We start from the raw sequence: 144,179 nt of genomic DNA, 5'->3' as shown, positions 1-144,179 counted from the left end.
ATGCTGATAATTGAACCTGGGTCGGCTGTGTGCAAGGCAAATGCCCTACCCGCTGTCCAGAAACCCCCCTCCTTTAATTCTTCTTGCCTCACTATAGGATAAACATTCACTTGAAAATCATACACACACATTAGCCAGAAAGAGTGGTATTTCACAAATGAGAGGCTATTTCTGGGAAACATTTCCTTCTAGACCATTCTACTGGAGGAAAGTTTTTATCTCAAGAGGAAGAGAGAAAGGAACCCATAATCCAATCTTGCGGATAAGCATTAAGCAGTCACTAAATCCCTGCAATCCCCAGAACAAATCCAGATCAACATTGCTGTCCACTTGCCCAATACAAATGGATAAGAAATCAGGTGTGGGGGAGGAGGCTGCCTGGAGTGACAGTACAGCATGGAGGGCACTTTCCCTGCATGCAGCCAACCCAGGTTCACTCCCAGGCATCACCTATGGTCCCCTGAGCACTACCAGGAGTGACTCCTGAGTGCAGAGCTAGGGATAACCACTGAGCATGGTATGACCCCCTAAAAAGCAAACAAAAACAAGCAAAGAAATCTGGTGGGGAGCTGTCTGCAGGGTCATTATAGGGCTTTCTCAGTACCTGTCTTTCCCCCATATTATTTAAGGTCCTCCAGGGCCAGGAGGCAGCTGAAAGGGGATGGCTGGGACATCCGCAACCACACACTGGTGGCTAGATAAATAGTACCGGGGCTAAGGCACTTGCCTAGCATGCTGCTGACCCTGCTTTGATCCTCTGCACTGCATTTACTCCCCCGGCACCACCAGCAGTGACCCCTGAGCACAGAGCCAAGAGTAAAAATCCTAAGCATCAAGGGGGAGGGATAAAAAAAATCCTAAGCATCACCAGGAGTGCCCCCCAAAATGGAAGAAGCCACACACCCACAGACTCAGGGCCTATCCTCGCACCTTCATCCAATTCGTTTCACTCTTGGATGCAAAGGTCAGTGAGAGGTGGAACCTCTGTGTGAGGCTGCAGGGCGAGAGCTGCTCCCTCCCCTTCCACCTTCCCTTTCCTCTTCCAGTTTAAGGGTACACCCACTCGTCTCTGTCTCATTTCCCCCTTTATCTGTGGGCTCCCCCCTCCCTTCTCCTCTCTCTTCCATTCCTTCTTTCCCTTGCACCGCCCACCGCCTCCTTGCACTCCTCCCTTTCCACCCTGTAAGGAGAAGAGCACTGCCTTCAGCACCACGGACAGAGACCAGGCGTGGGGGCTTTCCCTGGCCGGGCCACTTCTGGGCTCCGTGGCTGGGTGGGTCTCCGGAGCGTGTGTGTGCATGTGTGCATGTGTGCGTGCTTGTGAGTGGAGCCTTGATAACGCCTCTGTCTGTGTCTCTCTGGGGCACACGCCTGTGGGCGGCTCCCGGTGCATCTGTGTGTTTGTCTGTGCCGTGTCCCCGCCTGCTCCCCATGTCCCTGGCTGAGAAAGGGGATGGGATGGGGACGCTCCGTTCTGGAGGTGGGAGAGGCAGCGGGTGGCTTCGTATCCCAGCCGGGCCTGGGGGCGTCATCCTTGCCCAGACAAGCGCCAGGCACCATGTGGCATGTGTGCTAGCCGGCACAGGCTGAGGGGAGGTGGGGAGGCGGCAAGGAGCTGGCGACAAGCGAGAAGAGGTGCGGCGAGCTCCGAGCTCAGCTCTAGGGCCAGAGCCTTCCCGTGAGTGATCCTCACCCCAGGGCAAGGCGAGGGGGACCCGACACGTGCATTAGAGAACACCGCAGCACACATATACGCACTGAACACATACGCGCATGCACACAATGCACATGTGCACACACATGCACACACATGTTTATACACATTCAGGTACATGTGTGTACATAGAACACATGTACACACAGGCAGTGCAAGACATGCCTGGGCTCACATGCACACACACATACCTACACATGTGCATACACGTTCCTGGGAGAACACACAGGAGGCAGGCCTTCCTTGGTTTGCACACGTGTGTCAGATCTCCTGAGCTTTTGCTCGTCCACTCCTGCATACATGCAGACACACAGAAACGCGAGAGTCATTCCCTGTGACCAGGAGATGCAGTCCCCTCCTTCCCCTGGGAGCACCCCCTTCTATGAATCGGGCAGCCCCTCGAAGAGTCCCGTAACTCTAGGACAAGCCTCCCCTCCCCAACAAATGGTCTCCACTCCAGCGCAGTGCAGCCCCGGGCTGTCTGCAGGGGCTCCTGCCTACGGCACGCAGGGCCATCTGGGAGAGCAATGCTGCCTCATGCCTCACAGAGAGAGGGGCGAGGAGGCAGGTAGCCAAAAGGTCCCTCCCTTCCATCACCCCTTCCTTCGCTCCCTTCCAGAGAATCTGGGGGGGACTAGAGGTCATCCTGAGTTTCCTGCCTCTGTGCTAGCGGGCTGCGGGCCCTGGCAGACTCTCTCTCAGGCTGTCAGATGGAAGTTCACGGAGAGGCCTTTGTGGGAGATGCAGCAGCAGCGGCGGCCGCCGCCGTCACTCAGCGCTGCGGGAGGCACTGCCGGCAGGTCGGGGTGAAGAATGGGCCGAGGCGTGGAGTGCGGGGGCCCTGCTCCCAGTGCCCACTCGGAAGGCAGTAGTAGCGGGTCAGGGACTCGGACTATGGCAGGGTGAGGAGGAGGAAGACAGAGCCTCCCGGGGACACAGCCGCTGCTGCCCCTTGGCCGCCGTGGACGGAGCCTTGCACAGCGCCTTCTTCCTCCACGCGAAGCCTCACGAAAAATTGCCAGTTCCTGATCCGAAACACACACATCAACTCTCGGCACTTTCAGCCTGCTAAGCGGGTCACTGGCCTCTTCCTGGGGTCTCTGCTCCCACAGCACGGGGGCAGCTTGTCTTGCTGTCAGCGGGGCCTCTCCCGGTTCCCAGCTCTGCAGTGGCTTAATGCACAAACACCCCAGTGGCCATCCCAGCTGTGGGGCCGCCTTTGTCTGCAGCGTCCTCCTCTCTCTGCCTCCCTGCCTCGCCCCAGCCTCCCTGGCCTTTCCTCCCACTGTGCTAGTGCTCATGACATCGTGCCTCCCTCAGGACCTGGCTGCTTCCTGAGGTGGGGCAACAGGCCTCCTCACCGGCCCGCTGCCGGCTGACATTTTGACCCTTGGATCTCAGTTTGTCCACCTCACCATCGCCGTGATGAAACACCTCCGCTGACTCCTTTACCCACAGCAAGTCTCTGCTTATCCTCTGACCTGGCCCCTTGCGTTCCTCTGCAGGAAGAGGCATAGAGCTGTTGGCTGGGTCTGGGGTCTGAGCAGGCAGAGGACGGGGTCACACTGTCCATAGGGCTCCCCTGTGAACTCTGGGCCCTGCTGAACTCTGGGCCCTGCACACTAAGTGAGGGACTACGTGAGGGTGTTTGAATAACAGGAGTATTTGTCTTGTTCTGTTTGGGACCAGCTCTGCTCTGGCTGTGCTCAGGGATCACTCTTGGTGATGCCCAGGGGAGCCAGGGATCGAACCCTGGTCGGCCACATGCAAGGCAAGCGCCCTGCCCGCTGTACTGTCACTCCAGCCCCTGAATGACAGGACTGACAGAAGCCTTGACGGCCCTTTGGAAGGGGGCAGGGAGGCGGCACTGATCCTGAAGCCTGACTCCAATCTGCCCCATTAGGGGTCTGTCTCGCCTTTTCTTCCTCTCAGGAGGCTATCCGCTGGCAGCCTCCTAATTATATTTTACTTGACTATAAATCTTTTCGTTAAATGTAATTGAAGAATACACCTTTTGAATCATCGCATTAACCTAGCATCCACTCTGAGACAGTAATTAAAGGCTTCCGAGGATCTCCCACTGGCTTGGCGGGACGTGGCTCAGAGATCAGGCTCTGCCAGCCCCACGTGTGCAGACCCCTCCAGAAGAGGGGGGCACCCGAGACAGTGGGGTGCCTGGGACTGGGTTACCCCTCTCCTCTCCTCACTGCTGGACTCAGAGCCAGCCCGGGCCCCCGCCCAGCCTCCCTCGGGGGGTCTAAGCTCCTCATCCCTGTCCCCACTCTCCCTGGGTCCCCTGTCTCTGAGCTCTCCCAAGTGGAAGGACAGGAAGGACCGGAGGAACCGAGGTTCAGACCTCAATTGGGTCTGTGCCAATCAGCCCCAGACACAGTTTGAGGACAAATAAGGCCCAAGTGGTGGGCCTAATTTTGAAATTAATATAAAAGAATAAAATTATTCTTATTATGACAGAATAAAATCTCAACCAAGCTTGCTGTTCCCTATCCCCTGTGCTTCCATTGCCCCTCACTCCTCCAGGACTCCTAGCTCAAATTCTGAAGCTTCAAGTCTTGGAGTTCTCTGGACAATGTTCTCTCTCTCTCTCTCTCTCTCTCTCTCTCTTTCTCTCTTTCTTTCTTTCTCTCTTTCTTTCTTTCTCTCTCTTTCTTTCTTTCTTTCTTTCTTTCTTTCTTTCTTTCTTTCTTTCTTTCTTTCTTTCTTTCTTTCTTTCTTTCTTTCTTTCTTTCTTTCTTTCTTTCTTTCTCTCTCTCTCTTTCTTTCTTTCTTTCTTTCTTTCTTTCTCTGCTTCCTTCCTTCCTTCCTTCTTCCTTCCTTCCTTCTTCCTTCCTTCCTTCCTTCCTTCCTTCCTTCCTTCCTTCCTTCCTTCCTTCCTTCCTTCCTTCCTTCCTTCCTTCCTTCCTTCCTTCCTTCCTTCTTTCCTCCCTCCCTTGCTCCCTCCCTCCTTTCCTCCCTTCCTTCCCTCTCTCTCTTTCTTTTTTTAAGTTGGGAGTCTGTGCTTGGGTCACACCTGGTGGTGCTTGGAAGACCATATTCAATATTGGGTATTGGAGCAGGGTTGGCTCAGGCAAAGCAAGCACCTTAATTCTTAGGCTACCTCTCTGACCAGCAATGATGTTCTTTCAGGGGCTGCAGCGATAGCACAGTGGGTAGGGCATTTGCCTTGCACGCGGCTGACCCAGGTTCGATTCCCAGCATCCCATATGGTCCCCTGAGCACTGCCAGGAGTAATTCCTGCATGCAAATTCAGGAGTAACCCCTGTGCATCGCCGAGTGTGACCCAAAAAACAAAACAAAAAAAAAACCAAAAAACCAACAATGTTCTTTGAACCCTCACTACTGTTTGTGGGGTCTGCAAAAAAAGTCCTGCAGCTGAGTGCTGCTCCTCCCCTCATGTCCCCCTGTGCAGGCTGCCACCACCTCTGCACTTGGCCACTTTCACTCAGTTGTGGGTCCAGAGGGATTAAAAGGATTTTTAAACTATGGTGAGCCCTTTTTTGTTGTTGTTTGTCTATCTCTCTCCCACCCTCATTTTGAGCACTTTTACCACCCACAAAAGAAACCCATATCCGTTAGCAATCACTCCAGTCCCCCCAGGTACCCTAAATTCTGGGTCACCAAACATGGTCTTCTCGAGAACTTTCCTCGCTGCCCCATCCCAGCTGCGTCTCTCTTCCCTCTCCTGCTTTATTCGCCTCTAGCGCGCATCACCCCGTGACATCGACGAGAGTGACACGTGCATAATGTTTATTCTAGTTCTCCAGACCCATGTTCAGACACGGCTCCCTGCGGGTGGCTTGCTTCAGTGACACTCCCAGACCCAGACAGGACCAGGCACAGGACAGGAGCAAGGTGAAGAAACTGCCTGGGGACCAGAGAGAGATTCTACAGTGTGTGTGTGTGTGTGTGTGTGTGTGTGTGTGTGTGTGTGTGTTGGGGTATGGTGCTTGCCTGTCTGTGGCCCACACCAGTTTGATCCCCAGAATCCCGTATGGGCCCCTAAGCACTGCCAGGAATGATCCCTGGGTGCAGAGCCAGGAGAAAGCCCTGAGCACCATCAGGTATGGCTCAAAACACAACATCACAACATTTCAAAACCTGCTGAATGTATGAATGAACACCATAATTAAAAGATACAGGGGCTGGTGTGATAGCACAGCGGGTAGGGCGTTTGCCTTGCACGTGCCTGACCCGGGTTTGATTCCCAGTCATCCCATATGGTCCTCCGAGCACCGCCAGGAGTGATTCCTGAGTGCAGAGCCAGGAGTAACCCCTGTGCATTGCCGGGTGTGACCCAAAAAGCAAATAAATAAATAAATAAATAAACATATATATATATATATATATATATATATATATACAATTGGGGTCACTTTGGGACACACTTGTGGTGCCCAGGGAACCATGAATTGCTGAAGATCAAACTTGAGTCTCCTGCACGTGAAGCAAGAACCCTGGCCCCTTGAACCATCCCCCTAGCCTGGGATCAAGAAGCTTAAAGATTGTAGACAATGAGGCTCCATTCTGGAGTTTCGAGTTTAGGTGTCCAGGATTCCTTCTCTTCCTTCTCTCTTCTGGTTTTTTCTTTCTTTTTTTTTTCTTTTTGGATTACACCCGGCGATGCACACAGGGGTTACTCCAGGCTTTGCACTCAGGAATTACCCCTGGCGGCACTTAGGGGACCATATGGGATGCTGGGAATCGAAGTGGGGTCAACTGCGTGGAAGGCAAATGCCCTACCTGCTGTGCTATCGCTCCAGCCCCTGGTCTTTTCTTTCTTGCCAGACATCTCTTTCATTCACATCTTCCTGGGTAATCTTGAATCTACCCATGTCCTAATCTGTATAGTCTTGTCTTTCTTCCTATTCCTTTGACCAGTCCCTGGCGTCCCCTGACTCTGGGTTTGGGGATCAACCCTGGAGACTGAGCAGGATGGGTTGGTCCTTGGAAGGCTGGTGGCCGCATGCCTGAGTCTTTGGAGGACAATGGTGCTCACCCTCTTGCACAGTCCAGGCCTCAGAGCAGCGCTGTCAGGGAGAACTTCCGGCCACAACAGAAATACAAGCGTCGGGGGCTGGAGCAATAGCATAGCAGGTAGGGTGTTGGCCTTGCACTCGGCCAACCCAGTTCGATTCCCAGCATCCCATATGGTCCCCTGAGCACAGCCAGGAGTAATTCCTGAGTGCAGAGCCAGGAGTAACCCCTGAGCATCGCCAGGTGTGACCCAAAAACCAAAAAAAAAAAAAAGAGAGAAAGAAAGAAAAAAAGAAATACAAGCGTCATGTTCTCTTCTCTTCAATATGGTCGCCATTGGACTGTAGGAACTTACTAAGCATTTCATGTGTGACAGGAAATGAAATTTAAATTTTATTTAATTGCAATTCATTTTCAAAATTGGGGAGGAGCTTAGGCCACACCTTGTGATGCTCAGGGGCTCTCCCCAGCTCTGTGCTCAGGGTATGCTATGGAGGGGGCTGGTTTAGGGGGCTCTTAGGGTACCATGTGGGGCCAGAGATTAAACCCAGGCTTCCTGAGTGCAAAGCCTGTTGAGTCAGCTCTCAGGCTTCTATAATGGATTTTAATTTGGATAGCCACGTTTAGTTTGTGCCTTGCAGCTGGGCCATGCAGCTTATTTTGGTTAATCTTTACAATTACCTTAAGGAATTATATGATGATTCTCATTTTACAGATGAGACTCTTCTTGGTTTCTAGAACCTTCCAGGAGGGGAGTCATTGCAGGGTCAGGGAAAGGATTGTACATGTGAGGAGGGCAAAGAATGGCAGTGCCTTATTTTCCCCTTCAGCAAGACCTCACAGAACGTCCCCAGACTAGGACAGGGTGTCCTCAGCTACACTGAGCACTGCCTGGGCCGCACTGTCCTCCTCACTTGACAGATGAGAACGTTCGCCTGATTCGCCTGGTCACCCCTCTCCCTTCTTTTCTTGCCCTTCCCTTTGCCCCCAACCCCGCCTAGAGGAGCTGCAGTGATCCTCCAAGGCCTTTGTCTACTCCAGATTTCTCTCTGAAGGAAATCCGGCCAGGGCTCCCTGGCTTACGCACTCCCAAGACCTCTGAGCCTGCAGCTGTAAGCAGGACTCTTCACCCTGCTCCTGCAGCCCCACAGTGTGCAACTCCAGCCCCTCATCACAGCCTGCTGCCCCCCAGTCTACACCAGCCACACTCTCCTGTGGGTCTCTGTCCAGTGCCACCCTTCCAGGCAGCATCAGCCACTGCCCTAGCAACCTTCCCCACAACCCAGATCTCCTGTCCCGGTGGTTCCCTCCGGAGCACTAATCTCCTGCATTGGAACAGAAATATAATTCACTGCAGCCAACCCAGGTTCGATCCCCAGCATCCCACATGGTCCCCCAAGCACCACCAGGAGTAATTCCTGAGTGCAGAGCCAGGAGTAAACACTGAGCATCGTCAGGTGTGACACAAAAAGCCATAACACAAAGAAAATAAAGAAGATTTAAAATGTAACCTGGAGCCATCGCACAGCAGGTAGGGAAGTTGCCTTGCACGCACTCACCTGGGTTTAGTCTCCTTCATCACATGTTATCCCCTGACCTCTGCCCCAGCCCTGACAGGAGTGATCCCTGAGCACAGAGCCAGGAGTGAGCTCCATGCACCGCCAGACGTGGCCACCCGATCCCACACCCCCCAGAAAAAAAAATTAGAATGCTTTATAATAAAAATTGCTTCTATACAAGGAAGAACCTCTGGCAGAAATAAAGTATTTGTTTCTGTGAGTAGATAGCACAGCAGGTAGGGCATTTGCCTTGCATGTAGCTGACCTGGGTTCGATTCCTCTGTCCCTCTCGGAGAGCCCGGCAAGCTACCGAGAGTGTCTCACCCACACGGCAGAGCCTGGCAAGCTACCCGTGGCGTATTCAACATTCCAAAAACAATACAAAGTCTCACAATGGAGATGTTACTGGTGCCCGCTCGAGCAAATCGATGAGCAACGGGATGACAGTGACAGTGACAGTGACAGCTGGTCTTTCTAGAAATGCTAGATTTGTCTGGAACATCTCAGAGGTTTTTCCTTGCTTTGGTTTTGGGGCCCACACCTAGCAGTGCTCAGGAACTACTCCTGGCTCTGTGCTCAGAACTCCTGGAGGGGTTCAGGGGGCTGTGTGGTTCTAGGAAATCAAACCTGGGTCACCCACATACAAAGTTTTTATTCTAGCCCTTTCAGTCATCTCTCTATCTCTGGAATAATTTTTAAACAGTGGGAGAGGTTTTTTTTTTTTGTTTTTTGTTTTTTTGCTTTTTGGGTCACACCCAGCGATGCACAGGGGTTACTCCTGGCTCTGCACTCAGAAATTACTCCTGGCGGTGGTCAGGGGACCATATGGGATGCTGGGAATCGAACCCGGGTCGGCCGTGTGCAAGGCAAACACCCTACAAGCTGTGCTATCACTCCAGCCCCAACAGTGGGAGAGTTTTAAATAGTGGGAGAGTTTTAAACTGGGGAGATAGTACAGAGTTTAGGCACTGTACTATCTCCCCAGTTAGATCCCTGGCACTATGTGTGGTCCCCAGAGCATCTCTGGGAGTGGCCCTGGAGGCCCTGAGCCGCCCCACCATGGCCGGGACATTCCCAGCACTGCAAGGCCCGAGCAGTAGCATGTCCTTGGGCCTGGTTACTCCAGAATCAGCAAGTCCTCAGGCTTTTTGAGCACTGCTTGGGAGACCTCTCCAATAAACGTAACAAAAACAGGGGCCCAGAGAGATAGGAGAACGGGTAAGGCTTTTGCCTCACACGCGGCCGAATTGAGTTCAATCCCTGGTACTCTGAATGGTCCCTTGATTCCTGCTAGAAATACACCCTGAGCACTGCCAGATATGGCTCAAACCCCAAACCCACTCACAACTCAATGCAAAGTTAGTCCTTGCTGAAATTTCTCTAGAAGTCCTGCCTACCAGGCCTCAGCAGCAGAGTTTAGGGGTACGAAGTCCTACCCTGAAACTGAGCTTCGTCACTTTCTGTCTCATGGGTAAGTGACAGAACATCTCAGAGCCTCTGTTTGCACATGTTTGGAAGCCAATGGGCACCTGTTTCCAGGAAGGAACTTGGCAACCAAGACTCAGCATTGGGCCCATGGTTGGAAGATTCAGTCACTGGCTCTTCTCTGCACGTGATGAGGGCAGAAGTCCTGAGCCAGGCCGGCAAGGCTCTCCCAGAGCTAGACAAGAGGAAGACCTGTCCAAATGCTAAATTTTGTATGTTTATTTGGGCCACACCCAGCGATGCTCAGGGGTTAGTCCTAGCTCTGTACTCAGGAATTTCTACTGGCAGGGTTCGGGGGACCATATGGGATGTTGGGAATTGAACCCTGGGTCGACTGCATGCAAGGCAAATGCCTCACCCATTGCACTATCTCTCCGGTCACTGTTTGTTTAAATTTAACTGAATTGTTTCTGCTTCAAAAGCTTTATTTTCTATTTGGTCCATTGCTTGAGGAGCTGTCCTTGGGATAGTGAGAATGACCCAGGCCAAGGCCCTGGCACCTGGTGTCTCTGTCCAGAGGTCCCTAGTCCTGTTTGAGAGTGAGCCATTCAAACACACTCGCCCAGCTCGGCCTGGGAGTTCTTCAGTCTGCAGAGGTTGGTCAAGTGGTCACCCATTTTCTTGAAGAGTTTCCTCTCAGCTAATCTAAGAAGTAGTGTTCCACATAGGTACAGAGATGGGGGTCTTTGTGGGCCGACCCCAGGGCATATAGATCCAAAAGGGTCTGGTGGAGGCTCGTCTCAAGGACCACAGCAGCCTTTATCACATCCACGGTCTCTCCCCTACCTGTCCTGGGGAGATTTCTGCTGGTGCTGGGGAGACTGTGCAGTCACCTTGCTGGTTTTGCATCTTTAAGAGCAGCCAAGAAGCCGTGGGGCTTCCCCTCCGCCAACCTGCGGGAGGAGAGGCCCCCAGCTTCCAGGGCCACATCCCCTCGGCTGAAATGGAAGCCCAGGGCAATGTAGGTGTAGGAGGTCTGCAGGTGCTCACCAGGCGGCCGACTGAATCCTCCACCTCTGGGGAATAATTCTGGCAGATGGGGGCCTGCTCGGCCAGCTGGTCCTGAGAACTTGTGCTGACAATAGGGTGCTGACTGGTTTCCGGCTAAGAAGGTGGCCGAAGAGATGACTCCTCAGGTTGTGACTGGAAAAGTGGATGGAGAATGGTCAGAGGCAGGTGGATGGGGTGTGAAATGCTGCTGAAGGGCAGCGGGCAGGGTGTTTGCCTTGCATGTGGCAGACCCGGGTTCAATTCCCAGCATCCCCTAGGGTCCCCTGAGTGGCCACCAGGAGTGACTCCTGAGTGCAGAGCCAGGAGTAACTGCGCGTTCCCCTGGAGATCTCTCCGGCCCGAGGAGAGACAACAGTGGAAAGCGCTCCTAATTGGGTGGATTCTGTGAGGGTCCCGATCTGAAATAAGACTAGTGAGGTTAGTAAACAGGGGGCCCAAGACGACACATGCCGATCAAGGGCAACTTTATTAACTGCCACGCTGGCTTTATACTTTTCTTAGCAGGGGGTTGGTACATAAGTTGTCAATCATCAGGGAAGTGTCTTCTCAGACCAAATAAGGAAAGGTTCGGGGTGTATTAGGTGGGCTTACAACATTCTTCAAGAGTAGATTGAGAAATAGTGAGGAGGGGAAGGCAAGGGTCTATCTGGCAGGAGCATCTGGCAGGAGGAATGCACAAGGTAGAGGAAGGTATTCTACTTAATGGGGGGCTTAATGGCGTCTCTTAGTTAACTGCCCTGGGCTACTTTTACCTCTTGAGTTTGGCTATTTCCTTTGTCACAAGGGCACCTGTGCCTCAGGTCAAGCAAAGCTGGTAATGGAATTTTCCGGTTTGTCCAGGGTAAAGGTTTCGGGGTCCTCTTTTGTTCAGGGTCCTGAGCAGTCCCCAACAAGTAACCACTGCTCATCGCTGGGTGTGAGCCCTGCCCCCCCTCCAAAAAAGGAAATGATGCTGAAGCAAGAGACAGATGCATGGTCTGCTGGGTCTACTGGGTACTCTGCCACATTTGGACCACACATGACTTTGCTCTGCTCAGGACTTACTCTTAGCTCTGTGCTCAGGGATCATTCCTGGCAGAGTTCAAGGGACCATATGAAATGCTGGGGATCAAATCAAGGTCTGTCATATGCAAGGCAAACACTCTGCCCACTGTACTATCTCTATGGCCCCTAAATGTACTTTTTTTGGGGGGTTGATGCTGAGGTCACACCTGGCGGTGCTCAGGGGTTAACCCTGGCTCTGCACTCAGGAATTACTCCTGGTGGGCTCGGGGGACATGATGGGATGCTGAGGATTGAACTTGGGTTGACAGCATTCAAGGCAAGACCCTACCCACAGTACTATGGCTCTGGACACTCCCTAAATGTATTTTTAATTCCTTTCCTCTTCCTTTTGTGGTTGTCAGAACGACTGGATACCACACACAGTCGCAGTGCTCACACCCTTGGGTGCAGTGCTTACCCCATGGTTGGTTGAGGTGCTCACACCCTACATTGAAGTGCTCACACCCTTGTTTGAAGTGCTCACATCCTTGGGTGCAGTGTTCCATGCAGTGCATGGCCCCAAGCATGACAAGGGAGCCTCTCCTTCTTGTGTGCAGTGCTCACACTCTTGGTCACAGTGCTCACACACACCCTTGGCTGCAGGATGCTGGAGATCACACACTTTGATGTGGCGCTGAGGATCCCAAAGGTCGGGACCATCCTTGACACATGTGGGGCTGTGCCAGGAGGGAATCACCATGGATTCATACTTGCGAGGCAACTGCTTCGTCACAGAGCACTCTCACCCCGTCACGGAGCACTCTCACCCAGACCCAGGGCTTCCTGGCTGCAGAGCGGGACTGTTAGAACCAAGTGAGTGGTCTGTCCCTCCCGCCCTGGCCCTGACATCAGCCAGAGAGCCTGAGGCCTGAGTTAGCTCCTTCCCTCCCTCATTGTGCCCAGATTCATGCCCCTAGCCAGAAAGGGGGCTGTGACGATATTATCCAAGAGAGAAAATAAGGGAGGGAGGAAAGAAGGAGGGAGGGAGGGAAGGAGGGAGGGGCTCCCAGTGGGTGAGCAAGCAGCTTGTCCAGCCTTACAGGGCAGGGCTCTGCTCCTGCCTATCCCCGGGGTTATCTGTTGAGGGGCAAATGTTCTGGGGCTTCTGTTTGTTTGTTTTTGTTTCGGGGCCACACTCAGAGGTGCTCAGGGCTAACTCCTGGCTCTGCATCCAGGGATCACTCCTTGTGGGCACAGGGGAACCATTGAGGTGCTGGGGATTGATTTTGGGTCGACCGTGTGCAAGGTAAGCATCCTACCCCCTGTACTGTCTCGCCATGACAAGGGTTCTGGATCTCAACCCCCTCAAACAAAATCAGCCCAGAGTGGACACTGAGCATCTCCTCATGGATGGACAGTCACGGAGGCTCCTTTACTAGAACTTCCTCCTTTGAGGTAGTCCTGTGAACTGGGTTTTAAATGCTCTTCTGTTTTTCACATGAGGGAACTGAGGCCCAGAGGCCCATGTCTGGGGGCCCTCTGAGTGAGCAAGTAGCAAACATTGGATCCACCTTGGATCCTGCTAAATCCAGCCAGGGAGACAGCTCAAAGGGCTGGAACAGGTGCTCAGCACATGCAGGCCCCTGAGTTCAATCCCTGGCACCCCACAGCCTCCCTCCCAAGGACCGCAAGGTGTGGCCCCGATGGCCTCCAGCATGACAGGGGAGCCTCTCCCCCAGTGACATATTCTGACCTCTGAATCCATCTGACCCCCTGAGTCTCACTTCATTCCTGTATCAAATGGGATGAGTGTTCTCAGCTCTCCTGTGTGAATAAATACATGTACGTGTGAGAGAGGTTGAGGAAGGATGGGGTATGTGTTGCCCAGACAACGCTTTGTCTGGGGTCCCACTGAGGACCAGCTGAGGCACAAAGGCCCCAAAGCCTCAAGTCACCCTTCTGGGGCCAATGCAGCCAGCGACCTCTGCACGGGCCAGTGCCAGCCCCTCCGCCCCTTCTTGTGCCCCATTTGCTTGAGGAAGACAATGGGGGCAGGCCCGGCCTTTGTGAATGGGTCAGGCTAGTTAATCTTGAGCTGGGCCAGGGAGGGGTGATGGAGAAGAGACGGACAACAGGGTTTGGGGCGGGGTGGAGGGGGCCCTCCGAGGAGGAAGCGCACCAAAGAGGCTTCGGGGAGCATTTCCTCCGAATGTAGATTTGAGCTCCTATTAAACTTGCCAAAAATTTGTGTTAGCTAATGGATTCTTAATTCTGTCTAAAATGAGAGAGGGAAAATTATGCCATTCATCTTGTATTGGTTTGAAATTACATCTGACACCTAATCGATCATACTGTGGAACATTAACTCTTTGGAAGAGACCCAACTTTCCCGCTCTCTCGCTCCCCCTCGCTCGCCGGAGCCGCCCCCATCCCCTGGTTCCTTCTTTTGTATTTCATTAACTAGGCAAAGCTCTGGTGGTCTCTGGGGGTGAGGGGTGGGAGGTCGGGACGGGGTTGCTCTGAATGCAAGGAGACAACCAGGCCCCCCCCAAGTCAGAGACCAGAGCCCCGCTCCCCACCTTCAAGTGACCTCCTTTCTCCAGATTTCCGGCGCATTCTGAGGCCAGAAATCACAGAATGGAAGGCATGGGGGTGCGGGGTGACCTCAGAGCCACCTTGGGGGCACCCGGGAAAGGGAGGGGGGAGCCAGGCAGAGCCGAGCGAGCACCTGGGGCTGGGGCGGGGGCCAGGGCAGGGGGCTCACCTGCGAGTGCCTGGCAGATGGGCGAGGAGGAGGAGGGCGGATGGCAGGAGCCGGGCCTCTGGGGACCCTGAGGCGCTCTGACTGAAACCCCAACCCAGACCTACTTTTCCAGGAGGAGGACTGGCAGCAGGGGAACTCGCTGGAGCCCGCAGACCTGGGCCGGGATCCTGGCCACGCTCCTGACAAGCTGTGTAACCTTGGGCCTGTTACATAACGGCCCCGAGTCTCAGTTTCCTCCTCCATAGGGGCGCGCAAGAGCGATGTTGGCCCCAGGCTGGGGTGCAAAAGGAGGGTCATCCACCTGGGAGGGAGCCCCATAAAAGTGACCGTCAGAAGCCGCTGGCACATCCACTCGCCACCTCTGAGCCTGGGCTCAGCCAGTCTGGGGGGCTGTCTCCCCCACCCCCCCCAAGAGGGCTGGGACTCTGAGCCCTGCTGTCCTCTTTCTGGAGGTCGGCCTGGAGAGCTCCCGCAGCAGCTCCTGCCCTGCCCAGAATGGGGGGGGTCTCTGAGAAAGGGGAGCCGTAGGGGGGGAGGAGGGCACCTTAGCCAGAGTGGGCAGCTGCTTCTCCTCAGGCCTCTTGGGCCTCTGCCCGATACTGGGGGATCCCAGGTCTCGCCAGGAAGTGGAGGCGCTGGACTGGGCGGGAGGTAGGGGTCTGGTCCCTCAAAAGTCAAGGGTGCGAGAGGGGAGAGGCGGGAGCATCTCCCGGGACCCTGTGCCCCAGAAGGCACCATTCTCTACCCAAGGGAAGAGATGGCTTCTGGACATGTCCGGCTCTGTGTAAACAGGGCACAGGAAAGTGACAAGCAGCTGGCCTCTGGGTTGGGGGCTGGGGGGAGCTGGGGTGTGTCTGCATGGAAATCTCCAATTCCGGAGCCTCTCAGAGTAGACTTTCCTCACAACAAGAGGCCACAAACACCTGCATGGTTCTTTTGTTTTTTGTTTGGGTGCTCAGGGATCACTCTTGACAGTGCTCCGGGGAACCCCTTTGTGGATCCGTGTGCAAAGCAAGCGCCTTCTTCACTGGACTACTGCTCCGATCCCCAAACACCTGAATGAATGAATGAATGAATGAATGAATGAATGAATGAATGGCTATCCAGGTTGCCTGAGGTGACCACAGTCTCACAAGGAATCCTTAACCTCTGCCACGTGCTCTGCCCCGTGTGTGGGAGAAGGTGACCCAGAATGGCCCGCCGCTTTCCCTGGGTTTGGGCAAGAACCCCTGACATGGCACAAGGGATGCTGGGACATCTCACACCCTCGTTCTGACATGAGGGTGTCAGGGGGGCTGTGACCTGGGCCACTGAGAGAGGCAGGGCCGCTAGGACTGCGGCCGCATCCCCCATCTACCTCATCAATCTGCAGGGACATTTTCTGGGCCTCTGGTCCCATCCCAGCAGAACCCACACCGCTGCTGGCGGGAGGGGCTGGGGCTCTGGGGAGGGAGCGGCTGCCACGAGGCTGTGCCTGGAGAGAGAAAAGCAGAGGGGGTGGGGGACATCTCTTAACTCCCTCTCCCGCCCCGACACACATCCAAACAACACACAGAGGCAGGAATTTTATTTCCAAATGTCCCTTCTCTGGGGAGCTTTTGTTTCCCAGGAGACGTCTGGTGGAGGTGCCCCTTCCTGCCAGCCTCCCTGGCAGCCACTAGGCGGCCGTGGCTCCCTCTTTTGCCTGGAGACGAGCGAGCCAGCGAGCGAGGGTCCCCACGTGGTCTGTGTTCAGAGGAAGGGGAGCGAGGCCTGCGGGGGCGGAGGCCGGAGTGCTTTGGCCAGTGCAGCCGGACCTGTGCGAACTAGGCAACTGCACAGACAGCCACAGCGTTGAAGGAGCCCTGGCAGCCTGGCAGGACATGTGCTGACCTGCCTCTGGTCACCAGACGGGAAGAAGACCTTGCCTTGATATATTTCCCCCCCAAAATGAAAAATTGGGAGCTGGGGTTTTGGGACCACATCAGGGCTGCAAAGGGGCTGCTCCTGGCTCTGTGCCCAGAAGTGACCCCTGGTGATACTCAGGGGCTCATGGGTGATGCTGGGGATTGAAACAAGGGTTGGTTGGGCCTGAGTGATAGTACAGCAGCAAGGTCGTTTGCCTTGCACATGGCCGACCTGGGTTCCATCTCCAGCAGCCTACATGGTCCCCTGAGCACCGCCAGGAGTAGTTCCTGAGTGCAGAGCCAGGAGTAACCCCCTGAACATCGCTGGTGATCCAAAAAGCAAAAAATAAATAAATAAAAGTTTGTCACACGCAAAGCCTGAGCCCCCTGGACTACCTCTACCCCCTGGAAAAGCTTCATTGTTTTTCTCTTGAGTATGAAAGCAATGCATAATTTTTTTTTTTTTTTGCTTTTTGGGTCACACCCGGCGATGCACAGGGGTTACTACTGGCGCATGCACTCAGGAATTACTCCTGGCGGTGCTCAGGGGACCATATGGGATGCTGGGAATCGAACCCGGGTCGGCCATGTGCAAGGCAAATGCCCTACACGCTGTGCTATTGCTCCAGCCCGCAATGCATAATTTTTAAAAATTGTTTTTGTTTGTTGCCACAGTCAGCAGTGCTCCAGGGCTGCTTCTTTGTTCTGTGCTCTGGGGGTCATTCCTGATAGTGCATGGGGGACCATGTGGTGCCAGGGATTGAACCAGGGGCCTTCTACACAAAAAGCATGCCCTCAGCCCCTTGATATACCTCTCTGGTCAGTGACTTATCATTTCAACAAACAATGAACAAATGCTCAAATTTCAGGATCTTTGTCTCAGAGGAATGCAATTAGCCTTTTGCCGAAGTGTCCAGGGTCAATTTCATGTCTCTGGAAGGAGGTGTAAGGGTCCTCCCTAGAATCTGGAAGGTCCCCCAGCAGAAAACACCCTGGTACTATGTCTCTATCCCCAAGCTCAGCTTCAGAGCCCTTCTTCCCACTCACTGCGGCAGTTGTTCCTACACTGCCCCCTGCAGGCCCCCGAGTGCCCGTGTGGTCATCCAGGAACCCGGCTCATTAAGGAGTGGAACCAGATGAGGCAACGCTCCTGAGATGGACACGCTGGCTGGAGTGACCCAGATCATATCATGACCATTGCTACTGATCTGGAAAAACTGACCTGAAATTTTCCACCTCGACTCTTTCACAGGGCTGAGGGGACTTAGAGGTTGAATTAGCCAAGGGGCCAGGCTTTCTGTCAGATATTTGGGGGAGGGGGTGAGCGGACTGGCTCAGTGCTAGAGAAAATGCCTCCTAAGCGTGAGGCCCTGGGTTCAATCCCCAGCATTGCCAAAATAAAAATCCTAGAAAGAAAAAGAAAAAAAAAACAATTTCTGGGCAGGAGAGCAAGGGAGACCCCTCCCCCACCACACACCTCATCTCTCATTCTTGCCAGAGAACTTGGAACTCTGCCACTAACAGAACTCCATTTGGCCATCGACAAAATGGTCTGAGGTCCATTTTACGGATGAAAAAAGTAAGGCCAAGAAAAGTAAAGTGACTTACAAAGCAAATGGCAAAAGTGAGCAGAGCCTGCCCCTACCCCCCCCCCCCCATCTCAGATTGAGTCCCCACATCTGAACTGGGGGCTGCTTTTTTGTGTGTGTGTGGGGGGGGAGACAATTTTGCTTGTGTGTGTATGTGTGTGTGCGCGTGTGCGCGCTCGCTCGCGCCATACCCAACAATGCTCAGGGCTGTGTGTGTGTGTGTGTGTGTGTGTGTATGTGTGTGTGTGTGTGTGTGTGTGTGTGTGCGCGCGCGCTCCCGGCTCTGAGCTCAGGAATCACTCCCGGCGGCGCTCGGGCCCGGCCTTCTGGGATGCCGGGGATGGAACCCGGGTCGGGGCTGGCCGCGTGCACGGCCCGTCCCAGTTCTGCTGCCTTGTCGTGGCCGGGCCCACCCGGGCCGGACGTGGGGTGGCCCCTCCACCTTCGCCCCGGCTCAGATCCCTCTTCACCGAGTGGGCGGACCCCAGCCCCACCTGGGGCCTCCCGCCTCGCTCCCAACAAAAAGGCAGGCCGGACCCCAGATCCCGCGTCCCGAGTCCCAGCCCGGCACCCTGGGGTGGGGGGCGCCAGACCCCTCTCCGGGCCGTCGGGGGTCCTTCCCGGCCGCAGCGGGGCACCGCGGGGCCGGGGGCGGGCGCCGGGTGCGGGGCCCGCAGATGCCGTCTCCGCCCCCTCCCTTGGCCGGGGCCCCCACGGTGTCGGGGAGCAGGAGGAATCAATCAGGATAATGAAGCCGCAGCCTGCCACGCACCGCGGGGGCACTGAGGAGCCGGGGCCGGTGCCAAGTCCGCCAGACGGTTCGGAGGAGCCGAGCCCGGCGCGGCCCGGCGGCGGCGGCGGCGGCTGCGGCGGCGGCGGCGGCGGAAGCCCCGAGCAGGCGCGCGCCCAGGCCGGACGCGGCTCGCGCGGGCCCCTGGCAACCGCGCCTGGCAACGGGACGCCCGGAGGACTCTTAAAGCCGCAGCGCCTCTTTTCCTCCCGCGGCCTCCTCGGGGACCCCGGGGGCGGGGTGGGGGTGTGTGTGGAAGGGTCGCTGCGGGGTGTCAGGCTCCGGGACTCTCTGGACTTGGAGGGGACGAACGGTGGCTCGCATCCGCACTCGGCTTTTTTTTTTTTTAAATGCCGGATTGAGCCAACGTGCCCAAGTCCGGGCCAGACACCGGGGAGGGGAGCGGGCGGTGATTTATAAATGAACCGAGGTCCTGCCAAGAGGAGTTCACAGTCTAGCGCGCAAGGCGGAACAGCCTAGGCTGGCGGAGGTGAGCAAAGCCCTGCGTTCCCCAGGAGGAAGGGGCTGCGCTTGGAGGGCTGCGGGCCACCACAGAACCTCCCCGCAGATCTACCCTGCTCCCGGCCCCCGGGGCTGACGCGACTTTTCTGCACTGGCTTGGCCTCCTCCCGCCCCCCCCCCCCAGCCCCCCAAGCCCAGCGACATGCGTATTATCCTCATGAATCCCACTTTAAAGATGAAGAATCAGAGGCTCAGAGAGGTGAAGGGACTTAGCCAAAACGTTGTGGTATTTACTGGACAATCTCGGACTGGGTCACCTGCTTCTAGCTCTGGCCAGCTCTCGTTACACCCGTGTTTGCAGGGTGAGACCTGAGCGATGCCTTTCCAGTAAAAACCGAGTAAGAAGCGCCGAGACAGGGCGGGTGAAGGGAGAAGTGGCTCTTTCTCCCTCCTGCTGCCTTGCTCCCCTGGCCCGCTCCCTTCCCCTCTCGGGCAGACCTGAACGTGGGCAGGAGGAAGAGGTGACCTCCAGAGGTCCCTGTGATTCTGTGATTTGCTGTCTCCTGCCTGAAGTCCAGGCACTGTGCCATCCTTCTGGGCAGCAGTAGCTGGCAGGGGGTTGCAAACTGGGGGAGATTCCAGGCTTCTGAAACAAGGGGTCAGGGGTGGTGGGGGAGGATTAAAGGGGCTGGTAAAGGGGTTTTGGCAAAAGAAAGCTGAGTCAATATCATTACGCAGGCTGGTCTCATCTTTCCTTCTCTAATCCACCTTCCTGTCTTTCTGCACATCCATTCAGGAAGGAAATTTGTGCCAGGGCCTTGGGACAGGCTCAGAGGCTGTTGATGAGACCGAAAGAAAAAAAAAAAAGAAAAAAGAAAAAACCATGCTACATTTGAATTCATGCTCATCTGCTTCCAGATCCTGGCTCTGTCATTTATCAGCTCTGTGACCTTGGGCAGGTGACTCAGTGTCTCTGAGCCTTACTCAGTTTCCGATAAAGCAGAGTTACCTTTTGGGGTTACTGTCAGACTTAAATGCTATGAGTAAAATGTATGTGTTGTGTCTGGCACATGGTAGATGATTAACAAAATGATAAAGGGTATTTTTGGTGTTTTTTTTCTGTCGTTGTTGTTAGTTTGATGGTTGCCAAAGAGATCTCCAAATCCTTAATCACCAGAACCTCTGAATGTCTTTATTTGGAAAATAGGTTCTTCCAGAGGTGATTAGAAGCTTGACCTGCAGGTGCCGAGGTGTGCAGAGGTAGCACACCAGCATTGCAACTGTGTGAGTCCTTGTGTTCAAATCCTGGTCTTGGGGGTGGGGGGGAAATTGACATAGGGATATAATTCTGGATTATCCGGTGGGATCTCAGTGCCACAGCAAGGTTGCTCAGGAGACAGGCAGAGGTAGGTTGTGCACACAGAGGAGACGGTGATGCACAGACAGGCAAACAGTGGAGATGTGTGGCTGGAGAGAGAGCACAGGGCTTTTTGTTGTTGTTTTGGGGCCACAGGGATAACTCCTGGTGGGCTTGGGGGACCATATGGGGTGCTGAGGGCCAAAGCCAAGTTGACCCTGGACAAGGCAACTGAACCACGTGCTGTGCTATTGCTGTGGCCGCAGAGAGCACAGGACTTACTTGTGCCCTGAGCTTGCCTTACATGCATCTGGTCCCTGTAGCAGCTCTAGGAGTTCTCCTTGAGCACAGAGGCAGGAGTAATCCCTAGGCACCATCGGGTGTGGCCCCAACATTAAAAGCAAACTAGGGACCAGAGTGATAATACAGTGGATAGGGGCTTGCCCTGCACACAGCCGACCGGGGTTCAATGCCTGGCATCCCATATGGTCTCTTGAGCACACCAGGAGTGAGTGGTTACTGAGCACAGAGCCAGGAGTAATCTCTGAGCACTGCTGGGCATGACCTCGAAATAAAGCAAACAAAATAAAACAAAACAGCAAACTAATAAAATACTGGAGATGCAGCAAGAATCAAAGGAATGTTTATAGTCATTAGGAGCCAAGAGAATAGGAGAGTCAATTCCAGCTGATTTTGATTTTGACTAATTTTGACCCAGAAAAAACTGATATTGAACTACTGGCCTCCAAAACTGTGAACGAATAGATTTCTATGCTTTTTTTTTTTTTTTTGGTGTATGTGTGTGTGGTTGCTGTTAGTTGGTTTTGGGCCTACACCTGTGTTTTTTTTTTTTCTTTTTGGGTCACACCTGGCGATGCACAGGGGTTACTCCTGGCTCTGCACTTAGGAATTACTCCTGGTGGTGCTCAGGGGACCATATGGGATGCTGGGAATCGAACCTGGGGCAGCCTCATGCAAGGCAAAGGCCCTACCTGCTGTGCTATTGCTCTAGCCCCAACACCTGACTGTGTTTTGGGCTACTCCCTACAGTGCCTGTGGAACCTGAAGCTCCTGCCAACATTTAAGCCCTTTGAGCCTTATCCCCAGCTCCATTTCTGTGGGTTCCCCCCAAACCTTTGTTTATTGATTAATTTATTTTTGGCTTTTTGTATCATACCCAATGATGCTCAGGGGTTACTCCTGGCCTCTGGCTCTGCAACTCAGAAATTACTCCTAGTGGCGTTCGGGGGACATTATGTGAGGCTGTGTGCATGACAAGAGCCCTGCCCACTGTACTATTGCTCTGGCCCCCATTTCTGTGATTTTATGCCACCCAGGTTATGTACATTTCTTATAGCAGCCTTAGAAAACTAAGGAGGGGCCGGGGTGATAGTACAGTGGGCAGGGCTCTTGCCATGTACATGGCTGACCCAGGTTTGATTTCTGGCACGCCATATTGTCCCCTGGTCCTGATCAGGAGTGATCCCTGAGCATAGACTTAGGAGTAAACCTGGAACCACTGGGATGTGACCCAAAATAACCAAAACAATTAATAATAATATATATATATACACACATATATATATTTTGCTTTTGGGTCACACCTGGTGATGCACAGGGGTTACTCCTGGCTGTACACTCAGGAATTACTCCTGGCTGTACACTCAGGAATTACTCCTGGCGGTGCTCAGGAAACCATCTGGGATGCTGGGAATCGAACCCAGTTTGGCCGTGTGCAAGGCAAACGCCCTACCCGCCGTGCTATTGGTCCAGCCCCAGCAATTAATAATCTTACACTGGAGATTCTATCTTTAATAAAACCCATTGCCTGCCTGCTAGGAGTGTGTAAGTCCAGAGAGAAATGAGAGAATAAAAGGTGCACAGGAACGGCCGGCAGGTGGGAAGGGTGGGAGGCAAGGCTGCTGAGTTGACAAAGGATTAGCTGGTGAGGGGCTGGGGCAGAAGGGGCCTTGCAGGCAGAGGAAGGCACCCTGTGGGGATAGCAGTGCTCCCAGAACCTGCCTGCATTTCTGTTCCAGGGCAGGTGCAGGGCGGGGGTGAGGGATGGGGGTGGAAGATGACCCAAAAGAATTGTTGGGGGCAGAAGGCAAGAGTGCTTCCCCCCGACCAAAGGGCATCTCCCCTCCACTGTGCCCGCCCCAGCCCCACAGCCAGCACCTCGTCAGTCAGTACTGAAGGAGCCACAGACCGCCCACTCCCATCCTGCCATGTCCCACAGAGGGAAACTGAGGCCCATTGACAGTGAGTCCATCTCAGGGACTTGCTGAAACCAGCCAGCTGCTCTCCGGCCTCCTCCAGGAGCCCGGGGGTCCCATGGCTGAGAGGCGCAGAGGGGCTTCGTGCTGGTCCCTCTGCCGCTCACTTCCAAAATGCACAGGCCCTCTGGTCTCTAAACAAAGAGGGGGTGATTTACATATGATTTGCATGTTGTTAATTAGACAAGGACAGCTTCTCTCAGGGCCCTTTCCTTCACATCCCCCCTCTCCCTCCAACTTAGTCTCCCTCAGACATTCCTTGACCATTTCCCCCCAGGTCTTGCCCAGGCCTGGCCTCTGCTCCTCGGGGCCTGTACTGTGGAAGGGGCTGCCCAGGCTGGTCTCTCTCCTCTGGGAAGAAGTGAAGCAGGTCCCATGGGGAAGAGGGGCGGTGGGATTTCCAGGGAGATGTTTTATCTGGGAGTAGGGTGCGGCGAGCTGTCTCCCTGTAGCCCAGGGGCCGTCTGAATGGAGCCAGGGGAGTGGGGGAGGAGGCTGCTCCTTGGGGATCGGCAGGCAGGTGCCAGCTGTATGCCCCAGGCCTGCCCCAAGCCTCTTGGCTGGCAGCCACCCCAGCTCATAGAAGATCTGGCTCCTTCACTGAGGTGTGTGTGTGGGGGTCACAGGATATCCTTGGCCTGGAAGATGAACACTGGGCTGACTGAGGTCACCAGCTGGTTGCTGTGGCCCCTCTGATGGAGACAGTGCATCCGAGACCCAGCTGTCCCCACCTAGCCCACGCCACTCTGACACAGAGAACCCTTCAGGCCTCTGGAACCAAGGCTGGCCCTGCACGCCCCCACCCCCCTCCAGGTGAAATGTCTGCATCTGTCACCTGAAGGTCACCAGAGAAGGCACCGTCCTGGGCTAAGAGAGGAGGTGCTGGGTATCTCGCCATGCCATCCTGACAGGGGCTCTGCCAACACCACGGTGGAGTTCAGGGAGCGGCCAGGGGCTGGGAAGACCTGGGGTACTGCTCAGGCTAGCACTGTAGCACTGTTGCACTGTCATCCCATTGTTCATCGATTTGCTCGAGCGGGCACCAGTAACGTCTCCGTTGTGAGATTTGTTACTGTTTTTTGGCACATTGAGTACACCACAGGTAGCTTGCCAGGCTCTGCCGTGCGGGCGGGATACTCTCAGTAGCTTGCCAGGCTCTCTGAGAGGGACGGAGGAATCGAACCTAGGTTGGCCGCATGCAAGGTAAATGCCCTACCACTGTGCTATCGCACAGCTAGCAATAGGCAGAAATCAGGCTGCACCGAGAGCAAGGCTCCAACGAGCCAGGGTCACAAGGGAGCCCAAGGGAGCCCACGAGGCTCTGCCTATCTAGTGGCCAGGCTTCGATGTTGATGTCGCAGGAGTGTAGCTGTGTGGAATCCACATTCCCCTTCCTTGGCTCTGGGGGAAATGGGAGAGAAACATTGGTTTCAGCTCAGCCTCAGCCCCTACGCAGGGGACCCCTGCAGACAGCAAGCAGTGGTTCCCCTTTTAGTCTTTTTTCCCCCTTTGGATTTGGGGTCACACCTGGCGGTTCTCAGAGCTTACTCCTGGTGGGGCTCAAGAACCACAGATGGTGCCAGGGCTAGCTGCATGCATGGCAAGTGCCTTTCGCGCTATGCTAGCCTTCTGGCCTACCCTTCTTGGCCCTGCGGGGAGAGGAGGACCCCAGCTCCCTTCTGGCCTTGATGATTCCATCTCACACCCTTTCCTCTTCCTTGCATTCATTTGTTCCAAGTTCTTTCCTGTCTGGTGGCCATAACAAGGGGAGAAATGGGAGAAACGATGTGTGTGCAGGGCGGGGGGGGGGGTGTGATATGGAGGGAGTGCAAGTAGGAAGGGTGGATCAGATACTGTTAGATTTTTGCCTGGGTCCCCCTGGAGCACGGCTGCTCATTTAAAATTCCGATTTAAAGCCGAGCGGCTCTTTAAATTTCCACATTAGCATGCCGCCCTGATGCCAGGCCAAGATGTTGGGATGGATTTGGCAGGGACGCCTCCAACAGCGGCAAGCAGCAGCATTTGCCAGCAATAAAACAACGCATGAATAAAAGAAGGCTGGCTTGGCAGCAGCAGCCCAGGTAGCTGGGCGAGCCCAGGAGGGACCCTCCTCTGTGGGGGGCTCTCAGGCAGGAAGGCCTGAGGCCGGGCCCCCGTGAGGGCAGGTCTCTGAGACTGGCCTGGCCCTGGCCCTCAATCTGCAGTGGAATCTGGGGTGAGGGCCCAGGCAGGACTGCGGCTTCTCCCCTGTGCGTTTCCCCCATCTCCCCCCAGGGTTATTTCCTTGGAAGGGACAGATGTTGCCTTTGATGAGGACACAAGGACTTGGCCCGCAGCCTGAGTTGTCCTACTTTATTAGGGGCCTGGAGAACAGGTTGGGCCAGCGAGAGCAAGGCTGCCCAGGGTGGCTTCCAGATCCACGACCTGGGAGGTGCCGAGCAGGTCTGACAATGCCCTGGTGGTCAGCTGTACAGACAGTGGTTACGGGGGACCAGAGGCTGTGGGACCCGGTTTGATTTTCACTTCTTGCAGACTCTTAAATATTGTTGGAGGTCGTATGGCCAGGGAGATAAAGAGATCAGTGACAGGGCCGACCTAGAACGGCGGGAGGGCACCAGCCTTGTATGTGGCTGACCCAGCACCACAGATACTCTGCAGAGCCAGAAGTAAGTCCCGAGCATCCCTCCCCTCACCGCCACCTTCCAAAAATATAGGTCAGAGAAAGCCTGAAGCTGAAGGCCACCGCCCCGAGGGGTTTTTGTCCACCTGTTTCTCAGACTCCAGAGAGCACAATGTCCAGGGCTGTAGACTTCTGGGCCCTCGTCCTCTGCCAGCTCATCCTATGGCTCAGGGAGAAATGGCCCGAGGTGCTGGCCCATTCCTCCGGCCCATGTGCTCACTCGGGAAACTGGTAGGAAACCGTTGGGCTGCAGGAAACTGGTCTCCGAGAACTCGGGAACTCAGGAACGTCTGAGGACCGGTTTGCCCTTCTCTAGTCGCCCTTCCCCCTCGCAAATGATTCCAGACCCCGAGATGGGGGAAGTTGTTGGTGCTCTGAATTTGTTCCTACGGGGGAGGGGAGACTTGGGGCACACGTGGCAGAGCTTGTGGCTTACCATGCTCAGGGACCACTTTCTGGGGGTGCTTGGGGATCCCTACGTGGTGCCAGGAATTCCATCCAAGGTCATGACGGCCACAGCTGCGTTAAGGCAAATGCCTTCCCATCGTGTTATCTGTTGGCCCAGATACTCAATTCTTCAGATTCAGAGAGAAGTTAGGGAGTGGGCGGGGGGGGGGGGGCAGACAGGCCAGGGCCCTCCCCTGCCCGGGCATTCCAGCTGTTGTCCTGATGGCCTTTTCTCTGGAGGAGGTGGTCTGACCTCCCCAGCACCCAGCTTCTGGAGCTGAAGCTGGGCTTGGGCCTGAGAGACGGCAATCACCCAAGACTTGCCAACTCGCTCCCAGTCTCAGCACACAGCTGGGGGGGCGGGGCAGGGGGGCTGCTCTGTTCTAATGGAACGTCCCGTCCCATTGGTGGGGGACACAGGACCATCACGCGTGTGCACAGAAGTGGGGCTCAGGGCTGGAGAGTGCCAGACCCCGGGTATGACGGTGGTGAGACCTGGCGGAGTCTTGGGGTGAGGAGTTGGAGAAAGAGCAGCTGCCAGAGCAGGAGGAGGAGAAGCGGCAGTGACATCACACAGCCCGGGGAGGAGGTGGTCAACTGTGCCCGGTGCTAGAGTGAGCCAGAGCGAGCAAGGGGGGAGCGGGGAGCGCGAGACTTCCAGGGCGACTCCTCACCTGCTCGATCTGTGAATACAGGTCCCGAAAGGCGCTGGCAGCCTGCCTGGCTCACAGTTGGTGCTCGGTAATGTTAGCTTCCCTCTCTTCCCTCCCCTCCAGGGACCCCTGATTTCTGGAACAAAGGAACTGCCTGAGCTTAGCCTCTTTTTGTCAACTCAACCCCCCCCCCAACCCAGCAATGCCCCCAGGACCCCAGCGACTCAGCCCCCAGAAGCCCTGCTCCGGCCTCTCGATATCCGGGCCCCTCTATGGAGCCCCGACCCCGCCTCCCTGACATCTTCCCTGGCACTGTTCTTCCGGGAAGAAGGCAGGAGTGAGTCTCACAGGAAAAGGCTCTGCCATGGGCTGGGGCTGGGGGACGGGGGTGGGGGGGTGGGGGGGTGGTCAGCAGCTCCCCAGGCTGCCCAGGGTGAATCTGAGTGTCTTAGGTAGGGAGAGGGAGAGGACTGCCCACCCAAGGCGGCATAGAGCCCAGAGCCTTTTCCATCGCAGACACCCCATCTGTCTCCCACAGAAGGCTCGGGTTGGAGGAGGTGCTGAGAAGGGGGATGGAGGGGGAAATGGTACAGTCTGTGCCGAGCATGACACCGCGAAGGTGCAGCCCCCAGAAACAGGGTGGAGGGTCAGGTGGGGAGCCAGCAGGTGGCAGCGGTGTGAGTCCCTGAGGTCTGGGCCAGCTGAGAGGCCACCCCCTGGCTCCCTCCTCACACAGCTGGGAGTGGGATGTTGATGTGACATGATGTCTGTCCCACAGACCTTGAGGCCCGGAGGCCCACCCCTCTGGCCAGCCAGCTGCCGGCTGCCCGGTGCCATCGGCAAGGCTGGATCCAGGCTGCCTCCTGTCCCAGCAAGCAAACCTGAAGATAATATTTTCATCAATTTGACAGTTTTCAGAGTGTTTTCTTTCACAGAGTACTTTAACGGATCGTGCTAAAGACCAGGAGAGTAAACACGCTCGTTCTCCGTCTACAGATGTGGCAACAAGGGGTTTAAGAGAGAAAGTGAGTCACTGGAGTCCGGGGGAATGGGAGGGGGGACCCAGCCTCAGGCTTGCCCCTTCTTTTCCGTGGTCCTTTAGAATCCCCATGGCCAGGGCAAGGCTTGGGGTTTCGAGCCCAGAGCTCAGGAGAAAGAAAGAGCCCCTTCCCGGGACTGATGGAGACTCTGGGGAGATCAGCCTTGCTGGCACAGCCCCCCCAACGCCCCCTTCCTGGAGACCTACCTCCAAGCCCCAACAAGCTAAACTAGAAAACTGGACTCCTGGTCCCTCAAACAGGGGGCTTTAGTGAGAAGTGGCCGGGCAGGAGAAAGCCACCCAGGATCCCTCTGGATACCCACGTGCACGGCCAGTTCTCAGTCCTTCAGCAGTTTCCCCTTCTCTCATCTTTCTCCCTCTTTGGAAGTTTTTTTTTTTTTTAAATTTTGGAGCCACACCCAGTGGTGCTCAGGGATCACTCCTGGCTCTATGCTCAGGGATCACTCCTGGTGAGGCTTGGGGACAACTTGGGATGCTGGGGATGGAACCTGGGTCAGGTGCATGCAAGGTAAATGCCCTACTCCCTGTGCTCTCTCTCCAGTTCCTCTTCAGGTGTAACTGGATTCCTTCTGGCTATAAGGTCATCTTTGTGAAAGCCCCTGGAAGCAGGTGTTCCGGGAAGCCAAACAACAGGGCTCCAGTCACGACACCCAGGCAGAGAAGGGCCCCGAATAGAGACAGACAGAGCTTGGTCCCTGCAAGTTACTGGAAGGAGGCACTAGTGGTTGCTAAGCAACAGGTCTCCACAGAGGACCAGGCACGAGAGAGAGAAAAGCCACTTTTGGCTAAGCAGTGGGGTGAGAGGGTAGGGAAGGTTGGGGGTCACAGGACTACGGGCTGCCTCTCAGAGTAGCCGGGTCCCCAGGCATTGGCAAATCCCGCCTTCGAAGTCCTCAGGATTGGTGAAAGGAGGAAGGCCACAGACTCCTCTGGGTGAGCCAGGGGGAGGGAACCTGGTTTCCATAGCAACCCAGAAACAATTCTGGCCTGGTTTTGCTTCTGGCTTCTCAGTAACCCTTCACAGACCCTTGACTATAGACCCTCTTCTCCGACCCCCTAATCCTGACTTGAGGGGTACAGTGCAGAGAAAGGTTGGGGTGAGGGTGCCACAAAACAACCTGGTTCTAACGTGACCTGTGAGAGACTCTGAAGGAGAGGGGTGACTTTTACGGGGGAAAGGATTCCAGGCATCCTCTGACCTATAGGGGACATGGGATGCACATGGGTCCCGTCTGGCTTTTTAGAGGACAGTCAGTGGGCTGGGAGGTCAGGAGAGAATAAGGGGCTGAGTCTTTTGTGCTCGTTGGCCACCGAGACCCGGAGTCCACTGCCTTCAGATCTGAGAATGGAGATATAGAACATTAACGTATGTCAAGTATAAGTGAGTGGCACCGAGGGGCATAATCTGTTTTTCTAATATGACCACAAGCAGAGTGTTAGAAGAATTAGGCCGACAGCTGCTGGTCCCCCCCTTCCTACCCACCCCCCCCTTGCTCTCCCTCTCCCTTCCTCCTCGGCGTTTGCACACACCAATGGCAGCCGAGCCCTGCTCGCGATTTCTCTTAATCTTCCTCAGCCATCCTGCGCTCTTTCCGCAGGCGGTGCTGCGAAGCCGGCAGAGCCCCGCGTCACACCTTACTGCTCTCTGAGATTGCTCCACAGAGAGCTCAAGGAGATGGCAATTCGGCGCTGACGCCGGCTGGCAGCAGTTGGGAGAGGGGAAGGAGGAGAGGAGGAGGAGGAGGGGAGCGGGGGAAAAAGTTGGCACGGATACCAAGTTTTTCCCTAGAGAGACATGGGGTGGGGGCGAGAGAAGAGAGAAAATGACAGAGAAAAGGAAACAAGGAAAAAAGGCAGAGAGAGAGAGAAAGAGAGAGAGGGAGGGAGGGAGAGAGAGAGAGAGGGAGGGAGGGAGAGAGAGATTTAAGTTCCCTCAGACATTCACATGCGGGTATCCGTAGCCCATCTCATTCATGACCCTCTCCAAGGATCATGCCACCCAGTTGGGGTCTCCACCCACTTCCCAACCCTTCTCTCTCTCTCTCTCTCTCTCTCACACACACACACACACACACACACACAAACACACACATATATAGAACCAACCTGGAAGTCAAGAGCAGCCCAGGCATGTTGTGTGTATTGTGCGTGCATGCGTGTGCGTGTGTGTGTGTGTACGCCTGTATGTTGTCTCTGTTTTGGATCGCAGTAGAATGCAGTATGTAAATGAGATGGTTATTACCGCAATGTTCATCAAGCTGAGCCGAGAAGACATTAATAGCCTGATGAATATGCATGTGAATTTGTTAATTAAGTTAATTATTCTGCTGAAAATGCATTCGTCTTCCAAGGACATTTTCCCAATGATTTTTACATGCTCTAGCCATTAGTCATGCTATATTTTATCAGGGAAATGAGTTTGCTTAAGTTGTAAAAAAAAGAGAGACAGAGAGAACAGAAATCGAGAAAGAAAGGAAGAAGGAAAAAAATGAAAGGGGAAAGAGGAAAACGTCCTGGCACTGGGAGCATGAAGGCAGCTTAGGCCGCCTCAAGTCTGAGGCCCAGCCGGGCTTTTGAAGCCTTCCCTCAATTTTTATGGGTACCTCACTCTACAATTTTTTGCCCTTTTTTTTTGATGACAAACTTTTTTTTCCAGTGCCAAATTTCCAACACATTAATTAATTGTTGTAGCCAATTAACTGTAGTTGTGCAAATGAGTTTAGCACTAATTACCATGCAGTGCCTGTAATCACATAAAAAACTTGCTGAGAGAGAGAGAGAAAAGGGTTGAGAGAGAAAGAGAGAGAGGGAGAGAGGGAGAGGGAGGAGTGGGAAGGGAATGGTGGAGGGTACCAGGAGGAGAGGAGCAGCCTGGGAAAGGAGGCAGAGGGGTCTTAAGCACCCCAGCTAGGCGCCATCTTGGCTTGGAGGGAAATAGGTGCCACCCAGTCACAGTGCTGACCTCTGAGAGTCTGATATCCTCAGTGGAGGGGCAAGCATTGGTCTCTTATCTAACCCCCAAATGACAGACTTGAATGACTATGTCTGGTGGTTTCAAATGCAGTTAGAGACCTTCTAAATCCCAAAGACCTCAGTATTTATGGCCCATGTTTGGAGTAATTGGGAAAGGATGTGGGTGTCACTTGAAGAACAGGTGCCATTTGTGACGGGCTGCTGGAGAGAGGCGATCTCAGCCTGGCTTTGGAACCCTACATGCACCGGGGAAACTGTTACGAGATTACAGCCACTTCGAAGGCCGAGAGAGCAGTGCTAACACCAACCGTAAGAGTCGATTCCAGCAGGAGGTGGCAGGAGGCTGCCTTTGGCCAGACACAGTTCCCAGGAGAGGAGCCAAAGCTTCTCCTGCAAGTTGGCATCTCTACCATCCATCATGTCTGGGCTGAATCTAGGTTTCCACCTGTCAGCTTCTACCAGTGCCCAGAGGCAGAGGGACAACCAAATGATTTCTCTGGGTCTTTCTGCGTTAGCTGTCCATGATTTCAGTTGGAGGAGAAGAGCAGTGCAAAAATTAGGGCTCCACACTGGAAAGGCAGTTTTACTTTTACTTTTCTTCTTGGCCCTTGTCCCATGTCCCAGACACTGACCCAATCCAGATATATGTATGTGTAAACAAACTATTTCTCACACATGCATGCTCGGGCTGTACCTCTCTTCTCCAGAATAGAGTTCTCTGCTCTAATTTTATCCTTTTTAAAAAGTATGAATTTGGGCTCAGAGGCTCGGACTACACTTTGACTAGCCCTGACTCTGCTTTGGAGTGACCTGACTGTGCTCAGGGGACATGTGGTGCCAGGGACTGAATTGACATCGGCGGCATGTAAGGCAAATGCCCATTACTGCCTATACTATCCGGCCCTCTTCCTTCCGTGGCTTCTTCCCTCAAGGGGGAAAAATAAAAGCCAGAACAGGGACCTCACTTGTGATCACAGCCTTGATATCCTCAGACTTGGTCAGAAATAAATTTCATTTTTTCTGGACCTGTCACTCCTCCTCTGACAGACATCTGAAAGTTGGACCCCCATTCCCACCCTTGCTCCCAGGCCTAGACTGGGCACATTGCTCAGGGCTCTGTGAATGATTCCCAGAGCATATGCCATACAGCCCTCAGTTTTGTGATCCTGCTGCTCTTCCAACCTACAAGCCAAAGTTTGCAAAGGCTGCTCCAGCACTTGTCCTGACACCGTTGTTTACCTCCCCATCTGCCTTCACCTGAATCCCAGCAAGCCTAGTCAAGGTCTAAGGTAAACTTATGCAGTAGTTAAAAAGCCTTTTTATCAGGTAAGAGCAATAGTACAGTGGTAGGTGCTTGCCTGACATGAGGCTGACGCAGGTATGATCCCCAGCACTCCATATGGTCCCTTGGTGGCCCAAAAATGAAAGAAAGGAAAGAGAGAGAAATGACAAACTTCGGAATGGGGCATAAAGTTACAGATGGGGTGAGGTGGGTGGGATGGAGCTAGATGTGATAGGAAAGAGTGACATGAGGAAATCTGGTGGTGCTGGGATTGTTCAGTATCTTGACCAGAGTGGCAGATACATGTATGCGTGCAGGGAATCACACTGCAGAGAGCTCAGTGTACAGAAGAGCAGGTAAAACTGGGCAGAGCAACAGTCCAGTGGAAAGGGCGCTTGCCTTGAAAGCACCTGACCCAGGTTCCATTGCTGGCACCCAGTACGGTACCCTGAGCCCTGCCAGGAGTAATCCTTGAGCACAGAGCCAGGACTAAGCCCTCAGCACCATCAGGTGGAGCCTCAAAATAAAAAAAAAAAACCAAAGAGCAAGTAAAACTAAGGAAATTTAGTTTTGAGTTTTAAATTTCTACAACTAAGTAAGACTAGGGTATTGTAGCAATGCCGATATTCTGGCTGTGCTATTGTACCATTTTCACGACATTACCATTTGGTAAATGAGGGTAAAATGTACAAGAGATCTTGCTGTATTATTTTTCTTCTTATTATTTTGTTTTGTTGTTGTGGGGCCATGCCCAGCAACGCACAGGGCAAACTCCTGATTCCGCACTCTGGCTCTGCACTCAGGAATCACTCCTGGTGGTGCTGAGGCAAATGAAACACGGGGAATCGAACCCAGGTCCACTGAGTGCAAGACAAGCATCCTGCCTGCTGTACTATCTCCAGCCCGCTGTATTATTTCTTGGCTCATTACCTCAATTGAAAAAGAAAGTCATGTGAGATTTATAATGCCTGTGCTGGGCACAAGAGGAAAAAGGGATCACTCTGGTGTTCCCACCGCAGACTCCCAAAGAGGAATCACTGTCATTCCGTTGCTCATCGATTTGTTCCAGTGGGCATCAGTAACATCTCCATTGTGAGACTTGTTGTTACTGGTTTTTTTTTTTTTTTTTTTTTTTTTTTTTGCTTTTTGGGTCACACCTGGCGATGCACAGGGGTAGGGGTTACTCCTGGCTCTGCACTCAGGAATCACTCCTGGCGGTGCTCAGGGGACCATATGGGATGCTGGGAATCAAACCCGGGTCGACCGAGTGCAAGGCAAACGCCCTACCCACTGTGCTATTGCTCCAGCCCCCTGTTGTTACTGTTTTTGGCATATCAAATACACCCCGGTAGCTTCCCAGGCTCTGCTGTGCGGGCTAGATACTCTCGGTAGCTTGCCGAGCTCTCCAAGAGGGGCGGAGGAATTGAACCCGGGTCAGCCATGTGCAAGGTAAGCACCCTACCCGCTGTGCTATTGCTCCAGCCCCCCAAAAAGGAATAGTAAAAATATTATTCTTGGGGATGGGCAGATGGGTAGGTCAACTGGAGCACATGCATTGCATGCAGAAGGCCCAGGTTCAATACCACCAGGAGTGACCTCTGAGCACTGCTAGGTGCCCAAAAATCAATCAGCAAAAGACAGCAGAGAGCAAACACAGGAGAGAAGGTGCTTGCCTTGCCTGTGGTCAACCTGGATCGATTCCTGGTACCACACATGGTCCCCTCAGCACTCCCAGAGGTTATTCCTGACACGGTCAGGTGTGGTTCCTGAGCATGGCTAGATGTGGCTCCCAGGTGCTCAGGGACCACTCCTAGCTCTAAGGTAGGAGCCACGTGTGGTGCTGGGACTCAAACCACTGTTGCAACCCCAGCTGCATGCAAAGCAAGTGATGTTCATTTTGGTATTATTATCACACAGTATCACAGTATCCCGTTAATCACTGATTTCTCGGGCGGGCTCAGTAACATCTCATTTCGTCCTTTCCCTGAGATCTTAGAAGTCTATCTCGACTCGGCCCTCCTAATGATGTTGCACTGGGGGCTCTTCAGGGTCAGGGGAATGAGATCCAGCTTGTTACTGGATTTTACATATGAATACACCATGGGAAGCTTGCAAGGCTGTTCCATGTGGGCAGGAAACTCTCAGAAGATTGCCAGTTTCTCCCAGAGGAAGAAGAAGGCTCAAGATATCGCTTCTGGGAGCTTGCTTTTAAGTCTCTCTCTGGATGTTGGCCGTTGATGGGATTACACACACCTGGGTTCCTCTGCCGGTACCTTCATGCATGAGGCCTGTCCGAACGTGTAGAGAGGAGCCTCCAGCATGGCTGTAGCTAGGTTCCAGTGGTCTTCGGCCGCCGGGAGCTCTGCTTGGGGTGGGGAGGGAAGCTGGAGCCCATCCCCTCCGAGGGGCCCCGGGGAAGAGAGCCAGGCGTGCGGGCAAGAGACTCTGTGCTATTATTTATTATAGAAAAATTAAATGGTTAAAAGATAAGCCTTATAAGTCAGGGCACATTTAGGTGATGAATACTTGAATACTTTTTTGGCTTGCTTTTGTTTTGGGGCCACACTCGGCGATGCTCACGGGTTACTCCTGGCTCTGTACTCAGAAATCACTCTTGGTGGTGCTCGGAGGAATCTATGGGATACTGGGTCAGCTGCATGAAAGGCTGATGCCCCTACTTGCTGTACTACTGCTCTGGCCCTCAAATCCTTTTAAAATAGTTTAAAATAGTTTTAAAACATACTTTAAAATATACAAGAGCATGGGGCCAGAGTGAATGTACAGCAGGTTGAGCACTGGCCTTGGCGGCTGACCTAGTTTGATCCTTGGCATGCCAGATGGTCCCCCGAGCACCGCCAGGAGTATTCCTGAGTGCAGAGCCAGAAGTAACCCCTGAACATTGCCAGGTATGACCCAAAGAGGGAAAAATAAAAAAATATATATATGTATATATATTTACTACTGAGAGTATCCTGCCCACACGGCAGAGCCTGGTAAGCTCCCTGTGGCGTATTCAATATGCCAAAAACAGTAACTATAATGGGTCTCATTCCCTGACCCTGAAAAAGCTTCCAATGCGGCACCGTTGGGAAGGATGAGTAAAGAGAGGCTGCTAAAATCTCAGGGCTAAGACGAATAGAGATGTTACTGGCGCCCGCTAGAGCAAATCAATGAACAACAGGATGACAGTGATATGGTAATATACATATATACATATATATATGACCCATATATATATATGGGTCAGAAGATAGCATAGTGGTTAGAGGGCATCCTAGCATGTGCCCAGCCCACATGGTCTGCTGGGAATTGTAGGATGCAGCCTCAGAAGTCCCTGAGCACTGCCCTAGGGGCCCCAGCAGCATTGAATCCTCGGGCCCCGGCATTAAGTCACTGGCCCCGTTGCCCGAAAATCTCTGGTGGGACCCCTGTGTTTCCTGATACTGCTTGCAGGGGGGGGGTGGGGAACAAGGAAAAAAATATACTTAATAATTTTTAACAATTTATATTTATTTTTAAATTTCAATAAATAATATTTAGTAATAAAATAAATATACCTTATTAATAAACATGTGTGCATACTTCAACGCCAGGCACACAGTATGCATTCAGTCAGTGGTAGTTCTCGTTACTAGGATGCTAGGATGTTCTGGCCTCACGTGAGCTAATGTAGAGTTAGCCCCACACCTAGCAGGGCTCACTCTTGGGCTCAGGGATCACTCCTGGAGGTGCTCATGGCGGGGGGGCCCATATGGGGTGCCGGGGATTGAATCCAGGTCAGCCGTGTGTGAGTGCCCTCCCTGCTCTACTATCGTTCAGGCCCCTAATACAGGTAATGAACTTGGCCAACTGCACTGTGTCTCACTAATGCTGGGTCTGGATCCTAATGGTGGTGTCTTCCAGCTCTGACCTCAATGAACCACTCTCAGGAAGAGGAGACCGTTCCTGGCTGCCGAGGCAAGGGATATCTGACCTGATCTCCACGGAGTCTGACTCAAGGTACCAGGCTACTTCCTTCCCCAGAGAGTGCCCCCATTGTGCCACTTGGTGAGGAAAACCATGGGCAGTCCCCACTGCATTTGCACAGCCCAACTGGACCGAGAATTCTAAGAAACTCACGGAGTTTTGAAGTGATGTCTGCCGAGCCCACGAGAGCAAAGACAATGCTTGCTTTCGAGATGGGCCTCCATCAGGGATCAGCGTTGTCGAAGCTGCTTTCCACACTCCTTTAGCAACAAGGACACTAGCCTTCAAAGGTTAAGTGACTTACCAAAGTGACACAGTTGCTAGTTGGTGGTGTAGGCATTGGAACCCAGAGCTCCCCAGCTCCAAATATGGGAGATGATACCACACGTGCTGTGTGGAGGCGGCCACGGCTGGAGGAGCCCCAGAAAAGCGGCCTGTTTTCCCGATGGGTCCCGGCAGGTGCAATGTACTCACCTGCCACACAGAGGTCCAACCGCCATCCTTCCTGCTAAAATCCCAGCCTGCGTCTGGTCCCCCCTGAACACCACCTGGTGTGATTCCCATGAGACAGCTCACAGGGGTAGCCCTTGAACATTGCTGGGTGTGGTCCCCAAACCAAAAAATACAAACTCTTTTCTTCTCATGTCTCCGGTGGGAAGAGCCGGTGGAAGATATGATGCGCCTTCATGCGAGCTCAGCTTAGGGAAGGGAACGAGGAGCTTGCCTGGCAGGGATTTGATGAGCTCGGGATGAGGAAGCCTCAGTCCTCATGGTCTCTCAGGTCTGGCCCCAGCGATCAACCCAAAAGATGAGCAGGAGGAAATGGAGCCGGAAGCCAAATAGGAAGAGTCCCAGCAGCCCTAGGGGTGTGGCCTAGAGGAGGTCTCGGAGGCCATGGCCCGTATGCTGGGCCTGGAATGGAAGGAGGAGGCGGGTTTCCCAGCAGGCTCAGCGTCAGTGGTCCTCATACCACAGACTACCTGGGGAGATAGCATAGTGGGTAGGGAGCTGGCCTTGCAGGCAGTGACCCTGATTTGATCCCCGGCATCCCATGCCAGGAGTAATTCCTGAGTGCAGAGCCAGGAATAACCCCTGAGCAACGCCAGGTATGGCTCAATATATATATTTTTTTTAAAGAGTACTCTACGGAAAGGCATAGCTGGGTGTTCACTCCTACCCCAATCCCGCCTCATGCCACTTTCTGGGGACCAGACAGGCTACTCTGGGGTGTGTCACTCAGAGATGCCCACCCAGGCAGAAGAATAACCTGGCATGAAAAATGCTGGGAGCCCAGGGTTTGGTCCAGAGTTCTTGTCTCTCAAGACCAGAGCCAGAAGGGCAACTGGGGCTGAGCCTAGGGCCAACAGATTGGGGCAGGGAGATATCTTGCCTCTTTCCTTCCCGTTATCGTCCTTCCCACTCTTCTTCCCTGCTGGAGGCCAGGCATGTCCACTGCTCACTTTGGCTTCTTCCCGCTCCCCACTGGACAGGAGAGGGTTAAAGGCATGGTATGGGCAAGCTATAAATTTCCCATCAGTGTGGGGAGAGCAGGACTGTTGGCAGGGAGGGGGCTGGGCTGGGGGGGAAGGGGGAGCTGGGAAAAAGCCAGGAGGTTGTCTCTAGGTAACAATAAACACTGCAAGCAAGGAGCAGCTGTTACACTTACTCTCTCTGCATCACAATGCTGGAATAACACTAATAAACCAGCGCACCCAATGCACAGGCGGACACGCATCCAGGGCTGCCCTGGCCGCAGGTCAGGACACTCAGTGTCAGCGCACAGGCCAGTCTGGGTTTGGTGCCACCCAGGGGAGGCTGAGCACTGGGGAGTGAGTTTCTAAGTCAGTTCAAGGCATCCTGATGGCATCTGGATGCTGGTGGCATTGACTGGTGGAAAGAGTTCAAATGGGGTCACTCGTGGTTGGGAGTTGGGAGGACTGGGGCGGCGAGGAGAGCGTGTGCGCATACGCCGCAGGGACAAGCCAACTACTCACCATTACCAGTGTCTGCTCAGACTGGATGGGGTGGCCAGGAATGGAGTCGGCTGAGGGTAGCAGAAGAAAAGGGGGCCCCGCGGAGCACTGAGGAGGAGGAGCACGTGGCACGGCACGGAGGAAGGTTCTTCTCTTTCTTTCCCAGGGCTGAGCTCCTCACACCTGCCTACTTCCCACCTGTGCGCCTGGCCCCCCATCACAGCACCCGCTCTCACCCCGCCGCCGGATGCCATGCTGGTTCTGCTCGAGCCCAAGTCGCGTGACGGGGGTGCCAGCAGGGCCCCTGCGCCTGCTGACGCCGTGGGGAAGGCTACGGGCGCAGAGCTGGGCCCATATCCCTCCACGGAGAGTGGCTTTCCGTCTCTTTCTCCAAGCAAGACTGCTTCCCTCTCCAGCAGCGCCCCAGCAGGGGACCCCTCCCCTCAGCCGAAGACGGGGGGCGAGCGGGACACCCAACAGGCCAAGGAACATGCAGGCTCAGGTTCTGGAGCTGGCCCGGCCCAGCCCATCCTTCTTGGGGATCAGAGGGCGGGTATTTTATTATGTATCTGACGCACTGGTCCCCTTTGCGGAAACAGAGGGGCCCCGGCCGGTGGGTGGCAGCGGTGGATGTGGTGGTCCTGATCTACTCTCTGATTGTTTTCTGCGAGTGTGGCCTCAAACACAGTCCCCGGGCACCCCAGAAGGTCAGAGACGCACGTGCCCGCCTGGCTTGAGACCGGACAGGAACTGCCTACCCCGCAGGTCTGGGGCATCTGAGTCTCCAGGAGGGTGTGGACACCCCGAGGCCTTCTCCTGTCACAGCGCTTCAGGAAGAAGCTCTGAGACAGCTGTGGTGGCCACACGGCCGGAGCCGGTATGTGAGGTATCAGTTGGGAAGGGTATCTTGGGGGCTCTGACCTCGCCCACCCTTCCCTCCAGGAAGGCCTCCTGTTTTTCCCCCTCACATTCCCTCTTCTTTGGAGGGGACATGGGGGCGGGGCGAGGGGGGGGACTCTCCTTGCCCCTTAATCCAGATGAGACACATTCTTCAGAGCCGGGCAGAGCCTGCTCAGGGCCTGGACCCTGCTGCTCCCCTGCTGCTCCCCTGGACACCCCACTGCGCTGCGGGCAGCCCCACCCTCTCCGCCAGCACCCTACACTGAGACAGGAAGGGGCAAATGCAGGGCTGGACACCCGCTGGGAGGCCGCACCGGGCATGGGCCATGCGAGACCAGGCTGTTTCCCCACAGGCGTCTGGCTCCTCCTGCTTCCCTTCACGGCCACTGTTCTCCTCCGTGGCCTCCAGCCTGGTCCTGCCCGAGCCTGCCTTCCCTCCGTGGCTGCGAGGCTGGGTAGATGGGTGAGACAGCAGCGCTCAGCAGCCCGCCGGAGACGCTGAGGGAGGAGGAGGAAAGGGCAGCGTAAGAAGCCGGGCGAGGCTGGACTCCACAGAGGGCGGGTGGCTCCGGGAATCGAGACCCAGCCCTCCCCTTTCTCCATGGCTCTCCCTCCATGGCCCAGGGGTCTTCTCAGCCACAGAGGCAGGGTCCAGGCTTGGCCCCAGGACCCGAGATCCGGGGAGGTGGAGGCCATGCACACGGCGGAGGGAAGGGGCGCCCTGCTCCTCAAGAAGCATCCAGGCTTGGACAGCACGGTGGGGAGGGCGCCTGCCTTGCATGGGGCCGACTGGGGTTCAATCCTGGCACCCTGTATGGCCCCCTGAGCACTGCCAGGAGGGATTCCTGAGTGCAGAGCCAGAAATAAGCCCTGAGCACTGCCAGGTGTGGGCCAAAACCCAAACACAAAAGTTTAACTGTAGGTTGGATGCTAGGAGGCCCTGTGAACGCCTCTAGTAAGCCTCCGATGCGGTCACGTGGGTGATGGGAAACAGTCCGAGAAAGCCGGAAGTCCTCTGCGGCCTGCTGGGCGGCCGCCCCACACGTGGCACGCAGGTCCCAGTTCACAAGTTCCTGGACAGGAGAAACTCTTTCCAACAACTGGGCACGGATCTTCGGCCCCACCCACGCTGAGGTCTGGGAGGCTGGTGGGAGTTAGGCGGTTCTGTACTCTTGGGTGGGGGAGGGTCTCTCCTAAGGTCTAGGGGTCCCTCTGGCAATTCTTGGTCAATAGTCTGCTGTGAGGGCGGAGGATCAGTGCAGTCCCCTGTGGGGCCACGGATTACTCGGGCCACTCTGATGGGAGTGGGGGGCCTCCAGGCTGCACTGGGTGATGTCTGAGGGGACCGTGTGGTGCTGAGGACTGATCAGGGTTGGCTGCACACGAGGCAAGTGCCTTCAGCCTCGGCCTACCTCTCTGGCCTGCAGCCTTCCTGTGCGTACCTGTCCCCTGCTGGCAGAGGCAAGGCCGGAACACTCCAGCAGTCAAGGGTCCCCCTCAGGGCCTAAGGCCAGAATGGGGCGAGGCTGCAGGCCCTTAGTGAGGCTCATCCTGCCATGCCCAGGCTTTAGGGGATGAAAATGGTGGTGGTGGGGGAGGAATATGAAGATGGAGAAGAGGTATTAGGGGCTTGGAGAGAGTGACTAAGTTTCTACACCGCTTTCCAAGGCCTGCAACCTTCCTGCCTGGCTCCAACTTAGAACACAGGGGGGCAGAGTGAGCAAGCGCAGGGATTAAACACATGCCTTGCAGTGACACGTCCGGCTCAGTCTCTGGCACCACAATCTTCTGAGCATCGCAGCCCTGGGCCCTCACTGAACCACTCCCGAGTCTCCTGGGTACCGCTTGGGAAGCCAAAATGAAACAGGAATGCCGACTTCTTTTTTGGGTGGGAGAGGGTCCCCACAGCTGGTAATACTCAGGCTTACTCTTGGCTCTGCGCTTGGGGATCATTCCTGGTGGTGTTCAGGGGGCCATATGGGATCCTGGGGATTGAACCAGGTCAGGTGTGTGTGTGCAAGGCAAGAGCCTGACCCACTGTACTATAGCTCCAGCCCAGAAAAGCCGGATGTCTGGAGAAAAGAAGAAAATGCCAGGAAACGCCATCGTTAGCAGTGGCCTGGTGGGTCTCCCTGTGCGGTGTCTGAATGGAGACAGACACACAATGCACAAGTCCCCTTTCTCTCCCCATGTGTGCCAAATCACACAGCCCGTTGTGCTGTGTGGACATGTGGTTGTTTCCAACTCGGCCTTCAGGTCCTTGGTTTTGTTTGTTTCTTTGTTTGGGAGGCCATATCTGGTAGTGCCTGGAATTACTCCTGGCTCTGTGCTCAGAGATTACTCTTGGCAGGGCTCAGGTATTCTAGAGGGTGCCAGGGATTGAACCTGGTCAGCCGTGTGCAAGGGAAGGACCTTATCTCTCTGATCCTTCCTTTTTTATTAATTTTTGTTTGGGGGCCATACCTGGCATGCTCAGGGCTTACTCCTGGCTCTGTGCTCATGGATCACTCCTGGCAGAGCTCATGGGACCGTGGTGCTGTGAACTGAAGCTGGTTACATGCAATGCTGGTGTCTTATCTGCTATACTATCTCTTTCTGACCTACCTAGGTTTTTGTCTGTTTGGGGGGCCACACCCATGATGCTCAGAACTTATTCCTGACTCTGTCTGTACTCAGGGATCACTTCTGGCAGGCTCTAAGGACAATATGGAGTGCCGAGAATCGAACCTAGATCAGCTGCCTGCAAAGTTAGCACCCTACCTGCTGTACTATCTCTCCAGCACTTCAAACCTCGGGTTTTAATTCTGTCTACTCTAGGTTTAGACATGGGACAATAAGTATAAGATCATTCTTTGCTACCTTTTTGTTTTAATTTTCTCTAACAACTTAGATCATGCTAGAGAAACTAAGATCTAAAAAAATGGGGGCTGGAATGATTGCACAGACAGCGGGTAGGGCGTTTGTCTTGCACGTGGCTGACTCGGGTTCGATTCCTAGCATCCCATATGGTCCCCCGAGTACCGCCTGGAGTAATTTCTGAGTGCAAGCCAGGGGTAATCCCTGAGCATCACCTGGTGTGACCCAAAAAGAAAAAAAAAAATCTCAAAAAATGGGCTGGAGAGGTAGTATAAGGTGAAGGGTTAAGGCACTTGCCTTGCATGTGGTTGTGATTGTGACTCTGGTTCAAATTCAGGTATTGCAGACAGTTCTCTTGAGCACCACCAGAAGTAATGCTGGAGCCAAGTTTGGCCCCTCAGTTGGGTATGGCGCAAAGCAAAATAAAAATACTTGAGAAAGGGCTGGTGAGACAGTACAGCGGGCAGGGCTCTTGCCTGGCATGCAGCCAACCAGGGTTTGATCCTCACCATCCCATCCTCACCAGCGCCCTGAACATGTTAGAAGGGATTCCTGAGAGCAGAGCCAGGAGTTACCTATAAGTACCATCAGGTATGGCCCACAAACAAAACAAAAGCCCCCAAAATCAAAAACCCTAAAAAAAAACTGGGTACTGGAGAGAGAGCACAGGGGCTGAGGTGCATGTCTCGCATGTGGCCGGCCCAGATCCCCTGAGAACTGCTGGGAGTGACCCCTGACCTGAGCACAGAGCTGAAGTAGCCCCCAAGTTGGGTGTGGCCTCAAAACTTTTTTTTTTGCTTTTTGGGTCACACCCGGCGATGCACAGGGGTTACTCCTGGCTCTGCACTTAGAAATTACTCCTGGCAGTGCTCAGGGGACCATATGGGATACTGGGAATCGAACCCGGGTCGGCTACGTGCAAGGCAAACGCCCTACCCGCTGTGCTATCGCTCCAGCCCCAAAACTTTTTTTTTTTTAAAGGTGGCTAAATATTTAGTTCTATTTGGAGATTTATTTCTTATTAAGGAACTGGGGGGTTTGATATATTTTCCTTTCTTCATAGAATGAGGTGAAATCCCACGAGGGTGGGACTCAGCATGGAAGCCAGGGAGGGAGGAGCCGTCCTGGAACAGGCTGTGCAAGGGAATGATCCCCCCAACAAGGCACCTGCCGCCTCTCAGCGCCCTGGGACTCCAGACACCGGCACTGAGCGGAGCACCCTCGACCCCTGCCCTTGATCCCACCCCCCGGCCCACCTACCTACCACCTACCTTTTTGGGTGTCCCCAGCAGCTCCCAGACCCAGGAAGAGGACGCAACTCTCGAACAGGACTCTCCAGGCCTCCCTGTCCACAGCTGGAAAGCGAAGGTTTGGGAGTGAGGTTCAGGCTCCCACACCGCACACCGTCCGCGTGTTACCTCCAAAGCACAAAACTGGTGACCGCGAGTCCAGAAACATCTCTGAACCTGCACCTCTCCCACTTTCCTTTCTAGTCCTCTCTCCTCTCTCTCCAAAGACCTACCCCACCCCAAGTTCCTGTCACTACCTTCCTGTCACAGCTGCCCAGCACTGACTCAGACAAGTCCACCTGGGCAAACCCCCGAGGCAAGCCGAGAGCCTCACCTCAGATTCTGGCTGCAATCTGGGGCCCCCGATCAGAGTCCAGCAGGATGGTTTCCTCTTTTTTTTTTTTTTGGAGGTCCTGGCAGTCAGGGGGGACTGCTGGCACTTCTCTCCGGAGCCTCCCCTCCTCCTCCACCTCACTGTGCTCCATGCCAGAACGCAAAGTGGCCAGTGATTGATGGGCCTGGGTTCCTGGTAACCGCACCCAGCGGCCCAATCCTCCTCCCTTCCCCAATCCCTCCCCTGTCCCTATTCAGAGATCAGATTGTCTCATGTTGGTCCCTGAGGTCCCATTAATTAAAAATACATCCAATTAAATGGCAGGTGAAAACGTGCTATTGGAGCTTCCACCCCCTGCCCCAGCTTGGTCCCCCGACCCCCCTTTTAAGGCTCAGCTGTGCTTTGAGCTGAGAAAAAAAAAAAAGAGGGAGCGAGGAAGAAAGAGGGAGAGAGAAGAGGAAGACATAGAGGTGAGGGTATGGGGGGGCTACTTGAACCTCTGCCAGGGTAGCATGTGCCAGCCTGGGAGGGTGGCATTGTGCCCTGGTGTCTAATTTCTGGAGGTGTGAGTAGATTCAGTCAGCTGGGTACTACCCATCTCTGCTCCCCTTAAAGGGGCAGCAGGAAGTCAAAGGCCATAGTTAGCAGGGCGGCCACCCTCCTGGGCTGCTGCATGAAGGGCGGTAGTGTCAGTGGGAGCCTTGCGGGGTGATGCCCAGGGCTTGGGACAGTCTGAGGAGTTCATTCACCTCTCTTCCCCCCACTGCAGAAAAGAGAAGGAGGAGCCAGCTGGAACCCAGGTGGCAGGACAAGGCCAAGCCTGGCTGTGCCTGCCCCTGGCCACGGGAGAGCTGGGTGGAGAATGGAGGGCGGGCAGGCGGGTACTGGGTGGGGGAACAGGCTCGGGTGGCAGGAGCGGTTAAGAAAAGATGACGAGAGGGGACGGGCAGCTGGGCCTGGAGGGATGTGACTTGTGGCCTGGAGGGGAAGGCCCCTCAGTGGCTGCTGTCCGGCTCTAAGTAGGCCACGTCCCATGGTAAGCACTGACCACGTATTCCCGAGCCGCCACACACAGCACACAGAGCACACCCATGCTACCAGGTGAGACCTTTACCCCCACCTGCTGCCCCCCATGAAACCTCCCAGCCTGGCAGGGGAAGCCAACAGGCAGGAAGAGCAGAGGGGAGAGAAGTGGGGAGGAGCTGGGACCCATGGAAGGATGCAGGCAGCAGTGGGGGTGGGGTGCAGACCCAGGGCCCCGCCTGGCTGCCTTGGCAGCCTCAGTACCTCCTCACTTCACTTTAACGCTAATTGGAGATTTTAATCTGCGCTGCGGCTCTGTTGGGGTGCTGGGGGGAGCGCCAGCTGTGCAGTAATTCCAACAGCACCGACTGTTTAATCAAGCTGTCCTCCCGGGGAGGGGCCCTCGGGCATGGGGGAGGAGGGACCCTCTGTCATCTCCCTCAGCCTCCTGGAGACTGAGGGTCAACCCTGGGTCCTCGCCCCCTGCGGGGTGGGTGCCAAGGTCCTGGCATCCTGGGCAATGCTGATACTCAGATGGGTCAGTCTGAGGTCACAGACACCAGCCACTCCACCCCCCACCTTCCGATGCACTCGGACACCTTCTGGGAGGCAGAGCCCAAGGCTATCCTAGGGCATCCCCTAGATGGCCAAGCAGCAAATGTCCTCTAGATTGGTGTTTTCCAAAGTGGGTATTATCCTCCCCAGGGAGGACTAGGAAGATCCAGTGGGGTGGGGTAACCTCATATTAGTTGGGGTAGAGGTAAGTACTTTCCAATTTCTGGGACCTGAGCAATAGCACAGCAGGGAGGGCATTTGCCTTGCACGCGGCTGACCTGGATTCGATCCCCGGCATCCCACCATGTGGTCCCCCAAGCACCGCCAGGAGTAATTCCTAAGTGCAGAGCCAGGAGTAACCCCTGAGCATCACCGGGAGTGACCCAAAAAGCCAAAAAGAGGGAAAAAAAATTTCAAGGAGGGAGCTGGGTGGATTTTTGTCTGAGAAGGGGAAGGGGCCCGTAGGCCAGCGGCATGCAGGCACCCCTGCTGCAGACCAGAGCCGCCCCATCTCTCACTCACCTCAGGGTTTCGCTGCAGGGACAGGAAGAGGAAGGGCTTTTCTTCCGGAAAGCACCGGTCCCACCACCCTCTGGGCTGGGAAGTGGATGTCTGTGCAGGGGACAGGAACTTGCCTGCTGACCCCGAAAGGAGAAGCGCCCATCTAGGTGCTGGGTGCCTGGTGCCCGGGCCCTGCTGAGACTCAGGTCATGGAGGGCAGTGTTCAGGGTCTGGGGGTTTGTTTGGTTGTTTGGGTTTTGTGTTTGTTCACACACCCAGCTCGTGCTCAGGGGCTCCTCCAAGCCTCGGTGCCGGGGGGTCACTCCTGGTAGTGCTGGGGGTGGGGGGCAGCATGGGGTGGGGGGGGGCATGTGCTGCTGGGGATCAAACATGGGCTTCCCAGGAACTCTCAGGACATTTTTCCAAGTGGGTGCTGGAAACTGGCATTCAGGCCACTTTGTTTTGGGGCCACACCCAGTGGTGCTCAGGGCTCACTCCTGGTGGTAGCTGGGGGACCATATGGGGTGCTGTGGATGGAACCCAGGTCAGCTGCAAGGCAAGCTGTACTCCCTGCTGAAATACTGTCGGGCCCTTCAGATCATTTTTAAGGAAGAAAAAGTGATATTAAATATCATTCCGGCTCCCTGGGCCCTCCTCTCTCTGGGAGTGTTTCTAATTCCTGTCTTGGGGAAAAGGGTGCTACCCCACCTCTGGAACCAACTGCCAAGGGGCTGGAGTTTTAATTGGCCAGCAGCGCCCTCGTGTGGCTGAAACCATAGCTGCAGCGGCCCCAGCGTCCCCAGCGCACGTGCTTACAGGTACCATGTGGTGGATGGAAAGTGGGAAGGATTTTAAATGTTGGTGCTCTGAGTCATCAAGGTCTGTCATGCATGTTCATTGCCTGCCCACTCCCAGGCATATTTCCTGCTTTATGATACTACACCTATAGCCTCATTCCCCAGCCTACCTGCTCCACCTGCAGCTCAAAGTTCGTGCCGACCACAGGAGGGAGCTGTGGCCCAAGAGGTTCAGGTCGGAGCTCTAGCAGCAGTGCTGTGAGGGGCGGGTGAGAGAGTCACCTGCAGTGCCCAAGGGGCAGAGACACTCTGGCCCTCTCTGCCAACTCTTTACAGCTGCCACCTGAGTCTGACATAGGACAGCACTTTTGCAAGGAGCCTCTGTCCCTGTAGTGCCCAAGGAACCAGGGGGCCAACCAGGCTGGGGGTCAGTGTAAGGCCCTGAGTATGTGGAGCTGCTCAGCTCCTGCAGTCTGATGTGACCTTGCAAAACAAGAGCCTTAAGCCCTGGACTACCTCTCTGGGCCCAGTAGGGCTATACTTTTTATATATATATAAAAAGAGATCAGTCTTGGCGGGTTTGGGGGGCCACCTGGAGAGGAATCAAGCATGCAAGGGAAGCGCCCTGCCTTCCGTACCTGCTCCGGCTCAGGTGAGTGCTGCAATCTATCCCGCACTCCCTGCAAGGAAGGAACAGGAGGAGACCCTCAAGAGTCTGAAATCCTTGTCTTCAGCCGGGTGCCTAGCGGACTGTATGTGTGGGCCTTCAGCATTCCAGACCCGAGAAGGGCTGCCTGTCGTTAGGACTGTTCCTCCACTCCCAACTTTCAGCTGTTTACAGATTCCTTCTTCCCACACCCACTCATGACAGGGCAGAAACGGTTCTGAATCACAGAAAAGGGGGAGGAGATCAGGAACACTAAAGATTTGGGTCTAGGGGTGGCTCGGGGCAAAAAAGTGCCTGCTTTCCAAGTGTGAGGCTCTGAGTTCAATCCCGGGTGTGGCCCACAGGCGCTGGATATGGCAGCACTACTGTTTTTTGTTGTTGTTGTTTTAATTTTATTGAATCACCATGAGATAGTTACAAGCTTTCCTGTTTGGGTTACAATCTCACAGTGATCACCTATCCCTCCACCAGTGCACACTCCCCACCACTGATATCCCGGGTATACGCCCCCCCTTTCCCACCCTCCCCCTGTCTCCATGGCAGACAATATTCCCCATACACAGCTCTACTGTTTGGGATCTCCACTGCACAGCCAGGGGTGAGCGAGCCCCGCTTCCAAAGGCCAGGACAACAACCATCCCTGGCAAGTACCATAGGAGAATCACAGTGAGCACTACAGCCAGAATGGGTGCAAGTACACAAACACAAGTGTAACCCCCCGGCAACGTGTTCAATCCCCTGTACAAGTACGGCCACTAAAGTGTGCAATCCCCTGTGAGCACAACCAAGTGTGTGTGATACACGCAAACAAGATTGGGGGGGGCGGGGAGGAGGAGTGAAGGAAAGAAAGATGAGAAGAAGAGAAAGAGGGAAAGGAAACAAAGGGAAAAAGGAATGAAAGAGAAAAGAAAGAAGAAAGGAGGGAGGGAATCACCAATACAAAGAGATGTTACCAAGCGTTCTCCTTGCTGGAGCTACTTTAACAACAGAGGACTGGGCAGGGGGAGGAGTACACCTACCTACCTGGCAGCAAGAAGGGTGGGATGGGTACCGGAAGCTGGTGACCTGCAGTCCTGGGCCTTGAGGAGAGGAGCAGGTTTGCCTGCCTCTCAGTGTTAGGATAGGTGGGATCTCCCATCAAACCTGGAAAGGAAGTGGAAAAGCTGCTGAGAGGCAGTAAGAAGAGATAGCTCTACATCAGCCTGACTCAGAAGGCCAGGGAAGTCATTTCCAGGGAGCAAAGGCAGGGTAGGCTCTTTGTGCCAGGAGTAAGGTCAGCAGGGCAGACACTGGGAATCAGCAACTGTTCTGCCCACAGCTGAGGAACGTCCACTAGCAAAGCTGGAGGACAGGAAGGAACAGGAAGGACACGACCACCAATGGCGATCAGGGGGCTCCCCACTCAAACTATGAATCCAGATACCACTAGAGTTTCCAATGAAAAACAAAAAAGGGGGGGCTGGAGAGATAGCACAGCGGGTAGGGCATTTGCCTTGCACACGGCCAACCCGGGTTCAAATCCCAGCATCCCATATGGTCCCCTGAGCATGGCCAGGGGTAATTCCTGAGTGCAGAGCCAGGAGTAACCCCTGTGCATCGCCAGGTGTGACCCAAAAAAAAAAAAAATAAAGCAAAAATAAATAAATAAAACTTTAAAAAAAAAAAAAAAGAAAAACAAAAAAGGAGCCGGAGAGATAGTTCAGGGATAAAGATGCTTGCCTTGCATGTGGCTGACCCTGGTTTGGACCCCTGGCACCGCATATGGTCCTGAGTACCACGGGCAGGGGTCACTCCTGAGCAGAGTCAGGGATACCCAATAGCACTGCTGAGTGTGGCCCAAACACCACATCCTCCCCACCCCCCCAAAAAAATTAGTTATTACATAAAAGCAATGAGAAATTCTCTGGAGATTTTTGGAAAATAAGAAACTTCCCTGAGACCATGTGCGTGCGTGCGCGCGCGCGCGTGTGTGTGTGTGTGTGTTTGTGTGTGTATGTGTATGCGTGTGTGTAATAAGAAACTTCCTTGAGATCATGTGTTGAGAAATAAGAAACTTCCCTGAGCTATTGTGTGTGTGTGTGTGTGTGTGTGTGTGTGTGTGTGTATAAAATTTTCTGGAGATGTTCAGGAATAAGAAACTTCCCTGAGATTGTGCGTGTGCGTTTGTGTGTGTGCGTGTGTGTGTGTATGTCCCTTACAAAAGTTCATCCCTACCTGGCTTTTGAGTATACGGAGACCTCATTTGCCAGGGTCCCAGTTGCCAGGTGACTGCTGGATACCACCAATCCCTTAGGGGCCACCCCTCCTACTGCTGTTGCACCCTGCAAAGGAAAACACGTTGCATTAGAGAAGTGGCCAGGGGATCCACACTCAGCAGTGTCTGTAGACTTTGGCCCGGGGAACATGGACTGGACAGGGAACAGTGAAGATGACATTGATGATTCTTCCAACTCCCTCAAATCAGTTATATACAGATACATAAAGATATATAAATATGCCCCCAGAGAGTGGCAACTGCTGTAAGTTCCTTCTTCCAAAGGAAAACATGCCCCTTTACTCAAGACATGGCATGCATTTAGCAGATGGGAGCAGTGGTGAAACCCACAACTCTAGAGCAATCTAATGTACAGTGAACCCAGGTGGTGGCTCAGAAGAGGCCACCTAGGTCTAGGTCAGATCATGAGCTTATATGCGAGGTTCTCTCATACAGAATAGTTTCTTCAATGAATAGTCCAGAGGGCTGTGACGGAGGGAAATGCACAGCTTACATGCTTGAGACATGGGTTTGATGCCCAGCTCAGCACAACAGAATGAACAAAACTGAGGGGGGCGGGGAGGGGGAGGGAGGGAGGAATTCTATGAGACAGAGACTGAGACAGACTTCTGTGATAGTAGACTTGGTGTAGTTTGGATTACCGTATTAGGTGGGGGTGACATTACATGGGATCACAACCTGCCTCTGCTATCAATTCAGGCGTCACAAAAGGGCAAAGAATACAGACTGAGATCGAGTTCTTGGTCATCAATAGACAATGGTCATTTTGCCCCACCTCCTGCCCCACACCTTGGCCCTGTACCCATAATTCTCTCTCTAAACAGCCCAGGTGCTTTTCTCCAATATTCTGTTTCCAGCTTAGGGGCCTGTCGGCATTCCCTTCTCTATTCATCAGTGGTTCCAGACACACAGGCTCAGAAAATTACCCCAGTAGTAGACTGGGCCATAGGAGACAGTTAAAGATGAGGAGAGCTGGAGGGAGACAAATTACAGAATCTGCAGGGACCACCAATGCACTGAGGACATTTAAGGTTTAAGTCTCTAAGGAACACTGAATCACCTACCTCTGCCCCTTTAAAGGTCAAAAACAAAAACTCAAAACTCAAAACTCCTCTATTCTTCCAAAACACCTGGAAGAATAGAGGAGTCCCTGGTTCCTAATGTCCCTGTGATCTCACAAAAGTCATCTCATTTTAGAGTTATATAATTCCCCATTTCATTCACTCTCCTGGGGTGAAACGTGTTTCCTTTTTCTCTTCCTGTTTTTTTTTTCCCCCTTTCCAAATCACTGTATGGGAACATGGCAGAGCTGAGGGTTAGAGCAAGTTCCTCACACTGTCTCTGAGGGACCTGAGTCTGTTGTCCAAACTCCTGGGATGATGGCAAAGTACTCTTGGAACTTTCAGGAACTAGAAGGGCCAGTCACTTGTTTCCTGATGAACCAGAGTTCTGTGCCCAAAGATTATACTTGTACAATCTGCATGTCATAAAAGACTAGTTTCTGAGCTAAAATATATGTAAAGCTCAAGTTGGTGAGTGATGGCTCAATGGGCTGAGCACATTTGGCATGCAAAGAGGCCCAGATTCGATTCTCCCCCTCACCCCAACATGGCCCTCTGAGCATTGCTGGGAGGGACCCCGAAAGCACTGAGCTGAAACAGTCCCTTAGCACCACTGGGTGATCTATAGGTATTATATATATATATATTTATATATATACACATATGTATATTTATATTATATGCGTCTCAGTGCTGTTTTCTTACTAAAATATTTTAGTTTTTTGTCTCGCTCTCAATGTCTCTTTCCCCCCTCAAAAGCGCACAGTCCTACCTTCCTTTGCTGAGGAAGCCCAGGGCTCAGGAGTTGGGAATCTTAAAAGACTACAATCATCTAAGATTCTGGTGTCTTGGAATCCAGTCTTGACTGGCTATCACTCACTCACTCACTCATGGAAGGAAGAGGAAGCCACTTGCCAGGGCCTCCTCCAATTCCTGCTCTAGAAACCCAGAAGTTGAATTTGGGGGTCTCCAGGGTTTTGTTTGGGCCTAGGAGTCTGTCAGGGAGAAGTCACAAGGGTCCTCTCTCAGAGAGCAGACATGCCTGTCCTGGTCACCTCTTCTCTGGGTCACTGCAGAAAGAGTTGCCCTGCAGACGCCCGCTCCTTCCATGCGGGGGGTCCCTGAAGGAACAAGGGAGCCCCAGAAGGTGGCCTTTAAGTGCTAAACCCCTATTAAGAAGAAAAGATGTTAAGAAGGTGAACTAACTCTAATTCTGAACCTCAGAGAGAGCAGCTCAGTGACCGGGCAGGTGAAGGGCTGGGAAGAGTATGGTAAGCATGCGCCCCCTCCCCCGACAGACACTCTAGAGTCTGAGCACACACTTGCCTTACCCCAGGGGAGCCCCCTATAAAAGGGGGCTTCTTATTCAAGACAACTGGGCATGAAAGAAAGCCAGGACACAGATCAACACCCAGAGCGTCGACATGAAATGTCCAGGGCACACTCCTCTTCTCTCCAATTTGGGACACCACGTGCATTGTCAGAAGCTAAGGTGAGAGACACACATTTCACCCGACCCCTCCCCAGTCAGAAAGGAAGAGACAGTGAGACAGGAGCTACTTGGCTTCCTATAAATTGTTTTGTCCTTCGTCACAGCTGCAATCAGGAGCTAAGGGCTCCCGCAGGCCTTGTTCTGATCTGCTGCAGGCGATGGAGGGTTTTTGAATCGGAGAGGACTTGGCTGCGGCCCCGTTTCAGCTGCCATTGGGGCTGGCTAATGGGCTCATTCGGGAAGACCCCCGCCTGCCACACTAAAGAGTCCCCTGTCGACCCCCTCCCCAGTCCCAACCCAATTAATAAATGGGGGCTCCCACTTTATGGCTCTGGGAGTAGGAACCAGAGATACAAATGACCCCCAGGGAGGGACAGAAAAAGGCCTTCCAAGAACCAAAGCAGGGAACTGTGCATCCTCAGGCAGAGGCTGCCACAGGCGAGTCAGAGCCCATTTCTAAAGCCTTAAAGGGGAAGAAACTGGAAAACAACAGAAATAAGAAACAATCCTGTGTTTTCTTTCCCAGATCTGGAATGTGGTTGCATTCCGGAAGTCAACAGTCTATCCCAGCAAGAGATGCTCACCCGGGCAAGGCAGAGGGCAGGCGACTAAGTGCACAGTACTTCGGAGGAGCTGAGCCCCCACCAGACTCCACAAAAGGTACATAGATACATTCTGTCCAGTGGCAAATAAACACTACCTAGTTCTGAGAAACAGAGGGCTGACTGCTTTCCAAGCTCTCATCACCAACAGCACATCTGCCTGGAGGTCTTTGCTCAGGCTCACTGGCTCTTCACGAATTCCAAACTCTCAAGCTTTGCTGAAGTCTGGATTTGGGGCCTTCACATTCCCCTGGTCTTGAGTGCAGACCGTTGGGACCTCACATTTGGATTCTAATAAGCTCTCCTTTTCTTTTTTTTAAACTAGTACAGCTACAGAAATCCTCCCTGCCACCTTCAGCACGCTGTTCCCTGTTAGTGTTTGCCACATCAAATTCAATTTTCTCACTCAGGCCAACAAGACTTCCTCCACTTCATTTACTAAGCTTCCGGTCCCTGCTAGCACATTCACCACCCTCTGGCACAGAACACATAAGAACCTTCTTCCACAGGTTCTTCAACCACCCTCCTTACTTCTGTACTCCTTTCCTCATTAACTTCAAAGAATCCTCTCTGGTTAGACCCGATTTTTCTGAGCACTTCTTTGCTTTGGCTTCCTCTACGTTGGATATTATTTTATGATGTCCATTAGCGTGTTCCACACTTCTCAGCAAGGCATGACTTCTCTTACTAGACTCTGAAATTTCCTAAGTGGGATACCCCACTAGCCCTTTCCAGAAACTGCTTTGTCCTCTGAACCTGATTCTGCTCATCTTACTGCTCTCTAGCAGAGCTGCTCTCCCGGGAGAACTCTTGGGAAATCATATCAAGAATCTATGAGGAATTTAGTCTCTTGTCAATTTTCAGGCTGCCACATGCCTCTACTACAAGTGAACTTGGTACTGCATCTTTCCAAAATAATAAAATGTGTTATAAGACAAAATCCAAACAAGCCTCTTCATCAAAGGAATTTACCTCATCTCATAATATATGAATACAATTTGCTTTGATAAGATGAGAAGCCTCATTTTGTTCCAAATTTCTTTTTTTTTTTTTTGGCCATACCTGGCAGTCCTCAGGGGTCACTCTCGGTGGTGCTATGTGGACTATATGAGGTGCTGAAGATCAAACCTGAGTCAGTTGTGTGCAAGGCAAGTGCCTTAACTGCTTTACTATCTCGCTAGCCCCATTTCCAACTTCTAAAATTAATTTTATATTCTCAGGTCACGGTCAAATCTTCTAGAGTGAAAATCCCAGAGCCAAGAGTAATCTTGTTTCCTACTACCCTTGCTTTGCCTCTAGGCTACTTCTCATTTTAGAGGTGTCTCCAAATAGTGAAGTTGTTCAAGAGTCTCAATATAGCAAATACTTTCTTAGATAAACCTCACTTTTCTAGTTTAGCACTGGGAGGTTAGACAGGAAAAGGTTAGTTTCCACCTTCCCTTTATCTCTGACATATTGCTCAGAATGAGGAATTTACCTCTTAGTCTTTTCATTTCTTAGCTTCAAGGACTTAAGAATAAATATAATAGGGCCAGAGTACAGGGTGGTGGTGGTGGGAGAAGGCACTTGCCTTGATTGCCACCAACTTCAGTCTTAACTCCAGTATCACATACGGGTCTCCCGACACTGCTAGGGCTCTCTTCTGAGTACAGCGCCAGGAATAGCCATAGTGCCACCAGATGTGAGCTCCAACCCCTTCCCCTCAACCAAAATAATAAAAGTGCTTACCACAGTACCCAACATATGGTAAGTAGATCAAAGCTACTTCCCTTTCTTGTCCCTTCTTTCAACCCATTGGACACCCTCTCATACCTCATACCCACACTACCAGTTAAGGACACGAATTAATGTCCCATTGTAGCCCTACATTCCGTTGAGTCTATCTATTCTGGTTTGTTTGCTCTTCTATGCCTTACCTTGGCTTGGATCTAAAACAAAGAGGAAAGGAATAGTACCAATTTCCAGGGTGACGTAAACACACAGAACCACTTTTGAGTTTTCAAACTCAAAAAATGCAAATTACTTTTCAACGCATCATTCCTTCCATGTATCTGAATTATTCTCTTAAACTATGTAGGGCTGAGCAAAATATAATCTAGCTTCCTTAGTGAAAATATCTAAGAATTCTAGGCCCTGTGTCCCATTACAAAGGGAAATTTACATCTATGGAGGGGGTCTCCCTGAAATGAGCCATGAACCTTTAAGGAAAGTTACCCTACTATGTTCTCTTACACAGTTATACTCGAAGTGTCTCTCTGCAGTCCAACTACCAGACTACTCTATTTTGTTTATTTCCATCTCCTTATATAGCATTGTTTTATGAGACCTTTGGTCCCCTAACAAGTCACAAGCACTGGTGCAAGGCCAGACTAGGAGGTTCCTGCATTTATGAAAAGGGATCAGGATCCTGAGCTTTTGCTGTCCTTGAATTCAGCCTCATATCTAGGGCCAAAAGCTTTCAAGGTGAAGGCCATCACTCTTCCTCATCTAGGGTATCTTCATTGGGTACTGCAGTACTTCTGCAGACAAGAGGCTGGGGTGGGGTGCCCCCCCCCCAGTGGAGGGACTCCCTACTTCAAATACTCCATCAGACATGCTTAAGGTAAAAAACAGGAACAGCAGCAAAACACTGTCCAAGCTCTGACAGATACATTTCCTTCTCTAAGCTCTGAATGATACATTGTTGCCTTTTAAAGATCTCTTCAGTTGTGCCCCAGCTAGCTAGACTTAGATAAAACTTCATTCAAGAACCATCAATTATATCTTAACTACCATGTCAGAGCAAAACATCCAAAAATCCATGTATTTTTAGGGGTTGGGAGAACACTTTTATTTAAGTGAGTTAATTTTCTAGCCCTACCACTTACTCCAGAGAAATATACTACTGCTAAGGGTTGCATACTGAAGGAGAGCTTTGCTAACAATAACCCATTTTGAAAGTATTGAAGACTAATTTTCAGTCTTGGACTTATTCTTAGACAGATAGGCGAACAATTCAGTGGCCAAAATGCTTCTGACACCCATTAATTACTCATCAGGGTAGCAAAGCAGCTCTCATCTGCTTTCTGATGGATAGCAGGGCCCTCTTTCTCACTAAGCTTTACTTCCCACAGACACCATCTGCAACTAAGCTTAAAAATGTCATCTGCAAAAACAAGTCTCAGGATATGAGAGAAGAGGATGAAGGTGAAGGTTGAGGCTACCTGCTTCTAGAGCAGTAAAAGAATCTCGTTTCCACCAAGCACAAAACGCTTCCTTCTTAGCTCTTAACAGCAATAAAGCATGGTCACTTTACTTTTTCCTTCACCCCCTGAAATAAGGTGAGGATCTGGAATATTGAGGATCTTCTGAATGGCCTTGTATCACCTTTCAAATATGTGAAGTGCAGTAACTTTATCCTGCAGGTTTAAATAATCAACATCCTGGTAGGCCCCAACTATGAGTTAGAGTGAATAGGAGAGGAAATAAGTAGGTGGACGGGAGGTGGAGAGCACCACCAATAATTCTACAGTGGATAAGTGCTTGTCTTGTAAGCAGCTGATCTGGGCTTAATCCCTGGAACCCCATATGTTCCCCCTAGCCTGTCAGGAGTGATCCTTGAGTGCAGAGCCAAGAGTAAGCCCTGAGGACCACTTGGGGTGCCACCCACCCCCCAAAATTCCTGCAGGTACCATACTTCCCTACAAACCTGTCTGTCAATCTTGGCTTGGAGTGAACTTTTACTTCATGGTGTTCCTAAGGCTATAGGAACTCAGCTATTTTGTTTGATGAAAAATGTCAAAAGTAAACAGTGTAATATTAGCCAAATTGTCCAGGTATTCTCACCTTGCCAATCATGAATACTAGTAGTTACTTCTCTCCCCTGGAATGGTTGAACACTTACCTACATGAAAAACTATCTTCTATCTCCAAACAAAATGTTTTCACTTTTTAAACAAACCAACCCCTAACTTCTACCCATTAGCTCTCCAGGATGATTTAAATTGTAGACACATAAGTAACTGAATACCTAAAAATTAGCCAAGTTGCAGGAGGTGTGGGGGGGACCCACCGGCAATTTTAATAACAATGTAAACCCTAGTTCAACTCTAAGAACATTAACTTCCTAGAGGTGTTAACCTTATCAATAATGGATGCAGACATGGAGGGGCCAGGCAGAAAGTACCTAAAAAATTTACATCTCTAATGCTATGGTTTCTAGTTAGAAAATATTCTGGAGTGTGACTGAGAAAAAGCCCAGGTCTGGTCCTTAGCCTTCAGCTCAGGTTTGAAAAAAGAAAAAGACACTATGAAGTGGAAATGATACTATCTAGTAGAATAAAGATTACACTCTTAGTCATGAACCTACAAAGCTGGAAAACAAATTCCTTTTCTCTGGAGGATAACCAGGGACTGGGACAATCTTGAGTTCTCCATTCTCCTGGGTAACGATTTGATAGTCCTCTGGCAGCTTGAAATTTGAGGACTAAAAAAAATGGCTGACAAACCCTCATCATCAGTCTAATTCAATTTCTTAATCCCCCTTGTTCTGATGTACCCTATCCTTCTCCTCTATTCTACAATTGCTTGCCACATTCACCACTTCCTGATTCCTGAATCTGATCTATTTCTGACTCCTGATGAATTTATATGCTCTCTGCTTACTGATCCCTTAACAAGTGGCAAAATTTAACTGTCCTATACTATGAAAGAAGTAAAAGTAATTCTCTCCTTGGGATAAGATAGTCAAGATTTTAGAGAAGGAACGTTACCCTTAAAAACAACCTGGACTCAATTCCTAGTCTCACAATGCATCAGAAAATTGTTAAGCAAAATTAGGAACACCAATGCCCGTTGCAGGCCGTACTCAGGAGCTAGGACTTGAAGACCATCCTTTATCTAAACAACCTCGTTATCAACTTCCTTTGACTCTAGTTGAGCTTAAACCCACTTACCTATCTTTTCAGAAGTTGGGGTACATGAAGCTCAACTCTTGATGGTCTTGCACCACCATTATTTGTGTAACTGTTCTCTATTAGAAAAAACCCTTATAATATTTTCAACTATTTTTTTCTTTCATTTCCTAGATCCTGTTTTAAAGCACCTATTCAAACCCTGACATTTCCCCCCCTTGTTAGTCTTTAAGTCTACATATGGCAATACTAAGATCAAGAACCCCTTAGATAAAGTGGAGAAAAAATGCCCTTTATACATTTGATCTGATCAGATGATACAGATTTAGAAGTAAATGCAATGGAGCAAAAGTGGTATAGTAACAGGAAATATTTAATTTTCCAATCTCCACTTTCCATTTTTATAAACTGAAAGAAAAAATTTAATATATTACAAAATATCTGTACATAGACAAGATACACCCAATGGAGGGGATAAAAATGAGAGAGAAGGAATATACAGTGTCAGGAAACTAAACCAAGAAGAATGAGGTGGCAACTGACACTTATCTGATTCAGCTCTCTCTCTCAAAACCTGCTGGTAACCATTTAGAACCGTAACTATTACACACACATACACACACAGTGGCTGGATGATGTCTAACAGAAATCCTACTTACAAATTTGTGCTAACTGATCTGCTTTCAAACATATAATCTGATGCCACTCTTAAATCCTTGTCATTCCTATGAACAGTTAAAGGACACTAAGCAAACTGGGGCAAGTAAATTTGTTAGGGGGTGGGGGGAGTAACAATAATAGCCATACTAGTTTTGCCTCATGAACAGAATCAAATTTTTTTCATCTGTTCAAACTAATAAATTTAATGGACTTAATATTTCCTATAGTACAATAATTAAAACCAAACAAAACCTAAACCACTTTTGAATTTGGCTTGTAACTTCTAACAGTAAAGTTGAAATTCTGCCAAACCTTTACTTCCATCACATTTATAGGTAACACAGCTGAATGGTTAATACCTTTTCTTCCTCCACAGATTCCAGAGTATTTTAATTAAGTTCCTTTTTCAACTCTCCTTTTAGAAAGTCAAAGTTACCAAACTTTTTTTTCCACTTTAAAGGTTAGACTCCCAGAATGAGGGTGGGGAGTGAGATGAGATCACACACACACATGCAAACTTATAACCCCCACCTCCCTGTTAGGGATGGGGATGGAAAATAAAGCATATTGGGAGGGAATAGAAAAAAAATATTGTTGCTTGCTCATAACCAAAATATAATATATGTAGAGAATTTTACTCGTATTTAACGGGAAACCATTTTTTAAAAAAAGTTGAATACTCTGAAAGTATTTCAGGATCAAAGTTCTTTAATAACAAAAAAAAAAATGGGACAATGGGGCCCAATGCCTCAAACTCAAGTATTCTAAAATACAAAGGCATGTCTGAGGACTAAGTCAACAGACAAAAAGTTCCAATAAATTTTAATGAAATTTACCAGTAATATGTGAGTCTAGCAAATTTCAAATGGACACACTGGTATAAAAAAGCCATCAGTGCCAAAATCACTAGGTTTTCTTTCTAATCAGTGTTTGGCCTTGAGGGTATGGCCTGACCAAAAATGAAATGATGAAGTACACACACTGGATATCTACCTATCCCAATAACATGGGAAACGGTCTTCATGTAAATATCTGAAGAGGTTCTTCTTTTCATTTCTTTTATTATTATTGTTAGTGCACCTTTCTCTTACAAGTAGTTTTTATTTTTTTAATATAAGAACTTGGCATTTAAACATGAAATATTACTTGAATTCAGAAAACTATTCTCCAAGATCCTGAAACGTTAGCCTTCTCCTTATAAAAGGGGGGGGGGGTGCTATATCAACATTTCACCAAGGTCTAAGTCTGTGCAGATAATTTATATGAATGTATTTGTTTTCAAAACACTCTATGTGCTGGTACTCACAAAGAAATGGAAGCCAGAAGAACACCCCAGAGGTAATCCCATCCAGAGAAACTTTCCCTTTTCCATTTCCTGTTTATAATAAGGCAAAGTTCTTCCCATGAAGTCATACTTGAACCCCCTTTCCCCAAAACCACAATCAAATCTCTCTGGAGGAAAATCCCTAAAAGAATTGGCAGGATATAAATGCTGAGATGTGCATATGTCAATACTGTTCTTACTCATAGTCTGCTCTTTTAAAAGTATTTTTTAAAAAAGGTCTCACGTATTGATACAGCTTCAGAAAAATATTCACCCTATATTACACTCCCATGTATTTTCAGGGTGTTTTTTTTTTCTCTTTGACAATATTACAATGCTCTGTTTCAAAGGCTGTTGTTCTTTTTGACATAAAAATATATGTGTAAACAATATGCTAACTGCTCTTACTAGCCCTCTAGATAAGGAGACATCACCTCTATCATCTCTAACCCCAGCTCAGCTGCAATGTCCTAGGTTGTCTGCATTCATAGATCAACTTCACCATCAGAACATGGTTTAAAAAAACAAAACAAAAAAAGCACTTTAGAATTGAGTTACAGAACAATATAGGATGTTTAAATTTCCTTTCTTTTATTTAAAAAAAAATCATCCCAGGTACTTGGGCATCTCAACAACTTTCTTTTTTTTCCAAATAAATGTCTCAAAGAAAGAGAAATAGGGAAACAGGTGGAGAAAAACTATTAAAGATGAGTTTTTTTTTTTAAAAGGGAAGAGGTGGGATAGTCTACCTACTTGCCCAAGAATGCTTCTTTCTAGAACCTTTTTCAGAGCAAACTTTGAAGATGAGTAATTTATTTGGAAAAAAGGTATGTTAAAGATGCTCAAATGGGGGGGAAAAAAAAGCTCACTTGAAAGAAAAAGTGTGAGATGGTGGAGAGGAAGTAAACATTTATTTAAATCAGCCAGGTCACTCTTTTTCTCTTATAGTAAAAGTCTAAGAGCAACTCAAATCCTGTGAACACTATTCTCTTTACAGAAAAAAAGTAAACAAAAAAACCCCTAAATTTCAAAGAAACAATGAAAAAAATAATCCCCAAAACTTTAGAAAACCTCTCCTGAGTCATCTCAAAATTCAAACTGTTCTCAATCTCTTTTGCTCAAGAAGTGCAGGCAATAAACTAATAAAACATTTACTTTGCAATTTAATGACCCTCTCCATTTTCTCTACTTATATTTACTATGTAGAGTTGAAGCAAATATTTGGCTATTGCCCATCCAGAGGGAATTGATGCCAATATCATTATTTTGTAAGTTGCCTGCTAGTAGCAAGTGAGCAAGGAATACAATGGACAGCTCTGGAGTAGCCAAATGTAAATATTACCTTGCTCAGGTAAATGATTTCATTAAAAGGTTCAGAGGATTGGACAGAAGAATGGACAGGAAACGAATCTTTGAGGACACTAAGTTTGTGGGTTAGTAAGGAACTCCTCTCCCTCTTCCCCCTCTTGGTGGGACTCTTGAAGGCCCCCGATAGAGTTTACCAAAAGCAGAAGACTGAGCTGGGGCCCCCCAGTTAAGGCCTGCTCCTGAGCTGCTGGCCCCAGTGGTGCCTGGTCCCAGCTCCCCATAGTTTTGTAATTTGTTCTCTACATGTACCACAGAATTGCTGCTTCCCTCAGCCTTCAGGAATGGTTGCCTGACCACCGAGTGTAAAGGTAAGGGGACTCTGGTAAAACGGAGGTCCTGGTCCCCGGGGAACTGCACTGACCCTGTTCCCTGGTAACTGCTGGACTCCCCAAGTTGGCTCACAGAGCCTGAGAAGGTCCTGTTCTTCACCACCAGGGTCTGGGCCAAAGATTCTGTCAAAGCTGGACCAGTGTTGCGTTCATCAGTGTCAGTGGCACTGAACCCTGTTTCAGGCCCATCAGTGTTTCCGTAAGTCCTGTTGGGATGGGATCGGGTAGAGTATTCCATTGGTCTCAAGGCCTGGTGCTCATGTGGCAGGTGGCCAGGAGGCTCTGCTTCAGGCTGGGATAAAAGTTGCAGCAAGGCGGCTGTCACGGCTGGGTTCAACTCCTGCGGGGCGCTGGAAAGATCGCCTTCAACCAGAGGGGGTGGAGGTGGCGGCGGTGGAGGTCCAGGGGGCTCAGGGGGCCTCTTCTCTGGTGGAAGAATGTGAGGAGGACATGCTGTGGAAGGGTTACTTCTTTTAAATACCATATTAAAAATCACATGTGATTATAAACACACACACACACATACACACACACAAAACAACAACACACAAACGCATACATACTACCCAACATAAACAAATATCAATGCAAGTAACCAAATATATACATATATATATAAAGAATAAAATCTTGGGATCATGAAATTGCAGTTTATAAATAAAATCAAGTGATTATAAGTAAAACAGTGAAACACTTTTCATTCTGGATCTAACATGGTGTAGATTATGCTTTAAAAGCTTATCCTGATTTTAGACTGAGATTTCCTCCATTTTTTTCCTTAAGGAACTGTTCTAATATGTAGACTGCTGACAGTAGCCTCCAGACCCTTTTCGCTGTTGGAGCAAAACATTAATGAAAATAAAGTAGAAAGAAGGAAGAGGGAACAAAATATATGCTGTGGTCACATTTTTAGGACATAATCTTGTACAACAGGAGACCTTCCATGGACTCAGTTAACACTTTATACAGAATGTTTGATGATATAAAATTAACACCTGAAACAGAACTTAAAGAACATACAGGAGAAAAATTAAATTCCTTTCATTATCATTATGCACATACACTTGCTTCTCCAAACTTCAGCCCCCTGTTCCCAAAATAACATCCTAAAGTGAGGTATATTAGCAACTGTACCGTTATTCAGCTTCCTATGTTACAGTAATTTAAAGATTAAATAGCAATCTTTTGTAATTTTCTATTTTGTTTTCCAATCGTCCTGTATTTTTCCACAATGTCATGCAGAATGGGATGTTGATATAAATGTTTTCCTTGGAGACAGTGATGAGAACTGATTTTAAAATGTACTGAAGTAGTAATACTACACTCTGTCTTTCCAAGACCATGTGTTTATCTTTAACCACTTCCCAAACTTTTCCCCATTCTATACCACTAATAGCTAAATTTGCCTAACCATGGCAATCATTGTCAGGTAAGAACCCTTGCCCTGGAGAGTAGAGTAGAGCTGTAAATGGCAAGAAATTGAGAACATATACAACCAAGTAGAGTCAAACAGTGCCTTTAGCAAATTGGGAGTCACCGTGCTGGAAAAAAAAAGAATTAATGTTTTGGGTTATTTTTCAAATGACTTACTTTTTTTTTGGTACCCTACAGAAGAATGTATTTTAAATGCCCATAAATCAATTCTTTATTATCTGAGCAAGTGATATAAAGTCATTACTCTGGCCCACCAAAAAACAAAAAAAAGAAAAAGAGCTTGTTATAATTAGATATTTTGGTAGCTTATTTACCACAATTATATTTTGCACAGGTTTGAGTGTATACATTCCCTTAGTGTGCAGATGAAAACATGCAGAAAACACTGCAAAATCATAAAGTTACACAGAAAAAGGATGAAATCAGGTGCTGTAAGTGAAATACAAGTAGGCTGACCAATAGCCCCAGTTTGCCAGGACTGGAGAGGTTTCCATGTTGCCAACTTTCAGTTTTAAAACTGAATGAGCCAACAGTGAGGCTCAGTGGTTGAGAACATGTTTCAGGTGTGTGAGGCCTCTGGTTCAATCTCCAGTAAAACATACACCCCTACCACACAACCCCCACATTCACCCACCCACACACACACACACCCCCCCAGGGGCAAGCTGATTACCCAACACAGATACAACTCTTTCTCTTCTTTCATCCCTCCCCCACCTCTCCCCCTCTTTCCCTCCCTCTGTCTCCCCTCACCCCCCATACCCAGTAGCAAGTTGGTTACCCAAATGAATATGTCACACATACACACACACAAACAGTATAGTCCAGTGACAAGCTGGTTACTCACCCACACCCCCCCAACACACACACCAGTACAATCCAGTGACAAGTTGGTTACCCTATTGGGATACTGTACCCACTTCAATTACTTGTTGACTGACTGCTGGATGACTAGGTGGTAGGAAAAATAAAACATAAATAAATTAAACTTAGCTATGGAAAACTCACAACTTGGAGAGTGAAACTCCTAAAAGAGAGTGAGCTGTATCACAAAGATCTACAGAGCTTATTGCTGTAAATACTACATTTAAACTACACAGAAACATCGCAGTACCAGATATTTTCCCAAGTATTTATCAGGATAGTACTTGTTCAGTGGTAGAACATATGCTCCCCATGTATGAGGCCCAGGATTAAATTCTTGGCACCCACCCACCCCCCCAAAAAAATCCCATGAAAATATACTTTTGAAATGTTCATGAAATGGAATACCGGTTTTGTTTTGTTAAATACTGAGGACAAAAAGCTTTTAAGGGGCTGGAGCGATAGCACAACGGGTAGGGCGTTTGCCTTGCACACAGCCGACCCGGGTTCGATTCCCAGCATCCCATATGGTCCCCTGAGCACCGCCAGAGGTGATTCCTAAGTGCAGAGCCAGGAGTAACCCCTGTGCATCGCCAGGTGTGACCCAAAAAGCAAAAAATAAAACAAAACAAAAAAAAAGCTTTTAAAAATGTCTACTGCAAAAATGGGCAAAACTAAGCTTATATTTTCTAGCAGTATCCCACTTTTCATATTTAAATTGGCCTTATGTAAATAGCCTATTTATGTTTCAACAGAACTAATTTTGAAATCAAATTCTCGTGCATAGATGAAAACAACTTCAAAGTTGAAATATCAGCTAACTGAAAGGAATCATTAAAGTATAACTAATAAAATTAGGGAGGAGGTAGGTTGAGCCATACCCTACAGTGCTTAGGAGGTATTCCTGGCTCTGTGCTCACTCACCGAAGTTCTCAGTGCTGGGACTGAATCAGGTTGCAAGACAAGTAACCCCTTTACTATCTCTCTGGCTCACAGTTAAGTTAATCAATTTTACTTCCAGATGATTAAAAATAAAGATTATATTTTAAAAATGCACTGTTTTGGGATTGAAAATGTTAACAATATTTCAGTACATACTAAAGAAAGCCTTCATGAAATGCAGAAATAACTTAAATGCAAACAAAGCCCCTTTTCAACAAGTAACAAGTTGTTAAGTGGTAGCAAAAGTGATAGTAATTCTCTGTGGCTAGTTTAGTCTGCCCTCTTGTGGTAGTGATAATGAGTGATATGAGAAAACAAAATGGCCAACAAAATATGAGAAGATTGGGAAGAAATAAGAGTAAAAGGGGCATGGGAAACACCAACTGGTAATGTTAATCCAGGCATGACTGTAAAAATTAAGAGTGACAATTTCACGTTCCACTGAAACAGAAAACCAACAATTTCTGATCAAAGGCCAGACCTTAATTCCTTAATTTTAATTTAACCATTTGCTGATAGCTTTCTTGTTTAAGTAAAGGGTAAATATCAATCACTATTATTTACTTTGAGCCACTTCCTTCCAGGAATTTGATTAGAGCCAAAAATTTTTCCTGAGAAGCTGCAGGGGAGAGAAGCAGGGTTTAAGAGGTAAGACACAAGGGGATCAGCCTTACTTTTAAATGTGCACTTTCGTTGTTCCCCCTTGTTTTGTAGTTTCTTCAAAAAGAACCCTTAGCAACACAATTGAAAAAAAAAATGACTTAAAAGATACTTTATAGGGGCTGGAGTGATAATATGGTGGGTAAGGTGTTTCCCTTCATGTGGCCAATCTGGGTTCGATCCCTGGCATCCCATATTTCCTCAAGCCTGCCACGAGTGATCTCTGAGTGCAGAGTCAGGAGAAAGCCCTGAGCACCACCAGACATGGTCCAAAAACCAAACCAAAACAAAACAAACACATTCTATAAAAAAAAATTAAGAAACTGAGCTATGAGATCTGGTATAAAATGGTTCAAATGAAAACACAGGCAGACTTATGTGAGCTCCCCTGGAGGATAGTAGTTTCCCTATCTGTAAAGGGGAGTTATTTTATTTGGTTTCCTTCCAGTTTTAGTAAGTTTTATATACGAAGAATAGTTCATATACTTGACCTTACAAGTGGAAATACACTTTCTGCACCATTTCATATGAAATGTCAATGTAGGACCCTAAAGATTAGTGTACCTTGTGCCTCATCTCCTTACCCAACTCATGGTATCTTCATAGATAATGGAAATTTCCAAGTTGATCAGAAAATTTTAACTTCTTTTTTCTCTTACATAAATTCATGCTGTGATCACAAAAGCTCAAGATATGTATTTTTTCCTTGGGTATTTTTCTTTATAAATTGCTCACTTCCTAATCTGTGGTCCATTCAGTGGTCTCAGGAACCAACCAACAAAGAAATCATTTACATATGCTTTATCTTTTTGGAAATGAAATGTATGATGTTGGCTATCTACTTAGAAATATTCCTTTTTTTTTTTTTGAGGCGTTAACAGTATTTCATTAGGATTTTGTTGACTGTATCTTCCAGGCAAGACTCTGATATCCAGCATCCACTACACTAGAATAAATGTAATAATGGTTTGAAAAGTTGATATTCATGTGCCTAGCACTAGTTGGCCACTATACTTACAGTGGTGCACCAGCAAGTTATGGGTTCATTGCATTAGAACAAAGGGTATGTACTTACCTAGTTCCTAGTAAATGGGAAATTAAGCAGTGTCTGAAAGGTGCTTTGAGACTTAGTAAAAAAAGCTTCACAAGAAATACATCACTTGGTGCTATGTTTTTCCTGTAGACTAGGTTTTTTATACAGAGAAACTGAAACTGAGGCATTGATGTAAAAAAGAAACTGTTAAAAGATTTTTAAGAGGATCAACAGCACCTGAGCTCAATGAGATTCATGACCGGTCTGTTTACCTGCTGCCTCCTCCTGTGGCATTGTGGGAGTTCTTCTAGGCCCCTGTGGCCCACTGTTCTTGTCACTGTTGTTATCTTCCAGGTTGCCTGCTGGCTCCTGGGTTTTCATGAGCTGACTCAAGAGAACTGCCAACATATTCTGCATGTCAGCTGGTGTGCTTGAAGCTTCAGGAGTTGTCTGTTCTGAAGACTGGACCACTGGACCAGGGGGTGCCTCCTTCAAAGACTCTTCTGGGGCCACAGGCTCTGAGTCCTGTTGCTGGGAAGTAGCTTCTGTTAGGGCACTGATGGACTGGTTCAGGGCCTCCAGCTGCTGCTGCATCTCTGGGTTGGAGTGGATGTTAAGCAGCTGTGCCATCTGAGGGATGCTCAGGTCAGTTTGGCTCTGCAGAAGATTCAGTAACACTGCCAATTCACTTTGATTCAACTGCTGTGTGATGTCACCAAGACCTGTGGAAAGACAGTGGAGCCAATATAAGAGAATGAGGAAGCGAAAGGACCTTGTCTTACTCCTAAAGATCTGTGTTCTTCAACTGGCAACAACTTAATACTATCCAGTTAATAAATTATTTTTCTTTTGGGAGTTAGGGGTGGGGTGGGGAATGGGAATGAACACAGCTACATCTGGCAGTGTTCAGGTGTGAATCCTTGGGGTGCCTGTGGAATTATATAGATGTCAGGAATAGAACAGGGGGTCGGTAAGTCACGTGTAAGGAAAAATCCCTAACTACTGTACTATCATTTTGGACCTGAAACTTCACTGTGGAGCAGGAAAGATAGCTCAAAGGGCTAAATGCATGCTTTCCATGTCAAAAATTCAATCCCTCGGCACTATGTGGTCCCTTGAGCACCATCAAGAGTGACATCTGAGTGACATCAGGAGTGACATCAGAACCACAAGTAATTCCTGAGTATTGATAGGTGTACCACACAAACAAAAACTTATTTTTCAAGCTTCAAATTGTCATGATAGACTTTTTAAATGTTTTTAGTTTTTGGTCACACCTGGCAATGCTCTGGGGTTATTTCTGACCCTGCATTTAGGAATTACTCCTGGCTGTCCTCGGGGGACCATATCAAATCTGAGTTAGCTATGTTCAAGGCAAGCACCATACCTGCTGTATTTTCTTTTCAGCCCGTTTATTTTTTCCCTCTTAAAAATAGGGTCATGTGGGCTGGAGTGATAGCACAGCGGGGAGGGCGTTTGCGCCTTGCACGCCACCGACCCGGGTTCGAATCCCAGCATCCCATATGGTCCCCTGAGCACCGCCAGGGGTAATTCCTGAGTGCATGAGCCAGGAATGACCCCTGTGCATTGCCGGGTGTGACCCAAAAAGCAAAAAAAAAAAAAAAAAAAAAAAAAAAAAAAAAAAGGGTCATGTAGAGACCTAGGTTGGATTCCCAGTACCATGAATGGTCCCCTGAGGCTCAACATGAGTAAGCCCTTAATGCTAAGTGTGGCCTCAAAACAAAATAAAAAGCAGAGCCAGAGGAAAAATAGTATTGCATGTGGCTGCAGTTAGAATCTCTACATCACACATGGTCTTCTGAGCACAGACCCAGGCCACTGAGGAATAGGTTGGGGAGATTGCTCAAAGGGCTGGAGTTCTTGCTCTGCATGTTGGAACCTTGGGTACCATTCTGGGAAAAACATGCTATCCTAAGTACTGTAAGTAGAATGTAGCCCAAACACCTAAATAATAAATTATGTATATTATGCATCATTTATTTTATAAACTATCTCTGTATTTTGAACGAGACTGACTTATTTATACTATATTCTTCAAGGTAATTTTCAACCCTTCCTACATATTAGAATTCCTAGGAGAAATTTTAAAATTCAAATGCTTCCTATCTCCATCCTGAGACAATTAAAAATTGCTCAGAGGAATTTTTCTTTTGGTTTTGGGGTCACACTCATATATTCAAAGGCCACTCTCAGCAGTGTTTGCTTACCCAGCCCCTAGGACATTCATTTTTAAAGCTTTGATTCTGGGAAGTTTAATGGCTATGCCTTGCATGCAGCAGACCCTGGTTCTATTCCCAGAATCTTATGGTCCCCAGGACACAGTGCCTGGAGCATTCGCAAGGGTTAGCCCTGGACACCCCCAAACACCTCTTGGTGATCCAGATAATTTCAAGCACTGCAGGACCTGAGCAACACTGCTTATCCTTGCAGTAAAATTGGCCTGGTTGATTGAAAACCATTAGGAAAGAGTTCTAGACCTCCTAAGCACCTCTTGAGAAACCTTAACCTTCCCTCCCAATTTCTAAAGCTTTCTAAATTATCCTTCTTCTTTTGGGGCTGGGGGTGGGAGTTTTTGGGCCACACTCAGCAGTACTCAGGGCTTACTCCTTCTCTTCACTCAAGGATCACTCCTAGCAAGGCTCAGGGGACTAAATGGGATGCTACAGATCAAACCTAGGATGACCACATGCAAGATAAGCACTCTATCAGATGTGCTATTGCTCCAATCCCTTTCCTAGTTGATTCGAATGTGCAGCCAGCATGAGTGCCACACTACTACAGGTGGACAAGGAAAGACAGTAAAAAAAAGGTCTGTAGTGGGGCTGGAGCAATAGCACAGAGGGTAGGGCGTTTGCCTTGCACGTGGTCGACCCGGGTTCGATTCCCAGCATCCCATATCGTTCCCTGAGCACCACCAGGGGTGATTCCTGAGTGCAGAGCCAGGAGTAACCCCTATGCACCGCTGGGTGTGACCCAAAAAAAAAAAAAAAGTCTGTAGTTCAGAAAAATTGGTGGTACCATGAACTACTTATATGTAACAGTTCATAATCATCAGTTTTTGGATTTACCTATTTACTTTTTTTTTTAAGGGAGGAAGAAGGGGGGGCATACATCTGGTAATATTCAGGGCTTACCCCTGGCAGCCCGTATTTCTTGCTGGGGATGGAAATGAGGTTAGCTGTGTACAAGGCAAGGTCCTTAATCTCTGTATTATCTCTCTGGCTCCAACTTTTGTATATATTAAAATAGTTTATGGGACTAACTACAGTTCGTAATTGTGATTTGTTTTGGGGCCACAGCCAGTGATGCTCAGGGGTTACTCCTGGTTCTGCACTCAGAAATTACTGGCAGTGCTCATGGAACCATATGTTCCAACCCAAGGTGCTGGAAATCAAACCTGGGTTGGCCCCATGCAAGACAAAAACACTCTGACCTGCTATAGTATAGCTCTGGCCCCAGTAATTGTGATTTAATGAAATATAGATTCTAGGATATCTTATCAAATTCACCATAAACAGGGTTCCAATTTATATGAGCCATACATACATATGGTTAGGCAGTAACACCCATAGACAGCTCCCTGGTGCCGTGTAATCCCATCAATGGCCAACATCCAGAGACTATAAAACCAAGCTCCAGGACATCAAATAGCCTAGTTCTCCCTCTTGGAGAACCTGACAGGCTACTGAGAGTCCATTGCCTGCTTGGGAGAGCCCAGCAAGCTCCCTGTGGCATATTCATATCCCAAATACAGTAACAGATATATACATACCTCTCGGAGAGCCCAGCAAGCTACCGAGAGTATCCCGCCCACATGGCAGAGCCTGGCAAGCTACCTGTGGCGTATTTGACATGCCAATAACAGTAAAAATAGGTCTCATTCCCCTGGCCCTAAAAGAGCCTCCAATTGCTGGGAAAGACGAGTAAGGAGAGGCTGCTAAAGTCTCAGGGCTGAGTGTAATAGAGATGTTAATGGTGCCCACTTGAGTAAATCGACGAACAATGATACAGTGATGAGCCATGGGTGAATAAACCGTAAATGTGGCTTAATTCACAAAGGTTTAAAATAGAGCTCCTTATTATATGGAGAAAAATCTATTGTAGATTTTCTACAACACATGTGCAAGACCTGGTTTATTTCCTCCCTATAATTAGGAAACCAGGAAAACTGTTCTTTTTATTAATGCTTCACTGAACGTACACACACAAACCCCCCCCTTTTTTTTTAACACACAAACCCTTTTTGATCCTGATGTTCAAAACCTGCCAAAATGCAGTTGCTTAATAAAAGCACAAAGGAACCAATCTAGCACTGACCTATTGCATCCCCAGCCCCAGGCTCCACCTTGACAGGAGCAGGCTGAGGTGGTGCTGGGCTGTTGTTCTTCACAGGCTCAGCACTTGTTCCTGAGGTAGTTTCTTTCCTAGAGGCTTTGGGTGGAGGTGGCTCTTCTACCACAACACCACTTTGTCGCTGTCGTCGTCGTTTCTTACTCCATAATTCATGGCAATCTTGCCAATGGGGAAGGCTGAAAAAAGACAAAGCAAAGTAGAAACATATATGGGAATGTGGTAGTGAGAGACTGTTAGAACAAGAAATTAAACTGGGAAAGTAAAGATCAGTGGGAAATGGGAAGCAGAGGAAAACAAACAACAACAAAAAAATGACCAGTAAAAAATAAAGTGTAATAGATAGATACTGTAGAACTAATTACTGTATGTGGTTATCTGAGGAAATAAAACCCCAGAAGTCTCAAAGCTTTAAGACTTCAGTAATAAGGTTTGGAGAGATAGTACAGAAGATAAGGTGCTTTCTTGCATGTAGCCAATGGAGTTCAATCCCCAACACCCTATATGGTCATTTGAGCCTACAAGAAGCTATCTGTAAGAGTAAGCCCTGAGGGGCTGGAGCAATAGTATAAAGGGGCATTTGCTTTGCTCGAGGCTGACTCAAGTTTAATCCCGAATCCCATATGGTCCTCCAAGCATGGCCAGGAGTAATTCCTGAGTGCAGAGCCAGGAGAAACCACTGAGCAACGCTGGGTGTGACCAAAAAGAAAAAGAAAAAAAAAAGTGAGCCCCAAGCACTGCCAGGTGTTTAACACAAAAATTAAAATAAGACGGCTGGAGTAACAGCACAGCAGGTAAGGCGTTTGCCTTGCACACGGCTGATCTGGGTTTGATTCCCAGCATCTCATATGGTCCCCCCGAGAACCGCCAGGAGTATAGCAGGTAGAGGGCTTTTCTTGAACACAGCTAACTGGGGTTCGATCCCCAACATGCCCTATGGTCCCTAAACACCACCAGGATTAACTCCTGAATGTAGCATAGCCAGGTATGGCACACAAAAATACAAACAAAAAAGCCCCACAACAAAACAAAACAAAAAAGACTTCCAGGATGAGAAATGAAAATTGTGCTAATACCAGAGACATGCCTGTTATAATAAAGACCCTTATTTTGATTAACCAGTTAAGTTTTATAATAGTTCTTGCTTACCACAATAAGAAAAAAGCAGAAATCTACTGGTCATGTTTCAATTAGACATGAATAAGATAGTAAGTATATGATAAGATATGAGATAGTACAGTAACTGTTTGCCTTGCATGTGGCTGCCCTGGGTTCGATCCCTAGCATCATGATCCCCAGCAACTACATGATATGCCATGAAAAAATCACTTCAATTTAAAATCACGGGGGGGGGGGGGGGGGAGCGATAGCACAGCGGGTAGGGCGTTTGCCTTGCACGCGGCCGACCCGGGTTCGATCCCCGGCATCCCAGAGTGATAGTACAGCAGGTAAGGGATTTGCCTTGCACTTGACACACCCAAATTTGATCCAGGAATGATCCCTAAGGGCAGAGTCAGGAGTAAGCCTGGAGAACCACCAGGTGTGGCCCAAATACAAAACCAAAAAAAATCAATTTATGTGTCAGTTAATCTGAGAGGGCCCAAAAACTGTATTTATGTCCATGAAATTTCCAACTGGATATTACCATTGATGGGAGTTATTAGTATATTTTAGTATAATTAATTTTCAGATTTTTCATATCAAGCAGTCCAAGTAGGTCAAATTTTACTGTAATAGATTACTACAGATAAAATCTATTAAAAGCCCCATATTTAAGAAAAAGCTTAAGTATCTTAAGTTATATTCAAAGTATCAAAATTGTAGCATAGTAAATGAATTCGGACATTTCTCTAGAATAATCGTATTTGTGATGAACTACCTATTCATGTACTAACATGCTATTTAGTGCATTTCAATTCATTAAGTTCCCTGGGACCATATGGTTCCTTGAGTACCACTAGGAGTGATCCCTGAGCATGACCAAGTATGACCCAAAAACCAAACCTAATAGAGTAAAACAAAAACCACACTTCTTGCAAGTGTGGGACATACATGGTCATTCCACATAGGAAATTCAAGCAAATAGGATAATTATGAGTATAAGAGAAAAGGAATGCTTTCAAAGGTAACATACGGGGGCCGGAGAGATAATACAGCGGATAGGGCATTTGCCTTGCACATCGCCAACCCGGGTTTGACCCCCCGGAATCCCATATGGTCCCTCAAGCACTGCCAGGAGTGATTCCTGAGTGCAGAACCAGGAGTAACCCCCAGCATCGCTGGGTGTGGCCCAAAAAGAAAAAAAAAACAACAAGCAAAGGCAATATGCTCTGGATCCAGAGACAAAAATAGCTTGTGGGCAAGAGACATAAAATAGCCACAAAAGTGCTTGCCCTGTCTACAGCCCACTCAGGTTTAATCCCCCATACCAAATATGGTTTCTCCATGCCCTGCCAGGAATCCCTGAGAACAGAGCCAGGAGTAGAACCCTGAGCACAGACAGGCATGGGCCCAACAAAAAAAAACAGAACAAAAAGAAAACAGTCAAATTATAATCGTATCTTATCTTAATCTATTACATAAGACAAGAAAATTAAAAAAAGACAACAGACCTCCTATGAAGAATCACATTACTTAAGGACACCTCCCCACTTGGGACTCAATCATTTACAGTTACTTTAAAACATTTAAAACAATTCTATTGTTTTTATCTTCTCATCTCCTGAAGCTTAGAGGGGTATTTAGGATTATCAGTACTTACTCTGGAGGGGCCATTTTACTGAGTTCAACATCTTTAAGAAAGTCACTCTGTAAGGTCTGTTCAGCTGTGCATCGCTTGCTAGGATCTAGTGTCAGCATGTGGTCTAGCAAATCAAGTGCTGTTGAAGGAATGCTGTGGAAAGGAAGAAAATAAACAAGTTCACATCTGATGCTATAGCTACAGTTCAGAGCAGTAATCTTGTGTTATCTCTGAATTTCTAGTACTATGGTTGTAGAAAGGCAAGTGGAAGTGAGCTAACACAAAAAAGTTGCTGTCAAAATTGATTCAAGCAAATTTTTAATTCAAGTAGAAATATGAAACTAACAGTTTCATTCTCTTTGTCTTGGAAATAACAAAAAGACTACAAGACATGTTCAAAATTAAATAGGTTTCTCAAAACAAGAGAAGGGACAGTATCAAATGATAACCAACCCTTGGTCCTAGATTCCAAAGCTGGTGGAAAACCAAGACTAGTGGGAGAAGAGGAGGGTGGGATAAAGAGATGGAACAGAGGTGTGCTTTTCAAGTCAGTGATCTTCCTTGAACATGTCTCTATGCTTGCTTGTCTTTATGTTTTTTTGCTGTCTTTGTTCTCTCTTTCTCTCCTCTCACATCTTTCAAGTAAGCTTGAATAAAAAACTATCTTCTCTTCAGAGAGAGAAAGAGAGACAGAGAGACAGAGAGAGAGAGAGAGAGCTGACACAGGGGTATTGGTGGAGGGTCTTGACACTTTGGTGGTCAGGAGATATGTTAAGTGTATACATCAAAACCTGAAACATGGGAGCTGTGTTTGCCTTGCATGCAGCCAACCCTAGGTTCGATCCCCACCATCCCATATGGTCCTCCAAGTCTACAAAGAGTAATTCCTGGTACAGAGCCAGGAGTAACCCCTCATCATCTCTGGGTATTACTCTTCCACAAAAAAAAGGGGAGGGCGAATATTTTAAAAATAGGTTCCTACTATCTAAAGTCTTTAGAAGAGGAAAGTAAAAAAAAAAAAGTGATAAGGGTCTTACATGTATGAGGTCCTGGGACATTTCCCTTATATCATTAAAAAAGAGCTATGTCAAATCAACAACTGGACAAAAATAAAATATTTTCTTACAGCGTATAGCCAAAATAAATAGAAAAAATATAAATTAATGTTTACTAATTTTTAAGTTGATGTTTAATAATTTAAAAACATTAAAAAATAAAGAAAATTTCCCTAGGGCAGGAAAATTTCTTAATACCAAACATAGAAACTAATGTTCATTTCTGTAAGACTCACAAAGAAAATTCTTCTCTAAGACGCCGTCTATATTGCTTCTTCGGTTTCATGGTATTGAAATACGGCAGCTTGATAACATCAGGCCACACAGCTGGACAAGGGCTACCACAGAGTCGACTAAAAATGAAGCAAAAGACAAGAACAAGGAAGTGAGTCAGCATCATGAATTATGGAGTTTATAGAAGCAGAAATGATTACCTCCTGGGGTCTGGGATATCTTGACTTTTTAGAGGGCATGCAGAAAGATAAAACATGACCTTTACAAATAGATGGAAGAGGACAGAAAGAAACGGATTACAAGCCAGTGATGAGAAAATTGGCATAATAATCCAAAATGATTTGCTCTGTAAAATGTTTTTAATTCTCCACATTGGTTTTACTAATTTTCTTCTATTTGATAATATTAAAAGGCTGGTTTCTTAGGCTACACCTGGAGGTGTTCAGGGTATACTTCTGGCAGGCACAAGGGACTATCTGGGGGTCTGAGGATTAAGCCTGGGTCAACTGTGTGCAATACGTTATATTATAGCTCCAGATCCAAGACTGGAAATTTTAATGGGCAATCAATTTTATTGCCCTACAAATAATGAGTTATAATCTCCCGACTATAAATATCTAGTTGTGAGCAAGATAAAGTACAGTGGGTAAGGTACTTTGCCCTGCACACAAAACCCTGGGTTCGATCCCTGGCACCACATATGGTCCCATGAGCACAGAGCAAGGAATAACTGCAGACCACAGCTGGTGTGGGTCAAAAACCAAACCCAAAACTTTTTTAAAATGTTCACTTGAGGCCAAAGAGACTAGAGGACATAGTTAAAATGCTTGCATTGCACACAATCCAGTGCCTGTCACTGCATATGATCCCCTGGGCACTGCCAGGAGTGATCCCTGTACTTAGATCAAGGAGTAAGCCCTGATCAAACTACTGAGTGTGGCCACACACCCACCATCCCTGCAAAATAAAAAATCTCCACCAGAGTTAGGAAAAAGCTCAAAGGGCCAGAGTGCAGGATTTTCATGTGTTGAGACTGAGTTCAATCCCTTATATCAGGATGACACCTCAATACTGCTGATTATACCCCTGGTCATGGTATGGCTAGGCCTGGACACTGAACCAGTCTGGTTAGCTGAGTATCGCTGAACGTGGTCTCTAGGACATCTAACCATTGGGAGCTGCCTCAAAATAAGTCTATATTAATATTAGTATCTATATTAGTATTACTATAGATTAACACTATAATGTATTAGTATCTGTATTAGTCTATATTAGTATTGCTGGGAGTGATTGCTGGGAGTGATCTCTGGATCATCTAAACATTAGAAACGCCCTCTCAAAATAAGTCTGTATTAGTTGTTTATATACTCTTTACTACTGTATTTGAAAAATAAATAGGCAGGGTCAGAGTTACAGCTAGAGTGCATGATTTTGCAAGGAGGAGGCCAGCACTGATCTCCAGCATCACACAGCCCCATGAGCACACTGGTAGCAACCACTGAGGCAGGAGTAGCCCTGAGCACCAATAAAAAGGCCCCTCCAAATTTCCCCAAGAAAGAGGCTAGAATGATAGTACTTGCCTTACATGTGACCAACCCGACTTCGATCCCCAGCACCCCAAATGGTCCCCCAAGCCCACCCAGTAGTGATCCTTGAGCACAGAGCTAGGATTAAGCCCTGAGCACCACCAGGCAAGGCCCCGAAGCAAAAAAAAAAACAAAACAAAACAACCCCTCCCAAAAACAACAACAACAAACCCTACCAATAGCACCAAACAGGGGCCAGAGAAATAGTTCATAAAACTAGAGGACATGTCTCCCATGCTGGAGGCCAAGGTTCAATCACCAACGCTATATGGTTGGTTTTCTGAGCACTAAATAGGCTGTGTAATATCTTGATTAAACAAAAATATTCCATCCCATGGGGCTGCAGCGATAGCACAGCAGGTAAAGCATTTGCCCTGCATTCCATATGGTCCTCTGAGCACCGCCAGGAGTAATTCCTGAGTGCAGAGCCAGGAGTTAACCGCTTTGCATCGCCGGGTGTGACCCAAAAAGCAAAAACAAATAAATAAAAATATTCCATGCCAGGGGCCGGAGCGATAGCACAGCGGGTAGGGCGTTTGCCTTGCACACAGACTACCCGGTTCGATCCCCGGCATCCCATATGGTCCCCCAAGCACTGCCAGGAGCAATTCCTGAGTGCAGAGCCAGGAGTAACCCCTGAGCATCGCTGGGTGTGACCCAAAAAGAAAAAAAAAATTCTATCCCAATCCCAGGTCCTCACACCAAATACTAGATTTCATAGGTTCCATAATATCACAGATTACATATCTATTTATATGCTATATTCTAAAAGGTAGAAGTGCAGCTATCTTATTTACCTCAGAATCCTAAAGCATAATAGAAAGAAATCTATTACAACAGAGGTTCAGTAAATGTTTGAAAAAATTTGATCTTGGGGCTACAGATATGGTACAGGGGATTAAGGAACATGCCCTGCAGATGGAGCACCTCAGTTTGATTCATGGTATTTTCTGGTTCCTGGAGTACTGCCAGGAGTAATTCCTAACCATAGAACTGGGGGTAACCACTGAGCATTTGCCAGGTATGGCCAAAAGACAAGAAAAAAAAAAATGGAAAGAAACTTACTTGGACACAAGAAGCATAAAATCATGTAAGTGAAATGATGAAAAACTGTTAGAAATTAGATGATATTACCTATCACACCTGGAAACTCAGAGCACATGCACAGGTGTACCTGATCAGTTCTAGCTGAGCCAGTTCCAAATTGGCTTGAAAGATAGGCTTCTTTGTGAAGAGTTCCCCAAGGATACATCTAGAAAGAATAAAAAAAAGGTCAGGAGAAAAAGTTCTGAAGTCACTTACAAATGTGCCTCAATAAATAAATTATCTTTATTATTTCCGAATATAGTCACCATTTGTAAATTAGCTCAAAACTGTGTCTGAGTTTCCGAAAATTATTTATTTCACAGGTCTAAGCGATAACTCCACAGACTGGAGCACATGCTTCTTCTTTGGTGGTGGTGGAGGGGCATTTTTCCAAAGTGGTCCTCAGGAGACTTGTGGGACTTTTCAGAAATTCTTTGTTTTGGGGCCACATCCAGCTGTGCTCCGGGTTATTCCAGGCTTTGCATTCAGGAATCACTCATATTTATTTATTTTTTGCTTTTTGGGTCACACCTGGCGACGCACAGGGGTTATTTATTCCTGGTTCTGCACTCAGGAATCACCCCTGGCTGTGCTCAGGGGACCATATGGGGTGCTGGGAATCAAACCTGGGTCGGCCGCGTGCAAGGCAAACGCCCTACCCGCTGTGCTATCGCTTCAGCCCGAGGAATCACTCTTGATGGTGCTTGAGCAATCATATGGGGTGTCTGGGATCAAACCCAGGTCAGCCATATGTAAGGCAAGCACACAGTGTGCTGTACTATCTCTCCTAGCCCTAGGATTTTTGTTTCTGGGCCACAACCCATGGTAGTCAGGGCTTTCCTGGCTCTGTCCTTGGGGGTCACTCCTGATGGTGCTTGAGAAGTGGGTGCTGGAAATCATACCAGTTTCAGCAATACTACATACATCTCTCGAGCCTGCCACCAATAATTCTTCCAACCAGGCCAGTGGTTTACTGCAAGAGCCTGAGGATGCAATGCTGCTGAGGCCCTGCGGTGCTAGGCATACTTGGGCCACCCTGGCAGTGCTTGGGGACCAGGTGCTTTTGAGGACTTGAATCCAGACATGAGCATTAACTGCTGTACTATGCCCTGGTCCTGGAGCACTTTTTTGGATATGAGAGGCCCAGGTTTAATCCCCCACCCCCACAACCTCTAAGTGTGACCAACACACACATGAATTTTTCCCCCTTTCTTGAATAAGATCAAATTTTTGTTGCTTGTAAAAGATAGTCTACAAATAAAGAAGGAGTGTTAAGTATCCTTTCCTATCAATTCCACTTGCGAATTAAATTAAGGAAATAACTAAATACTTTTTTAAAAAAGCCACACTTTAATTTCAGAAGGATATTCAGCAATTTTGAAAAAGAAAATATTAAAATTTTTCATTAATTGATCCTGAGAAGGTGCATTGTATTATAGCTATCCTGGCACTCATATCTGTAAAGTGTGTGAACAGACTAGCTCTAAAATTCTGAAATGATCTTTCAAATTTATGTTGACATATTTATATAGTTTCCACTTAGCTCTCCATAAATTACAGCCACGTGGAAACTAGTGGGGCAAAAAAGACATTACGGGGCTGGAGCAATAGTACAACGGGTAGGGCTTTTGTCTTGCACAAAGCCGACCAGGGTTCAATTCCCAGCATCCCATATGATCCCCCGAGCACCACCAGGAGTAATTTCTGAGTGCAGAGCCAGGAGTAACCCCTGACCATTGCTGACCCAAAAAGAAGAGAAAAAAAAAAAAAAAAAGAACAAATATGAAGGCGTAGGGCCAAGAGACAGTATAGTGGCTGACTAGGGTTCAATATCTGGTACCATTCTGGAGCCTCGCCAGGAGCTCCCTGAGTCCACAGGCAGAAGTATACTCTGAGTACAGGTGATGTGACCCCATCCCCTAAAACCCGCAAACCCACAAAAATGATGACTTGTAAAGAATACTTGAGAACTCCAGACAAAAACCCATAACCTCAGCTGGGGAGATAGCTCAAAGGGCTAGAGAGCATGCTTTGCTTGATCCATACCAACACCTTATGATGCCCCAAGTATTGTCAAAAACAGCCCTCAAGAACAGAGCCAAAAATAGCCCATAAGCAATATGGTCCCATAACAAAAAAAATCCTAACAAATATGTATTTAATGGTCTACAGTTTCATAAATGTACATGTCATGGGCTGGAGAGATAGACAGTATATCAGGTGACGTGCTTGAGTTGCACACGGCTCATGCAAGTTAAATTTCCAGCATCCCATATAATTCTCCAAAACCATCAAGAGTGATCCTTAAGCCAGAAGTAACCTCTGCGTACTGCTCAGTGTGGCCCCCCAAACAGCACTCCCCTCAAAAAAAAAGTACATGTCATGAAAGTAAAAGAAAAGCTAAGAAAGTTAAAGAATGACAACTAAATGGAATATATGATTTTTAAGGTTGAATCCTTTACCAGATGAAATTTTGGTTTCTGGATACAAATATGGTACTGACACTTAGAGTATGAATGTTAAGTTAAAATACCCTACTAAAAATAGTGATTTAGTATTACATTTTCTGAACTTAACTGCATTTACATAAGAATACCTTAGGAATAGTATATTAAGGGGGAAAATTCTGGAGCTGCAGAGATAGTACAGTGGGTAGGGTATTTGCCTTGCATACGATTGACCCAGGTTCGATCCCTGGCATTCCATAGGGTCTTGTCCCCGAGCACTACCAGGAGTGATCACAGAGTTCAGAGCCAGAAGTAAGCCCTGATTATCACCAACATAGCACCCTCCAAAAACAAGAGACTGGAGCTATAGTATAGCAGGTAGGATGTGTGCCTTGAACATAGCTGAACCAGGTTTGACCCCTGGCATCCCATATGATCCCCTGAGTGTGCCAAAAGGGTTAATTCCTGAGTGCAGAGCCCAGAGTAACCCATGAGCATTGCTGGGTGTGACCCAAAAAACAAAAAAGAAGGAAAGTTCTGGGGTATCAGAGAGAGTACAGTGGGCAGGCTGCTTGACTTGCATAGGACTGGCCTGATTTGATCCCCATCAATACATATGGTCCCACAAATCCATCAAGTAGAAAGCCTTGAGCACCTCCAGGTGTGGCCTTACCATCACCCCATGCCACCAACCGAAACAAAAAAAAAAATGTTCTGGAAAAAAAAAAAAAGCAGGGTATATACATAAGTACATTTTATGCAATGTGTAGTACATATTACATGCAACATATGTATTTTTTTCAAATTGAAGGTTTCTGGCAACCCACACCAGCATCAGCATATGCTAACTTCGTGCGTCTGTGTCACAGTGAAGTATGACCAGGGAAACAGATGAAAGGGCTCAGAGCATATACTTGCATTCAGGAGGCCTAACATTTCATGATCCCCTAATCCCTGCTGGAAGTGATGCATGAACACTGTCAGGTATGGCCCCAAAAGAAATTTTTTTAGGGTGGGAGCGATAGTACAGCAGGTAGAGCGTTTGCCTTGCATGAGGCCAACCTGGATTCAATTCCCAGCATCCCGTATGGTCCCCTGAGCACCGCCAGGAGTAATTCCTGAGTGCAGGAATAACCCCTGTTCATCACCAGGTGTGACCCAAAAAGCAAAAAATTAAAATAATTAATTTTTTTTGAAAATTTGGGTACAAATGTTGCTCTTACAGACTACAGTATAGTGTAAATAAAACTTTTATATGCAGTAATAATAAAAAAGTCTTTTGAAATTGTGTTACAATTTGCTTTACTGGAACCCCTTAATACCTCTAATGTGTGTATGTAAAAGAAAATTTGGCAAAATCTTAAAAATTAGTAAAAGCTAAGCCAAAATAACAGTACAGTGGTTGGGTGTTTTCCTTGGACATGGCCAACCTGGGTTCAATACCCAGCATTCCATAGGGTCCCCCCAGTACTGCAAGGAGTGATTCCTAAGTGCAGAGCAGTACCCCTTGAGCACTGCTGGGTTTGGCCCAAAAAACAAAAACAAAACCAAATTCGTTAAAGGACAGAAAGATAGTTCAAAAGAAAAGAAAAGCAAGTGTGCATGCACTGCATATGAGAGAAGACTGCATGGTCACCTGAGTACTGCAGGCAAACAATGCCAAGTGTGATTCCCCTCCCCCCAAAAAAAACATGAATAAATTTAATTATAATTATTTTTAAGTAAAAGATGCCAAAATATTTCTAAATGAACAAATGCTTTAATAATTCCTCACATAAAATTCCAAGAAATAAAAACTTAAATGATAGAAATCAGAGCAACGGCTGCCTGAGAATAAGGCAATGTGGAAAGAAGAAACTTTTTTTTTTTTAGAAGAAACTTTTTTTTTTTTTAACAGGGTGGGGTGGGTAGGGCAATAGCTGACTGCTCAGTGATCACTCCTGGGCAGGCTCAGGAAGCTATCTGTGGTGAGGGGGACTGAACCCAGGTCAGCAACACGCAAAGCTAGCACCTTCTTTCACTGTACTATTTCTCAGACCCAAGAAGAGAAGTATTTAAAGTATTTTACCTTTTGAGAAAAACCCAACAGTCCTAAAACCTGAGTTGTTCTCTCGTGGTACTTGGGAGACCATGCAGTGCTGGGATAGAACTGGGAGCAGTCACATGCAAGGCAAGCACCCTAAACCTTGTACTATTTCTTGGGCCCTAATGAATTTTTAAATTATGGTTTAAATTACTTGTGTATGATAGTTTATAGTACTGATTCAAGTTTGCAGTACTGATGTACAAAGTCATTGCACCCTTCTACCAAAGTGCCAAGGATCCTGCAACAACTGTCTTTGTCACTTCTGAAAAGACTTGTGACAAAGGTGCATATAGAAACTTGTGGAGGTGATCATTATCCTGGTTGTGATGAGGTTCATTGCTGTATTCTACATGTCAAAACTTAACTACAAATTTATTTATTTATTTTGCTTTTTAGGTCACACCCGGTGATACACAGGGGTTACTCCTGGCTCTGTACTCAGGGGATCATATGGGATGCTGGGAATTGAACCCAGGTCCGCCGTGTGCAAGGCAAATGCCCTACCCACTCTGCTATTGGTCCAGCCCCTAACTATATATTTTAAATCTATATGATTTATTGTATGCCTTAAGTAAAAAGTTCAACAAATTTAATGAATGAATCTGGATAAAGAATATAATGACATCCTCTGTAAATTCTCCCCAGTTTTGATCTCCAACATCACATGGTTCCTCAAGGACTGCAAACAATGAGTGACCTTGAGTAGGGAGTACCCACTGAGCACTACTGGATATGGTCCAAAAATAAAACACAAAGAATGTTTTAAACAGTAAAATTTGGGGTACAGAAAAGATAGTACAGTAGGTAGGATGCTTGCCTTGCAGATGGCTGACCCAGGTTTAATCCCTGGCACTCTCTATAGTCCCTTGGAGCCTTGCCAGTTGTGAACCCTGAGTGCAAAGCCAGGAAAAGCCCTGAGCACCACTGGATATGGTCCAAGTTCCCCCTCCCTCCAAAAAAGATGAGTCATTAGAGATTGGAGATCTGGTCTGTGGTTGAGCACCTGACTTGCATGTATGAAGTTGTAGGTCATGGACCTGGCACCATACACAAACACAAAACACTAATGATGGGATGGAATGAAGGAAAAAGTATTATCGATTTCACCACATGGGGCAGAGAATGAGCACAGAGGGTAGGGCATCTGCTTACAGGTGGCAGACCAGGGTTCAATCCCCAACACTCCATATGGTCCCCTGAACCCTGTCAGTAGTAGTGATCCCTGAGTGTTAAGTCGGGAGTAAGCCCTGAGCACTGCCAGATATGGAGGAGGGAGGGGCGAGGGAAGGAAGGAAGAAGAAGGGAATGGAAAGGAAGGAAAGGGAAAGAGGGAGGGTGGGAGGGAGGGAAGGAAGAAGGAAGGAACAAAGGAAGAAAGGAAGGAAGGAAGGAGAAAAAAATAAGACAAAACTTCACTGCCCAATTGTTGCCAAAATATAATCATCAAACCCTGTATTTAAATAATACCAGCACAAAAACAAAACCCAAACCTCACATAATGGTCACAATCCTATTTTAAAAATTAGCATAAAATCTGTAATAATGATGTAGTGAAATGCAGAGTTTCACTAGGAATCATAAAGTATGGAGGTCAATGCAGCTGAGAAAGAAATTATGGTCACTATTAATTTCCAGCGAAAGTAAAATCCCTTTAGAGACATGTCTGATTCTGTGTCAAGGGTGAGAAATAAACATAATGCACCTGGAACCAGGAAACAAAAAAAGACTATCAAAAACAACTATGATTTTGTCAAAAGAATGCAGTATTTAACCCGAACAAACACTCACTGCAAGTTAAACAGGAATCCAAACAACATATAAATTACAAATCAAATATGTTTAAATCCTTGAGTTCATTATGACAATAAAAGGAAGGGGCTAGAAAAACTGTACAGGGGTTAAGTTGCCTGCCTTCTATACAGCTGTCGTGGACTTGATCCATGGCACTGCATATGGTCCTCTGAGACTTACCAGGAGTGATTTCTGAGTACACTCTGGAGTAAACCCTGAGCATGGCTGGGTGTGGCCCAAAAACAAAAGGAAAAAAAAAGAAGAAAAGAACAGGCAAACTATAAAACCCCTGGTTTTGGTTATCAATGGGAAATAATGCAAAAGTAAATTATCTTGAGGGCCAGAGTGATAGTCCAGTGGGGAGAGTGTTTGCTTTGTACACACCCAACCTGGGTTCGATTCCCAGTATCCTATATGGTCCCCCGAGCACCACCAGGAGTAATTCCCGAGTGCAGAGCCAGGAATAACCCCAAACATTGCCAGGTGTGATCCAAAAAGTCAAAAACAAAAACAAAACCCATCATCTTGAAACTGGTTATTAAAATGAAAGAATTCAATCTCTATCCCTGAGACTAGGGGTCTAGATCAGGGAAAGGTCATTTGCCTTTCATAAAACAAACCAATCAAACCAGGGGTCAGAGGTATAGGGTTTTAAAACGTGTGCCTTAAATGCAGCAGACTTCAAGGTCCAGCATGAACAAGCTGGGTACTGCATGGACTGAGCAGTGCTGAAAAAGCAGCACCACATCCCTGGGTATGGATATTGAAATGCTATGGCCCATTGGCTGAGAAATCACTGGGAACTAATTGGGAAGTTCCCTACAAAACCCTGAGCACCATTTGGGACACTCAGAAAAAAAAAAAATAAAACAAAACCTCTGTCCCTATCTTTTTTTTTTTTTGGGGGGGGGGGATCACACCCAGAAAGAGTCAGGGGTAACTCCTGGCTCTACACTCAGGAAATTATTCCTGGTGAAGACCATATGGAATGCCAGGGATCGAATCTGGGTCAGCCATGTTGTACTGTCTCTCTGTCCCTATATTTTCTCTCTCATTTGGGCCAGGTTGGATCAGATGTTACTTTTATTCCAAAAAGGAATGCTATATTGTAACCATCACAAAATCACCACCAATTAACTTATGAACGTGGATCATTCAGAGCTGATAAATTTTACTGAGTTATTTTTTGAGGCCATACCCAGTGGTGCTTACGGATTACTCCTGGTTCTGCAAACAATCACTACTGGCGCTGGGGAGACCATATAAGATGCTGGGAATCAGACTGGTGTCGGCCACACAAGGAAAGCATCCTATCTGCTGTACTATAATATCACTTTGGCTCTTAGAGCTGATAAATTTTATTTTTTAATTTATATATATAATATATATATATTTTGCTTTTTTGGGTCACACCCAGCAATGCTCAGGGATTACTCCTGGTTCTGTACTCAGGATTTGCTCCTCGAGGTACTCGGGGGACCATATGGAATGCTGGGAATTGAATCCACGTTGGCTGCGTCCAAGATAAACGACGTACCCACTGTACTATCGATCCAGCCCCCTGACAAATTTTAAAGAAGAGTGCATAAGGGGCTGGAGCAATAGCACAGCGGGTAGGGCGTTTGCCTTGCACGCGGCCGACCCGGGTTCGAATCCCAGCATCCCATATGGTCCCCTGAGCACCGCCAGGGGTAATTCCTGAGTGCAAAGCCAGGAGTAACCCCTGTGCATCGCCAGGTGTGACCCCCCCCTCCAAAAAAAAAGCAAAAGAAGAGTGCGTAAGCTAAAGGTGGGCAGGGGTGGTTGTATGTGTGAGAAAGAGAATTTGTATGTATGTTGGGAGGGTGGTTTGCAATAATAGGGACAAATATTTGTTTCTATAAAGTCATTTTTAAAGTAATTGGAGCTAGAGAGACAGCACAGCAAGTAAGGCTCTTGCCTTGCACATGACTGACCAGGGTTCGATCCCTAGCATCCCACATGGTTCCCTGAACACCACCAAGAGTTAATTCCTAGGTAGAGCCAGGAGTATCCCCTGAGCACTGCCAGGTATGGTCCAAAAATCAAAACTAAACAAAATAAAGCAAACAAAAAAAAAACAGAAAATGGAGTTAAGCAAAGCTCAGACTAAGAAAAAGCTCAATAGGCTGAGCTCATGATCTGCATATAGGAGGCCTGGGTTCAATTTTAAGCATCAACTGGTCTCCTGACCATTATAGGGAGCAAGCGATGAGCACAGTTACGGCTCCCAAACAAACAAAAATTGAGATAACCAACTGCAATCCAAGGACTTTATTTGGATACCAATTTAAAGTGTTGAAAAATAAAAAGAATTGGAGGGATCAGAGAGATAGTACAACAAGTCTAGATTCGATCCCCTGGCATCCCTTATGAATCCCTGAGCACTTCCAGGAGTGATTCCTTAGTGCAAAGTCAGGAGCAACTGCTGAGCATCACTAAGTATGGCTCAAAACAAAAACAAAACAAAAAAATTGGGAATTGTTAAAATAAAGCCATGAATTATTTCTGATGTTACAAAATTACTTCAGGGTCCATCCTGGAAGACAGCTCAAAGGACTAGAGTGTATGTTTTTTGCATGTTGGTGGCCCAGGTTCAACCTTAGCCCCTCATTGTTCCCTGAACACTGTCATGTATGATCCCCAAATCCACACACTTTCTCCCCCCTCACCTCCAAATTAAGAAATATTCATCAGGGGCCGGAGCGATAGCACAGCGGGTAGGGCGTTTGCCTTGCACACGGCCGACCCGGGTTCGGTCCCCGGCATCCCATATGGTCCCCCAAGCACCGCCAGGAGTAGTTCCTGAGTGCAAAGCCAGGAGTAACCCCTGAGCATCGCTGGGTGTGACCCAAAAAGCAAAACAAAAAAAAAAAAAAAAAGAAAGAAAGAAATATTCATCAGATTTTGCTAAAGTGTACCTAAGTTTATCTCCTTTCTTTCAAACTTAAGAGGTACAGGATAGGTTTATGGAGGGAGGAAAACATGGTTTAAGTTCAACAACAGTGACTGTTTACAAAGAAAGGAAAGAGTAAAAAGTCTTACCCACAGCTCCAAACATCTATGGCAGGTGTATAACGCTCCTCTCCTAGTAGAAGTTCTGGAGGTCGGTACCACAGAGTAATAACTTTGTTTGTATATGGACGGCTGAAATGCAAATAAAAACATTTTTATAATGATTTCTGCTGAAAGATACTTAAATAATTAAATCCAAGTAGTAAGAACTGCTAACTAAAGAAATGACTGTCAAAATAGCTTCACAGAAACAGTGGGATCAAGGATGAATCTCAGTAGAGATTATAGATTATAGATTATACCAAGTGCTTCCCTTGCAAATGTGACATTCTTGGTTTGATCACTGGTACCTTAGGAGGGAAAAATCTCTGGTGTCCCAAATATATCAAGCATGGTAACCCACAATTCAGGAAGCTTTCTGTCTGTGATCTCTGTTGCTGAGAATGATTTTTGGCTGCCCTGCTCTCTGGTGTCTATAAGCACCACAAAGAAAGGTACAAGGGATAGGCTGGAGCAATAGTTCAGCGGGTAGGGCACTCGCCTTGCATGTAGCCAACAAGAGTTCAATCCTCAGCATCCCATATGGTCTCTCAATGGCCACCAGGAATGATCCCTGAGTGCAGACCCAGGAGTGAACCCTTGAGCACTGTTGGGTGGTGGTGGTGCCAAAACAAAAATTATTTTTGTAAAAAAAAGAAAAAAAGGCGTAAGGAATAGAAGAAACAGTACAATGGGTAGGATGCTTGCCTTGCTTGCAATTAATCCAGGTTCAATCCTTGGTCCCCAGACACCATCAGGAGTAATCACTAAGCACAGTCAGGAGTAAGCCCTGAGCACTGCCAGGTGTGGCCCAAAAACCAAAATCAAAACCAAACAAAAAGAGAAAAGAGGTGAGAAGGTGTAACTTCTAGTGAGCACTGCAGCTTAAAAAAAAGAAAAAGAAAAAGAAAGGTAGGTGTGCAAGTATCATGGCCAGGAAGTGCAACTCCTGGTAACTGTGTGTGTGTGAGCATCACAGTAAGTCACTGCACACATTTTATCCATACCTTGTATGCCTTGTGTCTCACTGAGAGATCATGTGTAACTACAGTAATGCAACAAAAGCAGTGCTAATCTCAATGAACACCCCAACCTGATATGCAACTCCTGGAAAGCATCACAGCTGAAAATGTGCAACCATTACAGCCACATGTGTATGCAAACCCTTCATCATAAAACAAAGGAAAGTTGGGGAAAGGGATAGTGAGAGAGGAGATTTTTTCTGGGGGAAAAGAAAAGTAAATTGGCTGAAGAGTGGCTAGATAGCTCATAGGGCTGGAGCATATGCTTTGCATGCTAGATCCCTGGGTTCAATCCCTGGCACCACATGCGTCCAATCACCATGAGGCGCCCCAAGCGTAGTCCCCAAGCAGAGTCAGGTATGGCCCCCCAAATTTTTTTCTTTTGGGGTCACACCCGGCGATGCACAGGGGTTACTCCTGGCTCTGCACTCAGGAATTACCCCTGGCGGTGCTCAGGGGTATCGAACCTGGGTCGGCTGCGTACAAGGCAAATGCCCTACCCGCTGTGCTATTGCTCCAGCCCCCTTGCCCCCAAATTTTTGAGTTATTTTGAAAATTTAAAGAGAGAGCTGAAGAATTATTACAGTGGCGAGGGTTCAAGCCTTGCATGCCACCCACCTGGGACCTTCCCCAGCATCCCATATGTTCCCAAGATACACCAGAAGTGATCCCTGGGAGTGCCAGAAGTAAGCTTTGAGCCCTGCTGGGTGTGGCCCCAAAACAAAACCGAAAAGAAATAGAATGTGCTATCTAAAATCTAGGAAGAGATTTAGAAAATTAGGGAACTAACAACTACTGTAGCGTGCAGAATATAGATATCAAGAATAGAAATAATTTTTTGAATACCTCACCTCTCTTCAGAATTATAGAGTCGAGCAAGTCCAAAATCTGCTAGCTTGATCTGCCCACTGTAAAACAAAAAAGTTATTTTCTTAAGTAACAGCACTAGCTTCTAAATTAAACCTAGAAAGTGCTAATTTTTGAGTAAAAATAATTATAAAAATCAATTTTAAACATTGCTTTCTCACTTGAACTTTTAATGGTCACTTTCTCAAGAGTATTTCAATTTATAAAGTCTAAGGGGTTGGTTTTCCTGCACTATAAGCTGTACCTTTAGATTTGATATATTGGAGAGTTTGGGAATTGCTTTGTTTCGGCTTTTTGGGCCATGCCCAGCAATGTTTAGGGTTTACTCCTGGCTCTGCACTCAGGGATCACTCCTGGCAGGGTTTAGGATACCATATGGGGTGATGGGGATCAAACAAGGGTCGCCCTTGGATTTGTCATCTACTAATACCTCTTTTATTTCTTGGTAAACAACTTCAGCTAGAATCATCTGGATTAAGTATTTACTGAGGAAAGAAAGAAATGGGCCACTTGCTCCTATTTTTAGTTTGTTACCTGAAAAATCAGGTAATTTTTTTAAAGGAACTTTAGGTATCACAAGCAAGGCAGTACAGTGACAGAAGGAAAAGAGAGGCAATACTAGGAGTGATCATCAATGTATGAGCAATTTGACAGGATATTAAGCAAGGCTACTGGTTTAGATTTTATACCAATTTTAATCCTTATTATGCCTAAAGACTTTGGAAACATTGTCCTCTTGCACCAAATATCATTATAAAGTTCAGTCAGTGAACAAATGCAGAGAAAAGTCAAAAAGAAAAGGAATAGCTGACTTGATTCCAAGTGGGATTAAAAAAAAGGGGGGCTTCTCAAATTTCTTTCTATCTTTACTAGAGAAATCTGAGGTGATCCATGACTCAGGGTACACAAAAGATCAAAACTAAAAATGGTAATAGAAAACTGAGATGGCCCAAAGAGCAATCCACAAAACTAGGCCTGAACTGGACTCCTGACATCACATGGCCCCATGGGGAATTGCTGGGTGTAGTCCTGGTGACTTACAACACTGCTGGGTTAGACCGGCATAACTCAGCACATTTTCAGGCCTAAGCACTAAAACCTTCAGGCTTTCTTTGTTTGAATATTGCTGGGAGTAGTCTGTGGAGCAGCTTGAGATTCTCCAAGAATCACCGGGGAAGGACCCCAAAACAACTACATATATATATATAGTTTTGGAAAATTAGGCCAGACCTAAAAATAGCAGCACCTAGCATATTTCTTAGTTCATCCACTACAACTCTCCAATTATGACCTTCATCTTTTTTCACTGAAGACAGAAATCATCAGATGATAGATCTTTAACATCCTTTTCCCTATAAACTTTCTAGCATATATAATCTTTCCTGTTTCGCTCTTGTTCAAAGATAATCAATACCTACAATTATGGCCAACATCACCTAGAGCTTTGATGTCACTTCTAGGATTTAGGTCCTTTAAATTTTGTTTCCTGAGGTTGGACAGATAGTACAGCAGATAGGGTGCTTGCTAGGTAGGAGTGATTCATGAGTGCAGAGCCAGAAGCAACCCCTGAGAACCACTAGGTTTGGCCCAAAACAAAACAAACCAAAAAAATAATGTTTCCTGAAAAATTTTTTTTTATGATACCAGGGATTGAATCCAGGATCTCACACACACCGTGTTAACACATGTAAACACTCTATCACCGAGCTACATCCCTAGCCCCTCTTTTCTGAATCTTTAACTTCTCAATTTTCTTTTTCCTTAATTAAATTTTCTAGAATCTCTGCATCCTTAAAAAATAAATGAAAAACTTAAAAGTTGTTTATTACCTTGTCAATAATTCTGCTATCTAACACTTAATGCTATAGTAGAAACTGACCTTTTTATTTTTCATGTTGTCTTTTAAGATCTAATAATCTGCTAACACCATCTTTCTTTGATTTTTTTTGTCCATAATGCTCAGGGATTGAACTCACTGGTGCTTGAGCTATCTAATGTGCTGTTGGGGTGCAAACCCACGTATGCTCAGCCTGTTGAGCCATCTCTTCAGCTCCTAAAGTCACCTCTTTTCATTCATAATGCTTTTTCTCTTCTTTTTGGTTTTTGGGTCACATCCGGCAATGCTCAGAGGTTACTCCTGGCTCTGCATTCAAATATTGCTCCTATCAGTGTTCAAGGGACCATACGGGATGCCGAGAACTGAACCTGGGTCAGCCACAAGCAAGGCAAATGCCCTACACAATGTAATTATCTCTCTGGTCCAACATGATGTTTTCTTACTTTCTTCCTTTCTCTAGTCTCTTACCTCTACAATCATCCCTGTGCTTGGTAACTATACTCCAGAATCTATACTTATTTTGAGACCATGTACTTATTAGATATAGTAACAGGATCAAGGGAGATAACTCAAAGGACTGGAGCACATAACTTGCATATGGAGAATCTGAGCTCAATGTTCTACTGCATGGCCCACCCAAAGATTGTGTGGGAGGTCCAACACCACTCACTTTCCCCAAAAGAAGCATGTTTAATAGGGTTACACTTGCCTTACATGTGAAAGGACTGTATTAAATTACCAGCACTGCCAAAAAAAAGTAGAGCTTGAGATGTAGAAGTAGAGTGTCTGCCATGAATGGGTAAAACTCTGGGTTCAATTTCCAACACTACATAAACTAAGTGAAATTTTTTTAAAAAGAAAAAATATAGCTAGATAGGTAACATGGGTCTGAGGAGATAGTATCTTTGATTAAAGACACTGGGTATGGCCCAAAATCTCCCCAAAATATAAAAATATCAATCATTACATTGAATATCTGACATATCCCAAAGGGACTTTAGTCTCATCTGACTTAACCTATAGTTCCTTCTGTACTCCTTGTATGTATGTTTTGTTTTGGGACCACACCCAGGCACTGCTAAGGGCTTATTCATGGCTCTGAGCTCATCACTTCCATCAGTCTTGATGGGAAGTTTTGTTTTCCATCTGAGGATTTGTCACCAATCTTTCCAGGCCTTCTCACTAAAGTTCTCTGAGTAGACAAGAGTTAAATGTATCAGAGTAGACCATGAGACCCCTGAATCCTGCTAAAGCTTAGTCCAGATCTGTATCAAGCTTATTAAACATGGAAAATTAAGGGGTCGGAGTAGTACAGCAGGTAGGCACTTGACTGCATGCAGCCAACCCAGATTCAATGCCTAGCATTGCATATAGTTTCCCAATCCTCACCAGGAGTGATCCCTGAGGGCAGAGCCAGGGAGTAAGCCCCGAGCACTACCAGGTGTGAGCCCCCAACATACACACACAAAAAAGGAAAATCATGGATAAGGAGGGGACCTGAAAGCACAGCAAACGGGACTGAAATTATTCCCTGACCTGATTCCTTATGGAAAAACAAAAGGAATAGTGTGTTTAGACACAATTCTTCTTGTCTATATAAAATACTTTTAGACAAGACAATTCTTCTTGTCTATATAAAATACTTTTATATAAATTTATAAAAATAAAAAACCCTGAACATAAGGCATGGACTCTACCACAAAAAACATTCTTTGACCTTAAAAAATAAGTTAAAGGGCCAGAGAAATTATACAGGGGTTGATTCCCTGCACATGGCCCTTTAAATACCACTGATGTAGACCTGGTGACCCTGGAGCACTTCCAGGTGATGGGCATAGTGGTACCTGGCACCACAGGACAAGCACTAACACAACCTCAGACCCATCCATATGGTGGGAGTATCCCCCAGACCACTGAGCACATTTGAGAGGCCCTTCACCCAAAGTCCATAACCGTTGATGCTGACAGACATCATTATTAATTTTTTGTTCTTGGGCCACACTAGGCAATGCTCAAGATGTTACTTCTGGCTCCGTGCTCAGGACTTATTCCTGCAAGCACCCAGGAGACTATATAGAATTCGAGGTACAGAATCTGGGTCAGTTATGTGCAAGGTAAATGCCCTGCCCACTGACTACTGCTCTGGCCCCCATCATCATTACATTCTTGAAGCACTATCACTTACTGATGTGGATTCATCACAAGCAAAGGATTAATGGAAATTGTGGGTGAGAAATAGCAATAGAAGGAAATAAGATTTTAACATCATGAAGTATTGCATAAAAGTATTCAAGTACAAATAGTAAAAAAATAAGCCAAGGACCAGAGAGAGAGAACACAGTGGATAAGGTACTTGCCTTACATGCAGACAACCTGAGTTTGATCCCCAGCACCATTTACGGTCCCCGAAGCCCTGCCAGGAGTGATCACTGAGTGCAGAGTTGGAAGTATGCCCTGAGCACACTAGGTTTAGCCCTCTGCCCATAAAGGTTTAGCCCTCTAACCAAATAAAACCCCCAAGAATGGGCGGGAGGGGGAAAGGGGGAGAAAATACAAGGGTTAAGGTACTTCCCATGTGTGAGCCAACTCTGGTTTGATCCCCAGAGCCCCATCAGGAGTGACCATGAGCAAAGAGGCCTGCAGGTATGGCACAAAACAAAAAGACAAAAATTATGGTGGTCACTAGTAAGAGAAATGGTGATCTTTCTTACAGCAAAAGAAAGAAAATCCTTAAACTGGTGTGCCACTGGGTGTGGCACAAAAACAAAACAAAAGACAAAATTTTTTTTTTTCTTTTTGGGTCACACCTGGCGATGCACAGGGGTTACTCCTGGCTCTGCACTCAGGAATTACCCCTGGCCATGCTCAGGGGACCATATGGGATGCTGGGATTTGAACCCGGGTTGGCCGCGTGCAAGGCAAACGCCCTAGCCGCTGTGCTATCTCTCCAACCCCACAAAAGACAAAATTTATAGCGATCACTTGTAAGAGAAACGGTGATCTTATAGCAAAATAAAATCCTTAAATTAGCTGATTTAATCTCTTACTATTAAGTGCTATACTTTGTCTTCACAGATACTGACCTGTTAATAATTTTCCAGAAATGTTATTTTTACATTTATGGAATTTTGTGTATGCAATTATATTGTTCTGTAGAGGTTTCTCTACCTCTGATCTGTACCCTATATGGATACCATTTAGTGACCTGCCTAAAATGTAACTAAATGTGCCCCTTCTCTGGTATCAATTATACTTGGTGCAATTCATTATAATGAATACCATGGAACTTTCTTCTGTGGGAGCACATTGTGCTCAGGCAATCAGTACTAGGGATCAAATCTTTTTGAATATTGAGTTCCCACATATAAAGCACAAGCTCCAGCCAATTCAATCGTTTTCCAGGACTTTGGCATGGAATTCCTTTGGCCTAAAAATGTAACCCATTAACAGTCTTTCTGACGAATTTACTTTCATACCTCAAAACTATAGCTTCCTGGCTGCAGTGGCAGTACAGCAGGTAGGGCATTTGCCTTCTATGCAGCTGACATGCTTTGATGTCTGGCATCCCATATGGTCATCCGAGTCCACCAGGAATGACTCCTGAATACAGCCAGGAATGTCCTCCCACCTCCAACATCCCCTCTCCCCCTCCAAAGACTGTATCTTCCCAAGTATTCCAATTTCAAGGAAAGAAATTAAGCTTAATGTTTATCAAACTGATCAAATTTGGTTTAGCTCCCCCACTAAACTCTGGTCTCTTGAGTGACTAGTCATCCTATGTGTGCATCTGGTAATAAAACTAAAACAGTGGGCCAGAGAGATAACACAGCATCCCATATGGTCTCCTGAGTGATTGCTGAGTGCAGAGCCAGGAATAACCCCTGAGCTTTGTTGATTGTGCCCCCAAATCAACAAAATAGAAGTCACAAACAGCCAAGGATCACTGGTCAACCTACTCCATAAGACAAGAAATGTGTGCTAATCATTACACCTTCCCTAGTATTTGTTTTGAAAAAACTGAAAGTTAAGGGGGCTGGAGTGATAGTATAGTGGGTAGGGCCTTGCACGTTGCCAACCCAGATTCAATCCCTGGCATCCCATATGGTCCCCCAGCACTGCCAGGAGTAATTCCTGAGTACAGAGACAAGAGTAACCCCTGAGCACTGCTAGGTGTGTGTGTGGGGGGGGAAGCCAAAAACCCCCAAAAACCAAAAACCAAAAACCGAAGGGGGGGGGCCGGAGCGATAGCACAGCGGGTAGGGCGTTTGCCTTGCATGCGGCCAACCCGGGTTCGATCCCCGGCATCCCATATGGTCCCCCAAGCACCGCCAGGAGTAATTCCTGAGTGCAAAGCCAGGAGTAACCCCTGAGCATCGCTGGGTGTGACCCAAAAAGCAAAAAAAAAAAAACAAAAAAAACAAACAAAACCGAAGGGGGGACCAGAGCAATAATACAGTGGGTAGGGCATTTGCCTTGCATGCAGCTTACCCTGGCTCAATCCCCAGCACTCAATACGGTCCCCTGAGTACCTTCAGGAGTAATTCCTGAGCACAGAGCCAGGAGTAACCACTGAGCTTCTCTGGCTGTGGCCCCAAAACAAAAAACAAAAATAAAAAATTGAAGTGGGGGAGAATGCAATGATAGTACTGTGAGAACAGTACTTGCCTTGCAAGTGGCTGACCTGGTTTGATCCCTGGCATCCTGTATGATCCCCTAAGTACCACCAGGAGTGATCTCTGAGTAGTGAGCCAGGAGTAAGCCCTGAGCACTGCTAGGTGTGGCCCCTAAACAAAACAAAATTGAAAGTGGATGGTGGGGAGGTGGTGGGAGAGCGACAGTAGAGTGGGTAGGGTGTTTGCCTAGTATACTGCCCACGTGGGTTCAATTCCTGGTATTGCATATGGGCCCCCAAGCATTGCCAGGAGCAATTCCTGAGGGTAAAGCCAGGAGTAACCCGAGCATTGCCGGTGTGACCCATAAAAGGAGGAGGGGGGAAATGAATGAGGGGCAGAGAAATATTAACCATTTTTAGGCCAAAGGAATTCCATGCACAAAGTCCTGGAAAATGATTGAATTGGCTGGAGCTTGTGCTTTATATGTAGGAACTCAATATTCAAAAAGATTATGCAAGGTCAACACTAATTTGATCCCTAACACTGCACCATGCTCCCCTGAGCACTGCCAGGCGTGAGAAATCTCTAAGCAGAGCAAGGAGTAAGCTCTGAACATAGCTGGGTGTAGCCCCAAAACAAATAATAATAATAATAATAATCATTTGAAGGGGGTTGAAGAGATAATATGAGGTTAAGGTGCTTGTGTTGTATGATTCAATCCAGCATATTTCATGTTCCCCCAGCACTGCCAGAAATGACCTGTGATCACAGAGTCAGTAACAGCACTGAGTACTACCAGGTTTGCCAAAAAAACAAAATAAGCAAACAAACAAAAAAAAGCAAGGGACTAAAAATTTTAAGGGACTGAAGAAATAACGCTGGGACTAAGGTGCATGCCTTGCATATCTGGCACCATGATTCTCCAGGTATTGACAGCTGCAACCCTGAAAGACCCAGAATTCTGCCTAATATGACGTATTTCTTGGATTGGGGCTCTAGGCATACTAATCAGCATTTGGGAAATATTCCCCTACTATAATACTTCCCTATGGCATTTGGGAAATACTCCCCCTCTCCCAACCTTCCCCCCCAAGAAACTAAAAGCCAGAGAGACAGGTTTAAGTGCTTGCCTTGGCATCCTGCTGACCTCATTCCTGAGTAGTCAGGAATAGTCTTGAGCACTGCTGGGTGTGGCTAAAACAACCACCTCACAATATTTAAAATAACTGTGGGGCCAGAGTGATAGTATAGCAGGTGGAGCGCTTGCTGTCCACACGGCCAACCTGGTTTCAATCCCCAGGACCTCAGATGGTCCCTTGAGTCCATCAGGAGTGGTCCCTCAGAGTAGAGCCAGGACTGAGCCCTGAGTACTGTCAGGCATGTCCCCCTCTCCCCTGCTAAAAAAAAAAATAGCAGTAACTGGGGAACCAGAAAGATAATACAGAGATTAAAATGCTTGTCTTGGGTTGAAGCACATGAGTAGGGCACTTGCCTTGCACACAGATGACCTGAATTTGATCCCCATCATCCCATATGGTCCCCTAAGCACTGCCAAGATAATTCCTGAGAGCGGAACTAGAAGTAACTCCTGAGCGGCACTGAGTGGGTGAACCAAAAGGGGAAGAAAAATAAAATGTTTGCCTTGCATGTAGCTGACTGCCAGTTCAATTCCCAGTACTGTATGGTTCCTAGAGAACGTCCAGACATGAACCAAGCATAGAGCAGGAGTAAGCCGGGGACAGAGCCAGGAGAGCCCTGAGCACCACTGGGTATAGCTCAAAAGCAAAATAAGACAGAACAAAATAAAAATCATAGGCCGGGCAAGAGAGATGGTTCAACACTGGACTAAGCACTGCTTTGCATGCTATATACCTAGGTTCAATTGGTGGCACTATTATAGCAAGCAAAGAAAAACCCCAAAGCATGAACAAATGTGATGCCCCCTCATAGCAGTTAAAATTAATTTTAACAAATTTTAACAAATTAATTTAAACAAAGCAGTTAAAAAACAAAAGTTTAACAAAGCAGTTAAAAAAATTTCAAACAAATGAGTTCCAGGAGTATAGCTAATTGGCAGAGCACGTGTGAGGCACAAAAACAAAAAAGAATCAACATTTTTCATCACCAAATTCCTGTCTACTTAGTAAAAATCTGGTTGGTGTTCCAGGATATGGCTCAAATGGTATAGTTCCTGAGTTTGATACCTAGTACAGCATGCTGCCAACCTTACTAGATAGAGCCCTATTAAAATACCCTAATTATTTTTTACTTAAAAAAAAAAAAAGGCTGTGGGGCTGGAACAATAGCACTTCGGGTAGGGTGTTTGCCTTGCATGTGACAGACCCGGGTTCAATTCCCAGCATCCCAACGGTAATTCCTTAGCACAGAGCCAGGAGTGACCCCTGTGCATCACTGGGTGTGAACACCCCAAAAAAAGCAAAAAAAAATTTTAAAAATAAGGCTGTGAGAAGTGCTAGACAAAAGGTCAATCCCCAATCACGCCTGTGTCTAAAACCACAACACATTTCTCATTAACTGCAAGTTCTCGTAATACTGTTGTAGGATGTGATTTCCTAAAATATATATGATCTGAGAAATTTTCATTACTATATTAATTCCTTACTAAGGTTATTAATTCTTACTAACAGTGAGTCTAGAGACTATGCTAATCACAGTCTCTTCTGTGATCAAGTTGTTCCTAAATTACAAATATCATAAAAACATACAAAAATTTTAATAGTAAAGAGTAAGCAGGAAGACAGCTTAAATGACTAAAGCACTTGCTCTGGGAGCAGGAGCCCCAGGTTCTATCCCTGGCAGCAAGTCCCTAAAATACCGACACCCTCCTCTCAACATTGCTGGGTGTGCTCCCAAAACCAGTAATAAGATAAATTTAAGAACAGCATCATTAGGCCTACTTCTGACCCCAGCTAACTATTTGAAACTAAAGGGAGAGTTTAAGATTAAATAAGATTAAATGAGGGCTGGGGGAGGAGAAAGAGAGCAGAATGGGGGGAGGGGAGAGAGAGAGAGAGAGAGAGAGAGAGAGAGAGAACATGTTTAACCTCATTTGGCAATTACTTTACCTGTTGTTCAACAAGATGTTAGAACACTTAATATCACGATGCAGGAAATTCTTTTTGTGACAGTAATCCAATCCTTCCATTAGCTGTTTCATGAATGACTTAATATGGTCCTCAGAAAAGTGCACCAAACCAGATTCTAGCAGTCCCATTAAGTCATGATCCATATATTCAAATACAAGGTAAAAGGCACCTAAATAAGATGAAAATTGAAAAGAGAAAGAGAATGCTAAAATAAAAATATCTCGAATTTTTATTTAATTTTCCATAAAGCTCTCTGAAATAATCATTTAATTTTATAGATTAAGAACCTAAAACTATGGGACCAGAGAGAAACTAGAGTGGGCAGCTGCTTACACTGCATGTGGATGACCTGAGTTTGATCCCTCACACCTCATATAGTATCCCAATCCCTACCAGGTGTAATCCCTGCTCACAGAGCCAGGAGTAAGTCCTGAGTACACTGGGTTTGGCCGAAAGAGCAAAAAAAAAAAAAAAAAAAAAAAAAAAACCAAAAAAAAAAATCTTTAAAAGCCCAAACCCTAAAACCAGAAATAGTTTAATAATTTACCCTTTTAAAAAATAAACAACAGAATTACTATTTGAATTAATCTTTTAATTTCTTTCTTTCTTTCTTTTTTTTTTTTTTTTGCTTTTTGGGTCATACCCGGCGATGCACAGGGGACCGTATGGGATGCTGGGAATTGAACCCGGGTCGGCCGTGTGCAAGGCAAACGCCCTACACGCTGTGCTATCACTCCAGCCCAATCTTTTAATTTCTAATTAAGTGCTCTCTGAACTTACATTTTGGGTACAAATGCTCCAAATAGACTATACAACAAGTCATTTAGCACTGTACCACTGCAGTCCTGCTGTTCATCGATTTCTCGAGCAGGCACCAGTAATATCTCCATTTTAAGACTTGTTGTTACTGTTTTTGGCATATCGAATACGCCACAGGTAGCTTAACAAGTCACTTACAATCTGAATAATTTAGCAAAATACAAATCTTGTACCAAATCCAGTCTGGAATCTATTGCCATAAATAAAGTCTTATGGGCTGAAGAAAGAGTATTTGCTGACCCGGGTTCGATCCCCAGCATTCCACATTGTCCCTAAGCACTTCGAGGAATAATTCCTGAGTGTAGAGCCAGGAGTAACTCCTGGGGATTGCCAAAAAATAAAGTTTCATCTGTAAGACATAACATGATCATTTGTTAAAAAGTTGCTGTGAATGACCAGAAATAGTATAGCAGACAAAGCAACTGTCTTACACACAGCCCACCTGGGTTTAATCCTCATAACTTCACAACGTCCCCCAAGCCCTACTAGGAGTAAGCCCTGAGCACAGAACCAGGAGTAAGCCCTGAGAACAACTGAATGTGGCCCCCAAAACACAAACAACAGCAACAACAACAATAAAGGCCTATGATTACTTTTTGTTTTGTTTTTTTTTTTTTGCTTTTTGGGTCACACCCAGCGATGCTCAGGGGTTACTCCTGGCTTTGCACTCAGGAATTACCCCTGGCGGTGCTTGGGGGACCATATGGGATGCCGGGGATCGAACCCGGGTCGGCCGTGTGCAAGGCAAACGCCCTACCCGCTGTGCTATCGCTCCGGCCCGCCTATGATTACTTTTGTAGAAATCGGTACTTCAGTTAACAGGACATACGTAAAATGCTAGAGACAGCAAGTATATTTAATATATGTTAGGCAATTCATAGATGTTTCCAGCCCCCTAGGTTGCTTTTAAGAAAAAGACAGGGGCTGGAGTGATAGCACAGCAGGTAGGGCGTTTGCCTTGCACACAGCCGACCCGGGTTCAATTCCCAGCATCCCATATGGTCCCCTGAGCACCGCCAGGAGTAATTCCTGAGTGCAGAGCCAGGAGTAACCCCTGTGCACCACTGGGTGTGACCCAAAAAGAAAAAAATATATATATTTTTGTGGGGTTGGAGCAATAGTGCTGTGAGTAGGGCGTTTGCCTTGCACATGGCAGACCGACCTGGGTTGAATTCCAGGCATCCCATATAGTCCTTCAAGTACAGTCAGGAGTAATTCCTGAGTGCAGAGCCAGGAGTAACCCCTGAGCTTCACTGGATGTGACTCAAAAAAGAAAAAAAAAAGTTATTGTGGCCCAGAGCTCAGAGTCTACTGCCAACCTTATACGTAGGGTCCTCTAAGCCCCACTAGGAGTGATCCCAGGAGGCCAAGAGCATTATGGATGTCTAATGCTTTGCTACTATGTGTTTTTTTTTATTTTTTGGAGGCTTTTTTGCAGTCCTGGCAGTGCTCAGGGGCTCTTTGCTTAGGAGATGATACTGCTGGCTCATTATTTAGGAGATAATGTAAGGTGAAGGAGGGAGATCTCCAATCCAGACCTCCTGCATACAAAAGTATGAGCTCAACCCACTGAGCTCTCTCTCCAGTCCCTAAACTATTGAGCATCCTCAGAGTTACTCAATAGGGACAAGGACAGTTGGATTCTTCTACCTTTACGCAGTCATTAAAACATATTAATGATAGGGGCAAGGACTAGAGTGATACTATAGTGGGTAGGGTATTTATCTTGCATGTGGCCAATCCGGATTTGATCCTATATGGATCAAGCATCACCAGGGTAACTCCTGTGTGCAGAGCCAGATGACCCAAAAAGATAAAAAAAAAATCCCCAATGAGTGATAGAACAGCAGTCAGAGCATTCACCTTACACGCTTGTGCACAAGCAGCTGACCAGGGTTCGATACCCATATAGTTCCCCCAGCATTGCCCAGGAATGATTCCTGAGCTCAGAGCCAGGAGTAAACACCAAGCATCACATGGTGTGACCCAAAAACAAAACAAAAACAAAATTAATCATGTTGGTGATATAGAAAGCTACTTATGACAAGTTACAAAGTACTAAATATACTTTTATCTCAGTTATGGCAAAATAAATGTAGTATGAATAATAACTTCTATTTTCCCAGTATTAATCATTAAGGCTCTGTGCTCCTGGTGATTCTTAGGGAACCATTCAGACAGAGTCAGGGATGAAACCTGGGCCTCCTTAATGCAAAGCATGGACTCAGCTCACTGAGCTATCTCTCTGGCCCTATTACTAACGTCCCAATTTTCTGTACTTCATCATATTATCCTTAACAATCCAGACTATATTCACAAATACCATTTCGATATGCTTGCCATCTCAGACTCGCTCTAGTAAAAAGGAGGTTGGGTATCAGATACTACTTCAAACATTGTATCTCAATAACAAAAAATAAGTCACTTCAAACTTAAGCATGTAAAAAACAAGTAACTTTATCTCCCAGAAACAGAAATTACAAACCACTATGTGACTTAACAAGAATGTTTTACAAGGGCTGGAGCAATAGCACAGAGGGCAGAGCGTTTGCCTTGCAGGTGGCCAACCTGGGTTAGATTCCCAGCATCCCACACGGTCCCTGAGCACCCCCAGGAGTAATTCCTGAGAGCAGAGCCAGGAATAAGCCCTGTGCATCGCCGGGTGTGACCCAAAAAGAAAAAAGGGGAGAAAAAAAAAAGAATGTTTTACAAGGGGCTGGAGTGATAGAACAGCATTTGCCTTGAACGCAGTCGACGCGGGTTTGATTCTCAGCATCCCATATGGTCCCCGAGCACCGCCAGGAGTAATTCCTGAGTGCAGAGCTCGGAGTAACCCCTGAGCATTGTTGGGTGTGACCCAAAAAGAAAAAAAAAAAGTTTTACAATAAATGTTCTAAATTTTAAACTATCAAAACAAAATTAAGTTAAGATACAGCTGCAGGGGCCAGGTAGTACAGTAGTACGATTCCCTAGCACCCCACACAGTCACTTGACCCTGGCATGAGTGAATCCTGAACACTAAGTCAAAAGTAGTCCCAACACTGCTAGGTATAGCCCCCCAAAAAAAACAATTATTTAGCTGAATTAGGTTTATTTGTCGTAGATAGGAGTAAAACCTGTTTTTACTTTCTTCTCAAAATAAATGTAGTCCCCAAAATAATAACTATAAGTATAAACAATCAAGCTATTGTTTTAAATTTTGTTTGCTTTCCTGGAGGACAGGGATAAATTAAGTTGCCTGGCATACAGTCAACCCAAGTTTGATCCCAGGGACCACATATAGTGCCCTGAGCAATGCCTATGAGGTCAGCTGGGTGCAAGAGAAGCACCCTAACTTCTGTACTATCTCTCCAGCCTCAACATGTTAATTCTGATGTGGATTAAAGACTCTGGATTTTCAGGGGGTGTAGCAACAGTATAGGGGTAGGGCGCTTGCCTTGCATGCAAGAGACCCGAGTTCAAGCTCTGACACCAAACATGGTGAACCAAGCAAAGCCATTAGTGATTCCTGAGTGCAGAGCCAGGAGTAACCCCTGAGCAGCATCAGGTGTGCCTCCTTGCAGCTCCCCAACGCCAAAAAAAAAAAAAAAGGAGCTGGAAGGGCTGTAGAGTACATTGGGTAGAGCATTTGCCTTGCACAAGGCCAAGCCAGACTCTTTGATTCCCAGTATTTAATAAGGGAATTAAATACCAGTACTAATTCCTGAGTGTAGAGCCAAGAGTAATCCCTTAGCCTTGTTGGGTGTGGCACAAAAAAACAAAAATAAATTAAAAAGTTGGATTTTAGGGGCTGGAGTGATAGCACAGCGGGTAGGGTGTTTGCCTTGCACTCGGCCGACCCAGGTTCAATTCCCAGCATCCCATATGGTCCCCTGACCATCACCAGGAGTAATTCCTGAGTGCAGAGCCAGGAGTAACCCCTGTGCATTGCCAGGTGTGACCCAAAAAGTAAAAAAGCAAAAAAAAAGTTGGATTTTAGTATGATCTACTGAAAAATCCAAATTCTTTATATTTTCTATAAATATGATAAAAAGACATTTTGAAAATAACTTTACCATAAGACATGCTAATATCTTCTGATGCTAATTAAAGAAAGAAGCTGGATTCTAGCGTGACCTACTGAAAAATTCAAAGAGGCACAGAAGATAAAAGGAAAACCAGAGTACAAACCCAAATCTACCCTATAGATACGTGTTTCTAGTACCTTTGTCCTTCTTGAAATCCAGAGCATCTTGTTTATCGGTGACAATTTCCTTCATGTTAACAACACTTCGATGGATGAGCTGACGAAGAATTTTGATCTCACGAATCGCTGTGATTGGAAAACCCTCTTTCTCATTGTCTAGTCTCACCTTCTTCAAGGCCACTAGCTCTCCTGTCAGAACAGAATTCAATTCGTTATTATTGCAATTAGAATTTTTTGGCCACCAATATGAACCTACCACCATTATGAAGAGATACACATCTTTGTTCTAGAAGACACACTTCAAGTTTATTTTTTGTGGTGCAGGGCCTCATACATGGAAGGTTAACTGTTCTTGAGTGCTTGTTTAGAGGTTCTAGCAGGGGAGCGCAGCTACTTGTATACCCTCGACCGAACACCATCCCCATTTGGGCAAGGCTGTCCTCTTCCACTGAGCATGCAGCTTCAGGAGGGACACTCATGGAGTGGTGAGAGAGGAAGGCGACACCTGCCTATTCAGACAGATCAGCTGAGATCAACCTTGGCAATCAATGGGGTGACAGAAGTCACAGCCAGATCGCGCTCATATCTGGTAATTGTTATAACTGAATTACAACCCTGCTTTAAGTAATAAATACTATGTGCCTAATAACTATAACTTGATATATAAAAATATAGTCCTTTTGGGGCTGGAGCAATAGTACAGCGGGTAGGGTGTTTGCCTTGCACGCGGCCGACCAGGGTTCGATTCCCAGTATCCTATATGGTCTTCTGAGCACCATCAGGGGTGATTCCTGAGTGCAGAGCCAGGAGTAACCCCTGTGCATTGCCAGCTGTGACCCATAAAAAAAATATATATATATGTATATATATATATATATATACACACACACACACACATATATATACATATATATATATACACATATAGTCCTTTTGGACTGGAGTGGTAGTACAGCGGGTAGGGGTGCTTGCCTTGCACGCGGCTGATCAGGGTTTGATCCCTGGTATCCCATATGGTCCTCTGAGCACTGTATTTTCCTAAGTGCAGAGCCAGGGGTAACCACTGAGCATTGTTAAGTGTGACCCCATAAGCCTCCCCGCTCAAAAAAAAAATGAAAAGAAAAAAATATATTCCTTTATTTGGTCTTACTTTTAAAAATCTGAAACTTTTTTGTTTTGTTGGTGGGAGGCGGTATAGGGGTGATCAGACCTGCAGTGTTCAAAAACTGCTCCCAGCAGTGACATGGTGCTGAAACCTAAATCCAGAACTCCCACAAGTAAAGCATGTGTTCAGCACAATGAGTCATCTCTCTGGCCCCAGGACTTAAAAATTCTGATTTGCTTTCAGTTAAAGGCTAGACATACAGTACAGCAGGTAGGAAGTTTGATCAGTACCCAGCCAAACCATGTTCGATCCCCAGCACCTCAGGTTCAATTTTCAGCATCTCATAAAGTCCCCTGAGCAACACCAGGAGTGACCCCTGAGCACAGAAGAAGGAGTAAACCCTAAGCACTGCTGGGCATGGCCCCATAAAAAAAATCAGCTGAAAACTTCAGATTACAAAAACAATAATTCAAATCAGGGGGCGGGCAATAGTACAGTGGGTAGGGTGCTTGTCTTACACATGGCTAACCTGGGTTCAATCCCTGGCATCCCATATGGTCCCCCGAGCACTGCCAGGAGTAATTCCTGAGTGCAGAGCCAGGAATAATCCCTGAGCATCAGCAGGTGTGACCCCAAAAAAGCCAAACAACAAACAAAAATTCAAATTGCTTTTTTTGGCAGGGAGGAGTGGGGGGTGGGGTTAGGGGGGTGGGATGGTGTGTATGTGTGTGTTTTGAATCATGCCCAGGGATGCTCAGGACTTAATCCTGGCTCTGCACTCAGGAATAACTCAAGGAAGTGCTCAAGATTCCATATGAGATGCTGGGAATCAAACCTGGGTTAGCCAGTACAGGTAAAGTGCCTTACCCGCCGTACTATAGTTCTGGCCTGATTCAAATTACTTTTATCTTCAAGAACTAATTCTTGGGGCCGGAGCAATAGCACAGCGGGTAGGGCGTTTGCCTTGCATGCGGCCGACCCGGGTTCGATCCCCGGCATCCCATATGGTCCCCCAAGCACCGCCAGGAGTAATTCCTGAGTGCAGAGCCAAGAGTAACCCCTGAGCATCGCTGGGTGTGACCCAAAAAGCAAAAAAAAAAAAAAAAAAAAAAAAAAAGAACTAATTCTTAATCAAATAAAAAGCAAACTTTGTTTTCATTCTCTATTCCATAAATACCTTGAATATTTTAGTATAAAACATTTACAACAGACAAGAGCAGTTTTGTTTGTTTTTGCTTTTTGAGTCACACTCAGCGATGCTCAGAGGTTAATCCTGACTCTGCACTCAAGAATTACTCCTGGGGCTGGAGCGATAGCACAGCGGGTAGGGCGTTTGCCTTGCACGCAGCCAACTCGGGTTCTAATCCCAGCATCCCATGTGGTCCCCTGAGCACCGCCAGGGGTAATTCCTGAGTGAAGAGCCAGGAGTAACCCCTGTGCATCGCCGGGTGTGACCCAAAAACCAAAAAAAAAAAAAAGAATTACTCCTGGTGGTGTTTGGGGGACCATATGGGATGCTGGAGATCGAACCTGGGTCGGCCTCCTGCAAGACAAATTGCCCTACTATCGTTCTGGCCCAAGAGGAGCATTTTATAACAGTTAAATAGTACTATTCTTGGGTCCAGAGAAAGGCTCATTAACAAAAACACCAAACTTGCATGTGTGAGGCATTGTGTGACTCTCCAGTGCTACTTTTAAGCACCAAGATCAATTCCAACAAATCAGCTATTTAGAACCCTACATGTTGCAACCCCCAGCAAACAATATAACTAAAATAAGAAAGCACCTGAGTGAAAAGTGTGATTTATTAATGAGTACAACCAAGTCCGTGAGCCCTACAATCAAGTCTGTCTATAACTAATCACTATAACAATAAGGAAAAGAAAGGTGGGGGTGTAATCTTTTTGGGGAGAAAGGTTAGTAACTTTTGGAGACCAAATAAATACGCAGGTGTTATTTTTTTTCTCAATCCATTTGAGAAAGTTATATTGATTATTTTTTTCTAAAATAAAGCCAGAGACAAAAAGAGTGTAAGTATATGTTCAAGGAAACACATGAGCTTGAAGAACAAACCTATGGCTGAATTGCACAGCGGGCAGGATGTTTGCCTTGCACGAGGCCGACCCAGGTTCGATTCATCCGCCCCTCTTGGAGAGCCCGGCGAGCTACCAAGAGTATCCTGCCCACAGGGCAGAGCCTGGCAAGCTACCTATGGTGTATTTGATATGCCAAAAACATTAACAACAAATCTCACAATGGAGACATTACTGGTGCTTGCTCAAGCAAATTGATGAGCAATGGGATGACAGTAATAAGTGATTTATAAAGTTTTATAGCATCATTTACCTGTGTCTTTGTCCTTGGCTTTATATACTTGGCCATAGGTTCCTTCTCCAATAATCCCAATAATGTCAAACTTGTCTACACAGCGTTTTCCCCAGTCACTTTCTGTTTGTCTTCTTTCTCCATAACGAGGACAACATATTCTAAGAGGCGAAACAAAAGTAAAAATACTTATTATCAATATTGACTATTCAAAGATGAAAACAGAATTCTTTAGTGATTTCACCGGACCTTGGATCTTTAATGATTTTCCTTATTAAAAAGGCAGAAATCTGGGGCTGGAGAGATAGCACAGCGGGTAGGGCGTTTGCCTTGCACGCGGCCAACCCGGGTTCAAATCCCAGCATCCCATATGGTCCCCTGAGCACGGCCAGGGGTAATTCCTGAGTGCAGAGCCAGGAGTAACCCCTGTGCATCGCCAGTTGTGATCCAAAAAGCAAAAAAAATAAAAAAAATAAAAAAAAAAAAAAGGCAGAAATCTAGGGTCGAGAGACAGTACAGTGGGTACGGCATTTGCCTTGTTCAGGTTTGATCCCAGAATCCCACAAGAAGTGGTTCCTGAGTGCAGGAGTAACCCCTGAGTATCATAGGGTATGCCCTCCTACCCCCCACACATACACACACACACAAAGACAGACAGAAATCTGGGCTGGGACTAGGGCAGGCTTTTGCATGTGAAGTCCAGAGTTCAATCCCTGGATCTTCAAAATAAATAGCATAAATGAATACTAAAGCAGGAATCAAATGAAATGAAATCAATAGTTTCCCATCGTAGCTAAAACACAAAATTTGTAGCTTTCAGAAGATAGAAGATAAAACAATAGAGCTGATCTGTTTGTTTTCTAAGCTCTCTTCCTGACTCAACTATAAAATAGGAAATAGAGGGCAAAATAATAGCTAAGTGGACTAGAGCAAATGCTTTGGGTTTTTGTTTTATCGCTTTTTGTTATTGCTGTTTGAGGCACACCCAACTATACTCAGGGGTTACTCCTAATTCCACATTGCAGTCACTCCTGGTGGCGCTCTAGAGACCACAAAGGTTGCCAGGGATAGAACCCAGATTGCCTGTGTACAAGGCAAGCAGCCTACCCGCTGTACTATCTCTCTGGCCCCTGAAGGAACTATGCAGAAAATCTGGATCCAACCCTAACCTGAACGTTACTAGGTGTGACTCCTCACCCCAACACCCACCCCCAGCACCAAACTGGGAGTAACCCCTGAGCATTCCCAGATATAACAAAAAAACAAAAGATAAAATAGAACCAGAATGAAAGTACAAGGATTAAAGTTGTTTTCTTTCACGCGGCTGACCCCAGTTTAATTCCCAGAACCACACAGTCTCCAGAACATAACCATGAGTGACCTCCGATGAAGGAATCAGAAATAGCTCCCAGTACAACTGGGCATGGCCTTCTGAAAAACAAAATGGAGGAAGAATCCCTATGTCATAGTTTTACCATAAAAATATAAAACTTTTGGGGCTGGAGCGATAGTACAGCGAGTAGGCATTTGCCTTGCATTCAGCCAACCCGGGTTCGATTCCCAGCATCCCATATGGTCCCCCAAGCACCGCCAGGAGTGCAGAGCCAGGAGTCAGCCCTGAGCATCGCTGGGTGTGAACCAAAAATCCAAAAAAAGAAAAAAAATACAAAACTTTGGCAATAATATTGAAAAGTATTTTTATTAATAAAAGAAATGCTAATAATCAAGAATTTAATTCAGATGCTACCACATTGGGCCAGAGATAGTACAGCATGTAGAGTGTTTGCCATGCAGCTGACCCAGTTATCCCATATGGTCCTCCAAGCAACACCAGGAATGATTCCTAAGTGCAGAGCCAGGAGCAACCCCTAAGCATTGCTGGGAATGGTCCAAAAACTAACAACAAAACAAACAAATAAAAACTATAGATATTACTATACAAATGCTTGGGGGATGAAAACCCCCATCTATTTATTTTCATTAAGGTGTACATGTTTGATTATTACCCTGAATAAAAGGGCATTTTCCCCCCTTTTCTGGGGAGGGGAGGGAAGAAGTGTGGGAGAAGAAAGCTTGGGACACACTCAGTAATGCTCAGTATTTACTCCTGCCTCTTAGGTCCAGGAAATCACTCTTGGCAGGGCTCAGGGGACCACAGGTGAGCTGGGGATAAAATCTGCTGGGTCAGGTGTGTGACAGGCAAATGCTCTACCCATTATACTATCATTCTGGCCCAAAAAGGGAATCATTCCTTAAAGGAGAGCACTGTTCACAATATATATGAACTTGAAAACTTACAGCTCTTCTATTAACACAGATTGTATCTAAATTTTACTTACACAGACAAAGGGTTCTCTAAGGAAGGGTTTTATCCACTAAAAATACAGTAGGGTTTTATCCACTAAAAATTGCTCCAGCCAGAGCAATAATACAGTGAGCAGGGCACATGCCTAGCATGCAGCACATTCAGGTTCAATCCTGGCACCATATTATGGTCTCCTAAACCCCACCAGGAGTGATCCCTGAACGAAAAGCCAGGAATTAGTCCTGTGCACTCCCAGGTGTGGACCAAAAACAAAGCCAAAAAGAGGTATATTTGAGGGATAAAGAGACAGACAGTAAAGAAGGTAAGGCACTGGACTTGTATACAGCTGTGGCAGTTAAGACCCTGGTATGAATTCTCAGCACCACCTATGGTTACCCAAGCATCACCAGGGGTGATTCTTGTAACAGAGAGCCAGGAATAGTCCAACCTACCAGGCCCAGCACTGCTGATTATGACCAAAACCACTACCAACAAAATATTGTTTAAAAGATGTACATTTAGCCCTACTTATGACCCTACTGATGTGAACTGTGGTATAAAATCTGGAATTTATGCGCAAAGCTAAAGGAAGAAGGTATAGCTAAGGGTGAGAGAGATAGTTTAACAGGTTGAACACATATTTTTTCTTTTTTAGGGGTGCACACACGGCAATGCTCAGGGGTTACTCCTGGGTTTGCATTTAGGAATTACTCCTGGAAATGCTTAGGGGGCTATACAGGATGTTGGGAATCGAACCCATGTCAATCCTGTCCAAGGCAAGCCCCCACCCACTAAATGTAGCTCAGTAGTACAGCACTTGCATTGCATGTAAGAATATACTATCTCTCAAGCCCTGAACACATGTTTTCTGCATGTAAAGGTACAGGGGACCATAGGTAGGCCTGAGATTGAATCTGGGCTGCCCATATGCAAGGCAAGTGCCCTACTTACTACTTATAACACATGTTTTTATGAGAGACCTGGGTTTGATCCCTGGTACCACACTGCCAATTAAAGCACCACTAGGAGTGAACCCAAGCACAAAGCAATGAGTAGTCCAAAAACCAAAAGGAAAAAAGGTGAGAGGGGGGAACTGGTCCAACCTTTTTTGGAAAACAATATGGACATTCCCCAAAAAACTAGAAAATTGAGCTTCCATTTGACCCAGTAATACTACTTCTGGGAATATACCCTGGAGGCCAAATAACACACAGCAGAAATTATTCACAGTAACCGGAATCTACAAACAATCTGAGTGCCCGAGAACAGATGAATGAAGAAATTATGGCATGGATTGCCATAATGGAATATGGCATAATGGAATGTATCTTAGTTTCTCCAATTCTCCTCACCCCTTCACCTCCACTCTTCTTCTATGGCATAATGCCATAATGGAACACACAATGGAATACTACGCAGCTAGTTAGGAAAAAAAATCAAAAAATGTGCCTATAAATGAATAGACATGGAGAGCATCATGCTAAATTAAATGAGTCAGAAGAAGAGGGATAGATATAGAATGACTGTTATAAAAAAAAAAGAAAGAAATAGTAGAACACTTATGTCCGAGGCCATGGAAAATAGGGGCTAGGAGGATTGGTCAATGGTTGCAATCTACCACAAGTATGTATGGGGCAGTCACTGTCACTGTCATCCCGTTGTTCATCGATTTGCTCAAGCGGGCACCAGTACGTTTCCATTGTGAGACTTGTTGTTACTGTTTTTGGCATATTGAAAACGCCACGGGTAGCTTGCCAGGCTCTGCCATGAGGGTGAGATACTCTTAGTAGCTTGCCGGGCTCTCTGAGAGGGACGGAAGAATCGAACCCGGGTCGGCCACGTGCAAGGCAAACACTGTGCTATCACTCAGCAGGTAAACTGTTTGCCTTGCATGCAGCTGATCCAGGTTCAATTCCCAGCATCCCATATGGTCCCCCGAGCATCACTGGGAGTGATTCCTGAGTGCAGAGCCAGGAGTAACCCCTGAGCATCACTGGGTGTGACCCAAAAAGCAAAAAAAAAAAAAAAAACCCAAAACAAACAAATTAAAAAAAAAAATTAAAAAGGAACAGGAATTCTCTATGTGGGGCAGTGTGGGTAAAACAGAGAAGGGACCAGTATAACAATAATAGTAGGTAAAGGGATATACATGACAATGTTTTAGTATCTATATTTGCAAATCACAATGCCTGAAAGGGGGGAGGGAGAGAGAGAGGAAGAGAGAAGAGGGGAGGTGAAGGGGTGAGGAGAACTGGAGATACTAAGTGCTGGGAAATGTACACTAGTAGAGGGAAGGCTGTTGATCGCTGTATGAAATTTAATCATGAACAGCTTTGTAAGGGTCAATCTCACAGTGATGTAATAGAAAAAATATATTTTAAAAAAAGAAAAACTACTGTAAGAAAAGTTTCCTTAAAAACTCACTTTGGGGGGCGGCAACGCGGCCGACCCGGGTTCGATCGCCGGCATCCCATATGGTCCCCCAAGCACTGCCAGGAGTAATTCCTGAGTGCAAAGCCAGGAGTAACCCCTGAGCATCGCTGGGTGTGACCCAAAAAGAAAAAAAAAAAAAAACCTCACTTTGGGGGGCTGGAGTGATAGCACAGGGGGTAGGGCATTTGCCTTGCACTCGGCTGACCCGGGTTCTAATTCCAGCGTCCCATATGGTCCCCTGAGCACCCCCAGGGGTAATTCCTGAGTGAAGAGCCAGGAGTAACCCCTGTGCATCGCCAGGTGTGACCCAAAAACCAAAAAAAAAAAAAACTCACTTTGGTCTCTTTTTATACGGTTGCTGAGGTGGTGTGATTGCCTTTGGTTCTGGAGAGTCTGGAGGAGACGGATCCCCCCCTGGGAGCTCTGGAGGAAGAGGGAGGTCTGTGAGTAAGTGACGTGTTCTTTGTTCCTTTTCTTTCTTCACAGGTTTTGAAGGTAGAGTTTCTTTTGGACTAAACAATAGAAAAAAAAAAAGAGAGAGATAGACCACAATTAGTCAAAGAATACACAAATAAACCATTCAAAGAGGGGGCTGAAGAGATAGAACAAAAGGTACAACACTTGTCTTGCATGTATCTTACCTGGATTTGATACTCACCATACCATATGGTACCCTGAGCCCTGACAATAGTGATCCCTGAGCACAGAGCCAGGAATAACGACTAAGCACATCCATGTGTGCCCAAAACCAAAAACCTTTTCAAAGATTATTCAACAGCAATTTTCCCTTAAGGAATAAATTTTAAAACCCACAGTGGATGCCTAAGATTGCAACCAGAATTTAACCCTACATATACTGTTTTTTCCTATATATATCATAATCATAGTATAATTTATAAGTTAGGTACAGTAAGCGATGAAAAAAATAACTACTAATAAAAAACTGATACGGGGCCAGACAGTTAGCACAGGGGGCATGGGATGCTTACCTGGTGTTCAATACCCAGCATCCTATCTACTCCCCTGAGTAGTGCCAGGAGTGATTCCTGAGCACAGAGACAGGAGGAAGTCCTGGGAATCAAACAATGTGCCGCCCCCCACCCCCAACACATATACACACACGACCCAAAATAATAAATTAAAAAAAAAAAACTATGAAAGTTGGTGTGGAAGATGTGCACTGGTAGAGGGATGGGTGTTTGATCATTGTATGACTGAAACTCAAACATGAAAGCTTTGTAACTGTATCTCACGATGATTCAATTAAAAAAAACCTGGAAATTGTGTGAATGTGATTTTCTCTATCATAATATTTCTCAAAATATTTCAAACTTTAACTAAAAGTGAATAATGATAGTAGTTAAATGCTAAAATCACAAAGATGAAAGCTAGTGAGAAAATACAACAGATAGTGGCCGACCTAGGTTTAATCCGAGGTAACCTATATAGTCCTTTGACCCTTATAAGGAGTGATCCCTCAGCACAGAGACAGAAGTTAAGTTCTGAGCACTGCTGGGTATTGCTCAAAACAATAAATAAGTAAATAAATAAATAAATAAATAAATAAATAAAATGACAAAGATAGGTCAGCGAGACAATACAGGAATAAAGGTGCTTGCCTTGCACAAGGTCAACCAGAATTCAATCCCCAGCACTCAATATGGTCCCCTGAGCACTGGACAGAGTAACATCTGAGAGCAGAGCCAGGAGTAAGCCCTGAGACCACCAGTAAGCCCTGTGGTCCCAAAACTATAAATGACAAATAGGAGACTATAAATATATTACAGGAGGCAGGGCATTTACCCCAGCCCCATTCCTATCCCAACCCTCGCGCCAAAACATTAACTACAGGAGCAAAGAACACAGCTCAGTAGTAGAGCACTTGCTTAGCACTTGCTTGTTCACATACCTCCCCAACACCAAAATTTTTACTTTTAGTGGAAAAAACACTAAGATAATTAATGCTCCTTCTCGGGAGGTGTTCTCTGTGTTTGGTGAATTCCTTTGAGGAAAGCGCCCAGGTGGTAGCCTCCAGATCCTCTGGTAAGTCAAGGTTGACTGAGCAATTTTTTAAGAATTTAAATTTTTTTCTATGTTGAGGAAAGACTGGCAAGCTACCCAGAGTATCCAGCCTGCACAGCAGAGTCTGGCAAGCTCCTTGTGGTGTATTCGATATGCCAAAAGCAGTAACAAGTCTCACAATGGAGACGTTACTGGTTCCCGCTCGAGCAAGCATTCTGTAAGTTAAAAATATTTCATTTTTACAAAAAGACATCTATAGTAAGGCACCTGCCTTGCACACAGCCAACAAAGGTTCAATCCCTGTCATCCAATATAGTCCCCCAAGTACTGGCAAGAGTGATTCCAGAGTGCAGAGCCAGTAATAACCCCAGTGCTGCCAGGTATAGCCCAAAACAAAAACAAAAACAAAATCTACAGCATATAAAGAAATAAACAATTTGGGCACCAGAGATAGCTCAATGGGCTCAGTGCATACTTTACATGGGGAGACCTGCACCAGACAGTCCCCCAAACACTGAAAGGAGCTAACTCTAGCACAGAGCCAGAAGTAATTTCTATTTTATTTTTTTTTTTTTGCTTTTTGGGTCACACCCGGTGATGCACAGGGGTTACTCCTGGCTCTGCACTCAGGAATTACCCCTGGCGGTGCTCAGGGGACCATATGGGATGCTGGGAATCGAACCCGGGTCGGCCGCGTGCAAGGCAAACACCCTACACGCTGTGCTATTGCTCCAGCCCCAGAGCCAGAAGTAATTTCTAAGCATTGTCTGGATATGGCCCCAAATCCCTATCCCCACAAAAATAATATTGGTATATTATAGTTATAGTTCCCTTTAACTGCTTACTGTCCTTCCTTAAATTTCTATTTGAATTTTTTGGTCTTGAGGTCACACCAAGAAGTGTGGCTCTGTGCTCAGTAAGTTACTCCTAGGTAGACTCAGGGGACCATAAGCAGTGCAAGGTTGGCCACATGCCAAAGAAAGCTCCATCCATACTGGCTGTGCTATCTCTCCAGCTCTCCCTGATCCCCAGAGCCCTTGCCCAAATTCTATCTAGATGTTAACTGAGAGAATATAAAATGCAGTAAGTTAGGATCTTAAATTCATAAATTATAATTAGAAATTTACCAAGTTCATCATGCCTATTGCTTATTTTCCTTTGTTTTTATAAATCTGGCGGTCATACCCAGATGTTCTCAGGGTTTATTCCTTGCTTTGTGCTTAGAAATCACTGTACTCTTGCTCCTGTCCCATATTCTGTAATTATTATTTTTATTTTGGATTTTGGGGCGATAGCTGGTGATGCTCAGGGCATACTATGCAGTCAGGAAATCACTCCTGGAGTTGTTCAGGGAACCATAGAGGACTCTGGGAATCAAACTCAGGTCAGCCACATGCAAGACAAATGCCCTATCTGCTTTATCACTCCAGTCACCAAACTTTTCTTTTTTTTGGTGGAGGGGAGAGGGGGTGGGGGGAGATGCACACCTAGCGATGCTCAGGGGTTACTCCTGGCTTTGTACTCAGGAATTACTTCTGGCAGTGCTCAAAGGACCATATGGAACGCCAGGGATCAAACCTGGGTCTGTCGTATGCAAGGTAAACATACTATCTGCTGTATTTTCACTTCAGACCCCTGCCCCAACGAAAAGAGTTAAACAAAGAATGAAAGCTTGGGGGCTGGAGCAATAGCACAGCGGGTAGGGCATTCGCCTTGCACGCGGCTGACCTGGGTTCGATTCCCAGCATCTCATATGGTCCCCTGAGAACCACCAGGAGTAATTCCTGAGTGCAGAGCCAGGAGTAACCCCTGTGCATTGCCAGGTGTGACCCAAAAAGCCAAAAAAAAAAAAAAAAAAGTTCGAGCCAGAGTCGGTAGGATGCTTGCTTTGCATGCAGTCAAAAACGGGGTTTGAGGGGCTGGAGTGATAGCACAGTGGGTAGGGCGCTTGCCTTAGACACGGCCGACCCGGGTTCGATTCCCAGCATCCCATATGGTCCCCTGAGCACCACCAGGGGTAATTACTGAGTGCAGAGCCAGGAGTAACCCCTGTGCATCGCCGGGTATGACCCAAAAACCAAAAAAAAAAAAAAGGGGTTTGATCCCAGCACCACACTTGGTCTCTCCAAGCACAGCCAGGAGTGATTCCTGAGTACAGAGCCCAGAGTAATCAATCCCAGAGCACCACTGGGTGGTGGCTTAAAAACAAACCAAAAGAATGAAAGTTCTACAATGTAATATTGTTATATTACTAAAAAACATAAAACTTAAAAATTAAAAAACTATTTTACAATATTCTATAAGAAATATCAGTTATAGGGCCTGAGCAGTAGTATAGTGGGTAGGGATTTGCCTTTCATGAAGCCAACCTAGGTTCAATCCCAAGCATCCTATATTGTTCCCCAAGACCGTTACGAGTAATTTCTCAGTATAGAGCCTGCGTATGCCCTAAACTCTGCTGGGTATGACTTAAACAAAAAAGTGGATAAACAGGGCTGAAGAAATAGAAGTCAAGGAAATCAACTTTCATATGGCCAAATCTGGTTTGATTCTCAGGACTGCACTGAACCACAAGGAGTCATTCCTGAGCACAGAGCCAGGAATAGCCAGCCCCTGAGTACTGCCAGGGGCTAAGTGGCTCTCCATAATGGGGAGATAAATAACCCTCAAGCTAAACATTCAAAGAAAGTGAGTATGATCAACTATTTCAGAATCATTAAGACAGATGGCAGCAGCTCTCTCATGATAAACAATGAATTATAGTATGCAGTGATATGGGAAGCTTTACTGGAAAATGTCTTCAGATCAACTTGTAAAGGAAGGACATTTTCCTATATGTCTTCAGAGAGATAGTGCAACATACAGATTCATTCTATAAATAAAACTATGCTAGACAGTAAGTCTTATCTAGTTCATCATAATTGTTCAGGCTAAAACAGATCTGAGAATTCTAAATACATTACAGGCTAACTTCTCTTTGAAAAGTAATTACAAAAACTAGATTTTTAACATGACTATTCCCTAACATAGAATAAAGAATATATCTATAAAAAAAGAGAGAGTAAATATATCTATCCCTTGAAATGTATTACTTAAAAATATAGTGCTGCTTGGGGCTAGAGCAATAGCACAGTGGGTAGGGCGTTTGCCTTGCACGTGGCCAACCTGGGTTTGATTCCCAGCATCCCATATGGTCCCCTGAGTACCACCAGGAGTGATTCCTGAGTGCAGAGCCAGGAGTAACCCCTGTGCATCGCCAGGTGTGACCCAAAAAGAAAAAAAAAAAACGAAAAAAACTGCTGCCTTCTGAGTATAAAACAAAATCTCAAAAGCTACTTCCTACCAACTTTCAACTTTTAATCTCTTGTAAATCAGATCAATAAAATCTAGATTCACTTTACCACATTAAGACAATGGAATACAAAATGATCATGTAAAACTTCCTGCTGAATTACTTATAAAGATGAAGACAAAACAACTATAAAACTAAAATGGATAGCATTACTAGGTTGCGCTTTTTATTTTTTTGCTTTTTGGGTCACACCCGGCAATGCACAGAGGTTACTCTTGGCTCATGCACTCAGGAATTACTCCTGGCGGTTCTCAGGGGACCATATGGGATGCTGGGAATCGAACCCGGGTTGGCCACGTGCAAGGCAAACACCGTACCCGCTGTGCTATTGCTCCAGTTCCCCCCCCATTTTTTTAATTCCCACACTTTAGGGACTGGAAAGACCGCTCAACAGCTCAAAGGAATGCATACTTTGCATAGAGAAAACCCAGATTCAATCCCTGGTACATGGTTATTCCTCTCCAGAGCCAGCATGCTGGAAGTGACCACTGAGCACCAAGCCAAAAGTAGCCCCTAAGCAAGTAGCCTCACTGGATGTGGCCCCAAAGTAACGTGAAAAAAGTTAATTTCCCCAATGTTTATGACATTCAGATAGGAGCCAGAACAATAGTACAGAGGGTAGGGCACTGCCTTGTACCCAGTTTATCCAGGTTCAGTCCCCAGCACCTCTGAGCTAATGGGACTGATTCCTTAATGCAAGCCAGGAGTAACCCCTGAGCACAACTGTAAGCCCCCACCCCCCAAAAAAAGTCAAGGAAAAACACGCCACATACCACCATTTCACTCTTTCCTGAATGACAAATAGATTTCTTCTTGGTTAAATGTTTCATTAGGCTCAAAGTATCTAGTTCATCAATTTATTTTAATCTGTTTACATCTAGGTACTGCTATTTGTTTGAGTTTGGGGGCCACGTCCAGCTGTGTTCAGGGCTTACTCCTGACTGCTCAGGGATTACTCCTGGCTGGTCTCTGGGAAGCATATTCAGTGCTAGGGATCCAACCCAGCTCAACTGCATGCAAGGCAATCAATCACCTATCCTGTTGTATGAGCTCTATGGCCCCAAGGTCCTGGTGTTTCTGGTTTGCTTTATGCTTCAGTAACAGAAACAGTGAAAATACACATTGCTTCTAAATATATTGTAGTATGTTAGGGGATGGATAAATAGTACAGCGGGTAACGCGTTTGCCTTGCATACAGCCAACCAGGATTCAATACCTGGCACTCCCTGAGCCCGCCAGGAGTAATCCCTCAGAGCAAAACCTGGAGTAAACCCTGAGCACTGAAGAGTGTGACACAAAAACCAAAAATTAATTAAATAAGATTTTATTATGTTTATTTCAAGAAAGACTTTTTGATGAGATATTACTGTAAGTTATTACTGTAAATTAGGACACAAATTTTGAAGAGATTAAATCTAGTTTCATCAAATGTAATTAAAAACCCTAAAACTAGGTCAGAGATAGGGGTTAAGGTGCTCGTTTGCCTTGTACATAGGATACCCTAGTTCAATTCCTAGTACTACATATGGTCCCCTAAGCACTGCCAGCAGTAATCACCTAGCTAGAAATAAACTCTAGGTATTGCCAGATGGATTCCCTGCCACCCCACACACCCTTACCTCTCCTCCTCCCCCCCAAAAAAACCTGGAATGAGAACTTAAAAGCACGTGCTCAACAGGATGGAAGAAGCCTGGGTCCAATCCATGAAACTGCACGGTCCCAAGTGTTCAAGTACTATATCAGGCATAGTCTAGAGCACCAATGGGCCCAAAACAATTACAACACGAATCCCTGAAATAAGTTAACAGTGTGTTTCTAGGGCAAAATGCACGTAATTCTCTGGCTTCAAACGTTGGCACCAGAGATGTAAAAATGATTAAAAACCCTGAGATAATTATGGTCCAGAAAATTACACTGAGTGACTGAAGAGTAAACTAAAAGGGTTGCAGCATATACTTTACATGCCAGAGGATTTGGTTTGAACCCAAGCAACACATGGTCTCCTGATCACTGCAAGTAATGAACTATTGAGCACTGATCCAGGAGTAGTCCCAGAGCACTACTGGGTGTGGTTCCCTTCCTGCCAAAAATTACAGTGATTAACAACATTAGAATTTAAAATTTAATAAAACACTCACTGAAGAATAAATCTATACTGGGGCTGGAGCAATAGCACAGCGGGTAGGGAGTCTGCCTTGTATGCGGCTGACCCAGGTTCGATTCCCAGCATCCCATATGGTCCCCTGAGCACCGTCAGGGGTAATTCCTGAGTGCAGAGCCGGGAGTAATCCCTGTGCATCGCCAGGTGTGACCCAAAAACCAAAAAAAAAAAAAAAAAAGAAAAAAAAAAAAGGGAGTAAGCCTATACAGTGCAAAGACAGTATACTAGATGCAGGAGGTTTAGAATAGGAAAGCATATGCTGAACATTCAAGTCGATATTTCAAAATGCAATACTGGGGCAAGAAAGATAGCACTACACACAGAGTGCTTAATTTACATGCATCTGACTCCACTTTGATCCCTGGCACCCTGAGTACAGAGCCAGGAGTAAGTTGAGTACCACTGGGTGAGGTCCCCACAAAATAAATAAAAACTCAATACATAAATAGTACTTCCTGGAGCTTGAGCAACAGGCGGGTAGTGTTTGCCTTGTGTGAAGCTGATCTGGGTTCGGTCTCTGGCATCCCATATGGTCTCCTGAGTACTGCCAGGAGTAATTCCTGAGTACAGAGCCAGGAGTAACCCCTGAGCATTACCGGGTATAACCCAAAAAAAATAACTAAAGAAACAATACTTCCTGATTCCCCATTTACATCTTGTAGATAGGTTAACATATAGTAAGAAGGCTGCATAATGTTCAAACAAAATAATGAAAAAGGTCAGAGAATGGAGTTCAGCAGCTAGACGTCTGTCTTATATAAGGCATTAAGTTTAATCCACAGCTTCCCTTTTACATCCCCGTTCAAAAAAGAAAAGTGTGCGGAGACAAAGCTCAATGTCTATGTCTGAGTATCTATGTCTGCTTTCATATAGGAGGCACAGGTTCAACTCACCAGCACAGCATGTATTCCTGAGCACAGCAGGGAGTGACTCCCAAGCACAGTCCAGAGTAGATGAGCCACTGTCAGGAACGACCCAAAGAACAAAAACAGGGTGTCTGGCAGAGCACTTTTATGTGCCAATCTGGGTTTGATGCCTGGCACTCCATGTGGTCCCCCAAGCCCCACCAGGAGCAAAGTTAGAAGCCCTGAGCACTACAAAGTGTGACCCCCAAAACAAAACAACAAAAACAAAAAAATCAAGTGTGTCTTTGGCACTAAGGTGAGGTAGCTGTTCACTAAGACCATAAATGTTAGCACCACTGCAAATACATTGCTTAAACTGCAATAATCTTAAGAAAAAATGTGAGGCCCTGGATTCAATCCCCAGCATCAGTGATCTCCTAAGCACCACCAGATGTTCCCACAAACAAAACAAAATATTAAGTTTTAGGATTACCCAAGCTTTTAAATCTGGATGATGAGCTGGAGAGAGTACTGCTGGGAAAGCACTTGCTGTGTACACATATCCAGCCCAGATGCTTTATCCATACCCACACCCAGTCCAGATCTATATCCGGCATTACACATAGTTCCCCAAGCCCACCAGGAGTAATCCCTGAGCAAAGAACCAGGAGAAGCCTTGAGCACCACTAGGTGTGGCCCAAAACAAAACAAAATCTGAAGTTTCTTTCTTTTATCTTTTATTACTTTTGGGGTCACACCTGGCACTGCACAGGGGTTACTCCTGGCTCTGCACTCAGGAATTATCCCGGCAGTGCTCAGGGGACCATATGAGAATCGAACCCAGGTAGGCCCCGTGCAAGGCAAAGGCCCTACCTGCTGTGCTACCGCACCAGCCCCAAAATCTGAATAGTTTCTTGTACTTAATAATTCTAATAAAAAGTACTTACTGTTAATAATGACCTACTAACAGTAAATGCTTTTCATTTACTTTTTAAGTAGATATAATCTGCTTTTAAAAAGTTTTGGTAATTTTCCAATTTTAGGCCAGAAAGATATTACAGAAGGCATCACTCTTGCATGCAGTCAACCTCATTTGGTCCCTAGCACTAATTGTGGTCCAAGGACCAATAGGAGTCAATCCTGAACACTGAAAAAGGAATAGCACCTAAGTCTTGCTGGGTATGACTCAAAACCAGAAAAATAAAAATAACAAAAGAAAAGTATATGATTATTTTCTAATTTTGATAACATAAACTTTTTGTTTTGTGGGTCAGATCCGGTGGTGCTCAGAATTTACTCCTGACGGTGCTCAGGGGATCATATGAGATGCCAGGGATCAAACCTGGGTCAGCCACATTGTTCTCTCTCCTACCATGTGTTTTTCATCTGGTAGGTGCAAATGGTGCATGAAGAGCGGCTCAAAAAAACAAAGACAAAAATTTTAGGGCTGGAGCAATATACAACAGGTAGAATGATTGCGTCGCAAGCAGCCAACCTAGGTTTGATCTCTAGCACCCTAGTATAGTCTCCCAAGCACCACCAGAAGTGATCCCTGAGCACACAGCCAGAGGTAAGTTCTGAGTACCACTAGGTGTGGGTCAAAAACAAAAAAATAAAAACAAACAAAAAACCAACAAAAAATCCAATACATACCAAATTAAAATATAGTGAAGGGGCTGGAGAGATAATATAGCCGGTAGGGTGTTTGCATTGCATGAGGCCAACCTGGGTTCTATCCCCAGCATCCCATACGGACCCCAAGCACCGCCAGGAGTAATTCCTGAGTGCAGAGCCAGAAGTAACCCCTGAGCATCGCCAAAATAAAAAGGAATAAAAAAATACACATACAGTGAAAAATGAAATTGATAAGTATGGAAAAAAATTCCCAATTTCCATTTTTCATCTTTAACAGTTTCTTCATACTGGACTGATGAGAAAAGGGTTGGAAAATATGCTTTGCATGTAGAAGTTCCAGGTTCAATCCCTGGCTACAAGTGCCAGGGAATAAACACAGATTTAGAAGAACAACCCATAGCACCAACAGGTATGCCCCCATAACTAATAATAACCTACTAATATTTTATACAAATAACACATTTTTATATAATTGTGCTGGATTATGATAAATCAAACTTTCGGAATCAGAACTGGTATATAACAAAAACTGCTTCATTTTCTCCTACACTCTTAACGATAATCACATGTATGCAAACAAGTCTTTTTGTCTGGGCGAGAAAGGGTACCACCGAAGCAGAACTCAGGGTATGTGGGCCACTTCCTATGATCTCAGCCCAGGAGGGTAGTGAAGAGTCAATACTTTGTTCAGTGGGGCCAGAGCGATAGCACAGCGGGTAGGGCGTTTGCCTTGCACTCGGCCGACCCGGGTTGATCCCCGGCATCCCATATGGTCCCCCAAGCACTGCCAGGAGTAATTCCTGAGTGCAAAGCCAGGAGTAACCCCTGAGCATCGCCGGGTGTGACCCAAAAAGCAAAAAAAAAAAAAAAAAAAAACCAACTTTGTTCAGTGATGCAGTGTTTCTCAGGCCAGCGGTCTAGCCTTTTGTACTATCTCCCCAGTGTGGAGCACTGAATGGTCTTATGTTAACCTTTCATCCCCAATCTGAAAGATTCCTACGTGCTTTTGTTTATTTTGGGGTCACAATCAACTGTGCTCAGGGCTTACTCCTGGCTATATGTTCAGTGATCACTCCAGATGGGCTCAGGGTTTTCAGGGTTTTGGAGATGTAAAGTACTGGGGATCAACCTTAGGTCAGCCACATACCATGAAGCACCTTACCCATAGTACTCTCCTGATGGCCCCAGATCCCCATGTTTTCTATCAAAATCATTCCCCCTATGAAACACAAGCATTTTCCAGTTAACTGAGTAAACATATCAAAATGAAGATTCTTAGCAACACCCATGTTCTAGCCACTACATAAACTAATATTCAAATGATTTTCCTCTGAAGTATGGGAATATGGTTCAGAAGTAGAGCACTTATCTTTCATGTATGAGGCACTGGTTTCAATGTCTGATACCTCCTACCAAGAAATAATTTCCTTCTGGGGGAGGTAATAGTCGTAAGCTTCTTTGAGTATCAATCAAATGACCATTTCCTTTCCCTATAAACAACATAGGACCACAGTTTATATCTAAAAGTATACAAAAGATCAGGGCCGGAGCGATAGCACAGCGGGTAGGGCGTTTGCCTTGCACGCGGCCGACCCGGGTTCGATCCTCGGCATCCCATATGGTCCCCCAAGCACCGCCAGGAGTAATTCCTGAGTGCAAAGCCAGGAGTAACCCCTGAGCATCGCTGGGTGTGACCCAAAAAGCAAAAAAAAAAAAAAAGTATACAGAAGACTTCAACTATTTATACGTATGTATGTATATATATATATATATATATATATATATATTTCAAGTTGTTTTTAGAATGCTGCAGAATTCATATATGGCTATTAATAACAGAACATGAGGATTGGACAAATAGTATAGGAGTTAAGGTGTTTGCCTTGTATCCTGCCAAGCCAGGTTCAAATCCCTGGTACCAGATATGGTCCCCACTGTCATCACCACTGGCTACTTCTGAGCCCAAAGCTAGGAATAGCCCCTGAGCACTGCTAGGTGTGTCCTCCGTCCTCAAATAATATGAAGAGCATCAAACTGAAGGAAACCCTGAGGACTACCCGGTCTAACCCAAAACAGAAAATAAAATCAGATTTAGTAATGTCTGTATGTGTGCGCAATACTTTAGCTAAAGAGGGCTGGAGGGATAGCACAGTAGGTAGAGAGGGCGCTTATCATGCACAAGGAGGACACAAATTCAATCCCGAGGACATAAAGTCCCCTGAGCCCAACCAAGAGTGATCCCTGAGGGCAGAGCAGGGGTAAGCCCTGAGCACCACTGGGTGTAGCCAAAAAACTTATTAAGAAAAAAAGGAAAAAAGCATAAAGAATCTCTAAAAATAGTTATGAGCCAAAGAAATCACTCTACAGACTGATCACAAACTGCATGCAATCCCTGGTATTAAGATTCAATCCATGGCACATAGTATGGTCCCGAGTACCACCAAGAGTGACCCCCCCAAGAACAGAGCTGAGTACTGAGTACCCTGAGTACAGACAGGAGTGGCCCAGGACCCCCACCCCAATTACAAACTTAAAAACTAAACATAAAATTCAAGGGACTGGAGCAATAGCACAGCAGGTAGGACATTTGCCTTGCATGTGGCCAACCTGGGTTCAATTCCCAGCATCCCATATGGTCCCCCGAGCACTGCCAATAGTAATTCCTGAGTGCATGAGCCAGGAGTAACCCCTGTGTTCAGGTGTGACCCAAAAAGAAAAAAACAAAACAAAAACCTAAACATAAAATTCAATTCAGAAGCCAAGCAGATAGGTTGGAGTACATGATTTACATGCAGGAGCAAACGGTTCAACACTACATTGTCTCCAGGAAGCACCAATGGGAACTCCTAAGCACCAAACTGGAGGAAATCCTGAGGACCACCAGGTCTGACCCAAAACAAAAAATAGAATCAGATTTAGTAATGTCTTTATGTGTGTGCAATTGTCAAGGCATACTCTTGGCTCTGTGCCTAGGATCACTCCTACACACTGCCACGGATCCATGCAAGTTAAGCACCTTACCCTCCATAATATCTCTCTGGTTCAGAACAGTACTTTACAGTCTCAGTCAACCGCATCTGTGCATTAATGCAAAGAATCAAGGACGAAATGCTGCTCAAGCACAGAAGCGCTGGAGATTATCTCAGACCATTTCAGTAGTTTGGGGGTAGGAGGTCAGGGAGACCTCAGGATTGCACTGCAGAAAATTCTTGGCCCCATGTGGTGCTGGGGACAGATTCTGGGGTCATCAACATGCCAAGCATGTGCCTTAACCCCTGTCCTATCTCTTCAGCCTCTGCATTCTTTTGAAAATATTTTTCCTTATATCCAGGGTAAAGGATATAAGGGTAAATTTTGAGGCTAAATCCTGGTTCTATACCTTATAGGTATTTTGAAAATATCTTAAAAATATTTTTCCTTATATCCAGGGTAAAGGATATAAGGGTAATGTTTGAGGGTAAATTCTGGTTCTATGCCTTACAGGTATCCTTTCCATTTTGTTTTCGTTTGGGGGTCACACCCAACAGAGCTCAGGGCTTCAATCTAGCTCTACACTTCGGGATCACTTCTAACAGAATCAGGAAAATGTATGAGATGCTGGGGATTAAACCTTCGAAGACGACATGAAAGGCAAACACTCAATCCACTATACTATCATTCCCACTATACTATCATGCCCACTCTGAGGTCACTATTGATTGTGTTCAGGTGGTCAACAGAATACCGAGAATAGAACATGGGGCTCCCACATGCCAAATACACTCCAGCACTATTATGTTTATATTTTTCCCTGTGGTTGTTCAGGGGTTATACTTGGCAGTAGTCAGGGGCTATGCCTGGCAAACAGCTCTAGGCTTATTCCTTACAGTGTACAGGGGACCATGTAGCACTGGTGATCAAACTTGGGTTTCTCACATACAAAGTATAGCACTGTGAGCTACCTCTCAAGTCCCCAAGTATAGTATGGATTTTAGTCCACACCTGGCTGTACTCAGGGCACCATGCAGTGCCAGGAATCCAACACAGTCCTCCCACATACAAAATACATACTCAGTTCATTGGCTATGTCTCTGGTCCTTTCTCTCCTCCCCCCACCCCCCGGTGGCGGGGTCACAGCCAGCAATGCCCAAAGGCCACTTCTGGCCCTATGCTCAGGGATAACTCCCAACAGTTCAGGTGATCATATGAGATACCAGGGATCAAATAAGAACTGGCAACATGCCAGGTATATGCCTTTTATCACTCTGCCCTCTTTTTAAATATAAGTATAAAGGCACAGGGTCTGAAAAATATATCATCAATCAACTGATGTCATTTCCTAAGTAGGGAGGCTGGGCAAAAATGGTATGAGGCAAGATTATTCACTGGGACTTATATCTGAATTCAGAACAAAAGTTTATTGATGAGCTGGAGAGATAGTATAGGGGTCAAGCTGCTTGCCTTGTATGCAGCCATTCCCAGTTCAATCCCAGCACCATATATAGTCCCCACTTGCCCGTGCCCATGCACCACCAGGATTAAGCTCTAGTACCACGGGGTGTTGGTCCAAAGACCAAAAAGAAAAATTGTTGCAAAACTGAATCTTATATCCTAGAGAATAAAAGAGGAGTATCTATTTTATTATTTTTTTTTTTTCTATTTTTTTTTTCTTTTTTTGGGTCACACCCGGCAATGCACAGGGGTCACTCCTGGCTCATGCACTCAGGAATCACCCCTGGCGGTGCTCAGGGGACCATATGGGATGCTGGGATTCGAACCCGGGTCGGCCGCGTGCAAGGCAAACGCCCTACCCGCTGTGCTATCGCTCCAGCCCCAGAGTATCTATTTTAAAATGTCAAAAAAAGTAACAAAAATTACTACAGCTAAAGCATGTTTGTTGAGTGAGTGAATGATACTTGCCTAGCTAGTTCTCCCAGGGAATTAAAGAAACATATTTCCTAATGCCTCCCATAAAATCAGACCCAGGTTGAATAATAATTTCAGTTCTCAACACTTAGGACTTATTAAAATCAGTTTTTCCTATCATCTCATTGTGAATTTATAGTCTCGTTATCAAAGATCCTATGTATGTTTTTTTTGCTTCTTAGAGTAACCAAAAAAATTTTTTTAAAGCAGTCCCTTTCGGTCTGAAGAGATAACCCAAAGGGCTAAGTGCCATTCTCTGCACACAGAATACCTGGACTTGGGGCTGGAGCAATAGCACAGTGGGTAGGGCGTCTGCCTTGCACATGGTTGACCTGGGTTCGATCCCCAGCATCCTGTATGGTCCCCCGAGCACCACCAGGAGTAATTCCTGAATGCATGTGCCAGAAGTAACCCCTGTGCATCACCAGGTATGACCCAAAAAGAAAAAAAAAAAAAATACCCGAACTTGATTGATCCCGAGCACCATATATGGCCCCCAGACACTGCCGTGTCCCCTAGATACTGCCACGAGTAAACCTCAAGCATGGAACTAGAAGCAATCCCTGTTGACTTCCTGGTGTGGTCCAAAACCAAAACAAAAGCAACATTTTTCAAAAATAAATACGGTTTGGGGCTGGAGTAATAGTACAGCAAGTAGGGCGTTTGCCTTGCATGTGACACAGATTCAATTCCCAGCATCCCATATGGTCCCCCGAGTACCGCCAGGAGTAATTCCTGAGTGCAAAGCCAGGAGTAACCCCTGTGCATCACCCAGTGTGACTCAAATAAATAAATATGGTTTATTTTTCTCCTGAAGCAGGAGTTTAAAAAAACAAAATCAAAAAAAGAAAGCTATAGGGGCCAGAGACTAAATATAATGGCTATGGTCTAGTTTGATCCCTGGTACACCAAATGGTCCCCCAAAACTGCTAGGAGTGATCCCTGAACACAGCACCAGATGTATGCCCTGGCACTACCAGGTATGGCCCAAAGCAAAAACTGTAGCATTGTCGTCTAGTTGTTCATTGATTTGCTTGAGCGGGCACCAGTAACATCTGCATTGTGAGACTTGTTACTGTTTTTGGCATATCAAATATGCCACAGGTAGCTCTGCTGTGTGGGTGGTATACTCTCAGTAGCTTGCCAGGCTCTCCAAGAAGGACGTAGGAATCAAACCCGGGTCAGCCACGTGCAATGCAAACGCCCTATCCACTGTGCTATTGCTCCAGTCCAAAGCAAAAACAAAAAAAGGGGCTGGAGAGATAGCACAGCGGGTAGGGCGTTTGCCTTGCACACGGCCGACCCGGGTTCAAATCCCAGCATCCCATATGGTCCCCTGAGCACGGCCAGGGGTAATTCCTGAGTGCAGAGCCAAGAGTAACCCCTGTGCATCGCCAGGTGTGACCCAAAAAAAAAGCAAAAAAAAAAAAAAAAAAAGAACAAAACATCTATAAAATATATTATTTGGGATATCTGAGGTTATTTAATGTTATTTATATGAATCACATAACATTATATGGTAACATTTATTAAATGTTATGTTACATTAAACATTATAATGTAACATTTATATGGTACTATTAAATCACTTTTTCAGAGTAAAAATTGTCATAGAAAAATATTTTATGAGACATGCTCACATAATCAGAAGTGTCATAACTAATATGGCAAAGCATTAGTAATTGGTGGAGCTAGATCAATGTGTCAACTACCGTATTTTTTTCCTTAGCTATTAAAATTTCAACATAAAGATTTAAGGGAACTGGGAAGGTAGCTCAAAAAACCTTGCATATAGGAGCTCCAAGTTCAATCCATGGCACCAACGTGGTCCCCAACACCATGCTAAGCATTACTGGGTAGTTACAAAAACAAAAAAAAAGAGTATAAGTCACTTGCCTTGCATGCAGCCACACCTAGTTTGAATCCCCAGAACAACATATGATGACCCAGCCCCGCCAGGGATCACACCTGGGCAGAGGCAGAATAGTCTGTGCACTTCTTTTTTGTGTTTTATTGGGTCACACCTGGCAATGATCAGGGATTACTCCTGGCTCTGTGCTGAAGGGATCACTCCTGGTGGTACTTAGGGCACCATATTGGGTACTAGGAATCAAACCCAGGTCAGCTGTGTGTAAGGCAAGCACTTTATCCATTGTACTATCTCACCAGGTCAGCTGTGTGTAAGGCAAGCACTTTATCCATTGTACTATCTCACCAGCCTAGTCCATGCGTTTATGGGTGGCCCAAACTCTAACCTCAAAAAACAAACTAAAAATAAATAATTTTTCTTTGTTTTTTGATATCGAGCCATACCCAGGGATACTGAAGGGCTGCTTCTGGTAATAACCTGAGGTTATTGCCAGTGGTGTTCAGGAGACCATACAGTCCAATTTCAGTAAATGAATCTGACTTTGGGCCTCTTAAGCAAAGCAAGGGCTTTTGAACTACCTCTACATCACAAAAGGCTGTTGAACTACCTCTACATCACAAAATGTAGCAAATTTTGAGAAAAATGTCATTTTTTTAAAAATCTATATCAAAATTAGTCTTATCAATAAAACATTAGAAAATGAGTTTTTTGGGTTTGTTTTTGTTTTTATACCACACCTGGTGATACTCAGGGGTTACTCCTGGCTCTACACTCAGGAATCATTCCTGGCAGTACTGAGAGGGCTGCACAGAAAGCCAAGGATCAAACCCAAGTTGGCTGCGGCAAGGCAAGCAAGTTATTTACTGTACTATATCGCCAGCCTTGAGAAAATGAGTTATTAGGCCTCATACTATAAATTTCATTCTAAGTAAATCTAAGAATTTTCCCACTGAAAATCGAACATCAAAGACATTTGTATTTTCTACTCATAAAAACAATCTAAATAATCATACATTGGAAGTTCTGACAGAGTTTAAGGACAGGTAATACATTATATTTAGGTTAAAAAAAAGGTTCAATTTTCCCAGTTAGCTATTGGACTTACCTATCCATGTCATCATCTCCAGGTAATAAGGGTGGGAGGGGCAAAGGAGGCAATGTTGAAGTTTTTAGGTGTGGAATAGCAGCTGTTACAGATACTTGAGTCTTCACAGAAACCTGTACAAGGGGCTGAGAATTTGCCTGAGAAGACAAAGTAGATGTCCTTGGGTGGGTAGAATGGGGCAAAGTTGAAGTACTAGAAGTGAGAACCTGACTAAATGGTGGTTGGGGAGGAGGCAGAGGTGGTTGCTGTGGAATAGCTGGTAATGGAGGCAAAGGTGGTAATGGGGGCAACTGAGGTGGAGGAGTAGTAGTTGGTAAAGGAGGTGGAGAAGTGACTACTGGGAGAGGTGGAGGGGTCTCTTTTTCAGATGTCTCTGTTTCTTTTGGAGTAACCATCTCCTCTTTCAATGCTACAGGCTTAGAGTCTCTCATTCCCTGTACTTTTAAATCTTTAACAGGTTGCTTCTCAGAGTGCTCATCCAACTTTACTTTCCCTGCATCTAAAGAATTTTTGACCTCTGTGTTTACATGTGTTACATTCAACGCTTCAGTATCTGGGACAGATTTTTCCAATTTCACAACTCTGGGCAACTTTTTAGACTCCAAGCCTGAATCCTTAGCTTCTACTGAACTGTTTTCCTTCCTAGGCAAAAATATAGGTGAACCCTTGGATTCCTTTCCATCCATTTTTGCTGCTGCAGCAGCAGCTGCTCTTTCCTTCTTTTTCCTACTGAGTTCAGCTCCCAAGCTGGAGTTCAATGGAAGCCTGACAGGTGAGATACTGGAATGTCGACTGCGTGACCCGGATCTCTTCTTTTTACTATGAGAAGATGAGTGTCTTGAATATGCAGGACTTCTACTTCTAGACTTCATGGATTTCCTACTGGAAAAAGAAAAAGGAAAAGAGATAAACAAAGGCAATAATAAAAGGAAAATGAGCAGACTATAGCAACTTGGAAAAAATTAGATCCAATAAAACAAAGCCTGGAGAACTTAAAAAACTCACTAGCAATCTCATAAAGAGAAAAGGTGCTGTATATTACATATTAATGTATATTTCTTAATTAAGTGTAATAAAAATACTAAATAAAGATACCAATTAAATAGGAAAGCTGTGCTCTAAGACATTTAAGAATTCTATTTGGGGCTGGAGTAATAGTACAGGGGGTAGGACACTTACCTTGTTTCTGGCCAACCAAGGTGTGATCCCTGGCACCACGTATGGTGCTGGAGCCCCGCTAGGAGTAATTCCTGAGCACATAGCCAGGAGTAACCCCTCAGCACTACCAGGTGTGGCCCCCAAACAAAAAAAAATAAAATTATTGGGGGCTACAAAGACAGTAAAGGGGTAAAGCATTACCTTGCATTCTCCAGACCCCAGTTTGGATCCCTGGTACCAAACATGGTCCCCAGAGGTCATTCCTCAGCAAGAAGTCAGGAATACCCTCTGAGCACTCCTGAGTGTAGCCAAAAATTAGGGTACCAAAGGTATAGTACAGGGGTTAAAAGTCTTATCTTGCATACAGACAACCGCAGTTCAACCCCCAGCTCTGCCGAATCTAAGCACAGACCCAGGCTGCCCCAACCCCATACCTCATGTGAGAAAATATATGTATCTATAGACCAGAAAGGTGGCTCAGCAATAGAGCACTTGCCTTGTATGTGTACGGCCTGAGGTTTAAATACCAGCACTGCTCCCCCACCCGAAGAATTATTTATGGAGTGTTAAGGAGATAGCTCAAATCACTAGAAGTACCCCCTAAGCACTACACCAGAATAGCTCCTAAATTATACTACTAAATGGCCCCAAAACCCAAAGGTTCACACACAGATACACACAGATCAGAAGGAATACACTAAAACCACTATTTATTCAACTGAGATAAATACAATTTTCTTTCTTCAGTGTTTTGTTTGTTTTGGGGCCACACCCTGCTGTGCCACAGGGTTTACTCCTGGTTCTGTACTCAGAGACCACTCCTAGAAAGGTTAGGGGACCATATTGGGGTGTTGGGGATTGAACCCGGGTGCATGGCTAGTACCTACCCACTATACTATCTCTATAATCCCTGTAGATGGATAAAATTTTCACAGAAAAGTACCGATTATTTATAATAATTATTTTAAGAGTTTGGGTTCTGATTATTAATGTAAAATTATAATGAAAACAAAATCATGCTTTATTGTAAATGCAAGTGACATAAATCTGAAAAATTAAAATCTAATATACTTCACTGAACACCAACAGACTTATTTTTTTAACTAGAAAAGCTAATTACTTTTCTTTTTTTCCCTTATTTTTTGGGTCACTTTGTACAGTCCTCAGAAACCATACCTGACTCTGCTCAAGGGTTATTTACTCCTTACATCCAGTCAATACCAGCTCAGAACCCCAGTATCAGGTACAGGGCCCCCGAGTACCACCACAGATCACTTGGGAGCAATACCAGTTGTGGTGTGCGCGCGCACACACACACACACACACTACACACACTTAATAGAGTAGAGAGGTAGTTAGTACAAGGGTTAAGATGCTTGTCTTGAGGGGCTGGAGCGATAGCACAGCGGGTAGGGCATTTGCCTTGCACGCGGCCGACCCGGGTTCTAATCCCAGCATCCCATATGGTCCCCTGAGCAATGCCAGGAGTAATTCCTGAGTGAAGAGCCAGGAGTAACCCCTGTGCATCGCCGGGTGTGACCCAAAAACCAAAAAAAAAAAAAAAAGATGCTTGTCTTGAATGACAAGTTCTGTTCCTGGTACCTGGTGTGTATATATTATACATATATATATATACATACATATATATATATATACACACACTCCCCAGAAGAATAACAAAGAGTGACCCTCAAGTACACAACCAAGAGTAAGCCCTGAAAAATCACTGTATCACTGTCATCCCATTGATCATCGATTTGCTGGATCGGGTGCCAGTCATGTCTCCATTCATCCTAGCCCTGAGATTTTAGCATCCTCTCTTTATTCGTTCTTCCCAGTGGTGCCGCTTTGGAGGCTCTTTCAGGGTAAGGGGAATGATAATCAAGTGTAAAACAAAAAATAAAAGCAAACACGTTTAAGCTTCAATGTGGGGATGAAAGGGCCAGATAAGCACAAGGGGACTTTAAGTACAGGAGATAAGACACTTGCCATGCATGTGGTATTGCTGCTGAGACCTTCATTTGAATCCCTGGTACCACATATGGTCCCCTGAACAGTGTCAGGGGTCACTCCTGAGCACAGAGCTTGGGAATAGCCCCTATGAACCACTGGGTGTGATCCAAAAACAAAAAACAAAAAAAAAAGCACTAAAAAATGTGACTAAACAAAACATAATTTGACCAGTGGTTTAAAATATTTTATTTCCAACTGCTTCTATTCTAGATTGCCCCCGTTTTGTTTGTTTTTTTTTTTTTTTGCTTTTTTGGGTCACACCCGGCAATGCACAGGGGTCACTCCTGGCTCTGCACTCAGGAATTACCCCTGGTGATGCCCAGGGGACCATATGGGATGCTGGGAATCGAACCCAGGTCAGCCGCCTACAAGGCAAACATGCTACCCGCTGTGCTATCACTCCAGCCCCTTCCCCCCCCCCTTTTTTTTTTGCATCAGCCCAGTGGTGCTATTTTCCTTTATAATTTGAGTCACTGATGTGACTCAAAATACTTCAAAACTGAAGACAGAAAGACTGTACAGCAAGTAGGGTGCCTGTGTTGTACACAGCGGACCCAGGTTTGATCACCAGCACCCTACATGGTCCCTTAAACTAGCTAGGGGTAATCTCTGAACCAGAGGTGGAAGTAATCCCTGAGCATCCTTTGGTGTGAACCAAAAACCGAAACAAATACAATTATGTAGGGGCCAAACTTACATAATGATCATGGCTTTCTTATATCTATACTACTACTTTTTGGAAGTTTCCTCCCAAAAGTTATAGTCACTACTGAAATCAAAGTACTTGGAAACAAAACACACATACCAACAGAAAGATATAAAATACTTAAGTAGCTAAATGGATTTGCTAAGTATCCACTTTGGTTTAAGAAAAGTAATACTTCTATGAATAGCTGAAACTAGATTTTTCTTTGAATCATAACTAGGGCAAATCAAATATCTCTATCCTAGGTCAAATTTCTAAAATCTCAGACACTAAAAAAAATATCAGAAGCTAATTTCTACAAAAAACTATTCTTGTTTTGTTCTGGAGCCACACTCTGTGCTGCTCAGGGGCTACTCCTAGTTTGGTGCTCTTAAGGCTTCTTGGTCGGCTGAATCTCATCTTCTGCATGTAAATCATGTGCTCAGATTTTTGTTTTGGATTTTATGCATTTGAATGAAACTGCCACCATCTCTGCCAAATGATTTTGTCTTCAATTTGACTGAAACTAGCAAAACAAAACAGAGAATGCCATACAAGGGATCTGTACATTCTCTACTATGACTCTTAAGAACTTTTGTTCCAGGAGTAGGTAAGTTACTTGCCTTACACACAGTCAACCAGGGTTCATACACCAGCATCCCATATGGTCCCCATGCACTGCTAGAAGTGATTCCCAAGTATAGAGCCAGGAGTAACTCCTGAACATCACTGGGTGTGACCCAAAAAGACAAAAAAAAAAAAAAAAAGTTAAAGCTCTTGCCTTTCATGCGGTAGACTCCAATTCAATACATGGCACTGTCCCTGAAGACTGGCCTAGCACAGCCAGGAACAATCTCAAAATCAAACATTCTCAGAACAACTTTGGTGAAATTACTCCATCAAGAAAACAAATACTACACAACTTAGACATATACTAAATTCCTCCCCACACCAGGAGTTTCTTTTCCTTTCTCTCCTATTTTCCAGTAATCTTTTCTACTGTCTTTAAAGAAAACAAACACTGTGGAGGGGTCAGAGTGATAGCATACAGTTGACCCAGATTCAATCCCTAGCACCCCACGTGGTCCTCTGAACATGCCCAGGAGTGATTTCCTCAGCATCATCAGGTATGTTCCAAAACCCAAATTAAGGGGCTGGAGCAATAGTACAGTGGGTAGGGCGTTTGCCTTGCACGCGGCCGAGCCGGGTTCAACTCCCAGCATCCCATATGGTCCTCTGAGCACCGCCAAGGGTGATTCCTGAGTGCAGAGCCAGGAGTAACCCCTGTGCATTGCCAGGTGTGACCCAAAAAGAAAAAAAAAATTAAAACAACAAAAAATCAAAAACAAAAAACCCTAAGTCAATGAGGTGGCTCAAAGGCCTGAAGTCCATGCGTGTAGGAATCCATGCTTCAATTACCAGCACAGAATTGTACGGTGGGGGCAACTCCAAGAAGAACCCAACCATAACGCTGAGTACCATGTCCAGAGCATCGCCCCTTTCACTGCTCTGTGTGGGTCCAAAACAAAATTTTTTAAAAATTCTAAAACTGTTTCTAATCAGAAGAAAGCCCTGAGCACCATTGGGTAATGCCACCCTCCCTCCCCCCCAAAAAATGCTAAAGTGCTTGTACGTGAAATATACTAGAAAAACTTTTTTTTAGGTGGGGGGCACTCCCAGGATTGCTCAGGATTTACTGCTGGCTCTGTGCTCGGGATCACTTCTGACAGTGCTTGAGAGACCATACAGAGTGCTGGGGATCAAACCCAGATCAGGGGCTGGAGTGATAACACAGCAGGTGGGGCGTTTGCCTTGCACACAGCCGACCAGGGTTCAATTCCCAAGAACCCATAAGGTCCCCCAAGCACCCTCAGGAGTAATTCCTGAGTGCACGAGCCAGGAGTAACCCCCGTACAATGCCAAAAAAGCAAAAGCAAAAAAAAAAAAAGCAACCCAAGAAACCCAGAGGAAAGGAAAGAATACTAGCCACGGTATACTCTCCAGCCCCAAAACTTACTTTTTTGTTTTTATTTTTTTCATGTCAAAAACCAAAGCCAGGGCCTCCCACATACAAGACAAGTGTTCTAGGGGCCGGAGGGATAGCACAGCGGGTAGGGCGTTTGCCTTGCACGTGGCCAACCCGGGTTCGATCCTCGGCATCCCATATGGTCCCCCAAGCACTGCCAGGAGTAATTCCTGAGTGCTAAACCAGGAGTAACCCCTGAGCATCGCTGGGTGTGACCCCCCCCAAAAAAAAAACAAGACAAGTGTTCTACCACTGTGCTATATTCTCAGGCCTGGAATTTAATTATTTTGGTTTGCGGAAACAACCAGCAGTGCTCAGGGGCCATTCCCAGCACAGTGCTTGGAGGTTGCTCCTGGCAGTACGCAGGGGACCATCTGGTGCTAGGGATGCAACCAGGGCCTACCTGTATGCAAAGTATGCATTCAAACCTATTGAAGATCTCTCCAGTCATGCAATTTATTTTCAAATGAATAAAAATGAGATTGACAGAGAGGTGTCATTAAAAATACACAGCAAATATTAAATACAGAATCTATGTAGTGCAGGGATGGAAAGAGGATACAGCAAACAAGGCACCTGCTTTTGCATAGGACCAACCCAGGTTTGATTTCCACACATATGGTCCCAAGCACACCAGGAGTCATTCCTAAGTGCAGATCCAGGAACAACATCAGGTGTGGCCCAAAAACAAGCCCCCACCACCCCCCCCAAAAATCTATGTAGTACATACCTTCAACTAGTTTTTTCAACTTCTCTGAGTTTAAAAATTTAAAATGAAATGGAGCATGCTGGGGAGGAATGTGAGCTACTGTGGGATAGGAAAAACTAAGGAGCTTCAATCCTAATTGCTAGAGGGCTGGAGCAATAGTTGAGCGGGTAGGGCGTTTGCTTTGCATGCGACCGACCCAGGTTCGATTCCCAGCATCCCACATGGTCCTCTGAGCACTACCAGGGGTGACTCCTGAGTGCAGAGCCAGGAGTAACCCCTGTGCATTGCCAGGTGTGACCCAAAAAGAAAAAAAAAAAAAAAAAATCCTAACTGCTAGAAACGCTACAGCCTAATAAATTTAGGCTATAATTACTAATAATTTTTAACTTTAAAACAGAAAAAACGGGTGGGAGCGATTGTACAGCAGGTAGGGCATTTGCCTTGCAGGAGGCCAATCCAGGTTCGATCCCTGGCATACCTATGGTCCCCAAGAACCGCCAGGAGTAATTCCTGAGTGCAGAGCCAGGAGTAACCACTGAGCATCGCCAGGTGTGACCCAAAAAGGAAAAATAAATAAATAAATAAATAAATAAATAAATAAATAAAATAAAAAGGACTATTAACTTTCTTTAGATGGAGATCCTAAAAACTAGGCCAAAGAGATAATACAGAGGTTAAGACTCTTGCCTTGCAGATGGCCAACCCCACTTAAAGAAACCAAATTAGGGGGGTCAGAGCAATAGTAGAGTGGGTAGGGAACTTGCCTGCATGCAGCCAACCTGGGTTCAATCTCAGGCATTCCCCAGAGTCCCCGAAAATACCACCAAGAGTAATTCCTGAGTCCAGAGCTGAGAATAATCCCTGAGCAGATGGGTGATACACAAACAAAAACAAAAATTTAGGGCAGAGATGTAGCTCTGTGGAAGAGTGCTTATTTGCCTTACATGAATGAGGCTCCTGGGTTTAACCTAAACACCACAAAAAATGAAACCAAGTTTCCTTTGAGTCAATTTCTACACCACCACTTCATCAAAAGGAAAAAGGACTTATCAAGATCAATTTCCATTAAAAATTTCAAGTAGGTCCCTTGGGGCCTAGAAATACTGGTTTGATTCCTGGTATTGCACATGGTCTCCTGAGCACTACCAGGAGTGACCCCTGAACCAAAAGCAATCTCCCCTCCCAAAGTCTGGTAAGAAATTAAAAAGTAGTCAAAATTATGACTGGAAAGATAGTACAACAGGTAAGATGTTTGTCATGCTGCACAAAACCCACCCAGGTTTGATCCCTAACACCTCCTATAGTTCCATAACCATCACCAGAAATGATCCCTGAGCACAGAGACAGGAGTAAGTCTTGAGCAGTGTCAAATGTGGTCCAAAAGCAAAAAATACATTGTCAAATTAGGAAACACGTTTCTGGGGTCCCCATACTCAGCAGTGCTCAGGGGTTACTTATAACTCTGTACTCAGGAATTACTATACGACATGGGGTGCTGGAGATGAAACCTGGGTTGGCTGATTGTGCCCTACCCACTGTACTATCTCTTTACACCCAGAAAATACAACTCAGTGGAAAACACAAACGGTAAATGATCTATGAAAATTACCTTGATATAACTAAAACAAAAACTTCTTAAATTTCATACATCTTCAACTTGGTCCAAAGAACACCAAGTCCTTTTTAAGAACTAAGATACGAGTTAAACAGCTAGACCAGGTCAGAGAACCAGTAATGGACTTAATAACTGATAATTAATAATTATGGAATTAATAAGCAGAAGCCCATGATTTTCCTCACCCAGATGCTTACCAGTGAAGAGCCCACAACACAAAGTACCTACCTTCAGCAGTGTTAGGCAGTGAACTCTTTACTTCGCCAACTCTAGGTGAAGAGAACACCAGATTCACCTACTTCAACGGCTAAGCCTAGAGCTAAGCGTCCTGGTCAGTGATGAATACTGGGGGACGGAACAAAACGTCACCACGCCCAACGACCACGGACCTAACCCACCCCAAGGAAGGAAGACCTGTTAGACTGGTAACTCACCTGGGGAGTGGACTCCGACTCAGAGACCGTTTGCTCATGAAAGGGCTGCTGGACCGCCTGCGACCATAGGGACTGGGGGAGCGGCCGCTGTAAGAGCCGCTCCTTTCGTAGCTGGAGGATCGTCTGCGGCTGTAGGGGCTCACGGACCTCTGCCTTCTGCTGTAGGGGCTGGGTGAGCGGGTGCTGGACTGATAGGCAGAGGGCTCCTTGTAAGGGGGGCTGATTGACTGCCTTCTCGAGGTGCTCCCGGGGCTCTTCCTGTAGGAGTCGTAGTTGCTGGACGTGTGAGATCTAGGAGGACTAAGGTCATAGTCTTGGCCGTAAGACGCTCCGGAGGGGCTATCGTCCTGCTTGGGGCTGTCAGACCATTTCCGGTGAGGACTCCGGGATCTCCGTTTGGGGCTGTCCACCGTCTTGTAACTTTTGGGGGTTTCCCTTTTCCGATGACTTTTACTTCTGTCCTTGTGCCCCGACTTCAGCTCCCGTTCTTTCCGGATCTTCTCCTTATGGAGTTTGAAGGACCGGGACTCTTTGCTGCTGCCGCTTTTGGATAACTGCGCCTTCCCGTAGTCGTCGTTCTCCTCGTTGGAACGCTTGGAACTCCCCGACCCGCGGTCCTTCATCGATCCCGACTTGCTCGACACTTCATGGGCTTTCTCCTCGCTCTGCTTGCTTTTCAGCAAGTCCCGGGAGCGACGGTGCTGATGGTGCCGGTGCTTGTGCAGGCGGTCGCTCCGCTCCGACCCCCGGCGGTCATCGTTGTCCCTCCGGTCCAGTTTGAAAGCCATGTCGTCGGAGAAGGTGTCGGAGTCGGAACTGATGTCATCGTACTCCACCAGAGGCTTGATCATCGTACCCAACGGTGCGGCTTCGGGGGTCACCAACCCCATGTCTTTGGAGTGCTTGGATTTATGCCGCTTGTGCTTCGACACCAAGCGGTGACGCTCCCTGCTATTTGAGCTGCCACCTCCGGATGACGGCTGCAAAGTTCCAGAAGCTCCTCCGCTCCCGTCCTTCTTGCCCCCATGTCTCTCTGGGTTGGGCATTCCCTTTCCCCGGGCTTCAAAAAGGGGGAAAAGTTCCCCGGCGCTCCAAAAAGTAACCCCCACCCTCCCCCCCAACCCCAACCCCACGCCTACCAAAGCGCCCCGAGAAGGGGGTGGGGAGGGAAGGGACAGAGGCCCAGGCTCCTCCTCCCTCTCGACTCCTCAGCACCCTCCTACATGAGGTGGGGGATGAAGGAGCCAGGGAAGCGGCGAGAGTTCCTCAGTAGGAGAGTTGCGAGACAACGGCTGGCTGCTCAAGTCCGTCTCCCCCACCTCCCCCCGCCGAGCCACTCCTCAGGCCTCGGCGTCGGGGAGGTCGAGGAAGTAGGAAGCCGACGGTCCGGGGCTGTAGGGCCGCCTCTGGCTCTGGGGCCCTGTGAGGACTGCGCGGGCCCTTCCCCTCCCGGTAGCTCAGCTCAGGGCGACTTCCTGTCGCTGGGGTCCCGCGGCCTAGACGCCTTACGCCCCCTTTGTCCCTTGCTCCTGAGGGAGCCCCTTTTCTTGCCTCCGCCTCACCTCAATACCTCACACACTTCCTCCCTCACAGACTCACAGTCACACACTAGGTTAAACCGAAACGGCACTGGGGGAAGGGGGGGAGGGGCGAGTCAGGTACATCGCGAGAATCAGCGGAGCTCTCGCGGTATTTCGTGCTTCCCGTTCAACTCTCATCGCTACTTGAACAAACAACGCGAGAGCAAATCGCGCGGAAGATTCTCGCGATAAGATTCCCGCTCGCAATTCGGGCCAAGCTTAATTGAAACGGAGTGTTTTTTTTTTTAATTCAAAACTTTATTGGTAACTCATTGAACAAATGTTTACAGGCGCCCTCGCAAACAAATGCTTGTATCTTGTACTTTACAACCAGTCTTTTGAGTACCAGGGTGAAAATACCGTCAATAGGACAAAAGGGGAATTGTGGGAATGTTTTTACCCAAATCCGGCGTATTACTTAAGCTTCCAGTTCCCAACTATTCCCTTACTTATGTCTAATTCTCAGATCATGCTACAAAACACGTTATCCTCAATCGTGTTTTACAGATAAACTCAGAATAGAAAAGTAAAATAACTTACTCAGGACAACAAATCTAGTGTTCAGCAAAGAGCAAACAGGAGATTCAGCCTCACATCTGACAAAAAAGCCCAAGATTTTTCACTGTGTGACACTACCTTGCTCTGCTTTGCTTAAGAACCTCTTGGGATCATCATGACTCTTCTGAGATCATTTGCCTTTTAATCTTCACGTAAAAGATTAAAAGTAGGAAGGAACAAGCAAAGCTTTGTATCTGTGAGAATAAAAATTATATCTGGGCAGGAAATCAATCTTAAAGGGCTGGTGCACATGCTTTGCTTCTGGTTCAAGTCCAGGCAGGCGAGTGAGACCCCCAACCCCACCACAAGACCACCTACCAACTGTGCCTGAAGTTAGCACTTGAGTATCTCATACTGTCATCTGTGTTCCATTTGTTTGATTTGAGGCCACACCTGGATGGCTGTGGTGAGTTCTTCAGCTTTGTACTTTGGGCACACTCCAGCAGCATTCAGGGGACCATGGATTTGGAGGTGATTCAACCTGGGCTCCTGCATACAAAGCATGAACTCAGGGACAGAGCAATTTTGCAGTAGGTAGGGCACCTGCCTTACAGTGGGCTGACCTCTGCACCACATATGATCCCCTGAGTCTCTGAGTACAGAGTCAGGAGTAAACCCTAAACACTGACAGATGTGGCCCAAAAACCAAACCAAAAAGAAAACAAACAACAACAAAAAAGAAACCATTAACTCAGTGCATTGACCTCTCTCTTCTGCCCTATGAAAATTCTTGGTTTTCAAAGCTCCTCACATGTTAATTCTAACTTCAAAACTACCCTTACATTAGCTTATGTATCTTTTATCACTGTCATCCCGTTGTTCGTCGATTTACTCGGGCAGGCACCAGTAACATCTATATTCCTCCCAGCCCTGAGATTTTAGCAGCCTCTCCTTACTCATCTTTACCAATGATTGGAGGTTCTTTCAGGGTCAGGGGAATGAGAGCTATTGTTACTGTTTTTGGCATATCAAATATGCCACGGGTATTTTGCCAGACTCTGCCCGTGCGTGAGGGATACTCTGGGTAGCTTGCCAGGCTCTCCGAGAGGTGTATATACAGATAGATAGATATATGTTACTCTATATGATTTGTTGCCTAAACAGTAGGAATATGAAGTATAATTACTTTACAAGTTTACATTTTAGATGTCTGAGTTATTCCATAAATATACTGATTTCCTGTAACTGTTCCAGTAGGAAACCAGCCCAATCACAGTTCAAATAGAAACAATGGGGTAGGGCCCCCAAAGGTAAGGTGATTAAAGATCAATAGTTCATTGTTGTCTTTTTTAGGAAGAGGCCACACCCGGCGATGCACAGGGGTTACTCCTGGCTCATGTACTCAGGAATTACTCCTGGCAATGCTCAGGGGACCATATGGGATGCTGGGAATCGAACCCGAGTGAGCCACGTGCAGGGCAAATGCCCTACCTGCTGTATTATTGCTTCAGCCCCAATAGTTCATTGTTTTGTGTAATCACTTTTTCTTATTTCTATAACTGTGCTTGCCACGCTATGCTTGCTTACATAAGTGTGTTGGGCGCCAGGATATGGGCTTGCTGAGCTAAACTCCATGAGTTAAATTCCATGTGGAATTCCAAGAATAAAACCCTGGTCAGCCATATGCAAGGCCAACGCCATCTCTGTTGTGCTATTCCTCCGACTCCAGTTCTAATTTTTTTTTTTTTTTTTTTTTTTTTGCTTTTTGGGTCACACCCAGCAATGCACAGGGGTTACTCCTGGCTTTTCACTCAGGAATTACTCCTGGCGGTGCTTGGGGGACCATATGGGATGCCGGGGATCGAACCCAGGTCGGCCGTGTGCAAGGCAAACGCCCTACCCGCTGTGCTATCACTCCGGCCCCTAATTATTTTTAATACTGAAGAAATACTATGATTTTTCATTTGATCAGAAGGAAGCACAAGTGGTAATTGTTTCAACAAACTCATTTGTGGGCACTGATGATGCTGCAATGAGAAGGGCACTTGCTTTGCACAGGGATGGAAACCTGTGCTCCATCACCAGCGCCCCAGGTGGTCCCAGAGACCCAGTAGGAGTCAGCTCTGAGCACCTCTTGGTGTGGACCCCTCAAAATAAATACAAACTGCATAACAAAAGAACAAAAACAATCATTGGGGCTGGAGCGATAACACAACGAGTAGGGCATTTGCCTTGCACGTGGTCGACCCGGATTTGATTCCCAGAATCCCATATAGTCCCTTGTGTACCGCCAGGGGTAATTCCTGAGTGCAAAGCCAGCAGTAACCCCTGAGCATCACCAGGTGTGGCCAAAAAAAAAAAATCATTGATCCTGGAGAGAAATCTGTTTCTGGTGAGATGTGTTCAACAGTCCTCATGGTGGGTCTCAGCTGTGTGGGATGCAGCTTTGCCTTCATACATGCATCCTGGCTCCAGATGCATGCCGAGCTCCACACTGAGCTAGAACAGAACCCAGACTCGGGTGTATTTTATTTTGTAATTCCTGGAGTTGAAGTCCATTTGCCACACTGAGTGATGAAATCAGTAAGCTCAAAGCCTAAAGAAATACGATTATTTTTTATATGAATGAAATATGTGATACTTCTATTGAAAGGAAGCACAAGTGGTAACTGTTTAAAACAACTGCATTGCTGGCCCTTGTGATAGAATGGTAGTGGGAAGTTAGGGGGAGTAAAAATGGGGCAAGTAGCGCTGCAGCCGGCCTTGCACACTATCCTAGTTTTACAGGCCCATGGAGAAGACTGTCAGCAGAATGAGAGGTCCTTAATCAGACCCCTGCGCCCCTCCCAGGGACCTCACATGTTGGGGTCCCCACACTGTCAAACCATGGATGAGCCCCCAGAAGTTGGGTCGCAATCAAATGATCACTAGAGACAAAAAAATAAAATTTGAAGGAGTGTTTATTAAAACTAGCTGGTAGGGTTTCCTGCTAGCAAGAGAAGCAGCCTCACAGCAGAAGCTCCGATAAGGTTATGTAAGTGAGGAAAAAGCATAGAAAAAGGTGAGTGACCTGTCTTCTTTTCTTTCTTCAACAAATTCATCCGGGAGACTTTAAGTCCCTTTTCTATGCAGTTGTGCCTGTGCCGGGCCAAGGAGTAAGCTCAGATTGCTACTGCACATATTTGGCTTGTAAGAGGCCCAGGTTCGACAGCCAGAATATTGCAATGGCCCCCTTGAACACTGCAGGGAGCAAGTACCCAAGCAGGGAACAGAGTGCCCTCCTCCATAGCCTGGTATGGAGAAGGTGTGGCTTAAAAACAAATGAACAAAAACAGTGACTTCAGATAGGGCTCTCAAATAGACACTAAGTCATGTATTTAGTTATATGATACAAGATGAGAGGGCTGGAGTGATAGCACATAGGGTGGGGCGTTTGCCTTGCACACAGCCAACCCGGGTTCAATTCCCAGCATCCCATATGGTCATCCCATAGGGTCCCATACCCCTGAACACCACCAGGGGTAATTCCTGAGTGTATGAGCCAGGAGTGACCCCTGTGCATCACCGGGTGTGACCCCAAAAAAAAAAAGATGTAAGATGATAAATAAAAACGAGTTAACAGACACAGTGGATATAGCATTATGAAAGAGCATAAACTTCACATGTGGACTATACGAGGTGCCCAAGAGTGAACCCTAATCAGCTGCTGCATGCTAGGCAAGTGCCTTACCCCTGTTTCATCTCTCTAGCCCCCACAGCCAGCATTGATGTTGACAAATCTTTTTTGGTGGGGGTATTTTATTTTCTGAAGGAGGGACACACTTGGTGATGCCCAGGACTTACTCCTAGTTCTGTGTTCAGGGATTACTCCTGGTGGGACTCAAGGGATAATACAGGGTGCCAGGGATTGCACACAGTTTGGTGGCATGCAAGGCAAGTACCTTACCCTTTATATTATCTCTCCATCCAAATGTTTTGTTTGGATTTCTGTTGTTATTTGGCCTTGCTACCACACCTGGCATTGTTTAGGCCTTAACTCTTGGTCCTGCACTCAGGGGTCATTTGGGGTGCCAGGAATGGAACCCAGGTTGGCTACATATAAGCCTTACCTGCTGTACTATGTCTCCAACCCCAGGCACACACAGTGTTTTGAGTTTTGACTTTTTTTGGGGGGGGTCACATCCAGCTTTTCTCAGGGATTACTCCTGGTGGTGCTTGGGAGACCATTATGGGATGCCAGGGATCGAACCCAGGTCGGCTGTGTGCAAGGCAAACACCCAACCTGCTTTGCTATCACTCTAGCCCCATGTAAGTTTTTTTTTCTGTAGTTAACTAATTAGTGGGGTCCAGTGTGCAATGGCTGCAGGTAGCAAGCAGCCTCCTCGGCAGTGTCCTCAGCCTCTGGTTTGTTACGAACTATAAGAAGGCACCTTGGGGACAGTCCTTTGCCATGAATAATCCTATCTGCTCTCATGCTGGCCCCAATCTCAGGTTCCGAACAGGAATTCAGACACCTCTGGAAAGCCCCAGGGCATGATGGCCAGTGTCCACACTGGCCAAGTAATCCTGTCCATCCACACCAAAGTGTAGAACAAGGAATATCTGATTGAGCTTTGATTCAGGACAAGTTCAAGCTTCTTGGTCATTAGAAAAATCCACGTCTCCAAGAAGTGGGGCCTGACCAAGTCTAATGCAAATGAAGTTTGAAGACATGGTGG

At 46.8% G+C, this 144,179-nt stretch overlaps 1 protein-coding gene across 5 annotated transcripts; it reads right to left on the bottom strand.

The window, feature by feature from the left end:
* Positions 1 to 39,164: 39,164 nt before the first annotated feature.
* CDK12 (cyclin dependent kinase 12) lies at positions 39,165 to 139,029 on the bottom strand. 5 transcript variants are annotated; one of them, XM_055132976.1, is made up of 18 exons: positions 137,384 to 139,029; positions 128,744 to 129,625; positions 111,184 to 111,360; positions 106,132 to 106,271; positions 102,699 to 102,869; positions 97,655 to 97,844; positions 88,103 to 88,159; positions 86,221 to 86,322; positions 76,922 to 76,999; positions 74,164 to 74,280; positions 72,894 to 73,025; positions 70,100 to 70,311; positions 66,034 to 66,483; positions 60,861 to 61,281; positions 49,040 to 49,146; positions 47,849 to 47,968; positions 42,931 to 43,014; positions 39,165 to 39,301 (listed from the first exon to the last, which is right to left on the bottom strand). In XM_055132976.1, the coding sequence occupies exons 1-15, from the start codon at positions 138,427 to 138,429 to the stop codon at positions 49,131 to 49,133; spliced, it is 4,191 nt and encodes a 1,396-aa protein (XP_054988951.1). In that variant the 5' UTR covers positions 138,430 to 139,029; the 3' UTR covers positions 39,165 to 39,301; positions 42,931 to 43,014; positions 47,849 to 47,968; positions 49,040 to 49,130. The 5 variants fall into 5 exon arrangements, with proteins under 5 accessions (XP_054988951.1, XP_054988952.1, XP_054988948.1 ...); XM_055132977.1 differs by lacking the exon at positions 60,861 to 61,281; XM_055132973.1 differs by lacking the exons at positions 39,165 to 39,301; positions 42,931 to 43,014; positions 47,849 to 47,968; positions 49,040 to 49,146 and having other exon boundaries at positions 57,503 to 61,281.
* Positions 139,030 to 144,179: the final 5,150 nt, after the last annotated feature.

This window comes from Sorex araneus, chromosome 3 (genome assembly GCF_027595985.1).
Source record: "Sorex araneus isolate mSorAra2 chromosome 3, mSorAra2.pri, whole genome shotgun sequence".
NCBI lineage: Eukaryota > Metazoa > Chordata > Mammalia > Eulipotyphla > Soricidae > Sorex > Sorex araneus.
Note: the sequence above shows the minus strand (reverse complement) of the source record. Positions and strands in the feature narration are given on the sequence as shown.

Coding starts and splice junctions, on each gene's coding strand:
- CDK12 (XM_055132973.1), bottom strand. CDS start 138,429: ATGCCCAACCCAGAGAGACATGGGGGCAAGAAGGACGGGAGCGGAGGA. Junction 97,845..102,698: donor GGATTTCAAGAAGGACAAAG/GTACTAGAAACA, acceptor CATCTTATTTAG/GTGCCTTTTACCTTGTATTT. Junction 88,160..97,654: donor AACATCTTGTTGAACAACAG/GTAAAGTAATTG, acceptor TTTGTTTTACAG/TGGGCAGATCAAGCTAGCAG.